The 144,179-nt window shown below is 37.1% G+C and overlaps 7 protein-coding genes across 9 annotated transcripts in view; 1 reads left to right on the forward strand and 6 right to left on the reverse strand.

Moving 5' to 3' along the window:
* Window positions 1–28,465: 28,465 nt before the first annotated feature.
* Window positions 28,466–47,955, reverse strand: LOC124393969 (docking protein 3). The gene is made up of 5 exons (XM_046862056.1): window positions 47,628–47,955; window positions 44,950–45,240; window positions 44,719–44,809; window positions 32,199–32,371; window positions 28,466–32,111 (listed from the first exon to the last, which is right to left on the reverse strand). The coding sequence occupies exons 1-5, from the start codon at window positions 47,688–47,690 to the stop codon at window positions 31,149–31,151; spliced, it is 1,581 nt and encodes a 526-aa protein (XP_046718012.1). The 5' UTR covers window positions 47,691–47,955; the 3' UTR covers window positions 28,466–31,148.
* Window positions 47,956–56,860: 8,905 nt separating this feature from the next.
* Window positions 56,861–93,171, forward strand: xpo7 (exportin 7). Its single transcript, XM_046861435.1, has 28 exons — window positions 56,861–56,978; window positions 66,655–66,801; window positions 68,109–68,202; window positions 69,043–69,209; window positions 69,337–69,402; window positions 71,253–71,357; window positions 73,237–73,402; window positions 74,488–74,561; window positions 75,822–75,941; window positions 77,122–77,268; window positions 78,917–79,089; window positions 80,194–80,384; window positions 80,495–80,600; window positions 80,723–80,858; window positions 81,628–81,701; window positions 81,815–81,895; window positions 83,676–83,739; window positions 83,868–83,976; window positions 84,082–84,188; window positions 84,571–84,659; window positions 85,051–85,158; window positions 85,269–85,351; window positions 86,146–86,360; window positions 86,476–86,614; window positions 87,560–87,720; window positions 88,518–88,616; window positions 89,448–89,575; window positions 91,114–93,171. Exons 1-28 carry the CDS (start codon window positions 56,961–56,963, stop codon window positions 91,205–91,207), a joined length of 3,261 nt encoding a protein of 1,086 aa, XP_046717391.1. The 5' UTR covers window positions 56,861–56,960; the 3' UTR covers window positions 91,208–93,171.
* A 1,300-nt stretch (window positions 93,172–94,471) lies between these two features.
* Window positions 94,472–110,104, reverse strand: LOC124393092 (mucin-22-like). The gene is made up of 14 exons (XM_046860429.1): window positions 106,149–110,104; window positions 104,321–104,430; window positions 103,683–103,747; window positions 102,588–102,724; window positions 102,213–102,398; window positions 101,667–101,870; window positions 101,357–101,497; window positions 99,468–99,646; window positions 99,206–99,376; window positions 97,704–99,059; window positions 97,541–97,582; window positions 97,381–97,440; window positions 97,235–97,298; window positions 94,472–95,141 (listed from the first exon to the last, which is right to left on the reverse strand). Exons 1-14 carry the CDS (start codon window positions 110,068–110,070, stop codon window positions 95,074–95,076), a joined length of 6,705 nt encoding a protein of 2,234 aa, XP_046716385.1. The 5' UTR covers window positions 110,071–110,104; the 3' UTR covers window positions 94,472–95,073.
* Window positions 110,105–124,631: 14,527 nt separating this feature from the next.
* LOC124393063 (adhesion G protein-coupled receptor F5-like) lies at window positions 124,632–131,984 on the reverse strand. Its single transcript, XM_046860378.1, has 13 exons — window positions 131,235–131,984; window positions 130,901–131,010; window positions 130,640–130,704; window positions 129,490–129,626; window positions 129,094–129,279; window positions 128,124–128,327; window positions 127,757–127,921; window positions 127,420–127,598; window positions 127,160–127,330; window positions 125,679–127,034; window positions 125,515–125,556; window positions 125,094–125,153; window positions 124,632–124,992 (listed from the first exon to the last, which is right to left on the reverse strand). Exons 1-13 carry the CDS (start codon window positions 131,704–131,706, stop codon window positions 124,936–124,938), a joined length of 3,204 nt encoding a protein of 1,067 aa, XP_046716334.1. The 5' UTR covers window positions 131,707–131,984; the 3' UTR covers window positions 124,632–124,935.
* On the reverse strand, window positions 131,984–141,220 carry LOC124393064. 3 transcript variants are annotated; one of them, XM_046860381.1, is made up of 18 exons: window positions 141,077–141,220; window positions 140,891–140,923; window positions 140,643–140,777; window positions 140,340–140,513; window positions 136,744–136,776; window positions 136,483–136,617; window positions 136,093–136,266; window positions 135,906–135,938; window positions 135,665–135,799; window positions 135,362–135,535; window positions 135,177–135,209; window positions 134,916–135,050; window positions 134,533–134,706; window positions 134,344–134,376; window positions 134,082–134,216; window positions 133,832–134,005; window positions 133,648–133,680; window positions 131,984–132,405 (listed from the first exon to the last, which is right to left on the reverse strand). In XM_046860381.1, the coding sequence occupies exons 1-18, from the start codon at window positions 141,081–141,083 to the stop codon at window positions 132,002–132,004; spliced, it is 2,154 nt and encodes a 717-aa protein (XP_046716337.1). In that variant the 5' UTR covers window positions 141,084–141,220; the 3' UTR covers window positions 131,984–132,001. The 3 variants fall into 3 exon arrangements, with proteins under 3 accessions (XP_046716337.1, XP_046716335.1, XP_046716336.1); XM_046860379.1 differs by having other exon boundaries at window positions 131,984–132,450; XM_046860380.1 differs by lacking the exon at window positions 134,344–134,376 and having other exon boundaries at window positions 131,984–132,450.
* Window positions 141,221–142,914: 1,694 nt separating this feature from the next.
* Window positions 142,915–144,013, reverse strand: LOC124393065 (adhesion G protein-coupled receptor F5-like). Its single transcript, XM_046860382.1, has 4 exons — window positions 143,759–144,013; window positions 143,372–143,545; window positions 143,182–143,214; window positions 142,915–143,074 (listed from the first exon to the last, which is right to left on the reverse strand). The coding sequence occupies exons 1-4, from the start codon at window positions 143,922–143,924 to the stop codon at window positions 142,932–142,934; spliced, it is 516 nt and encodes a 171-aa protein (XP_046716338.1). The 5' UTR covers window positions 143,925–144,013; the 3' UTR covers window positions 142,915–142,931.
* LOC124393517 overlaps window positions 143,991–144,179 on the reverse strand; it is a 10,492-nt gene continuing 10,303 nt past the window's right edge. The window contains exon 16 of the mRNA XM_046861411.1: window positions 143,991–144,052. Coding sequence (XP_046717367.1) covers window positions 143,991–144,052 — 62 coding nt within the window. The remainder of the gene's footprint in view (window positions 144,053–144,179) is intronic.

A 144,179-nucleotide genomic window follows, 5' to 3' on the forward strand; every position in this document is an offset into this window, starting at 1 on the left:
ATTGGATATAAACTCGTTGACAGACATTCAGAGAAAAACGATATGAAATGAAAAGAATAGACCATTGGGAATAATTTTATATATATTCATGGACAAAAATATATATTAAAACATAAGTAAGAAAAGAAAGGAATTATTCTATTTTTGTCTATACTGAAGGCACAATTTAATATATCAATGACGCTCAATATAGTCTATGGTTTTATGCTTATTGTGTTTTATTTTAAGTTTTTCGCATGACCAAGCAGTTATCTATTTAATCACATTAATCAGGTTGCTGTATAAAAATCACTACCTCTTGTACACTTAAATATAGTGTGGTCAATTATCCAAGATTTTCACCAACCCGGAAAGAGTTGTTTATATTTGGAAACCACTCCTAGATCCTGAGGAGTGCACAGTGGGGACTCAGGAGGAGTTTCTAGCTTCAGACAACCCGGCTAGAAAGTGAAGACACTAGAGCGAGCCTACTTCAACTTCACACAAACACACATTTTTACATTCAAAATCATTGAAATGTATTGCAGTACATTGTCTAAAGTTTCTGTAAATAGATACTTGTTTAATACCCTGATTCTCAAACACTGTTGACTTGTTCCACCATTTCCCAGGGTACAAGGAAGACACGCTTCCACATGCTTCTTTGTTTTGGCACCTAGGTGGTGGAATAAACTTCCACTTGATGTCAGATCAACAAATGCCAGGCTCACATTGTTCTATTTTTATAGTCCTTTGCTATTGTCGCTTGTCAGACTGATCCTCATGTCACACTGTCGGATCTCAGTTGTCATAATGTCAAACTGTACAACAGTAAAACATGATCCAGACAAGAAAAAGACTCAGAATCATCAATCTGTGACACATTTAGACTCACATTCTATATTGCTAATTTTAGCTAGCATCAAACAAAACCAATCTGTAGCGGTAACTTCGTTCATGCCACGCCTTATAATAAAAATGTCAGACAATCACTTCTTTTCTCTTCATAACTCAATAAGTTTCTCTTCTTTCTGTACTGTCCATCTGACTTGTTTCAGAATTTTCCATGAGGTGGTTCGTGCTAATTGTGTCATCGGGTTCGGTGCTTCGATTGGTCCTTGGTTTGATATTTGTCGCAGGAGAAGTTACACTGCAGGTAAGAGTCTGAAATATTCCAGAATTCTGGAGAAAAAAATTGATCGAAATGGCTATTCATCTGCTGTTGGTAAGCAAACCAGCTAACAAACACTACAGATTTTAGCTGAAGATTATAGGAATATTTAAAAATGTTTTCACTTCTAATAGAGTTTTAGAAGGCTGCTATTCCTAGTCTGCGTCCCATTGACAAGCACTTTGTTAGTCTCTCTGGAAAAGGGTGTCTCTTAAATGTTGTAATTGTAAATGTTAAAAACCATTCAATTATGGTGCGTATACAAATGGAATACAACAAATGTTGGTGTACCTGTTCATTGTTGCAGCAATGAAATCCCAAGTTGGGATGCTTTCTAATGTTTTCTAATATGGCATAATGAACTCAGGTTGGTTTACTGACCGATCCTGAGTGTAATCAAAGTTTGTTTGCCAAGAAGTTTTGGAAGTAATGATATTTTTCTTTGGATAAACAAGTGTGCTAGAAAAATAGCCTTATTAGCTAAAACAATGGAAAAGTCTTTAGGTATCCTTATTACCAAATTCCTAGCCACAAATGATTTTCATTTCATTCACAGATGAATTCAGAACTAAACTAGAAATATTATCCTTTCCTTATATTCACTTTATAAGTGATGTGGTTGTGACTAAAGTAGACAACATTCTAGAATTTTCCTACAAATAACTAATTATACATTAATCTGGTATTGCAGTGTTTTATGACATTTAATGTCATTATCCTATAAAATGGCAAGTTCTCAAAAGTCATATTGTGTCAGACGGTGATTATAGCGTGAATTTATTATCCTGACACCCAGTGTTGCTGTAATCCAGTTGGTTTATTCATGTGGGAATGTGAGGAGAGCTATTCAGCACACTGTTAATTCAATTCCCCTCAGCTGAAGTCGACGCAGCATCATTATGCGGCTTGGCTATAAATTATCCGAAATTATTCCAAAACGCTCAGCGTGAATGACATCATCCTCCGGCGTGCCCCGCTTAATTCAGTGGGTAGTGTGCAGGCCATGATTACGAGTAAATAATTTCTGTCAGCAGCCGAAAATTGGAAAATAACAAGCATAGCACGTTGGGTTTTGGGTGATAGATGTGCAGGATGAATAGCTTGTGAAAAGAATGAAGTCTGGCGAGGAATAACGAGACTGAGTCTCAAGAGGGCATGTCCTTGAATCATTGTTTTTTTGTGTTGGTTTTGTCTTGATTTTTTTTTTTTTTTTACTGCACGATTTTCAATTCAATCTAAAATTACAGTGCTGTTTTGACTTGTTGCCGGTTGTTGGCTGAGTGTTGATGTTATCAGGATGTGACTTACTATAACTTCTCCGGAATAAGGCAGGGATAATCATTTTGGGGACAGCAGCAGTGTTTGATTTTCAGTTTCTAGATGCCACTTAAATTTTTTTTTTGTGTGGTCTCTGTTCCTTACCTTCAGAAGGCATCACCTCTGCACTATAAGTTGCTATGATGAAGGTGTTGCCTTTATGTCAGTTATTGAGGCAGAATCATTCTTCTCCCAGTTTCATGGAAGGAGAAAGGGTCTCCATTTCTATCAGGCTTGGGGAAGAAATGTTCTGAAACTTGGTTCTGTGCTATTAATTGCTCTGAAGGAGGTGTGGCCTATGTTCTTGTTGTTAAGGTGTAATCATTGTGCTGTGAGTCTCAGGGAAGAAGACGTGGCTTCATTCATTCCTTTAAAGGATATGTTCCATTTTCTGCCATCGGGGTCTTTCATAGTCAGGTTTTGCAAATAGTGTTTGGGAAGATAGCATGACCACTGTGCTGTCAATCAAAGTGATGGAGGAGTGGCCTGAGTTCCTAAGAAGGATATGTGGTCTCTGTGCCTTGTTTCAAGGGAGGAGGCATGACCACTTTGTTATTAAATTCTTTAACAAAAGTGTGGACTCTGAAGAAGGTGTGGTCTGTGTCCTATTAAAAGGTCTGGCCGCTGTGCTATAAGTTACTATGCCAAGGGTGTTGCCTGTGTTCTGTCAAGTCCTATAAAAAGTTGTGGCCTCTGTGCTATAAGTTACTATTAAAAAGTTTGGCCCGTGTTCTATCAGTTCCTATAAAAAGGTATGACATATATTTAATCATGTCTTAGAAAAAAGGGTGGCCTCTGCTGAATCAAAAAACAATAATAAACTGTATTATTTTATGTTTTGTCAGTTGTAATGAATATTTTATATGTCAGATGATTGATTACTTTTCATGCCAAGTATTTCCTTTGATTCTTAAATGATCTGAAAGCTGAATTTATATGTGAACTGAAAATGTGAACAGAAAAAAGTTATTTTTGATGCCTCAGTGTGCTTCACTTATATGAAACACTCCAGCCTTCTTGCTTGAAGGTTGAATAAATTGCTCATTTACAATATTAAGAAGTTTCTTATCTTTCTCTTTCTGTAACTCACAGGGGATCCAAATCTAGCCAGGGGGGCTTCAGAGCCTCTGTAGGAGTTTCTGAAAGAGCTTGTCTGTGTTTGCAGCAATGAATTATCATTTCTGATTTCCTGCCTCAGTAATCAGTGCCACAATGGTAATGTGATTAGAATTATAAGTGCAGATGCACACCAGCCGAGGCTTCAAAAGGCAGTGTGGCGAACCTCGCTGCTCCGAGACGCGGGGGAGTTTTACCCCTGAGGCTCTTTAGGACTCGAGGAAACCCGCTGGTTTGAGACCTACCTTATGACAATTGACACTTGCCTCTTCTCACCATTAATATGGATCAACCCCGGAATAAAAGGAATAAAATATTCCATTTTAGGGTCACTCAGGTGCCCATGAGTCAGTTTAAAAAAGACCCCGACCGTTCCTTTAATAGGTCTGGAGGTTGAGGTCGGCCATCTGGTGCTCTCCTCGCTGCATATCTAACTCTGGAAAGCTGGCAGTGAGCGAGAGTGAATCAATAAACCCTTCCCATACGACCTCATTACTTTTCAGTGCGTTGTAACTCAAGGCGATAACCCAATGAAAGTTTAAACAGCTTTACGAGACAGATGCCGTCGAATCACAGCACAAACCCGGCGTTCACCTTTTTTTGGAGGATAAACATTTGGAAAGATAGAAAGAAGGATAGTGGAAGAGAGCATAGGAAGTATCGAGGCCACTAGAGATGTGCACTCAACTCCGTGCTGAGCAGCGAAGCATGGCCCCGAGCAATGGTTTTGATTTCCACTCTCTCATCATAAGGAAATGATGTGAGGGCTGGAGAAAAGACACGCAGAGAGGTGAAAAGAGAGGGGGTTTGAGGCAAAAAAAAAAGCTGAGTGGAGTCTAATTGACTCATTTTCTATTCCAAGAATGAAACCTTTCTGCACCCATTTCCAACACAACACTGAGAACATGACCCTTTCCCCTCCTTGTGAGGTCTGCAGGCAAAAAAAAGTCATTTGATATGATTGGCCGATTTTTTTTCTAGGACCAGTGTTTATGGACATTATTGTTACCCAGATGCTTTATTGAATCATCAAAAATCAACCAAGAAGCATTTTACTGTGTAGAGTTTATATTTTCAAGTTTTTTTTGAACAGAAAAAAAGCAGTAAGCAATATCTGACTAAAATAAAATTCCACATGACTTTGCAAGACTATCCCCGAACCTGTCATTCCCAGTTAAAGATGTGTGAACCTTGAAACTGTCGATCCCACTAAAGGGACTGTGGCCTATTGATTGCTGTGAAGGAGGTGAGGCATTTGAAGATATTAGTCCCACTGAAGAACCTTATCGGTAGAATCTCACTGAAGAACCTGTGGCCTTTGAACGTGTTACTCCCACTGAAGGATATGAGGCCTATGACCCTGTTACTCCCACTGAAGGAGGTGTGGTCTCTAAACCTGTTACTCCCACTGAAGGAGGTGTGGCCTCTGAACCTTAAAACCCCACAGAATGAGATGTGGTCACTGAACATATCACTACCACAGAAGCTGTGGCCTTGGGACCTGTTGGTCCCACAGAAGGAGGTGTGTGTGTGGTGTGTGTGTGTGGGTGTGTAGTCTTTCTTTCATAAATGTCGTTTTCCATGTGACCATGCCTAAATTAACAGCGTAAAAAGGTTTCAAATAAAACACAGCCATATTTAAAGCAGTCAGTTTTGTAATACATCGGAATGTTGATCACATCTCAAGTTGTGTATCACGTCACCTTGAGAGCTCACGTACACCTCCATCTGGCACACCAACTGCTGCGGAATGACACTGATCAACTCATCTTAAGTCTGTCTGCCACAACTCCACTTTAATAACACCAAGTCTTTAAATGATATGGACCAGAACTTGCAGTCTGTCAAACTTCACAAAATTTCATAAATTAAAAAGAAGTGCAGTCATGTGATATTCCAAATACTGTGAAACCATAAATATGTCTGCCTACATTCGATACAATACACCAGCCTTTACCATAATGAGTAACTTCACCTGAAATTATGCAATTTGCTCTATATAATGGATGTAAAACAGTTATTTTGATAAGTTTAGCACTCAGGACACCAGTAAAATGTTCTTTGAACATTAATTGCATCTTTATCTTTATAGAAGATAAATAAAGATCCAATTTCAATGCACCCTGTTGTTCTCACGAGTTTCCAACGACATGTTAGCAAACATACATTTGTATGGTTTTAGTATTTGAGTTTTGACTGACATTTCAGCGGCATAATATGCATTAGCTAACCCATTAAAACAAAATATTAGCCTAGCACATTAGCTAAGCTAAACTTGCAAGCGAGTTCTATGGCTCCTCAAATTTTTTGAGCAATTTTTCCAAAGCAGTAGAGCTTTCATTTGTTCCTTTTGCGACACATCACAATGCTTACTTGTGAAGTTTTATACAAAATGTTTTTCACAAGTTATTAGCACACAATTGTATAGAATGTCTTTGTATGGCTTCCTCTGGGTACTTTGGTTTCTTTCCCTAGTCCAAAGTCATATGTTATAGGTTGATTTTTGTTTAAAGATTCGTTCATTTTTAACGAGTAATGTGACTCACAAGAACGAGTAGTCTCAAAGAGTGATTTGTTCATTTTTTGTTGGACGCGAATGAGCAAAGCATCGCAAAATCTCCATAGTTTATGTAGAGGAAGCAGAATTGAGTAGTTTACCTCTTGACTCTTCTAGTCCGAGTCATTCATTCTTTTATCACGTGACTCCCATAGATGCTGTGCAGTGCATTATACAGAAAACAGAAGTGAGTTGTTCATCTTATAAGTCCTCTGGTCTAAATCATTTATCCTTTTATTACGTGACTTCCATATACACTATGAAGGTTAGTAAAGGATTGAAGGAACAAAATGAACTAAATGACTCAAAAATGAGTCATTCAATGACTAAATGACTCATTCATTTTGATGATAGATATTCAAAGAACAAGCTCCTAGAACAATCCGATCTTCTTGTCACTAATTAAGATTTCCAAATTGTCCGCAATGTGTGGAAAGTTGTGTGTAATATGGGAGCACCCAGTCCACATTGTCCTGTACCCAAACCTCCTCGGATACACTACAGACCCCCCTTGACCATGTGTAGGACAAGCAAGAGAGAGAATGTATGAAATTAGAAGACCCAAACTTGTCCAGCATGTCCCTGTACACCAAGCGAGGTCTATAAAGTACTGGTTAACCATCTTTGCAATGGACGAATACAAAGTCCTGATCTTAAACTGATGAAATGAACTGGAAAATATCTAGCCGAAAGCCTTTCTAAAAAAGTAGCGCTTATTAGATCAGCTAAAATAGACTAAATCAGGAATACGATGTTCATTAAGCACTGATATTTAGACATCCATAAGCTTTTGACTATATTTTGTACCTTGTATATTTTGTCAGTGCACACTGTTTCCTGGGCAAACTGACCTCAAGGCAATGGAAGCCATGGCAAATAGTGTTAAATGGAGCAGTTCACACAGCCTGTTGATTAAGTCTATGGGCCATTTGTACATATTTGAGTAGGCATACCACACACTGCAGCTTGCTGTGTCCACACAATGTGTTCATAGCGTGCACAAAATTACCCTTCAATCTGAAATGAGCTTGCAATGTATCACACAAACTGCGCTTGTGACCGTTGATTAAATGCTCTCTGCGTGAAGCCGAAATTGCATTTAAACTGCTGGATGCACGAGCTTTCCAAAAAGTTCAGGACTAAAGAGAAAATGAAAATGTCTCTTTATTAAATGAGGACAGGATAAGTAAACTGTGTAGAGAGCATTCATATGGTTGTTACGCTGTTTGATGACTAAGCAGTTTTAATGAAAAAAACGTGCGGCTTTGTGCAGAAAAATCTTCAAAATGGTTTACAAATGGAAAATCAGAAAAGTCATCCATGGCCATTAGTCAGGGTGGGACAATATATGGGCAATTTTTGGCCAAGATGCTTTTTTATTGCCTAGCAGTCAATCACAATTGAACTAGCCATTTATGTGGCCTTACAGTATCCAGAAGAGGGCAGATAGCTTACGAGTTTTCACGTCATTTATTTTTAAGTGCAGATCATGGGGTTAAATGTCATTATTACCTGAGTTTTGTCTGTAGGCTGCCTTGAACTGTGACACACTATTTGGTTGGTTTGTGTAGGTGAAAACACAACAGTTGTAGATTGTCGCTCAAAGCGATACTATCTTGAGTTGGCTCATGAAGTGAACTCAATTGCTGTGTTAATTTTTCTGCTGATCCATTGTAGAGCTGCTAAACTCAACCGTGAGCTGCCAGATGACAGAGAGGGAGATTTGGGGAAGAGGTAGCTCAGTGGCCCTGTGTTACTGTTTAAAAGGTTTCAAGCCCTGGTATCACCAAGCTGCCACTCTTTGGGCCCTTGAGAAAGGCCCTTAACCCTCAGTGCTCTAGGGGTGCTGTAACATGGCTGACCCTGCACTCTGATCCCAGCTTCCTTACAACAATGGGATGCAAAGAAAGAATTTTAACTGTACTGTAATGCACATGTGACAAGTATAAAGCAGCTCATTATAATAGAATGTATTATGATGTAAGTTTGGGTCTGGTGAACGAAAATGGACACCCTCAGGTGATTCTTTTCCCAGGTGATTTCTGTACATACTTGTATCTTATTTGTCTACTGTATATTTATTTATTTTTTGTCTAATTATTTATGATTTACTTGTCTATTATTTCTGACTAATGAATACAGGTATATTATGGATGTCCTTTTAGCTTTACACATGCTTCAGCCCAGATTTATTATTCAGTTTGTGCCGTGAAAAATATAAAACAAACCGCATTTGCGAATGACCCAAACGTAGGAATTTGAGTCTCGATTCAGAAACTGGATTGACAGGTGTGAAAGCACCTCGAGGTTACATCCACACTAATCCGGATACATTTAAAAATATTTTTTTTCTTTACACCCACACTGAGCCAGTACCGGAAAACAGAGCTTTCGGAAAAAGATCTTCCAAGTGAATAGATTTTAAAACACTGTTGCTGTTCTTGTTTCTGTTGTAGAGTGAACTGAAAAAAATTTGATAATCGAAAACAATTTTTAGTCATGCAGCCCAGTCATGTGACCCATTCAACTCAAAGTAATCAAGATGGTAAATGAGTAACTGCAGTTGTCAGTCAGCAGTTCTGCAGATTAATGTCACTTTGTACAACCTTAAGATTAAACACATTGAAAGGGTCAGAAAGTAAATAAGGCTTTTTATTTTATGATTTTTTTACATGCACAGTTCAGGGAAGTGACTGTTTCAGTGAGACAAGCAATTTTTGAAAAAGGTTTCCAAATGATCTTTGTCTAAACTGTTCCCATTTCACATGAATGTAAAAATGCATTTTCGGGTGCACTGAAGGCATTACCATTTGATGTTTAAATTCTGTACATATATATATATATATATATATATATATATATATATATATATATATATATATATATATATATATATATATACACACACAATGTATGAATCAATTGAGAACCTGTCACAGACTGTATCATTGGGTGATTCACCAAGTAACAGGAAGAAAAAAGTTGTCAATAGTGTTTGTTGTATTGATTTTTATTCTACTGATTTAATTTCAATGCTTTTATATGTGCTCTTAACCATGAATTTTAGTGCTAATTACATTTAAATGTGATAGGTCTATTCATTATCTAGACCTGCAGCTTAGACAGCAACTACAGCTACAATTAATAGGTTATTGCGTTTATAACAACCAACCATTGACAATGTCTCTTTCCCACTCTCTCTTTCTCTTTCTCTTTCTCTCTCTCTCTCTCTCTCTCTCTCTCTCTCTCTCTCTCTCTCTCTCTCTCTCTATATACATACACCAATATACATTTACTTATTAGCTAACTGAAAGAAAATCCCCTCATTAGCCTCATAATGGCAACAAAGTGCTCCCTTTGTCCTGCAATGAAACATGAAGTGAGCATTGCTCCCCCTGAAGCCCCGTTTGATTTACTTCTGCATGCTACACGGCTCGGGTTAATTTTCCTGAAATATCTCTCGACAAGCTCGTTCCGCTTAAACGCCCGGCTTATCGCGTTTTACGGCCGACGTCCCCCCTCACATGTAGGTCGTTTATTATATATTTTTTAATGGTATGAGTGTCCGCTTTGTCATTGCTGAGTGTGTTTTAAGGTCTCAGAATAGCTCTTACTGTATTACCACCTCTGTTTGTAGTCGAGGCAAGTCAAGGCCACATGGAACAAGTGATAGGTAGAATATCAGGGATGGGGCAAGAGGTTATTTTTAAAGGTTTATTTAACAGTATCATACACTCAATGAGGCAAACAGGTTGCCAAGTAGATCATGTCAAAGGGGCAAGAGAGCAAAACAATGTCCGGTTTTGTACATTAAGATTTCGACCGGAATCTTAGTACTATGAGTGGAGGTCACATATCCCCTGATAAGTTATTTTTTTCATTAAACTAAGGTTTGAAATGTCTGTGACCTCTAATAAGGCAGGTAGAGGATTAAATTTAACTTGTGTATCATTGACACATAGGACAGCTTTTCTTATAATTCCTTTCGTTCAGACAGAATTGTGACTCACTAGATATTCCTGTAACTGCCCGAGAGCACAATCAGTGATCGATGAAGCCATCAGCAGCTATTTTACAGGCTTTTTTATACTGCTCACACACAGCATTGTAGAAACAGCATCTGTACACTCACTTACATGGATCAATTGAGAACCCAGCTGTCACAGTGTGTATGGTGGGGTCATTGGTGTATTTATCACCAAGTAAAAAAAAAAACACTGTGTTCAATAGTATTTGGTTTTGTATTGATTTTTTTTTCTATTGATTTCATGTTAATGCTTATATATATATATATATATATATATATATATATATATATATATATATATATATATATATATATATGAAACTATATGACTATGAAAATTGTAGATTCACACTGAAAGCATAAAAACTATGAATTAACACATGTGGAATTATATATGGAATTATATACATAACAAAAAAGTGTGAAACAACTGAAATATGTCATATTGTAGGTTCTTCAAAGTAGCCACCTTTTGCTTTGATTACTGCTTTGCACACTCTTGGCATTCTCTTGATGAGCTTCAAGAGGTAGTCACCTGAAATGGTCTTCCAACAGTCTTGAAGGAGTTCCCCAAGAGATGCTTGGCACTTGTTGGCCCTTTTGCCTTCACTCTGCGGTCCAGCTCACCCCTAAACCATCTCGACTGGGTTCAGGTCCGGTGACTGTGGAGGCCAGGTCATCTGGCGCAGCACCCCATCACTCTCCTTCTTGGTCAAATAGCCCTTGATGCCTTCAGTGTGACTCTACAATTTTCATAGTCATGAAAATAAAGAAAACTCTTTGAATGAGAAGGTGTGTCCAAACTTTTGGTCTGTACTGTATATATATATATATATATATATATATATATATATATATAATATAATTACACTCATTTTATTGCATTTACAGCAACAAACCATTCACACTGGTTCTTATAGCAGATGTTCTAATATATAATATTAAGCAATATTTTAAAATGGTTGTTATTTAAAAGAGAAAAATATTCAAAATGAGACATGTAGCTACGCATTTCTGTCTTATCAATAACTAAGAGACACAAGACATGAGGCTGCTGAGGGATCTTAGTAATGTGAGTGATAACAGAATGTAACTTGTCTTGTTTTCTTGATTCATCTCTTTTAATCACCTTAATAAACCAGCTGTTTTCAATGGCACTTTTGCTACAGTACATTCGACTAAATGCTCAGACTCTGACTATGAAAAAACTCACAGTGAACTCACAGAACTGTCAAACCAGAAATGTCTCTTCAACCCTAACTTTAGCATCTGAATGCAATGCAATTCAATTCAATTTTATTTATCTGTCACTATAGTATGTTGTATAGGATTTTATTATATTTATGATATTTTTTTAGATATTTGATTACATTTGTTGAGCAAGTCAGAGGAGACAGTGGTGAAAAAAAACTGCCTGAGACAACATGGAGAAGAAGCTGAGAGAAATCGACCCCAAGGGAACCTAATCTCAACTGGGTGACATTGTCTAGTGCCTTTTTATATTTCCACTATATAATCGTGTACTATAAGGAGAAAAGGTTTAATTCATCAATACAAAATCTAAGGTATCAAATGTCCACTCACAGAGTGCAAAACTGGTCATAGGAATTGTAGTTATCTTCATAGTGACTAAGTGCTACCATCCTGAGTAAGCTAGTTTATCTTTATGCTGTCCATGTGGGGCCATCTTTACTAGGAAATGATTTCCAAATGAGGAGAACTTCAAAGAGAAATAGAAGGTATGACATCCAGTCAGGTCAACCAACTCACTTGTCCTCCGAGACATGCGAAGACAGCCGACCACATCGTCCTGTTACTGCTGCTAATGCATATCATGCTCGAAGGACAGAGCTATCCGCCCACTTTCACATTCATGAGCTCATAGACACTTGTTATTGTGATGGATAGTGGGAGAGAGAATGCAACCCACCCTTCCTTCACTGCATGCATGGCCAGTTTTGCCCTTTTGAACTCCTGGTTATGAATGGCTTTGGCATTGCTACGATTCAAAGTCAGCATGACCAGATGATAAGACAAATGCTGTTGTTACATTTGGGAGAATTAAATACATCAATAATGATGCTAACTGGTTGTCTGGTTAGATTGAATGTAGCATCTGTCTGATGTTGCAGCATCCAAAGATGTCTTATACAATTATGTGTCACCAACTTTATTTTAACATTTCCAGAAATGACTGAAAAATTCAGGTTTCCCAATACATTGGTTCATAAAGTGTAGATAAGTAAATCATTAAACTGTGATTGTAGTTGGTCAGGACTGCTTTAAATATATTGAACTTTGAAATCCTGTGTTTTTTTTAAAAGCTGAGACACTTCGGAATCGATACCTATCTGGAAAAATAATTCATCTGTACCAGGCTGGAGCAGTAAAGCGGCTGTGTGAAGGAAGATTATTGCACCTGAATGTTAATTTGTTTGCTTTAATAAGACACACAGTCAAGCAGCATTATCTAAATTACAATAATAATAAGCAGCCGTATATCTGTTTGATTTACTTTGTCATGAAAAATCATGGCGCATTGCCATTCGCTCCTCGTGTGTTTCAATGATGGATGATGATTTTTTTTTTAAGCTTGTTGAACTGCTTCTTTTGTGGAAAGTTAGTGCAAAGCAAACAAACTTTCAGATACACACTCCGGTATATAACACACTCAGTATATAAAAAGATTAACTAGAAGCAATCATATGTTAAGTAAGTAAAACACTTAGTGGTGGGCTGTTACAGGTGAATAATCAGTGACAGGGTTGTGTTACATTCCACAAAGCACACAGTAGTGCTTTGGATGCAAAGAGCAAAGGCAAACCCCAGGCTTTTATTAATACTTGTTTGAATACGTTGTTTCTATAGCAACAACCAAACTGCTGACATAAAGCCGTTTAAGTTTAGAAGAGAAAGGCTTTTTTTCTTTTTATAATGCACTGTACAACCGATGTCATGATGATAGCTTAATGTACTGTGAGAATGTTCATAAGAAGTTGTGTGAAGTTTTTGTCATGGGAAAGTTTTAATGGCGGGGAACTTTGCAATTTGACGTGTGTTAGTGACCTGACAAGTCGCAATTTTTTTTGTCTTATCAAATTGAAGTAAAAAGTGAGAGAGAGAAAAAAGAGTGTACAAGAACAAAACGGCTGAAAAAAACCAAACAATTTTTGGACCCCTGACTTTTCCAGCTACATGTGGTTTTTCCCAAAATGTTACCACAAAATTAGAGGCAAACAATTGTATAGGATCGTTGGATACTGTAGCATAACATTTTCCCTCGAGCTAGGAGACCAAACCTGTTCCAGCATGATAATGCCCCTGTACACAAAGCCAACACCTATTGGGGAATGTGAATGCTGACTGCACCCCAGACCCCCTCACCTTCATCAGTACCTGACTTTACTAACACCCTTGTGGCTGAATGAATCTCCACAAATCTCCACAAGAACATTTCAAATTCTAGTAGAACATCTTACTAGAAGAGTGAAGATTATTATAACAGCAAAAATGGGGACTGTTAATGGAATGGTATGTTTAAAGACAAGCACCAACCTATCTTGTGGTCAGGTGTCCCCAAGTGTAACTACATTAATTTGGAACTACCTAATAATTTTTATCAAATAAATAAAAAAACATCCAATTTGTTAATTTTATGCTTTAGTGCTTTAATGTCAATTCTACTTTAAAAATAAAGTTAAACCTGTGTACATTTATATAATTATATATGGTCAAAGGAAAATTGTCGACTGTTTAAATATATAGAATATATATAAATAGATATAGATTTATAAATTGAAAAACATATTTGTGGCTCTCTAAAATCATAAAAGACTAGGTGTTTCCAACGTTTTGCCCCAAAGACTTTCTACTGGAGGAAAAGTACTGTACAGCATAATTTGTTTTCCAGAAACAATTTCCCATTTAAACAATTAACCTGCTGTGAGAAAACGAATCAACATTATGTGACCTATCAGTACATATATATATGAATATATTCATATATATATGAACCATGAACCAGGGCCATGCACTGTCAAATCTCGGATGAGAACCTCCTGCCCTTTGGAAAACTGAAGATCGGTGTTGGATGGGTCTTCCAGCATGTCACTGGCCAAAAACATATGGCCAGGGCAACAATTTGATGGCCTTGTAGCCCATTCCAGCCTGTGCAGGTCTACAATCTTGTCCCTGAAATCCTTTTCGCACAAGTCCAGCTCTTTGGTCTTGTCCATGGTGTTGAATATAAGATGTTAATTCTGTGACCGGTGTCTTTTATACACATAATTAGTTGATATTAGGAGAGCTTTCCTAAAGGGACAGGATTAATTTGGGTCTGCGGGAGTCAGAATTCTTGCTGTTTGGTAGGGGATAAAATACTTATTTCATTCGATCAAATACAAATTAATTTATATTTAATTTAAATTGTTAATATATTAAATATTTTTTCTCTCCTTCTGTTAAAAATAAACCTACCATAAAATTCCAGACTGTTCATTTCTTTGTAAGGGGTAAATTTACAAAATCAGCAGGGACTCAAATAATTATCCCCCCCACAATAACTATTAAAATAATAGCTATTATTATAATTTTCTTTTTACTTTTATGGACTTTGGTAAACTATTTCCAACAGAGTCTCTCCAATAATATCTTCATCACCAGTCCCTTTCTAGAGATGCAGCCATGATCTTTCCTCCTCAGCTGAAGAGTGTTTCTGCTTTTCTTGGCTGCCCCGTAAAAAAGTCTCTTGACCTGGTCACCGAATTATTTTAATCCACCAGCTCACTGTTCCATATAATTTATATTTATGATCCAGTCCCACACTCAGAAAACGATGGGTTTTGCTTTTGATTTTGCTTTTGCTTTGTGTGTCATCTCAGAGAGCTTTTCCTCACCACTGTCTCCTCTTTCTTGTTCATTAGGGATCCAGAAGTGTCACAAGAATCAAATTGAATTGAAATGTAAAGGAAAATGAAAAAGCCAGTGTGTTCATACTTTCTCTCCCTCCTGCTTATTTGATATTCTAATATAATCAAGGTTCACAGCTTAAGTGCAGCACCAATTTGTAGCTCTGATTAAAATGAAATTTCGACGTCTAGCTGCTCACGGGTCGTACTGGATACGAAGACCGAATGGCGGTGATGATTTCATTTATCACCGACTGGGACGAGCGCTACCACGTCTCTGTTCTTCGGATGGAGAAATGCCGTATGTAGTAGCTTAATGAAGATGTTAGATGTGTGTTTTATGCGTTTGTCATTTGTCATCACACATGCTTTGTTAATCCGTAATTGGGAAGCGCGCAAGTGTCACTTAAGATTTAAATCTGAGGATGTTTTGCATCGAGAGAGCGCCAATGAAGATGGAGCACTGATGAGATGAGATGGTAACGCATCGTAAATTAATATCGTAATGTTGATTTGGAAATGACTGAGCGTTTTCGGTTACAAATGTGTCACAAATTTCACTGGTTCATGATGGAGCCGGTCCATGGTAGTCCACTTGGGCCAAACTTGCTTGGTACCCCGGTTCCAGGTACATTTCTATGCTGTAAACAGGACCTCAAGCCCCAGAACAAGGAAATTGTGTGTTTAGCAGTCAGGAATAATACTCAAATGCATGGTACTTCTCTATCATGAGGAATAGCTGTCAGTGTTAAGTAGAAATATAAAGGAATATAAAGAAATATTATATATAAAACTGAATTTTGGATTAGGGCAAGCAAAAAAAAAAAAAAAAACATATCTATACAAAGCAGCAAATGTATTTAAATGTTTATCTATTTATTTATTTATAAAATAAAAAAAATTTATACACCATATTATTATATATTTTACATAAAATCAATAAGTATCTCCAGGGTCAGTGCACAGTAACATTTCTTAACATGACAAGTTTCATTTTTGTTTGTTTTTCAGAAGAGGTGAGGAAATCTTTGCAGCTGCTGTAGTATAATTAATAGCAGGAATTATCTAGTTTCCCGAGTTAAGACATTCCACAACTAAATGTAATTATAAAAACGCTAAAAAGTTTGTGGACACCTCACCATAAAATTTGTATGTATTTTTTTAAATATCCCATTCCACCTTTCCTCCCAATCGGCTCTTCTAATAGCCTCAACTCTTCTGGGAAGATGTTTCACTAGATTGTTTAGTGTGCTTGCGGAGATTTGTGGAGATTCATTCAGCCACAAGGGTGTTAGTAAAGTCAGGTACAGATGTAGTTGAGGTGAGGAGGACTGGGGTGCAGTCAGTGTTCACATTCCTCTTAAAGCTTTTCAATGGGGTTTGAGCTCTCTAGCAGACCAGTCAAGATGTTTCACTCCTAACCATGAAGCTGTCTTTGTGCACAGGGGGTTTGTCATACTGGAACTAGTTTGGGTTTCCTAGTTCAAATGAGGGGAAAAATAATTAAGATGCATTGAAAGACATCCGATAAAATTGTTTGCCTCCAACTTGGTGGTAACAGTTTTGGAGAAGAATTACATATGGCTGGAAAAGTCAGGTATCCCAATACTTTAATCGGTATAGCGTATACTATATTAACATTAAAACTCGAATCTATTGATATACTGCCTATTTATATTAAAGTACAGAAATGATAAATGGTAATAAAACATCCTGTAGCCATTGTGGAATTTCATATGTCCTATAATTGTCGTGTTTTCTTTATTATCATTCTAAAACTGTAGGAAAAGAAAAACACTGTTTATAGTGGTTCCCCATTCCGGAACTTCAAGCTGCGTCGAAACCCTTTGGGGCATTCCCAAAGTGTTTTGACGCAGGGTCTCGTTCCATCTGGGAACTAGGGTTACATACTTAATCTAGAGATGAACACTGCTGTCTCACAGGTCCGGGATATTCTCTCTGTATCTTTGTAGGCTTCTTCTGGGTTCTCAGGTTTCCTCCTACCTCCTGAAAAACATGCCTGTAGGTACACAGGATAAGTATGACCATCTTGTGTGTGTGTGTGCATGAGTGTGTATGAGTGTGCATGAGTGTGGTACCCATCCAGGGTGTATTCCTGCCTCTTCGGATCCACTGTGGTGTACTGGAGATGAACGAGTAACTAATAATGTGGTGGGAATGATCATAAAAACTAAACTACTTTTAATGTTTAAATGCACCAGAGACAGAAGCCTGGGGGGGTCCGAGGCTAGATCTTAAGCAATCAACTTGTAATATTTAGAGAATTTTTTTATATATTTATCTTTACTTTAGCTTAGTGAAGAAATGGGGCATCCAAAGCTAAAACATGCTTTGGGCAACCGTTCGTGTGTGTGTGTGTGTGTGTGTGTGTGTGTGTGTATGTGTATGTGTGTGTGTGTGTGTGTGTGTCTGTGTGTGTGTGTGTGCGTGTGTGTGCATGCAACTATAAATAGCAAAACGGTAGAACAAGCTAGAAAGTTTGGTGTCTTGTTAAAGACCGAACAAAAATACTTGTTCTGTATCTGCTGTGTTTTTCATTACATGATGTTTCCTCCTTATACAAAAAAACAACATCAACCACAGTAAATAAAATTTCATGTTGTTAAAAAAAAACCACTCTCAGTATTGTTCCACTTTTTCGAATTGCCAGGGTTAATTCTGTCCCGTTTTTTGTGCGTTTACAGGAAGGTGCGCTCTTCCGTTTATCTTTCACTTTCACACCTCTGCATAAATTTCACACCTCAATTTATAAACCAATTCTGAGAAAATTGAAGTCACGCTTAGACCGACACTGGAGCGGTGAGCATTGCTGGAATATTTGCATACACACCTTCATTTTAATTAACGGCCGCTGGGTGATATAACATGAACAATCCTCTTTTAGTGCAGAGCTATCAGACGAATGCACTTGTTTAACATCGGAATCGAGGAAGGGAAGAAAACGGATACCTGGCTGAACAATGATACAGCATTTACGTCGAATCAGATTCTTTTTTTTACTATTCCAGTCACGTGATTTATTTACTCCCTACATATTTTTTTTTTTTTAGTTCATTGGTTGCATTTGATATGACCCTTTTATGCGGATGTTTTGAAATTTGTGCAGACGTTATGGCAGGATTATGTCAAGTGACTACACTTAACACCATCCACTGCACCATGCCTTTGTGTTAGTACCCGATTCACATTAACAGCTAACCGGATCCAGTGTTTAAGTTTCATTGTTCACCGTACCCTCTGTCTTTTGTTTGCTGTCGTCCGTGTTGATTATCCATTCACGTTGCTCACGGTCATGTAAATGTATAATTTGCTCATTGGACTATTTAACTTTGATACATTTCTTGAGAGTCATTCGAGAGGTTAGACTTGTGCTTATCTTAGGCGTCTGTGCTGATGGATGTTGATCTGGCAAATGCATAAATGTAAATGCAGGGGAATGAAATGATTCGGGCTCTTCTTAGAATAGAATCGACCAACGCAAATAAGATACAGACGGTCCCCGAGTTACGATGGTCCGACATGTGATTGTTCGATCTCACGATGACGAGGGCAGTACGAAAGAATTGTACAATTATTTAAAATTTCAAGCAACAAGCAGCAGCGTACGATGTAGGATACGCCGGATGCACAGCTAGGATGAGCGAATCTCTCGCCCTGTCAGATGCCCCGCCCTCACTCGCGGTCGACCGAGTAAAGGCTCAGTGTGTATTTTTTTCTGCTTTAAACAGCAATTTTTGTGATTAAAACTTAAAAAAAAAAATTCGAATCACTCTGATCATGTCACTACGTGCATCATGTTTTACAGATTACGTTTTTGTGGTTTTTTTACACAGCTTTGCCATCTCAACGTACATTTTCCTTTGCTAATATGCTAACTCTTAAACAAACATGTTTTCTCATTAAAACAAATCTGTTAGCAAATACACTTGAATCTTTCTAAGATACATAGTCGCCTTTATGCATCATATTTAACAAATTATGTGCGTATGATGTGCGTATGGCATTTATTTGGCAAATATGCCAAATCGTTGCACAAACACACAAGCAGAACACATGATGACTGTATATGAAAGTTATTTACATTTAAAGGTTTGATTTCATATGTTCTTCGATATATATATATTTCTTTTTTTCGTGATCGTCGTATCTCCGGAAATTCGTAAGTCGATATGTCGTACGTCGGAGTCTGACTGTTTTTGTATTTGGCAAAATATATGTTACATATATAAAAATATTTTGAAATATATTTGCCATATATGTACAAGTATTTAACATGTTTCTATATCTGTGAAATCCAAACATGAACATGTATGCAATATATGTACTATGCTTATACAGAAATCCCCTGTTTATTGCGGTGGTTACATTAAAAAACCTTGATAAACAAAAGCCACCCCAAAAATGCTATTTTTTATCGTTTAGGTTATAAATCATTCTCCCACACACTTTAAACACACACAGAAAACATTTGCAAGAATACAGTAATGATATTTTTATTAATAAATTTCATTATTTCAACATAAAACTCCATTAGCTCCACATTAGTTTTTTGGTCTATCGTGCTATCGGTGAGAGACCGGGAAAATCAGCCAAACAAATTAGTTACCTGGCAAATGCAATTCCGAAACAAACCGGAAGGGGGCCCAGACTCGAACCGCGGTAAAGCGGGGGATTACTGTATTACTATATATATCAAATTTCCGTATTTGATGGGGTGTTTAAAAAGCACATATGAATCTTATGGTAAAGTGTCAACAAACTGTTGTCATTATAATGTTGTTTACCTCATATTTGTATCTGAATTGTATCTGTTTAGAACAGTATGTAGAAGAAGGCAATGTTTTTATATATTGTATAGCAGTTGGTAAGGGTTTTTTTGTTGTCATTTGTTTAAACTCATATAAATCATGCTGCTGGAGACCTGCCAGGAAGCGAACTGCCGTTGTCCAGATTTGGAAGGACACTGAACTGAACAATCACCTGAGTGGAGCAAATTGTTTTCTTTTTTTTTCATCCATAGTAGGTAGACATCAAATTCATACCCAATAACTAACGAATGACATCCAAAAACAACAAACAAACCACAACATTTCAGAGTAAAGCAGGATCACATGGCTGGCAGGAAGAGCAAGAGGTCAAGGTCTGGTGCAACACCGAACCAACGAAGGCCAACGAAAGGATTAGGGTCTTGAGATAGTGTCAGTTTTAAATATCCTTCAAATATAGATAGCATTTTTTTATGAAGGAGTTTTAAGCTTTAAAGCTTTAAATCTTGTTTATTCAGTGTTTCAAACTCTCGGTCTTTGCTGAGAAGGGAAATAGGGAATGGAGAGCATATGGCTGGATTAGGAGAGGTCAGCCATCTTCTTCCTCAGCCAAGTGAGCTGGAAATGGAGGGCGTGATGACTAATCCTGTTTTGGCTTCATGCATTTTGGCCTCCTATTGGAGATAATAATGGGACAGTACTTCTGTGCTGAATTTTGAATCAAAATATAAGAATATATACACCTCTTTATTTGCAAAGTTATTTATTTACATAGTTATGTTTTGCTAATCCTGAAAATCATAAAAATGGATTTACACTCTATGGTCAAAAGCATTGACTTTTCCAGCCATATGTGGTTCTTCCCCAAACTGTTACCACAATTTCGGAGGCATACACTTGTATAGAATGTCTTTGGATGTGATAGCCTTTGTAGTGCAAAAAAAAAAAAAAAAAAAAAAAAAAACAGACAAAGGATTAAATAAAACCAGATGTTCTTTTCCTGTTCTGTCTCCAGGAAGATGCAGCTCTACCTCTGCCATGTAAATTTACATTTGCGGCATTTGGCAGAGGCCCTTATCCTGAGCAACTTACAACTGAGCAGGTGAGGGTTTTAGGGCTTTTGCTCAAGGGCCCAGCAGTGGCAGCTTGGTGGTGGTGGGATTTGAACCTGTGACCTTCCGATCCAAAGTCCAATGCCTTAACCACTGAGCTCCCACCTCCACCTGGAAAGCTGCATTCTATGTGGCTCTCAGAACACGCTTCGGTCTCCGTAGTGTTGTGCTACGTCATATTCGTGTAGCAGAAGTGGTGCTTGAGAAACAGTTCACAGGAGGAAGAAGAAATCAATCTACAAATATTGGTCACAAAATATTGGTCACTTTCTAAATGATAAAATAAAGCACATCTGCTAATAATCATATTGAAATAAATCGTTTTTTTTCTGTGTAAATATGTTAAAGACGACGCATCGCGATACAAATGGCAACATTTAAAATCCACAGCACATATTTAACTTCTCTGCCGATGCACCGTGGCAAATCGGTGAAACTTTTCATCACTCACATCTCCTATTCAATCAAAATTTTACATCCTATTCACTCATATGCGGTAAACTTTGTGCCAACTGTTTGGGGAAAGAACTACATAGTATATGGCTAAAAAAAAAAAAAGGCGTCCCATTAGTTTTGTCCATATAGTGTATGCAAACAAAGGAGAAGAGATATAGGCAGATGTCAGTTCTGCTTGAATATATCAAAATGATAATGTCATCCTTATAATGTCATTTAAAAAAAGAAGAAAAAAAAAACAGTTACAATGAAAGAAAAGCAAAAAAACTGACTAAAGTGTAAGGGAAAGAGAGACTGGGCAAGAGAGTTGTTTGTGTGTGTGTGTGTGTGTGTGTGTGTGTGTGTGTGTGTGTGTGTGTGTGTGTGTGTAAGAGAGAGCTCATTAAAGCTCTCTTAGGATCTGGTAGCGATGAAAGCCTTTGTGTTCAGTCATAGGAGAAGCCGCTGCAGATTACATCTGTTAATTAGGGTCTCTCTCTCTCTCTCTCTCTCTCTCTCTCTCTCTCTCTCTCTCTCTCTCTCTCTCACACACACATAGCCCCCCCACTCACACACACACACTTACTAAGACACACGCAAGTAGCAAGATATGGAGAAAAGCGTGGAAGGCAAGCCTAAGATTAAACGGAGAGTGAAAAGGGTCAGACGTGTGTGTTTGCCAGCTTTGAAGGTCATGCACACCAAGCCACACAGGAGCACGGACAGCTGCACAATGCGAAGCGACTTAAACACACACTCTAACCTTTCTAGCCGTTTTAAAATATGCCAGTTTATCTAGATTGTTTGACTTTTCAGAGCATTTTGTTAGGAACACCAAAGCAATACTGGCCTCCATTCGCTCTGAATACAGCATCCATTGTTTGTGCTATGGATTCCACAAGATGGGTTCCTCACCCTTTTGGAGAAGGTAGTCCATGTTTAGACAATGCATTTTTTCCTGCTAGGAATCTGCAGTCCAATAAGTGTTATACTGAACTCAGATCTGGCCACCAGCAAAGCCATTGAAGAACCTTGAACTCATTGGGATGTCATTGACTTTTGCTTTGTAATGTTCAGAGGTGTAAAGAGTTCCTGAAAATCATTCTTGAGTAAAAGTATAGGCAAAAGTGCAAAAGTGAGTAAAAGTTTTAAAGTATCTGATTAAAACACTACTTGAGTATTTGACTCTTTGTGAATGTTGCACTCAAAGATGCACTAGTCCAAGACACGTTAGTAAAAAAAAACTAAATACAGTTGCATTGTGAGATTTTATTTCCTAAAATCCTAAAATCAGCCTATTCAATACACTAGAATGAAAAGCACTCTTAAAAAGAAATCTTTAATTAACAACTGAAATGACATCATGAGCTTTTAGCTTTCAATAAATTTAGCATTTAGCATTCAGTGGACAACTAAAATAAAAAGTAAATCATTTTGACTTTGAGTTGACTTTGATTTGATGCACCTCTCAGTCTCAGAAAAGCCAATATTTTCATTCAACTTTTACAAAATCCAGTGGAGTAATAAGTCCATCTATTGAATCATGATGTAGTTGAGTAGAGAGTAAAAGTCGCTTGTATATGTATGATGTATATGTCAAGTCAAGTCAAGTCAAGTCAAGTTTATTTGTATAGCGCTTTTCACAACAGACATTGTCTCAAAGCAGCTTTACACAAATCAACAGTGATGGTGAATGGTGTGAATTTGTCCCTGATGAGCAGCCATGGCGACTGTGGCAAGGAAAAACTCCCTTAGATGTTATGAGAAGAAACCTTGAGAGGAACCAGACTCAAAAGGGGAACCCATCCTCATCTGGGTGACATCAAGAGTTTGATCATAAATCTTTCAACAAAGTATATGTATAATAGTTGCTTGTATTTGTATGAAACATATGATTGAAACTGGAAAGTAGTCGAAACAATTACTTAAGCACAGTATTGAAGTACATTTAGTGAAATACTTTACACCACTGCAGAGACACAATATACATGTGTCATAGATTCTCCCACTCTGTGACTCCTGATACAAAAAACATTATCATTTTTGTTTGTTTTTCACTGATTCATGCCTAAAGTGACAGTTAAACATATTTTGAAAAGTGTGTGTCTGTTAACATGGTAAGTGGAGGGATTTTGTAGGTATTTTGATAGCCTCCATTGTCAGAACTTGCAACCCCTTAGAGGTAAAGCTGTTCTTTTATGTTTTACACTGGAAGGACTTTAGGAATTTGTGCTTATGGGTTTCTCAGGAAACACATTATTTATTAGCTAAAAGCAAAGTAGTATCATGAGCAAATGTGTTTTAATTGAGATGGTAGCTCAGTGGTTATGTTTTTGGACTCTGGATTTGGGGGTGACAAGTTCACATTAACCAAGCTGCCACTGCTGGGCCCTTGAGCAAGGCCCTTAACCCTCAACTGCTCAGTTGTCACTCTGGTTCTTTAAATGCAATGAGTTTTAAGAGCCACATCACTTCACTTCTGTTGTTCTTTACAAATCTATATACTCCTGTTGCACGGTGATACTTGCTAAATTAAATTTCAACAATGTTTTAATTCCAAATCTTGACATGGCTAAAAGTTGACATCCTCAGCATTTCATTTCCATTATCTCGTCTCATACCTGTCTTCAGGAGATTTGTCAAATGTAAGAAGCAGAATTTGGCCAGTTTGTGCCGCAATATTAAACAGACCTTGAAACTTTCAGCACTAAACACTGACATGCAACAAGTGGCTCCTGCCTCTTTGAAGGTCAAACAAAAGCAATTAACATCTCGAATATTTCTCACCAAGCAGCAAGAGCGAAAGGCATAATCGAAGAGACGGAGGCTCAAATAACTGAACTGAACGAGCAGGTACAAGAGGACGACCAGACGACCCCGAACACTCAACGGATGGAGATGGAGATAGAGGTGGAGCAGAGGAACCAAAAAAAACTGCTGATAAAGATCACCAAGCTCCAAGATCCCCTATAGGGTGTAAGAGCTGGATGAGGGAACATGATGAATCTAAAAGCCAGGAAGATAAATGTCAGCGCTTTAGAGGCATAGTTACAGAAGGCATGGTTACAGAGCCTGATGAGGCAGAAAGAGAGACGGATGGCAGGAGGAATGAAAAGATGCCGAGATGGAGAAAATCAGAGAATCGGTTATGAATGCAGAAGAGGAGTGCTGGTTATGCTTTTTTTTGTTTCGGGCCTGGCTTTTCTATATTTTCTAAGTATGAAATGATGAATTAAAAAAGAAAAAGAAAATGAATGCAAATAAACATCTGGAAATATTCAGTTCAGTTGGACAAAAAAAGTTCACTTATGGAGTGGGTGGAAAAAATGGAAATCATTATTTATTGTATTTTGATTGTATGTTGTATTTCTGTTTTGTTTTTTTTTTTTTTTTTTATAATTATTTCCTTAAAGAAAAAGCTTTTAGTTAAAAGGAATAAGTGATCCTTGCTTTCAGGGTTAATAACAGCATTGCTATACATTCAAATGCTGAATATCAAACAGCGAAATGCTAACAAAATTCAAATATTACAATATCACTCAAATCCACAAACTGCTTAATGCAGGAAAATGATTTGTGGATATACAGATGCAGAACTGTCTGAATAATTTTGGATTAAAAAAAATAATAATAAACTATAAATCTCAATGTGGTCAAGACTAAAATGATTGCAACTGCAACCTACTACCTGACACACAATTACGATTAGGAAATATTGTAACTATTACCACATCTATAATAGTAAAATCTATTTATCAACAATTATAATGTATGATTAGTAAAGAACAGTGTTACAATTTTGGTCAATTCACTTTCAGGATTAAGGAGGATCTAAGTTATATACTCCTTGTTTCATACAGCAGCTATAACCAATCCCTCACCATTCTTTCTTTTTTTTTTTTATATTCTTTTTTTACAGATAATCAAGCATATCCATTGATCACAATGTGTTTTAAAGTGAAATCACACACAAAAAAACACTTACTGAGAAACCTGGAAACAGGGGTTCCGCTTAAATGAAGATTTTCCTGTGGTGGAAAACCTACTTACTGTTACAGATCTTATATTACATACAGTGTGCACAACACAAGTCACAACAGTCATGTTTAAATAGATGAATAAATATTATATACATATAATTAGATCATTGTAAATTGTAATTGTAAGGTGATGCCCAAATGTTATACATAAATATTATGTGACTTCCTGGAATTGCTGTTCAAATGGTGTTAAAATTTTTTTAGATTTGTGGGGTTTTTTTGGTGCAAGAAATTTCAAAAGCACAGTGATCAGTAAAGTTATAACATAACAACTGGTTTTTGGTCACGTCAACCATTCTGCCATTTAACACACGACCAGAGGGCGCCCTGTTACCATATTTAGATCCTGGCTTCTACCTCCATTATTGTCATTTAGTTGTATTGTGAGTGACTTGCTTTTATAGTATGGTTTGGTTTCCCAGTCTTCACCTAGACATGTTTTGTCTTGTCTTGTTTTGTATCCTCTTGGCATTGTTTCTCTTGTCTTGTCTTGTTTTTTCTTGTCTTTTCTTGTTGTGTCTTTTGTTTTATTTTGTTCTGTCTTGTCTTGTTTTGTCTTCTTGTTTTCCCCTTGTTGTCTATTGTCTTGTCTTGTTGTGTCTTGTCTTGTCTTCTTGTTTTCCCTTGTTGTCTATCATCTTGTCTTGTTGTGTCTTGTCTTGTTGTGTCTTTTGTTTTCTTTTGTTGTGTCTTGGCTTGTTTTGTCTTCTTGTTTTCCCTTGTTGTCTATCATCTTGTCTTGTTGTGTCTTGTCTTGTTTTGTCTTCTTGTTTTCCCTTGTTGTCTATCTTCTTGTTTTGTTGTGTCTTGTCTTGTTTTGTCTTCTTGTTTTCCCTTGTTGTCTATCTTCTTGTTTTGTTGTGTCTTGTCTTGTTTTGTCTTCTTTTTTCCCTTGTTGTCTATCATCTTGTCTTGTTGTCTTGTCTTGTTTTGTCTTCTTGTTTTCCTTGTTGTCTATTGTCTTGTCTTGTTGTGTCTTGTCTTGTTTTGTCTTGTCTTGTTTGTCTTCTTGTTTTCTTGTTGTCTATCATCTTGTCTTGTTGTCTTGTCTTGTTTTGTTTTCTTGTTTTCCTTGTTGTCTATCGTCTTGTCTTGTTGTCTTGTCTTGTTTTGTTTTCTTGTTTTCCTTGTTGTCTATCATCTTGTCTTGTTGTGTCTTGTCTTCTTTTGTCTTCTTGTTTTCCCTTGTTGTCTATCGTCTTCTCTTGTTGTGTCATATCTTGTTTTGTCTTCTTGTTTTCTCTTGTTGTCTATCGTCTTGTTTTGTTCTGTCTTGTCTTGTTTTGTCTTCTTGATTTCCTTGTTGTCTATCGTCTTGTCTTGTTGTGTCTTGTCTTGTTTTGTCTTATTGTTTTCCCTTGTTGTCTATCGTCTTGTTTTGTTCTGTCTTGTCTTGTTTTGTCTTCTTGATTTCCTTGTTGTCTATCGTCTTGTCTTGTTGTGTCTTGGCTTGTTTTGTCTTCTTGTTTTCCTTGTTGTCTGTCGTCTTGTCTTGTTGTGTCTTGTCTTGTTGTGTCTTTTGTTTTCTTTGTTGTGTCTTGCTTGTTTTGTCTTTTGTTTTCCTTGTTGTCTATTGTCGTCTTGTGTCTTGTCTTGTTTTGTCTTCTTGTTTTCCCTTGTTGTCTATCGTCTTGTCTTGTTGTGTCTTGTCTTGTTTTGTCTTCTTGTTTTCCCTTGTTGTCTATCATCTTGTCTTGTTGTGTCTTGTCTTGTTTTGTCTTCTTGTTTTCCCTTGTTGTCTATCATCTTGTCTTGTTGTGTCTTGTCTTGTTTTGTCTTCTTGTTTTCCCTTGTTGTCTATCATCTTGTCTTGTTGTCTTGTCTTGTTTTGTCTTCTTGTTTTCCCTTGTTGTCTATCGACTTGTCTTGTTGTCTTGTCTTGTTTTGTCTTCTTGTTTTCCTTGTTGTCTATCGTCTTGTCTTGTCTTGTCTTGTTTTGTCTTCTTGTTTTCCTTGTTGTCTATCGTCTTGTCTTGTTGTCTTGTCTTGTTTTGTCTTCTTGTTTTCCTTGTTGTCTATCATCTTGTCTTGTTGTGTCTTGTCTTCTTTTGTCTTCTTGTTTTCCCTTGTTGTCTATCGTCTTGTCTTGTTGTGTCATATCTTGTTTTGTCTTCTTGTTTTCTCTTGTTGTCTATCGTCTTGTTTTGTTCTGTCTTGTCTTGTTTTGTCTTCTTGATTTCCTTGTTGTCTATCGTCTTGTCTTGTTGTGTCTTGTCTTGTTTTGTCTTATTGTTTTCCTTGTTGTCTATCGTCTTGTTTTGTTCTGTCTTGTCTTGTTTTGTCTTCTTGATTTCCTTGTTGTCTATCGTCTTGTCTTGTTGTGTCTTGTCTTGTTTTGTCTTCTTGTTTTCCCTTGTTGTCTGTCGTCTTGTCTTGTTGTGTCTTGTCTTGTTGTGTCTTTTGTTTTCTTTTGTTGTGTCTTGCTTGTTTTGTCTTTTTGTTTTCCTTGTTGTCTATCTTGTCTTGTTGTGTCTTGTCTTGTTTTGTCTTCTTGTTTTCCCTTGTTGTCTATCATCTTGTCTTGTTGTCTTGTCTTGTTTTGTCTTCTTGTTTACCTTGTTGTCTATCATCTTGTATTGTTGTGTCTTGTCTTGTTTTGTCTTCTTGTTTTCCTTGTTGTCTATCATCTTGTCTTGTTGTCTTGTCTTGTTTTGTCTTCTTGTTTTCCCTTGTTGTCTATCGACTTGTCTTGTTGTGTCTTGTCTTGTTTTGTCTTCTTGTTTTCCCTTGTTGTCTATCGTCTTGTCTTGTCTTGTCTTGTTGTCTTGGGTTTTTTTGTCTTCTTGTTTTCCTTGTTGTCTATCGTCTTCTCTTGTTGTGTCTTGTCTTGTTTTGTCTTCTTGTTTTCCTTGTTGTCTATCATCTTGTCTTGTTCTGTCTTGTCTTGTTTTGTCTTCTTGATTTCCTTGTTGTCTATCGTCTTGTCTTGTTGTGTCTTGTCTTGTTTTGTCTTCTTGTTTTCACCTTGTTGTCTATCATCTTGTCTTGTTGTGTCTTGTCTTGTTTTGTTTTCTTGTTTTCCCTTGTTGTCTATCGTCTTGTCTTGTCTTGTTGTTTCTTGTCTTGTCTTCTGTTTTCTCTTGTTATTTTTTGTCTTGTCTTCCCTTGCTGTGTCTTTTCTTGACTTGGTCTCCGTTTGTCTTGATCATCGTTGTTTTGTCCTGGTTTTACTTTGCTTTCCTTTTCCTTTGTCTTGTCTTTTTTTTCCGTCATGTTCTTTTGTATAATTTTCTCACTTTTTTTGTTGCTTTCCTTGTCTTTCATTTGTTTGCTAGTATCTAGTATGTTAGATTTGTTGCATATACTTTTCTTTTCGGTGCAGTTTTTATTACAACGCTTTTTTTAATACATGAACTTGACCTACATTTAGAAGTCAACTTGCCATCAGAAGCAAAAACAGAACTAACAGTGATGAAGGCAAAATGCCCATTAGGAAGGTCCTTTAATGAAATATGTTAGAGTGATGTTTACCAGGGGGCGTCTTCTTTACAAAGCCCCCAGTGGAGGATTCAAGGACAACACCAACATTCCTCTACCATTTAGATTGCTCACTGATAAAGAGCTAGAGCAAAATAACACAGCATTCCCTGTCTCCAGTTTTTTGCAGGTGCAAAAGTCCTGGTACCTTCAGCTTATTTACCATTCTAGGCCATGGATAGATGTCACAGTATATGCTAGAGGAGTTTTAAGTGAGTATCATCCCAATAAGAGAACTTCAGTTATTCTGGGTCATGGGCCAATTTTGAAACTAGCAAGAGGAAAAGCTCAGATTTACTCAAGTGTATGACGGCGACTTGACTAATTTTACTTGCGATACATATGCTGGTATTGTACATCACATTTCACAGTTAATATTTGAACTGAAAATGCTTTAATCTCACTTCTCATTTCCCAAAAGCATTTCAATATTCAAATCAGTCACTGGACCAGTCCAGTATAAATATATACCTGCTGTTTTTTTATTTACAGCATATTTACTTACTGTCTTTATACTATGACTTTTCTTGATTATATCTTGCACAATTCATTGAATAAAACATGCTAGGTGTTACCATTAAAGCTATTAAGGTTTTAAGCTTTTAATGTACCCTAGCTAATATACTGACATAAGAACTTCAACCATGTCTCCAACAGTATTTCTGTTATATAGTCACGTTATACATACACAAGTAACCAAATCATAGCTTTTATATACTTTTATTGCTATAGGAAAGTGGCATTTATGAGCGATTTGCAAAAATAACAGCCACTTTGCGTGGTCTGTGTCTCTGCTGAATCGTGTCTAATGCATCATTCTGTGGCAATTTAGCTCCTAAATGTACCATTCAGTATTCAGAATTGCTTCAGAACGTGTGGCTTTGTGATGCATCAGGAGAGAGATAGTGCCCTCTAAAGGCTGAATGACAAAGTGCAAAAAATATTTGAAAAAACAAAAACCAAAAATGAATTCGATCATTTGAAAGTAGCAATTAGCCTGGTATATATATACAAGCTGTGTTTGAATGATGTTGAAGTCCAAATTTGACATTTATGTCTGTAACTGAACAACTTATATAAGAAGAACAGGAGATGTTTGCAGACTGCCTCATACCCACAGTTAACATGGCGGTGGAAGCTTAATGGTTTGAAGTTGTTTTGGAGAAGGGAAGGTTGGAAGGTTGCTACCATTCTATACTTTAACGCCATGCAATTCCGTCTGGACTGCGGCTCATCGGAACCCACTTCACCAACCAAGACGATGAGCCAGGACAATCAAGCTCTGTAAGTGTCATTTAGAAAGCAAACAGTGGCCTGGAGTTTAATCTATTATGGAATAGCCTGCCCAGTCACCGCACCAAAATCCCATTGAACTGCTCTGGGATGAACTGAATCACAAGGTCAGAAAAATATCTCCAATTAGTTAAGAAGACCTTTGGCAAGTTTACAGGAGGCAAGGTAAAGTATTTTAACTAAATGTTTGGAGAAACTAACTGTCCGGATGCTGAGACTGTGCAAAGCTGTTATTTATGCTTTGCAATCAAAATAAAAAAATGTCTGTACATTTAAATATCTTTTAGGTCAAAGTATCTTTATACCGTTATATTACCTAGTTATCTAGTTATATACCTTGTTGCATAGAAACAAAATGATCATACATGTTTCTCTCAAAAACCATATAAGACGAGGGGTTCATGCACCTTGGAGCCCATCATTAGGGCTTGCAATACGATTATCAAAACTGTAACTGGTGCTCAGGGTTATAGAGTCAAACATTAGTCCCCTATTGCCAAATTGTTCATGGACCAGATGATTATCAGATCTCATCATTAATCCCTCCATTGACACTTCAGCCTATACCTATATATATCATCATAGGCCTGAAGATGATCATCAGGACTCTGGAATCCATTTAAAAAAAAAATCAAGAATCAATCACTTGGATCAATAGTCAAATCAAACTCAAAAGTGGATCACTAGTGCTCTGAGACCATTACTGGACCATTGCTCTGATGGTAATCACCATGGCTTCAGAGATGTTAATGGCCTCATGAAGGCTACTCAGAACTCTGATGGTTGAATCGAAAATCAGGCCACTTTAATGACCTGTTGATGTCTTCAGTGCAAGTTCAGTGGATCTCATGCTACAGGTTTTTTTTGTTTTTTTATAATTTATCTGTATACTTGATGTGCATAAAAATGGATAGAAATTTTATAATAAAATTAAGACCTTTTGGGTAAATTGTCATAGGTAGAAAATCCTTCAGCTTGTGAGTCTTCAAGATGTGTATCAGATGCACAAGTTGAGTAAAAATACTCTTGATTGTCCACAGGTTGCTCAAAGCCTTCATCATCAATACCATCATGATAATAGTTTGGTACTTGTGAGTACATGCTTTCAGCTCCACAGAAATTAGGAGCAGGATAGAAGCCTAATCGCTCCATAGCCATGTCCAGCTGCTCTTCGTCCTCAATGATGCAGGCTGTATCTTTAGAAAGCATATAGTCTGTGTTGAAACTTACAGCTAGAGAATCTTCGAGGTCCGAGCAGACAGGTGGAGGAGGTTCGTAGAAATTCATGCAATCTATGTGGTCATCGGTCTCATTCGTGTTCCTATAATCATCATCATAAATTTTCACTTCTGAGTAAACGTCTTCAGCTTCGTCCTTGTATTTAATACGGATGCCTAATTGCTCAAGGGTCATCAAATCTTCTTCTTCTTCCTTTTCTTCTAGACCTGCAGAAATGTCCTCAGAACAGTCGACAAAGTCAGGAAGTGGGCCAAGTGGTAGGTTTTTGTAATCATTGGTGCTCTTCGATTGTGCTTTCGGTTTAACCCTGGCATATACAGGATCTTGCACTTCATTTGTTAGAGGAGGAGTACTGTTGGCATTTTTCATTTTATCATCTTTGCTGGAATAGTCGCTCATGTAGATGGCGCTCATCGAGAAGCTTGTGGTCAGTTTTTTCTTCGGATGCTTCACCTGAGCCGGAGGTGTTTGGGATTGCTGGGAGTCCTTGGTAACCTGTTGCTCTTTCGACCTTATCCCAGATCCTTCAACCTTTGGAAGTCTTTTGAGAGCTTCACTGACGATTGAGAAGACTTTATCGCTATGGCACGTAGCAAATTCAAAGTAGCCTTCGCCAGACTCGCACCTGCGACCTGCTTCAAAGTTGAAAGCCAGCTAAAAAACAGAGGTAAAAGTATTCGTCAGTTAAATATTTCCAACTTCTTTGTAAATTAAAAGCAAGAAAAAACATCCAAACGTTACCATGTCTTGGCCAAATTTCCTGACAAAACGATACGGCCACGTGAGGAGAACCTGCTTCGTTTTTGAGTCCTTTAGCAGTAACAAGTCCTGTTGCGGTGTGAGAAAGTACTCTCCGTACAAATTACACCGTAACGCTGCTTCTGTAGCCACAGCAATCACCAGGAAATCCCGCACTACCCAAAATAAAGACAACAGAAGTTGAAAAATTACTTTTTTCATTACAGATGCACTGATTTAAATATATTAATAATGATAGCTAACAACACATTGCTACTGGTTGTAAGTGGAGCAGATTAGCTCCACTTACAACCAGTAGCTCCGTGGTGGGTCTCATCAGCAAGAACGTTGAGTCAGCATACAGAGAGGAGGTGCAATGGTTAACAGCCTGGTGTGGAGCCAACAACAAACGAAAGAGATGGATGTTGACTTCAGGAGAGCACAGAGCAACCATTCTCCACTGATCATCGATGGACTCTCTTGTTCGTCAAGAGCACCAAATTCCTTGGTGTTCATCTGGCGGATAACCCCACCTGGTCACTCAACACCAGCTCCATCACCAAGATAGATCACCAAGCCCAGCAGCGTCTCTACTTCCTGACCACGTTCTACAGAAGGACCATTGAGAGTATCTTGAGCAGTTGCATCACTGCCTGGTTTTGGAACTGCACCGTCTCGGATCGCAAGGCCCTACAGAGGATAGTGAGGACAGCTGAAAAGCATCCACAAAGCCAACAGCATTGTGGACGACCCCACACACCCCTCACACACACTCTTCACCCTCCTGCCATCATAGAAGAGGTTCCGAAGCATTCGGGCCGTCACATCCAGATTGTTTAACAGTTTCTTCCCTCAAGCCATCAGGCTTCTCAACACAGAACTGAACTTAACACACACACACACAACTGTGTGACTGATCTGTACAACCCAGACTCAACACACACTTGTACTCACTTCACACATCCATGTCTTCAGTACCACATGTATCATAATACATCACTTCATTACCATAAACTGTTTACATGCCGTTTTTGCACATCTTTTCTGGACTGCTGCTATTTGCTCTTTTGCACGACATTTTGTTTACATTTTTCGTTACTGTTCACTTTACGTCTCTTACACACCACAGTGTGCAATATACAACAGGTTTACTGGCGGTATACTGGTTGGTTTACTGTTTTGGTTTATTGGCTGGTTTACTGTTTTGTGTATTTGTCTTACACTGTCTTGTGTTGTCTTTGCACTGTTTGCACCAGGTTGCACACATGCACTTTATGTGGCGAGGACACTTACTAGTCCTTAGTCCTGTGTTTTCTGTTTTGTGTAAGTGTTGTTTAATGTAGCATCAGGGTTCTGGAGGAACGTTGTTTCATTTCACTGTGTACTGCGTCAGCTATATATGGTTAAAATGACAATAAAAGCTTCTTGACTCTTTTATTATCTAGCTAATAAAATAGATCTCGGTGAAGGTAGAGTTGGATGGGAATAGAGTGGGGGGAAAAACGCCCTTTGATGGTAATATAAAGCAACCTTTAGAGGAACCAGACTCAAAAGGGGAACATATCATCATCTGGGTGACACCAAAAATGTGATTATAAATCATTAAAACATAAACACCAGAGATGGAGAAATATCATGAGCAACGGAGTGTGTGATTAGGAGTTATGTCTTTTTTACTGTCCTATACAGTCAGTTGGAGTTGTAAAACCAGGAGCTTCTGACAACTCATAAAATTAACTCAACATCTGAGATCATTATAGATTCAACATCAACTACTTAATTTCAGAGTCTTTAAATGTCCAATGATGGAAAAACAGCATATGGTTGTTTATCCTCAAAGTTCATAAATCTTCATGAAGTGGGATCCAACTGGAGCTGGTACATCTCTAGATGGCTCTGGATCCTCACGGCATCAGTGTATCCTCAGCACCACCAAACTGTCAATGCTGGGCACTTAAACAAGGTCCTTTAACCTCAAGTGCTCAGTTGGGAAGGGGGTAGCTTAATGGTTAAGGCATTCGACATTTGGGTCAAAGTGTCTTTCCTTTCCTTTCCTTTCCTTTCCTTTCCTTTCCTTTCCTTTCCTTTCCTTTCCTAATCTCATGTTTACTTTTCCTTTCCTTTCCTTTCCTTTCCTTTCCTTTCCTTTCCTTTCCTTTCCTTTCCTCATCTTTCCTTTTCTTTTCTTCTCTTTTCTTTCCTTTATTTTCCTTTCCTTTCCTTTCCTTTCCTTTCCTTTCCTTTCCTTTCCTCGTGTTTCCTTTTCTTTTCTTTCCTTTTTCCTTTCATTTTCTTCTCTTTTCTTTCCTTTCCATTCCTTTCCTCATGTTTTCTTTTCTTTCCTTTTCTTTTCTTTTACATTCTTTCTTTTTCCTTCATTTTCTTCTCTTTTCTTTCCTTTTCTTTCCTAATCTCATGTTTACTTTTCCTTTCCTTTTCTTTCCTTTCCTCAAGTTTACTTTTCCTTTCCTTTTCTTTCCTCTCCTCATGTTTCCTTTTCTTTCCTTTTTTTTCTATATCTTTTCTTTTTTCTTTTTCATTCATGTTCCTATTAATGTTTTATTTATTTATTTTCTTCTTTCCCAAGTGTTTATTTTTTTTCAGTGCTGTTGTTCCTGTGGACAGCAGATCCAGACACACTGTTATACACAGCACTTCTGCAAAACACTGCTGAAAAGATAATCGGGTTAAGGCAGAGTCTGCACCTGTCTTTCTTTCTTTTTTTTTTGCCCACAATCCTTTGCTCCCACAGAGTGAAAGAGAATGTGAAAGAGAGAGAGAGAGAGAGAGAGAGAGAGAGAGAGAGAGAGAGAGAGAGAGAGAGAGAAAGACCAGATTACTCTGCAAAAGATTTCACTTCAATCAGGTGCTCTCTCTTTCAGAGGAAGCATTTTTCTCTTCTTTTTCACGGCTCTTTAATTTCATCCTCGGGTGCTCAGCAACAGGGTTTTTTTTCCCCTCTGTCCATTTTTTAAGACAGCTTCATGCTGAGGCAGGACCTGTCGCCGAAGCACACTTTAAACACACGTGCCATGTGTACGCATTGTGCTTTCCACATTGTGCAGCTGTCAACATTTAGAACATTTATTTCCACTGATATCAAGTATAGCGGCGAGTCCAGAAGTGTGAACACAATCCTGAAGGACATTTTCTTTTATCTTTTCTTTAAAACATTACAATTTTGTTCTATAATTTTTTGCCATCATCCAGAAGACTTCTTATTTTGAAGAAATGTACAGGCATTTCTTTAGAAGCAGTAGTTTGTCCAAAAACCACACAGGAAGAGGAAGTTTGACTGTCTCAGATTAGATGTGTAGTATGACCCCAATTACAAATGTAAATAAAAAAGAGTGCAATGATGTACAAATCTCACAATCATATCCATATTTAATTAACAGTATGTATCAGATACAATATATATCTGGTACAGGATTCTAGCTTCTCAACAGTTATGGGTGTCCTTTGTTGTGTTTTTCATTTCATGCCTCAAATGTTTTCAAATGGTAAAAGGTCTAGACAGCAGGCAGGTCAGTTCAGTACCCGAACTCTTCTACTACAAAGTCACGCAGTTGTAATCGATGCAGTATGCAGTTAGTGTTGTCCTGCTCAAATATGCAAGGCCTTAACTAAAAACGACGGATTCTGGTTGGAAGCATTTGTTGCTCTAAAACATTCACCAAATAATGTGTACCACCAAATAAAATGTACCACCAAACCATCAGACATTTGTCTTTTTGAACTGAGTTTCTGTACCTGTTTTATTGTTATAATACTTACTTTTTGAGACATGTTGCAGCCATCAAATTCAAAATGACTTTTTTCCCCTTAAGATTTCCTCAGTTTATTTGATCTGAACATTTGATCTGTTTTCTAAGTTCTATTGTGAATAAAATATGGGTTTTTGAGATTTGCAAATCATTGCATTCTGTTTATATTTACATTTTACACATTGTCCCAACTTTTTGGGATTGATGTTGTAGATATATTTAAAGTAATATTCAATCTGGTCATTTTGCTTTTACTCCAAAAATGACATTGTATCATATGTGGCTGTGCAGTTAAGTGAAAAATTTCACTTCAATGTATAGAGAATCGATATTAAAGCTCCTAATCTATAAATCTATTGAACTGGCAGACCCTAACATGTTCAGAGCTCATCCCTATTAAACACCTTTGGGATTAATACTCTGCCTGCACCTCAGGCCTCCTCACCTCACCTACACCAGTGCATAATTGACTAATACCCTTGTGGATGAATGAGCACAAATCTACACAACTACACTACAAAATCCAGTGGAACATCTTCCCAGAAAAGTGGAGGTTATTATAACAGCAAATGAATGGAGACTAAATGTGGAATAGGATGTTCAGAAAGCACCTACCAATCTTATGGTCAGGTGTTCACAAAATGTTGCCCATATAATGTATATATGAAAGGTTTGGCCAGACCATTATACCAGTAAAAGGTTCACACAATTGTATAGAATCTCTTTGTATTCTATACTATTATACTATTATACTATTATACTAAATTTCCCTTCACTAGAACTACACCTGTTCCAGTAGCAGGACCTGTACAGAGTCCTGCCCTCAACCCATCTGAACACTTTTGGGATGAACTGGAACATCGACTGCACCCAAGAAGGGAAGGGAAGGGAAGGGAAGGGAAGGGAAGTAAAAGGTAAGGAAAGGAAAGGAAAGGAAAGGAAAGGAAAGGAAAGGAAAGGAAAGGAAAGGAAAGGAAAGGAAAGGAAAGGAGAGGAAAGGAAAGGAAAGGAACCTGCAGTGCTGCTTTGTCTGATGTATCATGAAAAATGCAGTGTTCTAAAATCACAATATCTCTTCATTGATGTTCAAGTTAGAAGGTGGGCTAAAACTTATACAAACATAGCACTGTGCAAAAGGTTTTAATCAGGTGTGAAAATGCGGTAAAGTGAGAACGCATTCAAAAATAAAAGTGTTAGTTTCTTTTGATCACAAAATGACAAGTAAAAGAACTAGTAACTGAAAAAGAGAAATCCAAATCAAATCCATACTTGGTCTGACCACCCTTGCAGAACATTTTAACCACTGATCTACCCCTAGTATGTGAAGTAATCATGCATTATACAAAAATAGGCTTAGTTTCCTTTGTAGCAATGATATAAATATATAATGTGTTACAAATACAGCGTATACTTCATTACATTAACAGCATTTGGTAGACCTCTTATCCAGAGCAACTTATAATTATTTTAATCAAACAGTTGAGGGTTACGAAGTCCACTCTAGTGTCCAGCTGTGGCAGCGGGATTTGAACTTATGCCCTTCCAATCAGAAATCCAACAAAAAAAATAAAAAATGTCTAAAAGGGAAATCCTGAACTACCACAACCCCCAATTCATAATGTTTAATCTCATGTATCCCTTTTAAGGAATGTATTATACTATGATATACTTGGTTAAAGAAATGTTTACTAATATATTCTAAAAGTATATATGGATAAAGTTTTGCATTATTTTTATAATACGGACTGAAATGAGGTACCAGATTGTGAGTTGTCTGGGTATAATTCAGATGTTGTGTATGTGTACCATCTTAATTTTTGTGAGAGAGTGCAATTATGAGAAACAGGGAAGCGTTAATCAGCGCCAATTGTCAAATCAATGATTAAGAAGGCTCTCGATGACCTGAGGTCATCAAGGGTACAATACAAAAACAGTGTTGCTATGAGACGGGGACGAGCAAAACCGGAGGTCCGTTTATGCCTGAAGATTGGGCACAACAGAGCGGTAGTAATTGACTCGAGTCATGTTGCACATTAAGCACAGCAGTGTGAAGTGTGGTGTGGGCTTTAATTGGATTTTTGTCAACGAAGTTTCAGCTTCGGCCAAAGCGGGTGTCTGATACAAAAGCCCTCTCCTGTTCACGATATCTGGTTTTGGCAGAGCGATTGAACTGACTCTAAATAAAGTCTGCTCTGTGGTTGTGTGAGCTATTTTCTGCTTGGGTAGCATACGCTCTCAAACCGACGAGGAAGGAAGTGGCACTTATGTGTGTCTTTTGTTTCAAATGTCTCGACACAATTCAGTACTATTAGGCGAATTTGCACTATAGAGCAGACAGTTTGCGCTCAACTGCTCCAAATGAATGCGTGGGTACAGACCTGGTGGTGCCTTTTTTTTTCTTCAAAATTTTGAGAATGAACACAATGAGATGCTACAAATCACCAGATGGTGATGTAAAGAGCAATTTGCATATTTATGTAGAAAAGTAATATTATATGCATTTGCACTATCTTCTCTGAAGTGTTCATTAAATATACACAATGGTATTAGTTACAGGTGGACAGAAATCATTCAAATCACTTTGAAAAGCTGTAAAAAATATTACATGGCTAAAAGTATGTGAACACAGACCGTCACATCCATATATGGTAATGTGTTACTATACTATACATGTACTACTACTGTAGTATTACAGTTTCCATTCACTAGAACTTAAAAGCTTAAACATGTTCTGCATGACAATAACCCTGTTCAAAAACCAGCTCTATAAAGATATCATTTCCTGAAATTCATGAAGGTAAAATTACTCAAGTGTTCTACTCTAAGCCCTGATCTCAACCACATTGAACACTTTTGGGATGAATTGGAACTGCACCCCAGACCTCCTCACACATATCATCCGTGCCTGATCTCCCAAATGCTCTTTGAGCTGAATGATCCTCAATTCAACCAGGCAGCTTTTTAGAAATCCTCCGGTGTGTTGAAACCCCAGGATTGTAATCAGACAAACTAAATGCTGGATATGTTATAAACATTTGCACACCTTATGCTGTTTTTGACAGGCATCCTTCCTCTGTGAGGAACTTAAGGATGGTACTCAAAGGCGTGAAATGAATTTGTGTGGAAAAAAAAGAATAAAAAGAGCCACCAACTATCAAGTCCAATAAACACATCGTAGTGCGGTGCTGAACAGCAGGAAAGCACATCCCTTAACAAGTTTCACTGCACAGAAATACTATCCATGTTGCAAAAGTACATGTTTTACATTGAGCCTTGATCCCATTCCATCATGTTTCGAATACTCGACTTTCCAGTGCAGGTGTCATCAATCTTGTCTGCAAAGGGTTTGTCGTGACTGCAGCTTTTTATTCCAACCAAGCAGGAACACCTGATAATCGATCGAGGGAAAAAGACCTAAACAGCTTGAAGCAGCTGGAATCAGGTGTGGCTCCTGACTGCATGGAATGAAAACCTGGTGATGATTGAGTGCCTCTGATCCAGATAGACTACAAATTAGATGGATTTGGAAGATCACAACAAGGTCCATCACAGGTTACAACTGGGGATGTGCATCTCTATAACTGAGGCCGATGTGATCCGCATCCCGATGCATATCCAACAATGCAATACATTCGAGATCCATATGAAGCGGCTACCAATGCGATGCGATTCGATTCACCCTGTTCCGATTTCCATTTGATTCACCGAAATTCGTGCAATGGGAAAAATATGATGCTTTTATCTCTTTGGTTTAGACAGATAGAAAATCATACATTTACTTAAGCGCCATCTGACTTCTAACTCATGGCCCCTCTTACAAACAGGAAAAGCAAAGAAATAAAAAGGACAAAGATGAAATAAAACCAGATGATCTTTTCTTGTTCTTGTTTCTGTCTCCGGGAAGATGCAGCTCTACCTCTGCCATGTTAATCTGTATTTTATGTGACTCTCATGACACGTCATATTCACTCGAGCTCGAGAAACAGTTCAGCGAGGCCAACTTGTATCTGATACACACTATTTTAAATCATTGCAACTTTTATGCTGATGCACTGATGCGAATTGGTGAATCTTACCATGTTCTTACCCCAGTTAGGTCTTTTGCTATATAGGGATTCCGTGTTTTATGAAAATCATAATTCATTAAACTTTATTCTGATCAGACTAATGCAAATCCTTTTCAAACAACACTGGATGTGTAGGAATACACCCTGGCCACTAAGTGCACAAACATTTTTCTAACAAGAAAATTTCACCTATCCAGTTCCCAGGAGGAAACCAGACAACCTAAATCAAACCTTCACATGTGAGAACATGTGAAACACCGTGTAGCCTATTACCCACAATCAAGGTCAAACCCTAGAGCTGTAAGGCTGCAATGCCACCCGCGGTGCCACCATGACACCGTTTACGGTCTATTACCTGGGAATAGTGCTGTGTAGTCTTCAAGTTTCCCATTTTCTTTTTTTTCTTTCTTCCTCTTTCCTGTGGTGCACCAATCTTCCTTTTCTCGCCGTTTCCCTATCTTGTATCTGCCTCAACCGCAAATTGCCTTCACTTCCTCTGCAAAAGTTTTCTCACCCTCTGCACATAGAGAGCTGGCAAAATAAAACCTGATAAAGATTTGAATTTACTCATCATTCGTGAGTCTCAGAGCATCCACGGTTCTCATTCCATATAGGTTGAAGATACTCAAACACAGATGAGAACAGGGAAAACACACCAACCAGGATTACAGTTTTTCAGCTGCTTTCGAGAATTTCTCGAATCATCCTTAATATTTGCAAAGCAGTAAGTGCATTCTCAAACGATTTGTACGAACAGCACAACACATTGGATTTCTTGCAAAAGCCTGTACTTTTCTTAAAATCCTCCGTTCATCTCCCAAAAATAGAATTGTCAAAATGTCAAGTTTATTTTTATTTAATGTTATAATACTGTTCAGCTCTTTTCTATTTATAAGCAGTGAACCACATGTGATGGACTGTACACAGGTATACTGTAAACACACATTCACACACACTTGCATACACACACTTAAATTAAACTGTTTGCTGGAAATAAATGAGTCACAATGAAACACACTGTCAGGGATCCACCAGCCATACCTTCACTCCAAGCAGCTCTCCTACGTACTAATCATCTACACCTGGAGCTCATCAGCCTCCAGGCTATATAACCTCTGTTCCCCACCAAGCCCTTTGTTCGTTCTACTGTTTAGGCTGACGAACATTGCTGGACTACCCAAGCTTCTTACACTACGTGTTTGAGCTGGTTTTCATAGTTACGAGACTTTGCTTAGTTCTCCGAACTTTGTCTGTTCATTGCATTCACCAGGTTTTACTAAACCTGGAGCTTAGCTCTGGTTTGCCGTTTTCTGCTTTTGCCCTGTGTTTCTTCATTAAACATAATTTACTGCACTTCGGTTTTCGGCACGTTCTTCCACCTGACACACACACAGAGTGAAACAACAATGCATTAGTGTAAAGTGTCTACAAGCAAGAGGGTTAAATGTGTATGCACATTTAAGAGGGTTAAATGACAGTGTACAGTTTCAGTATTTCTTATTTTACTATGGTTTGGATTACAATGATTGATAGTTGAATTTCTTCTGTGTGGCATCTATGAATTTCAACAGCACACGTATTTATTTGATTGCATATTTGATTCATATTGATTACAAAAGACCAGACAGGATCCACACTTTTACTGTACTGGAATAGTGTCCTGGTTGTTCTTCCTTTTTAAGAAATTGTAGCTCTGTGTTTTGCTCTGTCACCAATTGAAGGTTCACAAGATTAAGCTTTGAGCTATTTTAGGAAAACTAGTTGATTATTGGTTGATCTGATGCCATTCACTCATTAGTCAAATTATGACAAAGACAATTGTACACAATCAATGAAATGAAAGTACAAAAGAATTCACAATTCGGAACATCGATGCGATGAGAAATGCTTTCATGATGTGCACAAGTGGCGAAATGAAGTGGAAGTTGAGCGAGCAGTTTTGAGAATGTTTCATTTCTGATCCGAGAAAAACTCCAAAGCAGCTGAGAAAAATTTTAATGGAACAGAGCTCGGACACCTGTGGCCTGACGTCTCAGGCCTGGGGATCTGGCATACACAAAAACAACTTCGCTAATCTTGGCCTCTGCAATCTATCAGAGAGAATTTTCAGTTCACTAATAAAAGTGCTGTTGACCACAGCTTTTAACCAATAAATTCTCTAATCTAATTGGCCCAAAGGAAGGTGTGGATTAACTGTCTCTAAAAATAGCTCTGACAGTAGTTATACAGTAGACAGTAGTACCAAAATGAATTGGTTACACTTTACAATAAAGGTACACAAATAAGCATGTACTTATATGTAAACTAAATTTTACTTTATTATGAACTTATGCTGAGTTGAGCCTTGCTCTTGCCAACAGTGGCATCTTGGTGTTGCTCGGATTTACATTTAGGCATTTTGCAGACGCCCTTATCCAATCATACAACTGAGCATATGAGGGTTAATGTCCTCAACTGCCTCATGTTCCATAGACTTATTTATTCCAGGTGTTTATACACCGACCAGGCATAACTTTATTCATGCTCCCAACATGCATCAGTGAGCCTCCACCCACAACCCAGTTGGTGGTTCACCACTGTTCCTTTCTCGGACCACTTTTGATAGATACCTGCCACTGCAGACCGGGAACAGCCCACAAGAGCTGCAGTTTTGGAGATGCCCTGACCCAGTCGTCTATCCATCAAAGTTTTGCTCTTGTCAAACTCATTCAAATCTTTACGCTTACCCATTTTTCCTGCTTCTGACACGTCAACTTTGAGGGCAAAATTGTCACTTGCTGCCTAATATAGCCCACCCACTAACAGGTGCCACAATGAAGAGAGAATCTGTGTTATTCACTTCACCAGTCAAATTGTCATGTCAGTTTGGTGTATATCCATCTCATGTTTTCTTTTTTCAAGATCTTTGTTTCAGTGTCTTAGTGGTGGTGGGATTTGAACTACAACCTTCTGAGCAGAAGTCTAACATCTTAACCACTGATCTACCCCTTTCCCCATTTAAAATACAGAATCTTCCATTCAGAAGTCAAAGACCTTGATAAACCACTACTTCTGTTTTTCCTCACAAAGAGCATTGTGTCAGCCTTTGCTAAAAGTCAATACAAAAGTGTAAAGATTTGCCGTTGTCATATCTCAGACAGTGGGGAACTCATTTACATTTATGACATTCAGCAGATGCCTTTATCCAGAACGACTAACATTTATTGCATCCATACAACTGCACAGCTATGAGGTTAAGGGCTTACTCAGGGGCCCCTACACAGCAATACAGCGCTCCTGGCATACCTGCCACTTCTACAATGTGTCCTGGAAGTTATTTTTTTGAAGCGTGTCAGGCATCTTTTGCAATTTGAGCTAGCTCTCCAAAATGGTGTCAAAATATTGACCTTTGAGCCAGATCTTCATCTTAAGGAAGAGGGCGAAGTCCACAGGAGCCAAATCTAATGAGTAGGGTGGGTGTGGATGTGAGATCATGTTGTTTCCGGTGAGAAAATAGCACATGGTCAGAATGGTACAGTTGCATAGCACACATAGTACACAGAATGATGTCTTTTGTCACACTGAGTTAAAAAGGTCGGTGCTCCCTGTGACTGTACATGCAGCCTTGTACTAGTTGACACATTTAATCAACACCTTATTTAAAGAACATTTTTAAGCACAGTCTAAAGACTTGCTTTGATGGTGTGTCTGGTGTATGTTGAAGTGGTAACTTAGTGGTAAAGGCTCTGATTGGAAGGTTGGCGGTTCAAACCCTAGTATCGCCAAGCTGCAATTTTGGGCCTTTGAGCATGGCCTCTGTGCTCATGGCTGACCCTTTGCTCTGACCCCAGCTTCCTATCAACGCTGGGATATTCACTGTGCTGTAAGGTACATGTATTAAAAAGCCCCTTTGTCTTTATACCACTTTGAACCAGAGAAAACAATGAGAAGCATCATGAAGCCATTTTGTTCCTGTTAAAAAGAGGATTTGATCAAAATTAAATATCCAAATGACGCACATCTTACACCAGTTTTGCAAGTAAAGGTGTTCTGCTTTTTTTTCACCATTATGAACAGATTAATGTTGACCATAGACAATTAGCAGCTGTCTAACAGGTATATTGTATGTTAGGTTTTTTCATTATTTTTATATCCTGGTTATGTCTGTTATAGTCATGGCTAATCATTTTTTTTTTATTGCCTTAATGCATCATTGTTGGTCATAAATTTAGAGCTTTGTACAAAACTGAGGTGGTCAAAAAATACCAAAAAGACACATTTTATCACATCATCTAGTTGTCTCAACCGCTTTCACACAAAGAGATAGCGGTTTACTGCTGTGCTGATGTGTTGTGCCTGATTCTTTTCTGTTCTTAGGAGCAAATTCAATTTCTTTTGCAATAAACAATAGGTCACATTTAATTAAAAAAAGTGACACTTAAGTACTTGCGTGCTGGTTTTAAAGATTTAGCAAATACTAAGCTTGAAACGAAGCTTTGTTTTGACCTTAAGCATTTAAAAAAAATCTGTCTGTCTGTCTGTCTGTCTGTCTGTCTGTCTGTCTGTCTGTCTGTCTGTCTAATATTTTCATTGTTAATTAGCTGCAAAAAAAAATAGCCCAGTAGCAGATCCTCACATGCACAAAAAAGAGTGTGTGTATGTGTGTGTGTGTGTGTGTGTGTGTGTGTGTGTGTGTGTGTTTTTCCCTACCACTCTCAGTAGTGCCATACAGCATGTTCTCCTGCATCTCTACAGCTGAAAGATGTTCTGCCTTCTGTGATCTACCCTCTGCTTGATTCAGCTGCAAAAGCCAATAATCACAACAGAACATATACATATACTGTATATTCACGTGTAACATGAGGATGAGTATTGTAGATAAAAACGGTTTTATCGCATCATTGTGTGTTTATATAAGAGAGGGTGAGCAAGTGTACGTACAGGGAATGCAAGCCTGCACAACTCTGTGATCCAGCTGTGCAGCTCTGGCGTGGGAGACGCGAACATGTGTGTCTTGTCTGCGGTTTCGAGAAGGAAGGTGCTGCATTCCTTCGGACATCCTTCTGCTTCTTTTTCTTTTATCTTGACACAATCTCTCATCACGATCACTTTCTTACTGTCGGCTCGTTTTTTACCCTCCTTCATCGAGGACTTGCTGTATTCAAACAGCTCCAGACAGGAGAGGCTGTGCATGCTGTCGGCCACAGCTTCGGCCCAGACCTTCTTCCATTTCTAATACGCATACACACACACACACACAAACACACACACACACATGGATTTGTCTTACAATACTTAAAACCCCACACAGTCAGCTCTCAAAAAGATTCTTGTCCTTCTGGAACTCATTCTCGCTCACTATATACACAAAATGGAAAAAAGTATTGGGACACCTGATTTTTCCAGCCAGATGTGGTTTTCCTCAAACTGTTACCACAAAGTTAGAGGCACACAATTGTATAACATGAACTAAGAAACCCAAACACGTTTCAGCATGACAATACCCCTGTGCACAAAAGCCAGCCCTGTGATTATATGGTTTACATGGTATAAAGCAGAAGATAATGAGTGACCTGAAGTAGAGTGCTGACCTCAACTGATATACAACATCTGATGTGTTACTGCTTAGCAATATTTCATTCTACTGGTTAAGAGCGTCTCTTCAAAATATCTCTTCAGATTAAGAAACCGTGTCAAGCTGAATACTCACACATGTCTCTAACACTGTACATCTCCTCAGACTGTTTACACACAGCGACAGACACTTATGAGTCATGTTTTCCACGACTTCTTCCTCTTTTTTATATTTAGCAAAGAAAAACAACGAAAGAAGAAGACATTCTTCTCACAAAATAAAAGAATCATATTTTAGAATCAACCAATCAGAATGAGAATAATGATAGAAATGATGGAATACTGAATCAGTGAGAGATTTGAAAGATCAAAATGGAAGGAAAAACTTATAATCAGATTAGAGCACAGATACGACACTGATCCTGCTGAAATGTGGAAAGACATTAAAATATGATTGATTAATTCAAAACAATCATTCAAATGTGTTGAGATCGGAAATGATTTTGGAAGTTGTGTTTTTTTTTATAGTAGAGATTCATTCTTTCCCCAAGTTACTCTATTACTTGATTTTTTATTCTCATAGCATCGCACCAAAACTGTTTCTTTCCCTATTATACATCAGCAACCTGCCAGTGATTACAATTTTTGTATTAATATGATAAAGTCAAAGATTAATAAATTCATCCACTAGATCAGAAGTTTCCAGCCACCAGGTCGTAATCCAGTACACAGCTGGAAGAGTCGCCACGGGTCGTATATACAGTAGATGGTCAAAAGTATTGGGACAATGGATTTTCCCAGCCATATGTGGTTCTTCTCCAAACTGTTACCACAGAGTTGGAGGCACACAATCGTCTATGATGTCTTTGGATGCAGTGCTGTAACTTCATTGAAAATGGGTGCAGCACGTTTTAGAGCTCTGACCTCAACCCTACTAAACACTTTTGTCACAAATGTCCACAAGCGCGATGCTTAAAAAGCACATACCAACTTATGACCAGGTGTCCCCTAACTTTTGGCAATATAGTTTGTGTGTTTGTGTGTGTGTGTGTGTGTGTGTGTGTGTGTGTGTGTGTGTGTGTGTGTGTGTGTGTGTGTGGGTGTGTGGGTGTGTGTATATTTGACCAAAAAGTCACTCTTCCACAGCTCGGTACTGGGACACGACCAGATGGTTGGGGACTTCTGACTTAGTAGATGACTCTTATGATAATATCTAATATATATAAAAATAGAAAAACTTATTTGATTTAATCAATTTCTCCTTAAAATAGTATATACTGAACATAGGCAGTTTCACAACTGTTTGTTTTGTCCTGCTGTTGTTATGGCTGCATGCACACACGTAGACGCATCATTAATTTCAAACTGAATCTTCAAAAGCATTTAGTTTAGAATGTGTGTGTGTCACAGGAAGCAAGTATAATCAGGTTTAACAATAATAATAGAAGAAATAGGTAGAAACTGAAATGGATTCCAAAATAAGTGCATGCTAATGAATAATGTCTGATCTTTATTGATTCCTATCTTTCTCAAGTGTAGTGAACTCATCTTGACACTCATCAAAAACACTCATTACACAGGAAATTAACATCCGCATGTCACATATCAGTGCAAAATCTTTTTCTTTAACGACTTACATTAGTCTGATTCAAACAACTGACCGCCTATGGGGCTAGGGGTCTTGCTCAGGGGGCCTAAAAGGTGGCAAAATGGTGTGAGTGGGATTTAAACTCATGACCCTTCAGATGCCAAGTTCAATGCCTTATCCACTAAGCTACAACCTCCCACTTTTACTGTTACTTTTAAGGATTCCTAAGTACATTCGTTCTTTTTTGCACTTTTACACATGTACAACTGTAAAACAAGAATTTTAAGCAGACACTTAGTACTTTGACTCTGAAATACTTCATCATGATGTACTTTGTCCACCACAGTCTCCACACACACACACACACACACACACACACACACAGACAGACACACAAACTCTATACTAAAATAGCTTTTATTCTATTGTTAGCCTGATTAGCAGATTAAAGTCTCACCTTCCCGAAGCGCTGCTGCTGTTGATAGAGCATCCCTTTCTTTCTGACCTCTCCCTCCATCATTCACCAACTCTGTGTTTTCCTGTTGCCTTCTATCTCCTGTTCTTTGATTTTACAGTATATCACGTATCTCCTTTTCTGCGTATGCTTTCCTCCCTTTCACTTTGTCTGTCTTTCTTTGTGCTCTCTTTTTGTCTTAAGCCGCCTCTGGGTATTCATTCCTCTTGTTTTGTTCCTCTTTTCTTTTCTGATGCACTGGGTTGCAGAAGTTTGTGGCTATAATGTGCATGAGTGTGTGTGTATGTGTCTGTGTCTGTGTGTGTGTGTGTGTGTGTGGTTAAATACATATAGTACTTTGTGTGTGCATTCCCCTTGTTAAACTCACTTCCTGTGAGTTGAGGCTCTAAAATAAGTGTGTGTGTGGCAACACACATAATGTGAACAGTTGCTCTTATTGCTTGCGAAACAGTAAAACACTTGTTTGGTGTGCAAATGCCTCGTGCAAAGTCTTTTTTTTTTTCCGATTTATCGTAACGATCATTATGATAGTGCTGCTACAAGAGGCTATAAAAGTCCTAACAGCTAAACTCATTTGCTGAATGATTCCATCACTACATTGTGATAATGCTATGTATTGAGTGTTAAACCGATTTCATGCAGTGTATGCTCATTCTGTTTAAAAGCAAAATCGTATGGACGTGTATTTTAAAATGCATATGCACTTTTTAAATTACATACCAGAATAACACTAAAGCTCAGACATCCACCGTGTATCAGAAAGCAGATCCGAGCTTCATCTTTTGTTTCTTATTGTGTCACTGGTGGTTTTTTAAACACTAAAAACTTGGTGTTGAACTCGCTGAGGATCTTTATGTGCAGGTGTCTGTGCAGATGTCCTGTGGCCTATTTTGCAGTCTTATCATGTTTAGATCTTTTTGCTGCCTGTAAGATGAATCATGGTAATGAATAGAAAAAAACATTGCCAAACAGTTTTCCTACCACCACAGTCATCCCAGCTGTGTATGATCTGTTTTTTTGTGAATGGACGTAAGTGGCTCTTGGAGCTACGAAGCGGAAATATATGGACAAAAGTGTGTGGACAGCCAACCATAAGATTGGGATGTGCATTATAGTCCCTATTTGCTCTTATAATTATCTTCTCTCTTCTGGGAAGATGTTTCAATAGATTTTGGATGGAGTGTGCTTGTGGAGATTTGTGTAAGATCCATTCAGGCATAAGGGTGTTAGTAAAGGTAAAGGGTTCCAAATCAACCCAATGTCACTGCAATGTCATGCAGTGTCATGTAAAGAGATGTTTGGGTCTCTTAGTTCATGTGAAGGGACAATTCAATTCTGCTAGATCCAAAGACGTCTTGTACATTTGTGTGCCTTCATCTTTGTGTTAATAATTTGAGAAAGGAACCCATATGGCTGGAACAATTAGCTCAATGCTTTTGTCAGCCATAGCAAAAACTACTGACAGGCATTCTTGTTTTTTAATATAAGGGATGTGGATTTTGGCAAGTGAACCATGAAGTTCTCAAAGTCCATGTGTTGAATGCACTCCCATTTCCTGTTTTAATAACTTCAGGGAAAATGTTTCACCAGATGTTGGAGAGTTCTTGTGGAGATTTGTACTCATTCAACTAAAAGGGCATCAGGTACTGATGTAGGTGCAATGAGGAGACCTGGGGTGCAGTCAGTGTTTTAATTCATCCCAAAGTTGTTAGGTCGAAGTCAGAGCTCTATAGCAAGCGCCACTAAAGATCTTCCACTCTAACCAATGTAAAGCATTGTGGATGCTGTTAAAATGTTGGAACATGTTTGGGTCTTCATGCTTAAGTGAAGGGACAATTTAATGCTACCGCATCCATAGACATCTTGTACAATTTCGTATCTCGAACTTTGTGGTAACAGTTTGGTGAAGAACCACATCTGACTGGAAAAATCAGGTGTTTCAATACATTTACATTTACATTTACATTTGTGGCATTTAGCAGACGCCCTTATCCAGAGCGACGTACAAAAGTGCTTTGAGTCTCTAGTAATGAATAAATCTACACTGGTACGCAAAATTACAAACTTAATATAAATATAACTCGAATTCTACAAACTTGGAAAGTGCTAATTTAGGTATTTCAGGAAGAGGTAGGTTTTCAGTCGTCGTTTGAAGATAGTCAGGGACTCTGCTGTACGGACATCTAGGGGAAGTTCATTCCACCACCTCGGTGCCAGAACAGAGAAGAGCCTCAGGGCTCAATACTTTTGTCCTTATAGTGTATGTGTCATTTGGTCATTTGTAAGTTATTTTGATTAATTGTTAGAGTTATTGATTTGAAATGGAGACTATATTGATGTGGAAGTGGAAGCCAGACAGACAAAATAACTAAAGAGCTGTTGCATCATCCTCTTAAGTATAAATAACCTCCTTTAGGTTCAACTATCAGAAAATTGTCAAAAGTCATTGTGAGTTATAGAATAGAACAGCCAGTGCATTGAAATTGAACATGGTGAATACTAAATCATTAAAGTGAGTCAAATCAGAAGTTTAGAAAAGCCAGGTTTGGAAAGTCTGATCAAATGGTTCAACGCATTTATGGGGAAGCTCACATGTGATTAAAAGTCTGAGACTAAAAAAGGCATGTGAAACCTCTTGAGATGGCAGAAGCTGTAAAGGACTCCTCACTGAAATGAGAATTGTTGTCTCATTAACCCATAAGGTTAAATTCTCAGGATTTTTACATGATTTTGTTGGAAACTCTACATTTCTATGAAGGTAATTTGGAAACTACAAAATAAATTCCTTTAATACAATCATATACATGTTATTTTGTCAAATTTAAATAGATCTTAGAGTGTTCTTGATCTTCTCAAGAATTATAAAGATGGATTTAGACTGTGCCTAATATCAGCAGACTGCTACTATGGCTCAGGGCTGCAGTTTGCATGAACAGTTCTGCATTCAAGCAGCCATCACTTAACAGCAAAACTCAACAATGATGGAAGTCTAATAAATGGATATTTGGTGGCCCACAGATGAGAATGGGTTTTCCTTTTGAGTCTGGTTCTTGGATGCCTTCTTCCCTTCACCTTTCAGAATAAATTAAAAGCACTTGAAACAACAATAAATTCTAACCTTTTTATTGATATAAAACCCATTATCAGTACATTTATAGATTTACTTAAATGTGCAATAATAATTCAAATTTACAAAATTAAAAATGAAAGGTCATCTGGACCAGCTCTTCTTCTTATTCCATGGCCATAGCCACCTAGCTGTGATTGCTGTTTTTTTTCCAAACTCTCACTTTACAGTATCAACTCGGATTTAAAGCGTCATACATAAATTAATTTAAAGTCTTAACGTGTCTGAGCGCTCGCGTCGAATATGAACTCAGAATAAATGCAAATAATGATTCATCTACAAATGTCTCTGGCTTGAATCGGCACAAGGCCCTGTTTCTATAAATTATACATTATAATCAAAAATCCATGCTAAAATCCAGCGCACATAGCTACATCAAGAGGATTCACGTTGCTGTTTAGCTTTTCGTTTAGCAGTACACAGTGATGCATTCGTTTCTGCGCCACCAGGCCAGTATGTAGTTGGAGTTGGATTTTGTTCATCACTGCACACAGTCTCTTCATGCATGCAGAGGGTGGGGACCACATTTTAATGATGATATTTACTGGTTCCACTTCCGTGAGTGAAAGCAATTTTATATCCAATGGACAAAGAGCTCAGTTTTATGCTGCCCGGCTTGATTGGTGATCTTGTATATAGGTTTGTTATGGTGTTGAAGGTCCCCATCCAAGCATGAGGTCCTAGGCAATTGCCTGCTCTATCTATAGCTAGTGCCGGCCCTGGCATCAGACAACAAGCAACAAGTATTCCATAAACTCTTTATCTCTGTAAAGCTGCTTTGAGACAATGTCCGTTGTTAAACGCGCTATAAAAACTAGGCTGAATTGAATTGAACTGAATTATCTTTCGTACTTCAAGAGAGCAGGAAGAAACTGGCACAATACCAAATTCAGAAGGGGAAACAAACCACTTTAAAAAACTAATTAGCTTTCAAAACTGTAAACATTTGCCGAACCAAATCGCTTTAAAATGCAATACGTATGAATACGTGTTAAATGAAACAGTAGGTTTGCAATAATGAATTAGAAATTGTATTTAAAGTGTACAGTCTGGATTAATGACCGTATGCACTATAACTGATGGCCTTACAGCAAAGAACTCTTGCAGGGTCCTGGGCTGGGGTTTTATTTATTAGAAACCTGCTTTATTTATTCAAAATCTAATGTCATCCATCAAACCCAGTTTTTGACAATATTGCAATATTTATTATTTATGGCTGTTATTTATCACTTTGGAAATTTGAGCCTGGACACATGTGCACTATATCTTTAGCAGGTCCATGCTGTTAATACCTCTTTACCACCATTCCCATCCCTCTACTTGTATATTTAAACTTCACCTTTAAACCTGGAATTTTGTTATATAGTTTATATTATACATAGTTTAGTATATATATTATAGTTTTGAGAAGCAGCTGTGAAATAGCTAAAGTGTCTGTGTTTAATGTGATCTGATGATTGTTTGTCCAAAAGCCGATCTGTGGTTTACACGAGCTGCAGCTAATTTACTTGTTATAATAGAGCCTATCTTTAGTGCACTGCTTCCTTCACTATGGTTTATAGACAGAAATAAAACCACAGCCTTGTGCATTTTCAGAGAATCTTCTGCTTTTTTTTTTTTTTTAAAGTAAAAGAGTCAGACCTGTAGCATGTTTAAAGGAACTGAACTGAAATGAATACACAATTTCCAAATGCAGTAACCCAAGCAAGACAGGTTTAAATTTAACATAAAAAAGGAAGTAGTTAGCCTCCAGTTTAGCACTGAGCACAGTGCATGCCTTAAATTAGCTCTAGAGTTTTTTACAGTTGGTTTTTGAAGGAAATAGGAAGGAAGGAAGGAAGGAAGGAAGGAAGGAGGGAGATTAAGAGTAAAGAAATACATTAAACTAAGAAAGGAATGAATGAAGAAAGTATCAGACAGATGAGAGAAAGGAAAAAGGTAGAACCAAAGAAAAGAAAGGAGCTATGTATTTGGTATTATGTATGAAAACCTGGTCAAGTGTTTGCAATAAAAGCACCAGAAAAGTTTCTTTAAAATGACGGTTTAAAAAAAAATATTTGATCGATGGATCATTAACTTTTAATCACCGTGGGTTCAAAATATTGCAATAAAACAATATTGTCATGTCGATGCCCTTTACAGGTAAGAGTGAACATTCTGTTTATTGAGGCAACAAGAAATAAAAATGGTTTAAGAAAAAGAAATTGTACATTTCCTTTCATTTAGTTTAATCACAAAAAAACACAGAGGTTAGGTTTTCATTATAGATATTTTAAGGGAAAAGTCACCAATAAATGGTAAAAGGTTATTGAAATGTATGCGAGAGAATCACAGGGGAAAAAAAAAAAATATATATATATATATATATATATATATATATATATATATATATATATATATTTATATTTATATTTATATTTATTTATATATATATATATATATATATATATATATATATATATATATATATATATATATATATATATAAAACACAACTAAATAAAACAGTTTGGAGACTCTAACTGGAAACAGTGCTGTTACATTGCTGATGCTTAAGGGAACTGGCTCGGTGAAAATTGCATGCAAATTGGTGCAAGAGCTCTGAGGATTAATCTCGGAGGAAACAGAGCTATGTGAGGGTGATTAAATAAATCATACACCTTGGAAGTCATCGTCCAGCTGTGGAGAAACACTGCTCTCCCGTGTCTGATGGAGGCATTACAGAGCTGTGAAAGAAATCTGGTGTATAAACTGTAATGCTTCAACTGAATTAATAATGTCTAGGGAAAGGAAGGAATGAGATGAAAGAAGGAAGTAGAGGAAGGAAGTATAGGAAGGAAATATAGGAAGGAAGAAAGGAAGGAAAATTAGGACTGAAATATAGAAATTTAGGAAGGAAGGAAGGAAGAAAGAAAACTATTATTTAATTATTATATTTAGCTCTAATAAGACCTAATTATTATGGTGGAAACTAGAATTCACATATATATTAGAGTTTATAGTGAACACCAGGTGTGTAGGGAGAGAAATAAAAAAGTAGACATGCACCCTTACTAATTAATTATTGCACACAACATTTTTCCTCAAACAGATGGTTCAATTTGCATACGTTTTGGTCAGAGAGAACACTCAATTAATATAAACGTCCCAAACCATTAAACTTCAAATTTCACCAGGATTTGTTGGATAACACCATCACCACCAGGTGCTGAAGCAGTTAGTATGTCTATTCTTTTCCGATCCAGCCTCCATCTCTTTATTTCCTCTCAGTGAGTGGCTCCTTCTGGATTCTCTGGATTCTCTGGTTTCTCCCAAAGCTAAACATGACAGCAGGTGATTTGATAGCTCTAAAATACCCCTAGGGATGGTTGTATGTGGGAAAGTGAAATAGGTGCTCTGATCTGTTGTCCCATTCAAAGTGTCTTCTGGCCTCAGACCAGAACCATTACTGTATGGAGAGATTCTTATATTGCATATTCTTTTACAAATAATATCTATAAAAAGTTGTGTATTCACATTTTATGTATGTATGTATGTATGTATGTATGTATGTATGTATGTATTTATGTATGAATGTATTTATGTACGTATGACTGACCTGGTGCTCTGACCCTAACAGAACTCATATGTATATGTATGTATGTATGTATTTATGTATGTATGTATGTATGTATGTATGTGTGTATGGCTAACCCTGTGCTCTGACCACTGAATGCTGATGCAAGTAGTGTTATTTATCAGATTTACAAGATTTTCCTTGAAACAGAAAATCAGGGCTGGCTATACCGAGTGACTCCTCCACCTTCACAACTTCACACCTTCAGATTCCACCTCAAAAAACTCACTGTTCCCATTCCAACCACACAAACAATTGCAAGTCTAGATTAGACAACTGTGATACTTTATTGTCAAGATGTTTTTGTAAGTGCATAAACAAGCTTCAGTTCGTCCAGAATGCAGCAAGAAAAGTCCTTACCAGAACCAGAAAATACGACCACATCACCCGTGTCTTGTTATGTCTACACTCACTCTAAATTAAATCTCGCATTGATTAGAAAATGCTTACATATAAAGCATTGAATGGTCTCATGCAACACTAACTGTGCAAACCTTTTTTCCATTATGACCCCAATGCCTACTTCGATCAAAAGGTGCAGGCTATTTGTTGGTACCTTGAATAATAAAGACTACAGAATGGGGTAGAGCCCCACAGTTTAGTGTTCAAGTCTAGGCTGAAACACATTTGTTTAGTCAAGCCGTCAGAAGGGTTTCTTAGGTAAAGGAGAGAGTTCTGGAAGGATCATGAATATAGAGTGTTTTGGTGAACTGGGATGTTTGGATGATGCCATAGCTAGTCTTGCTGGAGTCCCTACTTACACCCTCATCACACTAAATAGTGCCCTTAAACATTTATGAAACAAACCTTATTTCTCTCTCCCTATCACGCCTTTATTCTCTGTCTCTCTTTCCCACACTGTCAAGTTAAACATGCTCCTGAGGTAGCAGCGACCAGTGTTACTGTCTCTTTCTTCTCTTTGGATCTGCTCAATTCATCCCGGCACCCTACCTGTGGATGGAGTTCTCTTTCATTTAAGTCAACTCTGTACAGCTAAGGATGGTTCCACATCAATATCCTAAAGATCAATGAAGTTACTGAGCAATTCTGATACTGAGCATGGATTTGGACTGTAATTAATATCAACAGACTATTATAATGGCTCAGGACCGCAGTTCACATGAACAGTTCTGCATTTACGCACTTATCACAGATAAGTACACCTCTACAATGATGAAACAGTAATGAATAAATTGAACTGAATTGAATTTTTTTAATTATTCCCAGTGGTGGACAGTAATAAAGTAAATGTATTTGATTACTGTACTTGAGTAGCTTTTTCGTGTATTTTACTGAGTATTACTTATATTTCACTACATTTTAACGTCAGTTATCATACTTTCCACTCAAATGCATTTTGCTAAATCAGTCGTTGCTTTTTATTCATGAGTGGATTTATTTCACATATGGAGGGTGAAAAACCATTTTACTAAGGCAAACTCCAAACCTCTACACTACAACCACAACTGTGCACCTACATCATATGGAGCAGGTCAGAATCAATGTTTGTCTAATAACATGACAAAAACATGAAAAATGTAATAAAATACAACCTACACACCAGAGATGCATACTATTAATTTGCACCGCTTCTCAGAGGCTGTAATGGCCGACCTCCTCGTAATGTCTAGCTTTTCTTAAAAATAGTATGTCCGAGACCAAATCAATTTCTCTTTCTCCGTAAGCGTAAAAAAGTCTAACAGATGTATTAATGTGTGCAGAGCTACACAGGTGTTTTGCCAGTCGCACTTGGCTGTAACAGTTTTCCTCCGACCAACCAATCAGAGGACGGAAAAATGCTGACGCCATTCTGGGCTAGCTAGCTAACCCTGTGAGGAGAATATGAAATCTGATTGGTTAAAGAAACAGACCCATTGCTAATAGAGACTAGGGTAAAAGAGCCAGCAGTACAGACTTTGAAGGCCCTGGCCAGATTAGATTGACATGGCAACACATAGAGGCTGAAATCTGATTGGACAAAAAAATCTAACATCCACATACACGTACTGGAAGCAGTCCAGCCAAGAGACACACTACATAACAAAGAGAATAGACTATTGGGAATAAATTAATACGATTTAATGAAACAAATATTATATTTTATGTTGTAAATGTAGGTAAGTGCTTCTGATAGTGTTTAAGCCAGGAGAGACAGCTTTGCTAGCAAGGCCACCCGCCACTAATAGCCATAATAAACCATAGTATGTTGGATACATCAGAAGATTTGAAGGCAAATACTTTTACTCAAGTGAAAGTTTATAGGGCCACTTTTACTGGAGTGTTTTACAGAGTATCTCTACTTTAATTCGAGTCCATGGTTTGTGTACTTCATCCACCACCGATGATTCCCCACGACCCTGGGCAGTTTTAAAGCCCTTATTGCCCTTTCCAAGATGGCGACGCGTGTGACGGATCGGACCGGATCTCATGGGTTTGGGCTTAATGACGCACTACGCTAGGTCCCGGCCTCCGGATTCTCCATACTCCATACGCCGGTAGCGTACGCGGCGCGTCGTGTTGTTACGTAGCCATATGCACGCAGGGGGAGTGAGAGGAGCATGAATGGAGCAAAATGGCGGATCATGTGCAGGTAAGCCGAGCTTTAATATGTTGTTATTGTGATCGCGTGGATTTGGGAGTTTCGCTTGGAGTGACCAGGGGGAAAGAGCGGAGGGCGGGTTTCCTCTGCGGCTTTTTTTGTTTCTCCCGACCGCGTCGGATTTGTTTGTAAATGCGCGATGTAGGGGAAGGGTACGCGGAGCGACGGCGGGGCGGACACGGCGGCGTGCTTTATATTGGATGCGCTGAGCGGTGTGTTGTTGACTTGTGGCCTGTCATGGTGACACGTCCTGGACGCTCAGAAAACGCCATGCGTCCTTTATTTACTTATGATTATTTATTTATTTATTTTTCGCAATAGACGTGCAATAACGAGTCTTGAGAGCGTGTATCCTGCATGCAATCAAAAGCACATCAAGTTTCATCCAAATACTTCAGATGCAGCACAATTATTCGCCCCCTTTCTGCACTCGTGGAATTAAAGCTTTTGCATGTATGGGGTGGTATCATTTTTGTTTTTTTATTTAATTTCTCTTATTTATTTTACGACATAAAATGCACTTCTTGGCTTGGAACGAATGTGTTGATTGCAATGGGACCAGTGCTATGTGACACACTGTAAACACGGCCATATGCAATACAGTGCAATAGTGCAATGTTCTAAACATGGGGCATATTGCATAGATTATCCCAGATTAACATTTTAAAATCAATAAAATATATATTTAATAGTACATTATCTCAAGTGCATGTCTTTTTAATGACACTAGTAGCGTTGGTATTTAGTATAATGGATTTAAGGAAACGCCCTGCATTTGCATTAAAGTCTAATTATTATTTTTTTGTGGAAAAAAATCAAATAATAAATATTGTTAAATTATATATATTTAAGCCGTTAATATCAGCTGCTCTGGTGTGTGTGTGTGTGTGTGTGTGTGTGTGTGTGTGTGTGTGTGTACACATCTTCCATGCACTGCTAGTGTATTGCTAGCAAGGTTCACCTTAATGCTATGCTAGCCGTATGGTTAGCATCGAGCTATTTGCCTCCCTTGCTGGTTTACTTAGCATTAGCCGTGTAGCTCAAATTCTCCCGCGCGACCCTATAACACACATTTTAATGCCGCGAATTAATAAAAGTAGAAATAATTCTGTTGTTCTAACGCACCAAATTATACAATTTGCATTTATATTCGTTTTTGGCTATTTGTGAATTTCCATGAAACAATATTCAGTTGAAAACTAAACCGAAACCGGCTAGCTAGCTTGCTAGCTTTTTAAACGCTTAGCCACTAGCTAATCTGGATTTATTTATATTGTACACACAGTGATATTATTATAATCACCATTTAACTAAAAAAACGTGCATGGTCAATTGTGCATCTTTAATTTTTGTGATATTTCTATTTACAATCTGTTTGTTTCTTAGCTGACTTGGCTAGCTGCCATGGAGTGTATTGTTAAAAGTATATTAGCATGATTAGCATTACTTCAGCCAGTATTAACAAGTGGGTGATTAAGAGACTGCTCCAAATTATTATTTTATTTTTGATTATTACACATAATTTATTGTGTTATAACACATTTATGTAAATCCTTTGCCAAACCCGTGCTGCAATATTATTTTTTTTATAATATTTAATAGTTCAGCTCTTCTCCTCCTGTTCCTCAGTGCTGTTCAGTTTCTCCGTATTTATTTAAATGAATAAAATGATTAGCTGATATTAGTTAAAATGTTGTGATTATGGCCCCCAAAAACACTAACAAGAATTATAATGGGGAAAAATTTGTCAATGAAGCTAAACACTTTTAACAGTGACCATTGTCTCAAAGCAGCTTCACAAAATGAAATAAATCATGAATAAACATTATAAATGTCTGTTATTTCCCTATATTTATAAGTCTATCCCTGACTGTGGCAAGGAAAGCTTGCTGAGATGATATGTGGAGGAAACATTGAGAGGAACTGGACTTGGAGAACCTCTGTTCATCTGGGTGACATTGAATGTCCATTGATTTTAGTTTTACTATTGTTGAGGGTGGGTTCTCTTCTCAGTGTAGATCCACTCAGGTCTTCTTTCTTACACTATCTGTGAAGAGAACTCATCCTGATCTGGGTAACATCAAATGTCCATTTATTCTAGTTCCATCAGTGTTGAGGGGGTTTTCCCTTCCGAGTCTGGATCCTCTCAAGGTTTCCTCTTTATACTATCTCGGAGGAGAACTCATCCTCATCTGCATGACACCGAATGTCCATTACTGTTTTAGCATTGTTGAGGTTGTCTGTTCACTGATGGACACTTCAGTGCAGCGCTATTCACGGCAATTGCTGTTTTAAAGCATTTTTTTTATACTGTTTGTATGAATTACAGTCCAAATCCATCCTCTTGGTCCTTAAGTGTAACCTTCAGTGTAATCTTTAGATTGTTCATGAGGAACCATCCTTAGCTGCAGCGAGTACTCCATCCAGAGGTAGGGCATCAGGGTGAAACATGCAGGTCGGGAAAAAAGAAACAGAGCAATGACTGGTACCTCAGGAGCATGTTTGACTTCACAAAGAAAGAGAGCTTGCTTTGCACTTGGCGCTGACTATACAGATGAACTTTGACCTGTGAATTCTTGAGCCTCAGTGTCATGAGACGATAGAAGGCATTATATTATAACTGACCAATGGTCACCTGGGACTTTTGTATTTCATTAGTGTAGTTTGGTTGTTTGCTGAAAGCATCACACACGTTCAATAGAAGCTGCTTTAATTCATTTGCACATGATACCTTGATAAGACGACTGTATTAAGGTTTTTAGACACCTGACCATAAGATTTGTGTGGTAAAAGTTTCAAGATTTTTCACTTAAACACGTTGCTTTAGTGTAGTGTAGCGTGTTACATCACATCCATGTGATGCAGCAGGAGGAGCAGTTTGAAAGCCACGGGGTTGTGAGGGAATTAATTTGTTCAGGCATAGGTGGTTGCTTTATCAGAGCAAAATTGATTACTTGATTTGCTGATTGACGTCTGACAAACGGGTGAATTGCCATTGGGTCGTTTTTTTCTCATTTACACATCTGGCAACCGTTCATAAAACTCTGACTAAAAATGTATAGACGATCTGATGGTGATTGAGATGTGATTCCCTCAAAAGATTGATGCCACCGTATCTTCTAAGAGGCAGAATAATTAGTCATGTTATGCCCAGTAAACTAATGCTACACCTGTGTTTTCTGTTACGTCGTATGTGTGTGAGAGAGAGAGACTCGTGTTGTAATCCTTGCTACACACTCATTTATGTCCACTACACACACCTGAGCATCTCAACACCACATACTTCTTCATGTCCAGGTCGGATGGATCTATTACACCTTTCAACGTTTCCGTACTCGGACAACAATCATGTAATGCAACAGATTTATTGCCAGTCGCATTTGATGCCTTTTTTTAATTTTTGTATAGTTTACAGTATGATGTATAAAGTGTAGATTTTGTGAAAGAAGTTATTGCGAGGAAGTCGTCTTTTTTTTTTTATTTAATTCAACCTTAAATGTGCTCTGTCTTCTGTGTTGGTTCTTTTTTCTTTGGTGTTGTAATTGAGTTTCAGATCATTGACCCACACAAAGGTAGAAGCATCTACTGTCTGATTGTACTGTTTTTGACCCTTGACGAAAACTTCCAGCACAAAGGACATCAGAAGTGTGAGGCGTCCGTTTAACAACTTCATTCCAATCCCTTTAGCTTTGTTCAGACTGTCTAACTTTGACCTGTGAATTCTTGAGCTTTAGTGTCATGAAACAATAAAAGGCAACATGGCCCTGTGTGGAAAATGTTTCTCAGTTTCTACAGTAGAATTTTGAGTTTTAAAAATTTATGATTATTTGTATTGTATTTTTTATTTTATTTTTCATTTAAAATTATTATGTATAAAATGATTTGTATTATTAGCTGTAGATTATGTGAATGGCCATTTGAACAAGCATTTGGTCCAGGAACTGTAATGTGTTCGAAAGAGTGCATTAATGTAAACCTGTGATTCAGAGTTGCTGTTCTAGACAAGGAGCCAATCAGATTAAAGAATTCAAGAGTGCTGTCAAATTTGTAGACTTTATTCTCGCTTTTCAGCCCGCACCCTTTTTTTTTTTTACTACACGCTGCACTTTTTGCGGTCTAGAAGCACGACCGCCATGACTGCCCACAGCGCAAACGCAGTAGTTTCGAATCCAAACGCAGGTGCAGCATGGCTTTGACACATTTTTACTGAATGCATTAAAGTCTTTACTTTTTTTGTCGATTTTGTTTAGGCAGGACTGAAAGTGTGCGAACTTCACGCACGCGTCTCTTATCTGGTACATGCAGCTGTGTGCGCCTCTTTTATCTTTTTCTTTACACATCTCATCTATATTCTCCTCCTTAAATTTTGAGCTCACACCCTTGCATCAGACTCATGCTATATGAAGTTATGGGGTTGTCCAAAAGTGTGAAAGTTCCCAGAAAGGGGCTGCATGAAGCGGATCGGGGAAAAAAAAAAAAAAGCTACAGCTATTTTAGTGAATGGACTATTAATGTAAGCGAGTGTGAAAGGGGGTTTAACGAGTCACTACCCAGTTTAAAAATGTCACAGAGTATTGAAGCAGCAATCAGCATTTTTACCCTCCTTGTTAATTACTTGTACAAGTAACTCGGGAAAATATGCAGAACTTGACTTAAAATGAATGGGTAACAAACAACATATTTAATGTTGTTTGGTGCTTCTTTATCAGAACAGTCAGTCATCACATCATCCCCATATGTTTCACACACTTACTGCTGTTCTAAAGTAACCTCTTAGGCACAATACTGTTATTTCCACTACCATGCACTCTCACAGTTTATGTACATTACTGATCTGTCATACACTCCGTATATTGTGTCCTATTTAATACTCGTTTTTCTATACAGTGGTCCCCCGGAATCCACAGGGTTACGTTCTAAGACCTCCACGAGTTCTGAAAATCTTGGACGTACCCCCGCAGCCCCTATGGGACCTCAGTGAATTCATCTAGACATTGTCACATTATAATCGTAATAGTGTACAGTATTTAACCAAATACTTCGTTTAAAATGTTATTCCTAACGTTCCTGAACATTCGGGCCCGCTGTGGAGCTCCGTGAGTTTTTTACGATAATCCGCAACCTGCCCTTAGGTTCCAAATGAGAACCCAGGATTGCTGGGCTATTTAATGGCTTAGAAACTGACACTATATGGACAAAAGTATGCGGAGACCCGAGCATGGGATTAGTGTGCTTTTAGAACATCCCATTCCACATTTAGTTCCTATTTGCTATTGGAACCATTTACGGTTTTTGGAAGATGTTCCACTGAATTTTGCAGTGCGCTTGTGGAGATTTGTGCTCATTCAGCCATAATGGTGTTAGTAAAGTCAGATACTGATGCTGAGTTGAGAAGCCCTGGGGTGCAGTCAGGGTTCACATTCACCTCAAAGGTGTATAATAGGTTTGAGGTCAGAGATCTTCACTCCAACTCATGTAAAGCATATCTCCATAGAGATGGCCTTGCCATGCTGGAACAGGTTTGGGTCTCCTTGTTGAAGTGAGGGGAGATTTTCATACTACAGGGTCCAAAGACATTGTATACAATTGTGTGTCTGACTTTTGTTGTAACAGTTTGTGAAAACCCCAGCTGCCTGGAAAAGTCAGGTGTCCCAATACTTTTTGTCCATATAGTTTGTTTGAAAAGCAGTTTTTTACTCCAGAATGCTATTCAGTTTTTGGATGTTCGTGTCTTGGGTTGGTTTATAGACAGACATTCTATTGTTGATCCTGAGGGCGGAGCTTTGCGGTCATGGGTGCGAACGAGACGAGGAGGAGAAGAAAGAAGCATCGTTCAAACCGAGAATGGCGTCTGCTTGACCATTAATCTTTCCCGATCCACGATTAAACTGCTAAAGAAAACGGCTACGTTGCACATTCCTGTATGCACGAGTGTATAATGGAAGAAAGGAAACAAGCGCTGAGGTTACTGCCGAATCATCCAATCAAATAATCCGTTAGTATATTAACAGCTGATGAATCAATTAAACAACAATTAATCCAACTGACCTTAAATATTTTTCTCTGCTTCGTATCTTTAAGTGCTGCTTTATCAGAACAGTCAGTCATCACATTATCCCCATATGTTTCACACACTCTTACGCACAATACTGTTATTTCCACTACCATGCGCTCTCACAGTTTATGTACATTACTGATCTGTCATACACTTTGTATATTGTGTCCTATTTAATACTCGTTTTTCTATACAGTGATCCCCCGAAATCCACAGGGTTACGTTCTAAGACCTCCGCGAGTTCTGAAAATCCGGGACGTACCCCCGCAGCCCCTATGGTACCTCAGTGAATTCATCTAGATGTTATTTCACTTTATAAGCGTAATAGTGTACAGTATTTAACCAAATCCATCGTTTAAAATGTTATTCCTATTGTTCCTGAACATTCGGTCCCGCTGTGGAGCTCTGTGAATTTTTTACGATAATCCGCAACTTGCCCTTAGGTTCCAAATAAGAACCCGGGAATTTTCCGAACCGCGAATTATCAGGGGTTTAACTGTATTGTCTGTTCTGTTTTGTTTAGTTTAAGCTAAATCTATAGTGTTATTTATGTCTGTACTTTTGAGAGTCACCAACAGCTGGATTTTCCTTGTGTGTGTCAACATACTTAAACCTGATTCTTATTTCAGAAGTTTAGAGGTTATTAAAGAAGCATTTTTGAGTATTAAAGAGCATGACGTTGACAAAATATAATTCAGTAGTATAGTACAGAATATTTCTTTATTTTCGATCCTGAAACCAGAGAGGAGAAAACTTTCTAAAAGCATGACCTGTTCAGTATTTAGATTTGTGCTTGGTGAGCGTGTTTTTATTTATTTATTTCTCGCACCAGTTTGATTGAATCAATTGATTCCAACCACAAACTTGTTCAAAGAAATGCCCAGTAGGCTTATTGCAACTTAAAAATGCAGAGTCATCTTTTACAATGTCCAGAGAGGCAGAATTCAATCAAATTAAAATGTTAGTGTTTTTACAGTCAAATACCAGCGCAGATGAAGAGGAACGGGTTCTACTGGGTCGAGATGAACCAAAGTGAAGATTTTGGCCTTTTAGCACATCGTTCACCTTTTTTAAACTGTTTCATTTTTCATATTTTTTTTAGCCAGTGACAGACAACATTTATTGGTCATTTTAATTGACATTTTTTGATTAGTTCTAATATTTGCACTAGTAATTTTGACCTTTTTATAAAAAAAAAAGATTTGGATTTAATTTTATTTTAGATTCTGGTAAACATTAATAAATGATGACATGATTTTTTGACTTCGGCAGTGTTCATGCTTGTGCTTATACAAACATTACAGTAGCCGAATCCTGCATAAATGCACCAATAAACCTTCATCATTTGTTTTCTTGGAAATCGTTGACCTTTGACGGACTACATTGCTGGTTGAACATAAAGTACGTTCACATATTACAGCAACTGGTAGCGGCAAAGTATTGGTTTTCACAAAAGTCAGCAGTTTTTGGAGACAGTGTGTGTAGGTAGCTAAATGTGGAGTCCAGCAACGTGACTAGGATGAGAAAATTTCACCAAAAATGTAGACTCTGTTGGAGTGAATATGGTAGTGCACACACCATCCTTCTCCTGATTTATTGTAAAAAGGGAATACCACTTGCACCACCCACTGAAAATGTTACCAGTATTAGGACCTCCTGCTGGTACGACCACTCGCAAGGGTAAAATTGTGTGAACACAGTATAAGAAAGGTCTTACACATGATAAAACTTTGGCTTTGTGCAGCTTTATCACAGTCCGATGTGGGTTTTCGAATCGGGCTGCTGTTAGCGATTATTCTTTAGCGTTTTATGTCCAGCTTCAAGATTTTCTCTTAAAAGAAGAAAATTCTGAAAATTCCGCATATCGAGGCAGTGAATGAATGAAGGAATGAAGACATTTGTTAAAGTATGCTGAAATAAGTAGAACATTTAAGGAAATCCTATCTTTAGTACATTTAAATGTTAAAAACACAAACTTATATACACAGCTGTATTACCCAAATTGGGTCTAAAAAATTTAAACTATTTAATACAAATTTTCCATTTATTGGATTTAAATTAATCAGTTTAATTGGTTACTCAATTTAATCAATATAATCGAAAATGTATTGCATTAATTCAATTTATTTTATTTTATATATTATTTAACCAAGTAGGTATTCTATTTACGACTTTACGACCACAATCGCTAGCCGCAGCATACGTTATTTTTTTACCAGCTTCCGGCATAATTTCACAGTACTGTACATATAGCCTACTCTACTTATGACCAAATCATGTTACCAGTGTCGTACGCCACGGCTAGTGCGTACCAGCTTCCGGCATCATTTTACAGTACTCTACATATAACCTACTCTACTTACGACCAAATCATGTTACGACCAATTTAACGGTCCAATTGTGGTCGTAAGTCGACGACTACCTGTATATATAAAATATTTGGGTCACCTGATTTTTGCTGCTGTATGTGGGTTTTTCCAAACTGTTTCACAAATCTGGAGGCACTCAATTGTACCTGACGTCTTTAGATGCGCTGTAATAAAAGTTTGCATTCACTTGAACTTGTAAACCCAAACCTGTGCACAAAGTGAGATCTGGTTTACATGCTTTGGAGAGAAAGATCTTAAGTGGTCTGCTATAGAGCTCTGATCTCATCCCTACTGAACACCTTTGGGATTAATGTGAACGCTGACTGCACCCCAGGTCTCCTCACCTACATCAGTACCTGCCTTTCATAACACCCTCGTGGGTGATGAACACAAATATTGATAAGCAAACTCCAAAATCTAGTGAAACATCTTCCCAGAAGAGTGGAGGGAATTAGAAGAGCAAATTGGGACTAAATGTGGAATGTAATGCTCAAAAATCACATACCGTACTTATGTCCAGGTGACCCAATACTTTTGGCAATGTAGTGTTTATAAATAAAAGACGAGAAGGGGGAATTGGCAACACAGACAGGGCTGGAAACCTGCGTACGCCACTTTCCACTTGAGACCCCAGAGCGGGTGGTGCATCAGTAATAATGGTCCGTGGGGAAACGCAGTGCTCAGAGTGTAGACAAAGTGATTAAACGAAGCATCGAGGCAAATCATTTGTATTCGAGTTACTTGAGTTACTCGAGGAATAGTTTCAGCCATAGTTTGGATTCTAAAGTGTGTTTCCTAGTTTTGTCTTTGTGCTTGGAGGCTAACGCAAGTCCATAGACGGTGTTTGGAACAATATCAAGTGCAGATGTGGGCAACACACACACACACACACACACGTTTACTGCTTGTCTGTTCATTTTGACTGCACTGTGTATCGACTGTTATACTGAGACTCCTTCCATATGAATTCAATAAATTAAACAGATCTTCATAATCAACACGTTCGTCCTCGTCACGTCTGTGGACGAGCGGTTGCTACGGTAACGCTAACGTATCACAGTGAGTGCTCCATCACTACAAATCAGCGTTACGGTTTCAGTTGAAACTCTTCTGACCAATTAGATTCTAGACTTCCAGGCGTAGTTTCCCGACGCCGATCGAGCGCGCGCTTTTTAAGTGTGTATGACGTGATGATTTTGAATAGCGTGTTTCTTAGGAGGCTTACGGTTTGTGTGTGTTTCAGAGCCTAGCCCAGCTAGAGATCCTGTGTAAGCAGCTGTACGAGACGACGGACACGAGCACGCGACTGCAGGCCGAGAAAGCGCTCGTCGAGTTCACCAACAGTCCCGAGTGTCTGAGTAAATGCCAGCTGCTGCTGGAGAGGGGCAGCGTGAGTGTTTACCATCTCTTTCTCTCTCTCTCTCACACACACACACACACACACACACACTCCTGTCTGATTTACCAATTACAGGATATTTATTAACGAGGACCTCATTCATCTCTCGCTACGCACGCCTCGGATCGGCTCCGTCTCAAACGAGAAATGCGTTCTTGAGCCCAGTGATCGTGGCAAATCTCCACTTTGCTTTTACTATGTTTGTTTCTGTTTTTGTTTGGATCTGTTACTTCTGCTCGTTTAAGAGTTGAAGTTGTTGTCGCGATGAGAGCTGGATCTCTATCTTTTGCTAGGGGTGTGTGTGTGTGTGTGTGTGTGTGTGTGTGTGTGTGTGTGTGTGTGTGTGTGTGTGTGTGTGTTGGGGGGGCGCAGAAGAAAACTTCGCACGGGTGCGATTGTGTTATTTTCCTCACCCACTCCGATCTATTTTTAGATTAAAACGTGAGTAAAATATGAACACTGTCAATGAGTCATTGATTCTGTTTTGTGGAGCAATAAAATGAAAAGGTATTTATATACACACGCTATACAGGCAAAAGTATCGGGACACCCGACTTTTCCAGCCGTATGCGGTTCTTCGCCAAAGTGGGAAGCAGTAGCTCAACAGTTAAGGCTCTGGGTTGCTGATCAGAAGATCAGGGTCCAAGTTGCCACTTTCGGGCCCTTGAGCAAGGCCCCTAAACCCTGTCTGCTCCAGGAGCGGTGTATCATTGCCAACCTTGCACTTCCTAACGAGCTGGAATTTCACCGTGCTGTAATGTACATGTGATGAATATTTACTTGACTGCTACCACAAACCTGGAGGCAACAATTGTATTGGATAATCTAGAAGAAACAGAAGACCCAAATCCTCCTCCAGCATGACACTGCTCTTGTGTATGAAGATGTATATGGAGTGGAAGATCTCGAGCGGCCTGCTATAGAGTTCCCGTCCTATTGAACACCTTTGGGATGAATTTTTTACACTGACTGCACCTCAGGCCGCCACATCAGAACCTGACTTGCGTTGTGGCTGAACGAATCTTCACAAACCTCCACAAGCACACTGAAATCTAGTGGAACATCTTCCCAGAAGAGTCAAGGCTATTATAACAGCAAATCAGGACCGAATGTGGAATAGGATGTTTATAAAAGTGTCCTAAGTTTTTGTCCATGTAGTGTGTGTCTTTTCCTTTATAGTTACATGTTATTATAATAGTGTGAGAGGTTTTGCTTTTGATCTGTGGTGTCGGTTCCTCTGATGCTGTTTGCTTAACAGTCCTCTTTATGTCTGTCTGTGTGTGTTTGGTCGTCTGTAGTCGTCTTACTCTCAGCTGCTCGCAGCCACGTGCCTCTCCAAGCTGGTGTCCCGCACAAGCAACCCTCTGCCACTGGAACAGCGCATCGACATCCGTAAGACAGATCACACACACACACACACATACACACACACACACACATTCAACAGCATCTCTTTCATTGCCTCTCTCCCTCCTCTTTGTCTCTGTCTGTCTCTGACCTGACAGTGCTTTATCTGTCTCTTTGTCTCTGACTCTGTTTCACTCTCTCTATCTTTGTGTCTCGCCTGTATTTATTCTCTCCATCTCTCATGTTCTCTCACGCTCTCTCTCTTTCATTTCTGTCTGTCTGCATTTCGAAGTCTCTCTGTCCATGTCCTCGATTGTCTTGATATTTCCTTTCATTCTCTCTCTCGATCCCTTGATCTCATTCTCAGAACATGCAGATTGAAACTAAACCTATATATTAGTTACTCACTCAAAGATACAATAGATTCTTCTCCTCATTTTTTTGGCTTCTTCCATTAGGGGGCGCCACAGCAGATCATCCGTCTCCATACCCCCCTGTCCTCTATATATTTTACCCCCAACTACCTGCATGTCTTCCCTCACCACATCAATAAACCTTCTCCTTGACCTTCCTCTTTTCCTTCTTCCTGATGGCTCCATTCTCAGCATTCTCCTACTGATATACCCCATGTCCCCCCTCTGCACATGTCCAACCCATCTCAACCTGAGGGAACGACACTGTGAAACGGTTTAGCGAGGAGAAATCGATCTACATATAAAATATTGGTCGTAAATTTTTTTATCGCTTTCTAAATAATACAAGTATACCGCACCAACTAATAATTATATATAAATTTTTTTTATTTTTTTTTACTGATGCAAATATGTTCAAACGTTCGCAATACAAATCTGTATCTGAACGAGGTTCCTTGTGCTTTCTCGTCAGGTAATTACGTGCTGAACTACCTGGCGACGCGGCCGAAGCTCGCCGCGTTCGTCACTCAGGCTCTGATTCAGCTCTACGCCCGGATCACTAAACTCGGCTGGTTCGACTGTCAGAAGGAGGATTACGTCTTCAGGAATGTCATCGTTGACGTCACGAGATTCCTGCAGGTATAAAGAAACAAAGTAGCGATCAGAACATCCAGTGTATGATTTCTGTCCCGAATGGGGACACTGATGTTTTCATGAACACACAGGTTTTGTGTATATAATAAATGTTTTTGCCTTGCGGTCGTAGGACAGCGTTGAGCACTGCATTATCGGAGTCACGATTCTTTCCCAGTTAACCAATGAGATTAACCAAGTAAGTTCCTCCGCCGTCTTCCACGACGTAAGTGTTTCATTTCAATCTGTTATTTATTTTTATTTTTTGCCTGAGCGCCTCCATAATCGCTTCGCTTTGCTGCCAAGAGTCACATTCCTTTTCTGATGATTATGAAGAAATAAAGGCCGTAATGATGCACACCTCGCATTTACATACAATAAACAGTGACAGTGCAGCCCTGAACAGTTCAGTAAATGTGTATCAGTGCCACAGATTCTCCATATAATAAAAACAGTAATCCCTCGCTTTTCCGCGGTTTGAATCTGGCAACCCCAGATTTTATCTTGGAATTGCGTTTGCCACGTTACTAATTAGTTCAGCTGATTTATTTTAGGGTATAGGGAATGTTTGATGTTGAAATACTAAAATGTATTAATAAAAATATAATTATTGATTATAAAATAAAGTAAAATTAATACAGTACAGAAAGTAAAGTATGCAGTGAGGTGTCTCTTTAACTCCGCCTCTTTCTTTTACATCATAGTACACTTCAACCAATAAACAAGCAGAGAAACTACGCATAGGCTACTACAGAACCGTATACTGTACAGTACATGTACTCACTATAAATGTGATTCTGTATTTTTAAAAAATTAAACACACACTTGCAAGAATATAGCGAATTTTGTATAAAGTGTGCGGGAAGATGATTTAAGGCTTAATTAATAAAAAAATAAAAAGCTTTCATGACTCGAAACGTTCAGCTGAAGTACTTTGCCATGCCTCTTGTAAAACGTCTTCACTAGTCTTTCTGACCTTGTGATCCAGTTCATCCCAGTGCAGATCATCACTAGTTCATCCCAGTGCAGATCAATAGGATTTAGGTGCAGTAACTGGGCAGGCCATTCCATGATAGGATATCACTCCAGCAGACTTTTTGCTCTCTAAATAGCACTTACAGAGCTCAGACGTACATTTCGGCTCATCGTCTTATTGTACGGCGAAGTCGGTTCCAACGAGCCGCAGTCCAGATGGAATTTCATGGTGGTGAAAGATGGAACGGTGGCCATGTTGGTTCAGTTTTCCTTTAACCTGGAATAAGGCTCCAACCTTCCCTGCTCCAAAACAACTCCAAACAATTGAGCTTCCACCTCCATGTTTGACTGTGGGGGTGAAGCAGTCTGCTAACATCTTGTTCTTCACTGCATGTGTGTGCAAACATTAAGAAAACCAGTGTGACACAATAACGAGGTGTAAAATGAACAGGAAGTGATTGGTTAACCAGACTATATTAAATAATGCTGTATGTTTACTTCCATAGAAATGAGCTTTGCCTTTAATATAGCAGCTTTGCAAACTTACAACCTCAGCTGTGCTCCTGGATTAAAAAAAATATTGTGAAATAAATTCTATATACACCTATATGGGCAAACGTTTGTGGACACCTTCCGTAAGAATGGTGTGCTTTTTGAACATCCCATTTCCCTATTTGCTGTTATAATAAGCTCCACTCTTGGATGTTCCACTAGATTTTTGGAGATTTGTAAAGATTCATTCAGTGATAAGCGTGTAAGTAAAATCAGGTGCTAATGGAGGTGAGGTGAGGTGAAAGGAGGTCAAAGCACTGTAGCAGGTCACTCAAGAGCTTCCACTCCAACTCACGTATCTTCATGGAGCTGGGTTTGTGCACAGGGGCATTTCAGCAGGTTCAAAGGGAAAATTTCATGCATCCAGAGACATTGTAGAAAATAGTTTACCTCCAAGTTTGTGGTGACAATTTGGGAAAGAATCACATCTGGCTGGGAAAATCAGGTGTCCAAATACTTTGTCCATATATTGTACGTGTCAAATGCTGCTGTTCTCACCGTTTGTCTTTTCCTTCCGTTCAGGCCGATACGACGCATCCACTTACGAAACACAGGAAGATCGCGTCCTCGTTCAGAGATTCTTCCTTGTTTGACATCTTCACACTTTCCTGTAATCTCCTCAAACAGGTAAAGATCTATGATCTTAGAAATCTCGATTCGCAATGATCCAAATCACGCACTTCTGTCGGCTGAATGGGACAAGAGGCTACTGAAAGGATGGTAAAATTTAGGGTGTGTTGGGAATCATGAGTTATCTAGTTCATCTAAAAACATGCCAAAGAATGTAATGATGTATAATGAAATTCGCTAGTCAGGCGAGTTAATACAGATTGAGAGGGTGTATTTACGATGATTATTTTCGACGTAGCATGTCTCGCTGTGTTTTTTCGAATGCGGACAATAATTTTGGGATTTGCAGATTCTAGTTATCGAAGCCCGATGATTTGAAAGTTTTCAGATAAATGGCACGAATACACATTAATTTACATTTAAGAGAATTTGACAGACACCCCCTATCCAGACCGACTTATAATTAACTTAGAAATCTTTTATACGACTGAACAGTTGAGGGTTAAGGGCCTTTGGGTTGGGGCCCAGCATTGGTTTACTTGGTGTTGCTGGGATTTGCACTCATGATGTTCCGAACATGCATTAGTCCCTGTAAGTTTATTCCTGATGAGCGAGCCAGTGGCGACATTGCCAAGGAAAACCTCCCTAGGATGGTATGAGGAAGAAACCTTGATAGAATCCAGATTTAGAAGGGAATCCATCCTCATTTGGGTTACACCGAATGTCTATTCATTATAGTTTCATCATTGTTAAGGTTCTTACCTGTTCACTGAGGGACACTTAAATGCAAAGCCGGCTAATTGTAGCCCAAAGCCATTGTATCAAACTGTTTATATTAAATTACAGTATACATACATCTTCATGTCAGTTTCCTTTAAACTTGTTTTGTATCCAGATATAACCTGCTGTTTCACTTTAGAGAAGTCTTTCCCCAGTGTCTTTTCTCCTATACCCAACTGTCTTTCCCCAGTGTCTTTTCTCCAATACCCAACTGTCTTTCCCCAGTGTCTTTTCTCCTATACCCAACTGTCTTTCCCCAGTGTCTTTTATCCTATACCCAACTGTCTTTTCCCAGTGTCTTTCCCCTGTACCCAACTGTCTTTTCCCAGTGTCTTTCCCCTGTACCCAACTGTCTTTTCCCAGTGTCTTTTCTCCTATACCCAACTGTCTTTCCCCAGTGTCTTTTATCCTATACCCAACTGTCTTTCCCCAGTGTCTTTCCCCTGTACCCAACTGTCTTTCCCCTGTACCCAACTGTCTTTCCCCTGTACCCAACTGTCTTTCCCCAGTGTCTTTCCCCTGTACCCAACTGTCTTTTCCCAGTGTCTTTCCCCTGTACCCAACTGTCTTTCCCCAGTGTCTTTTATCCTATACCCAACTGTCTTTTCCCAGTGTCTTTCCCCTGTACCCAACTGTCTTTTCCCAGTGTCTTTCCCCTGTACCCAACTGTCTTTTCCCAGTGTCTTTCCCCTGTACCCAACTGTCTTTTCCCAGTGTCTTTCCCTGTACCCAACTGTCTTTTCCCAGTGTCTTTCCCCTGTACCCAACTGTCTTTCCCAAGTGTCTTTTCCCAGTACCCAACTATCCTGTCTTACCCAAGTGTCTTTCCCAGTACCCTGGTGTCCTTCCCAACTGTCTTTCCCCCAGTGTCTTTCCTCAGTACCCAAGCGTCTTCCCCTGGTGTCTTTCCTGTGTACCCTAGTGTCGTTCCCTGGGGTTTTTCCCCAGTACCCTGTCTAGAGTGTGTCCTTATAGTCCGTCTCTAGATGAACAGATAAGTGTAAATGTCTTTGCAAGCAAAATGAAGATCCATTGAGCAAAAATGAAGAAAAAAAATTTGTAGTTCTGCTAAATTTTTATAGTGAGGTTGCTGCTTTTTTTTTTTTCTTTCTTTTTTTCATTATGAGCTTATTATTGACCGTTTCGTGATTTGCAGGCGTCGGGAAAAAACCTGAACCTGAACGATGAAGGTCAGCACGGTTTGCTCATGCAGCTCCTGAAACTCGCTCACAACTGCCTCAACTTCGATTTCATTGGCACGTCCACAGACGAGTCCTCAGACGACCTGTGCACCGTCCAGATCCCCACCAGCTGGAGATCAGGTGACTTTCGCACCTCTATCTTTACACGGAGACATAAACCAACTAAAGCAAACAAAAATGTTTTTTGAATTATTTTTTTATTTTTTTTGTAAAGTGATGTTTATTTTGTGGGGTTTTTTTTAGCGTATAGTTTTAGTCAGGAAAAACATGACTAACACAACAAAATGCTTCTCTTATTACCTTAAGGATAAAAACAAAGAAAAAAAAGATTTATTTACACCTATGACATGAATAATAACGATAATGTTATTAACTCTAAATGGATAATAAACATTGCACCATCCTTTAATATATACAAATATTCCACCGTTTTGTTCTGACTTCTGTCGTTTTTTTACTTTCATTTAAAATTTTTTGATAATTAAAATGAAAAATAAAATTCAACTAATGTCAGTTTGCGAAGATTTACGCTGGTCATCAAAGAAAAAAACTCCTAAATATGGAAAAAAAAAGTCACAAAAACCATAACAAACTGCAAAATCTCTTGTTAAAATATTTAAGGTAATGTATAAAATAATTTAAAAGCCTCTAAATGTAAAAAATATCTTCGTATCTGCGTGTCGTTCGGTTCCCATAGTTTCAGCGTCAACAAAAAAACAACACAGTGGATTCACGTTTATTATTATATTTAGAAAATACCAGTTTCTATGCCGCTCGTATCATTTTATTTTGTTGTATTTATCCACCACACCTTAAAGGCCGGTCCGTGAAAATATTGTCTGACATTAAACCGGTCCGCGGCGCAAAAAAGGTTAGGGACCGCTGAGTTACACCACTGTTTTATGGGGTGAGTTTTTTTTGTTTGTTTGTTTGTTTGAAGGATGATTCTTTAATTGCTGTAATACAATAGTATGTGTTGTGAGATGACTAAAATGTGCTGTTGTATGAAAACCCACGTCACAGAGTAGAGTTTAATATGCTACTTCATACTTCATACTGCATATGATAATGCATTAATAAAGCGCTTTTTCGGGGTCTGGGGTTCTGATTCAAAGTGCCAATGCCAGTTGCGCAGTCATATTGTGTATGCGAACAAAAAGAAATTGTGTATATATAAAAAAAGTTTTGTGTTTCTTTTCCTGCAGCCTTTCTGGACTCGTCGACACTGCAGCTGTTTTTCGATCTGTACCATTCCATCCCTCCATCCCTTTCTCCCCTGGTAAGTGCAAGACAGAACACACAGCAACCCGTTTCAGCTCTCGCATCTATTATTGATCAGGTTACAGACGTACCTCTATGCTGCAGTTACTGACTAAAGCTCGTCTGTTGCTATGCAGAGTTTCTCACATTTTTCCCTTTTTATCAGGGAGAATAAAAAACAGTTCTACCGCTGATTCGATATCGTTTGGGTGGTGGAGCGTTCTCAGTACGCTTCACCATATGGGGCTGATATGGGGCTATTGGTGCAGCTAAGTTTTTAACATATGTGTTGGCCTTTGCTAGTGTACCTAACTCATACCTGGCAGTAGGGGGCACTGGTTTCGTGTTGATTTGTTGATCTGTGGCGTCTGCTTTTGTTGCATTCCTTTGCATTCATGCTTTGCAATATTAGAGTAACATATAATTTATCCTACTTTATTTAAAAACAATTAAAAAGCTACGGAATCATGAACATGTGCTTAATTAAATAAATTTGAATGTATTCATTAAATTAATAAATATAGAGATAAATAAAAGACATGCATTAAAACCGAAACAAAAAGTAACACTCCAAATAAATAAGAACAGTTACAGCCAAAATGACACATCAAAAAAACAGCACGTGGTGTCAGCGATTTGCCTTTAGAGGCCGCTCTCTTACTGTAACGCAACCTGGAAAAACTATCTGTATGGATATTTTTTTATTATAGTTCCAGCAATTAAGTATCGGTGCTGCTTAATCGGCAAAAAAATTTAAATCGGTTGACATCTAGTCCTAATGGTCTCTACTGGTCTTCACTATACATGTGGTCTACAAGTCAGCCAAAGTTGTTCTGTTGGCCCTAAATAGTATCCACTGAACATGCCACCAATAGAAGGCAACAAATTATGGGGAACCATTAGAGTTTCCATGAACACCATACAATTCCCAGTAAAACCAGTAAACCCATTGCAACCGATTTCTGTTTCTGACTAATAGAATTCGTAGATATAGTCAAGTTTGGCGTGGTGTTGACTTTTCTGCGCACCACATTTGTAAAGAATGATTGTTTTTAGTTGTGTAGGTTTCTGGTCTGCTTAAACCAGTCCTGCCTCAGACTTATTTTACAAAAAAGCTCTCCTGCCTGCAGAACTGCTGAATGTTTTTGGTTTTCCTCACCATTCTGCGTCAAATTAAACAATGCGTTGTCTTTATTACAAAACGACTTCTCGACACCAAACCCGGCACAGTCGATAACATGAACCCCACTGTCCTGAACAAACTCTCTTTGTCTTTCAGGTTTTATCATGTTTAGTCCAGATCGCATCGGTGCGGCGTTCGCTGTTCAACAACGCTGAGCGAGCAAAGTTCCTCTCCCATCTTGTTGATGGCGTTAAGAGAATATTGGAGAACCCACAGGTGTGTAAGAGTGTGTGTGTGTGTGTGTGTGTGTGTGTGTGTGTGTGCGCATTTTCCAGTGATTATTACTATGACTGTAATATTGGAGTGTTGCATAATGCCATGCCCTTTTTTCAGAATATAGCTGTATCTTCTTCTTCTTCTTTCGGCTTCTCCCATTAGGGGTCGCCACAGCGGATCATCCGTCTCCATACCCCCCTGTACTCTACATCTGCCTCTTTCAAACCAACTACCTGCATGTCTTCTCTCACCACATCCATAAACCTCCTCCTTGGCCTTCCTCTTTTCCTCCTTCCTGGTACCTCCATCCTCAGGATTCTCCTCCCAAAATATACCCCATGTCCCTCCTCTGCACATGTCCAAACCATCTCAATTGGGCCTTCGTCACCTTGTCTCCAAAAGTCCTACATGCGCTGTCCCTCTGTTTCTAATCCTGTCCATCGTCGTCACTTCCAATGAAAACCTCAACATCTGATCCGCATACTAGATTTCTCAATTATTTTTTTATCACACCTACACTGTACGGCTAAACTTTGTGGCTATAAGATTCTTGTGTGGTTTTTGAACATCCTGTTCATTTACTCCCTATTTGCTGTTATATTAAGCTCCACTCTTCTGGTAAGATGTATAGATTTTGGAGTGTGCTTGTGGAGATTCATTTAGCCACAAGGGTGTTTAGTCAAGTCAGGTACTGGTGTGTAGGTGAGGTGAGGAGGAGGCCCTGGATGCAGTCAACATGAAAAGTTCATCCCAAAGTTGTTCGATAGGGTTGAGGTCAATGCTCTATAGCAGGAGATCTTCCACTCCCTCCTATGTAAAGCATATCTTCATGAAGCCAACTTTGTGCACACGAGCAGTGTCATGCTGGAACAGGTTTGGGAAAAACTTGAGTGGCACTGAACCCAAAGACATCCTATACAATTATGGGCCTCCAGGTTTGTGGGAACAGTTCGGGGAAGAACCACATCTAGCTGGAAATGTCATGTCCCAATACTTTTGATTATATTGTGTGTATATTGTTTATAATTAGTGGTAAATTACAGATAAGTCATTATAATGTTTAAGAAACACTTTTTTTTTATTCATTATACATTTCACGTGTGTGTGTGTGTGTGTGTGTGTGTGTGTGTGTGTGTGTGTGTGTGTGTGTGTGTGTGTGTGTGTGTGTGTGTGGTGGTAGAGTTTATCGGACCCAAATAATTACCACGAGTTTTGCCGATTGCTGGCACGACTGAAGAGCAACTATCAGCTGGGTGAGTTGGTGAAAGTGGAGAATTATCCAGAGGTTATAAGGCTCATCGCCAACTTCACCGTCACCAGCCTACAGGTGAGAAACACACACGCACACACGCACGCACGCACGCACACACCGAGGCTGTCTAAAACCACACATACAATATGTCGAGTCAAAAATGGGTGGATGGTGATTGTTCCAGTTTTTTTATTAAAATTAAATTTTTTATTTATTTATTTATTTTTTTTAAAAAACACTTGTGTAAATTTTTTAATGTAAAACTATAACCAGCATTACTTCAATGGGGTTTTATATTTGAACTTTATTAGCCATCGGTGGTAACAAACTCACCAACACTACTCCGTTCTAGTACATTTTTCAAAATGAACAAAATAGGTAATAAATCAAATGTGCAAATCCTGTTAGAACTTTAAAAATGTTTTCAGGGTTTTTGTTAATGGTTAAAAACAAATTGTAAAAATCCTTTTATTTTTCAAATCATTATTTTTAATGCAGCAGTAACGGCATTTTTTTTAGACGCCCCTATCCAGAGCGGTTTACAATGATCTCAATCATAAAACTGAGCAGCTGAGGGTTAAGGGCCTTGCTCAAAGGGAGCAGTGGCAGCTTGCTAATGTTGGGATTTGAACTTAAAACCTTCCAGACAGAAGTCCAATGTCTTAACTACTGAGCTAATACATCCCTCATTGGCAGTTATTGTTACCTGAATATTGCTTTTCCGAACTTGTGTTGTAGTAATGTCTTCAGATTTGTGCTGTTCTGTTTCTCAGAATTATTGTACAGACCCTCCTTACGTTACGAACATTTACTTTACGAACTTTCGTGGATATGAACAAACCTGTCCTCAAAGTAAAATTTCTTCGGAGGCGAAAAATTCTAAACGGAGGAGAGCCAGCGCGAGCGACTAGTCATGCTGGACTCGGGCCAATGAATAGATTTTTTTGTTAATTTTTTTTATATATATATATATATATATATATATATATATATATATATATATATATATATATATATATAAAACTTAATACAAAATAATGTATACAATATTTTGATTTTGATTGTTTATTTGATAGTATTTAAAGCTCTTACATCATTAGGAGATATGCGTAGTCAATAACGAACACGGTAACAACTTACGAACAAATTCATTGTACAAACGGTTCGTAAGGTGGGGAGAGTCTCTATAGTTATGATCAAAGGTATTTATTTTTTACTCATTCATGATCTAAACTTTCAGCAAGAAAACGATCTGGAAAAACATTTGAAGGCTGAATTTCATATCTAGAAAAAGAAATGGTTTAAAAAATTTATTTGAAACTGATATATTTACACATATATCTATAATAGGGAAAATAATTATACCTTTTTGCAGGTTTAATTAATAAACTTACAATTAATTCAGCTGTTTTGAAGGAAATTTTTTTTCAAAACAAATGTTTTTAATTTATTTCATTTGATTAATTTTTTACAAGATTGAAATCATCCTATTACCCTGAATATCATTATCATATTACATAAATCTTTTTATTGATATTCCTAGAATTGGGCACCCATCCTGATACGATCGTTCTGAAATTACAAGTTCAAATATGGAAGTTTAGATATGTTTCTCTCTCATCGTGGTATCATCAATGCCCTATGTTCGAGAATGTACTGGTTCATTTATTTATTTGTTTGTTTTTATTTATTACTATGTTTTTCTGTGCGTTTCCATGTGTAGCACTGGGAGTTTGCACCCAACAGCGTTCACTACCTGTTGAGTCTGTGGCAGCGTTTAGCCGCGTCCGTGCCCTACGTTAAAGCCACAGAGCCTCACATGCTGGAGACTTTCACACCCGAAGTGACCAAAGCTTACATTACGTCTCGTCTGGAGTCTGTGCACATCATCCTGAGGTAAAAACACGCTAAAAATTTGTTTTTATTTTGAAGGTGAGATATTATAAAGAAATCACAGGAAATCTCAATAAACATTACACAGTAAAGTAAATTTCACAACAGTGTTTGTACAATCCCTTACACAAGCCAAACCCAGCTACACCCATCGGGCACATTACATTATCCCAGAAATATGCAAAAATAAATTAGGCTGCTGAATGATTTGGAATTTAGGACATCGTCTACCTACCAGGCTGCAGTGGCAGTACAGACACTAAAAAGTAGGGCTGAAACGATTCCTCGAGTAATTCAAAAATGCAACAAAAAATTAATTGCTGTTTCCCCACGGACCATTATTATTGACACACCACCCGCTAAACTCTGGATTGCTCTGTACAGGTAATCACTATCTATGGAAACCTGTTTCCCCCAACATAAAAATAGGTTACTTTATTCCTTGCAATTCCAACTTTATTTTTCTCAATTCCGACTTTTTTTATTTATTTTTATTTATTTATTTTTTTTGCCAATCGGGCTGTCACACCCTCTGTTTGCCAGAAAGTTTTACACTTTTAAAATGAAATGAGCTACAATCAATAGCTCTGGACAAGACAGGTGAAGCAGAGGAGCCTTAATACACCAACAGCTTCAAACTTCATGCTGACAACATGGTTACCGATGGATGCACCAAAAATGTTGGCTGTTTACGAGAAAGGAAGTCTGAATTACGAGAAATAAAGTCGGGATTGCTAGAAATAAAGACGGAATAACATTTACGCCATTTAGGCGACGCTCTTATCCAGTGCGACCTTTATCTCATTCTTGCGACTAAACAGCTATGGACTTAAGGGCCTTGCTCAGGGGCCCCAGAAGTGGTAGCTTGGTGTGACTGGGTTTTGAAATTATGACCTTCAGATTCAAGGTGGAGGTCAATAGTTGTGAAGATATCTAAAGAAATGCTTCTATGGAAGATGAAACTTTCTACACAATTGATCACAATTGATGTATCCGCACTGAATAAATGGTTATGTGTACATTGTAAAAGGATTGGAATGTTGGGGTTCATGTTCATATGGTCCCTTTTTTGCGTAGTTAAGTATTTGTGTGTTTGTGTGTGTTGAGGGATGGGATGGAGGACCCTCTAGACGACACCGGGTTAGTGCAGCAGCAGCTGGACCAGCTCTCCACCATCGGCCGCTGCGAGTACGAGAAAACGTGCGCCTTGCTCGTCCAGCTGTTTGACCAATCGGCTCAATCCTACCAAGAGCTGCTCCAATCAAACTCCAGCACTATGGACGCTGCCGTGCAGGAGGGTGAGACCTGATTACGCCCCTCGTACACCTTCATACACCTCCTGACTCGGACGGGAATCTTATTATATTAGTAGTAGTAGTCTGGAAGAAAGCTGTTGTTGTGTTTGTAGGGCGTTTGACGTGGTTGGTGTACATCATCGGGGCCGTTATCGGGGGCAGGGTTTCCTTCGCCAGTACAGACGAGCAGGACGCCATGGACGGAGAGCTTGTGTGCCGGTGAGCTTTGTTTTTTTGTTTGTTTTTATTGCTACGTTATACATGTTCAGTGGCTGTGATTGGTTAAAAGAATAGGTAATGTTCGAATTACCTGCTCCCTCTGATTTTGTGTTTTATTGTAGAGTTTTGCAGTTGATGAACCTGACAGATTCACGGTTGGCACAGGCCGGGAACGAGAAACTGGAGCTTGCCATGCTCAGCTTTTTTGAACAATTCCGGAAAATCTACATTGGAGACCAGGTGCAAAAATCCTCGAAGGTGATTACAACTAAGCCCAATAGTATTTATACGACATGCCTTTACCCAGTTCATATCAGTCTCAGTCTGGGGCCTCGGTCTGGGGCCTCGGTCTGGGGCCTCGGTCTGGGGCCTCGGTCTGGGGCCTCGGTCTGACTCTCGTTTTTCTGTTTACAGGAACAGTTAAAGAAGTCTTTAGTTTCAGTGTTTTGCAGCTGTTCTGCCAAATTGAACATTTTTATAGATCATGTCATGCGCTTTAATAAATATAAACATTTACATTACAGTGATCACATTCATACATCTGAGCAGTTGATGGTTATGGGCTCTTCTCAAGGGCCCCAAGTGGCAACTTGGTGTTGCTGGGATTCGAGCTCACAATCTTCTGTTTAGAAATACATCATCTTCCCATGTGTAACTGTTGCTAACATAGCAAAATGCATTTTTATAGAAGGAGTACAACAATTCCCAATGTGCTGCTATTAGGGTTGTAAGGGAAACCCTGCTGACATTTACATCTCACAGTAGTGATGTTTAATTGCGATAGAAATTAACGGGGTTCCACCACATTAAATATATTTTCCCCTCTCCTAGTGGTTCATTAACTCCAATAAATATGGAAATAAGGCAAGGGACACTAATTAATTTCATTGTTTAGTGTTGTTTTGAAAATCCATCCAGATCTTAAAGAATAAATATTTGTTTAAATCATTTGCTAGAGTGATAGTAGCTAAAGGAAGCATTCAGTTTCATGAACTAACGCTCGCTCGTCTGTGTGTGGTTTTCTTAGCTGTACCGGCGGCTTTCAGAGGTGCTGGGACTCAACGATGAGACGATGGTGCTCAGTGTGTTCATCGGCAAAATGTAAGATGCACAACGATCACGTGACTGTTATTACTGAATAACTGGCAAACCTCATGACACACACTGCTACTAGCATAAAGTTACATTTCTACTTCAATGTGTTTGTGTTTTAGAATCACTAATCTGAAGTACTGGGGACAGTGCGAACCAATCACATCCAAAACACTTCAGCTTCTCAACGATCTCTCCATCGGATATCCTTCCTGTGCACACTTCCTCGTTCAGTTATTTTACTACATTCGCATTTTTTTTTTTTTTTTTGTACCACAACAAATTTGCCATTTATTATAATTGTTTATTGATTACAATATTAGACGGCTCATATTTGATTACATTTTCTTTGCATTTAATGTTGTGGAATGCCTGAGAAATTAAAATGCAATAGCACTAATGGTTACAGCTGCTATGACAGTAGTTCTCTCAGGAAAAGTAAATTTATGTCTCTCTTTGTGTCAAACACTTCAAAGCATTTATACTGGAGACCAAAGAAAATCTTTTAGTTCCCATTTGCTGTTATTGTAACCTCCATTCTTCTAGGAATTTTGAGGAGATTTGTTGGTATTGAAGTGTTCGTAAGGTCTCGGGTACTGATGTAAAGAACGCGAGGAGGCCTCTGGCTGACTGCACCAGCGTTCCAATTCATCCCAAATGTGTTCAGTAGGGTTTTAGGGCTGTAGCTAACAGATTTTAATACTCGAGTATTCGGATAAGAATCGGATCTTATTAAAGAGCAATACTAAAATATACAAGAGAAAATAAGACGTGTCTCTTAAAACGAACAAGTAAATTGTTTCCTTTTTAGAAAGATTTACATTTGTATTGCTGAAATTGCATACAAGAATATCTGTGAAAACTAAACCCATATAGTGCATTTAATTGCCATTTTACATCAAAATGCAAATATATAAATTAAAAAATCCTAGATACAAATACATTTTAGATTACCCTTAAAAAAAAAATGACCTGAATCCTATGGAAGTCCATTTCCGCAACATAAAAAAAGTTCAAATTAATTTCAACCTTTTTTTCCTCTCTCACAATTCCCAGTTTATTTCTTGTAATTCCAACATCTTTTCTCGCAATTTCAACTTTCTCGTAAACGTCCTACGTTTCTGGTGCATCCAACAGTGACCATGTTGTCAGGTTGAAGTTTGAAGCTGTTTGCGTATGAAGGAGGCTTCTCTGCCTCATCTGTCTTCATCTACTTAGACTAAGTTTGACACCATAGGATTCTATTAATTGTAACCAATCAAATTTTCAATGCGTAAAGCTTTCCGGCGCTACAGAGTGGGTGACGTTGCCCGATTGCGAGAAATGAAGTCGGAATTGCAAAAATTTGGCAAATTTTCTTTTATGTGACTGAAATGGGCTTCCATATGAATCTTCTTCTGGCCTTTCGCTGTTTTGTCTCCGTCCTTCCATTTCTTTTTTCTGCAGCATTTTCTGTATTTACCTGAACAAAGTGCTCCAGAGTTCAGTGGGTGGTGTGTCCGTAATAATGGTCTGTGTGGAAACACAGTGGTCCGTGTTCAGTTAAAAGCAAATTATTTGCCTCGACGAATTTTTTTGTATCCGAATTACTTGAGTTACTTAAGGAATCGTTTCTGATCTAGTAGAGTTCGAGCTCTTTAGCAGGCCGCTCAAGATCTTCTGCTCCAACCCATGAAAACCGTCATGCTGGAACAGATTTGGGTTCTCTTGTTCAATGGAGGAAATATTCAAATTCAACCGCATCTATAGACATTCTATACAATTACGTCCCTCTAAGTTTGTGGTAGCAGTTTGGGGAAGAACCACATTTAGCTGAAAGTCATGTGTCAGGATAAAACATTTGTCGTTAAAGTGCATGCTGAGCGTCCACCCTACAAGTCCTTGTGAATCAGGCTGAACTGGAGTGCGTATCCGTTTGCCTGCATCTAAATAAAATGTCGCAGTCTTCTTGCATTAAGAGTTTCTTTAACCTCTGGAGTGCACATACAGCAGTGTGAGAAAACTGGTGAAGCTCAGCGCCGTCCAGTTCATGCTCAACAACCACACAGTACGTCCTCCTCTTCCACGCACACTTTTAAACTGTACACAGGAAAGCAAGTGTTCTGTAGTAAGCAGTATGTGTGTTTGATATGTATTTGAAGGAGAGATTCTCGTGTGTGTTTCTTTTTTGGACAGAGTGAACACTTCTCCTTCCTGGGTGTGAACAATCAGTCCAATCTGAGCGATATGAGATGCAGGACCACGTTTTACACCGCGTTAGGACGTCTGCTCATGGTCGACCTGGGTATGTTTGTCCATGTATCAGTTGTGTGTTTAAAAAAAAAAAAGTCAACTAATACTAAATACATATTGACTTATGTATCTCTGTTTGGTGTGCATGTATGCATAGGTGAGGATGAGGACCAGTTCGAGCAGTTTATGCTTCCTCTGACTGGTGCGTTTGAAACCGTCGCTCAGATGTTCAGCACGAACACCTTCAACGAGCAGGAAGCCAAGGTGAGCTGGAGTCATGCACACACACCAGTATTACAGGGAAACCTCCAAAGAGGGATTTTTCCTTTCTTTAATTCTGTATACCGTGGCTTTAAATTAAGTGGAATTGTTTTACCAATGGCTTTCCACCTTGCCCTTCATTTCTAATGAAAATTTCAACTGAGAAAATTTCAACACGCACACACATGATCCTAGTTGACGATAGGCAATGGACACCAGTACACTAACTTTTAAACATTACACATATCCACTTTATGTTTGCATTAAAGCCTTGGTACCAATAAATTAAAGCATTAAACACGGTGGACTTTTACCCATTAATGATTATAGTGAATGTTATAAAATCTATAAAAAGGTTTGTAAAATCTTGTTTTTACTCTTCCAGAGGACGTTGGTGGGTTTGGTGAGGGATCTGAGGGGTATCGCCTTTGCCTTTAATGCCAAAACCAGCTTTATGATGCTCTTTGACTGGATGTATCTTTTTGGGCTGAATCTTTTACCCCTGGGTTTTTTTTTTTTTTTTTGGCACCGTAATTAAAAGAATTCCAAAAACAGCAAAACAGCTTTAGCGGTTTGAATCTGGCGCCCCCGGTTTATCGCAGAATTGCATTTGCCTCGTAACTAATTTGTTTGGCTGATTTTTATTTATTTATTTTTTCCCGGTCTTTTCGCGGATAGCACGATAGAGCAGAAAACTTATTAATAAAAAGATATTTATTAATTCGAAAATTAAGTGAAATGTTAATACAGTACTGTATACATAACATTTTTGGGGTGGCGTCCGTTTATCGTGTTTTTTTTATTCATTATAAACGGGGGATTTCTGTACTGTGCTGTTTTTGTGTCCTTAACTGACCTGGACCAGCTACCCCTCGTACATCCCGATCCTCCAGCGAGCTATAGAGCTGTGGTACCACGTTCCAGCCTGCACAACACCTGTTCTCAAACTCATGGCTGAGCTCGTACACAACAGGTAACGCCGTGTCTCAGAGTGACGTCTGCCTCTCGTATTCCTCTTTTCTGACCTGCGTGTATATGATGTGCTTTTTGTATAAGCAATAATTCCTCGTTTTTTTTTCCCAGGTCTCAGAGGTTACAGTTTGACGTGTCCTCGCCCAACGGAATTCTGCTGTTCAGAGAAACGAGCAAGATGATCACGACGTACGGTGAGTTTGGATGAGCGGAGCATTTGGAGAGCGCTGATAGAAAAACGGATGAAAAAGGATAAACAGATGATACTCATCTGTGGGTGGGATGGGAACTGTGACGAATTAATTCTACAAAGATGAAATCATTGGTAGCTGCTTGAATTGATACGATAATGGATGGCTGGATGGATGGATAGAGAGACGGGGAGATAGGGAGATGAGTAGATGGATGGATAGTTGGATGGACAGGTGAGAGTGATGGATGGGTAAATAAAGTGAATTAGACGGATGGATGGGGATCAAATGAGATGGGATGGAAAGATCTATGCTTAGATGAGTGGGATGGCGGGGAAACACGAGAGAGCAATAGTTTGAATGTTGATGGGGGATATTTGGTTTAGGACATGACTGATGGATGAATGGATCTCCTAGATGTGTGGAATAAATGGATTGAGAGGTGATTGGATAATTTGGAAGTGAGATGGATAGATGGATGGATTTGAGGATGATCGAGTACGGTGAGTTTGGATGAGCGGGGAATGTTGAGAGGAATGGACGGAAGAATTAACAGATGATATTCAAATGAATTTGTAGCTGTGTGAATGGATAAGATGGATGGATGGATAGATTGATTAAATGATGTGGAGTGAAATGGAATGGATAGTTGATAGGTGGAGGTCAGGGGAATGGGAATGGTTTAGGAAAAGATAGATGGATGGATAAATATAAATAAAATGATTCAATAATATTCACGGAATAAAAATGTAGCAAATAATGAAACCTAAACGGTTCTTCTCTTTCCTCGTGTGTAGGGAACCGCATCCTGACGCTGGGTGAAGTGCCGAAGGAACAGGTGTACGCTCTGAAGCTGAAGGGAATTTCCATCTGTTTCTCCATGCTGAAAGCCGTGCTCAGCGGAAACTACGTCAACTTCGGGGTCTTCCGTCTGTACGGCGACGATGCACTCGACAACGCACTCCAAACCTTCATTAAACTGCTGCTCTCCATCCCACACAGCGACCTTCTGGTGAGAACCACCAATGCCATGCCTGGCAAATTAACTATTATAATGAACTTATTATAGCTTTTATACGGTAAAGAGTAAATTATATATTTTCTTATTTATTTGTATTTTTTTGCAGGACTATCCAAAGCTCAGTCAGTCCTATTACTCTCTTCTGGAGGTGCTGACGCAAGATCATATGAACTTTATCGCCAGCCTCGAACCTCACGTTGTCCTGTACATTCTGTCATCCATTTCAGAAGGACTTACAGCTCTTGGTGAGACGAACAACATTCTGCACCTTTGTTTAGTTTTTTTTCTTCAGTTGTATGTACATGCATTGTAAACTAATTAACATTTCCAAGTTTTGTGTGTGTGTGTGTGTGTGTGTGTTGATTTTCAATGTCAGCTTTTCAATTTATCAGTGGAAAGCATATCATGATAGTTTTGTGGGATGTCTGTGAGATGTTGTCTCTGTTCTTTAGGCCTCTCCTCACCAGCTTCTGTATTTTTTTTACCTCAAAATTCTGCAGGTTCTGTTACAGAAGTGCTGACATCAGAGACTAGATGTCGAGCGATTGATCCGATCGCTGTCGTTTTTTTAATTAATCGGCATCAGACGTCCGCGCTGCAAATTCATTAGGCGGTACGGTTAGTGCGCCTGCGTATGAGAACGTAGCTCTCCCATACCAGCAGGTGGCAGTAGTCTGTATTCAGCATCCGAAACGAGGAATCCGGAAGAGCCAGAACTCTGAATATACCAAGCAAGCGGAGTTTACACCCGTCACAATCACTGCTAATGGATACGTGTAGCTTTTTTCAATCACGTCTGCCAAGTTGCAAAGACAAGTAGCAAGAATATAGAGATTTCATTGGTTAAATATAATGCCACATTTGGAGAGAGAATGAGAATAACATTTCTCATAACAAACTCGCTAACAAGATTGGAAAAGGCTTGTGTTCAATAAATGTTTAAGCAATTTTCTGTATCACTTCTTTTTAATTAACTGGTAGATTTATTGAGATAAAGGGGGGGAAAAAGAAAAGCGGGCAAAAAAACTGCATCATATGTCGGCCATCGGCTGCACTGATTTCTAAATATTGTCATCAGCCAGAGATAAAACCCAAATCAGTCGACCGCTGATCTGGATCAATCATCTCCGCATCATTTAAACTTCATAACTTCATCATACTTTAAACCTTTTCTTTCTTTTACTCTGCAGATACGATGGTGTGCACAGGCTGCTGTTCGAGCCTCGATCACATAGTGACGTATTTGTTCAAGCAGCTGTCGCGCAGCACCAAAAAGAGAGCAGCTCCGATGGCTCAGGAGAGCGACCGCTTCTTCCACATCATGCAGCAGCACCCAGAGATGATCCAACAGGTCTGTGCGCTGCAGGTTCTCCTGCTTATTAAAATGAACGGCTCCTTTTATTATTTCTTGACTCAGTTGCTCGACCCACTCAATAGTCCTAGACATGGGACAGTGGTCGTTGGGACAGTGGTCGTTAATGCAGCGTAGTGTAATCATCATCGCACAGGGATATTTCAGGAACATTCCCCATGTGTTTCACTAAGGTGAAGGTATGGCTGGCTGAGCAGCAGCTGTTACATCTCTGTGGAGTCGGGAGTGAGGGGTTTTCCAGAAACAATAGTCGATTTGAATCATTTTCTTCAAAAAAATAAAAGAATTTCAGGGTCACAGCAAGGTTAAATATCTCATCGTTTTTTCTTTCATAACTTTTCATCAGGATCTCAAGGTCTATTTTGAAATCATTCCCTGTAATATTTTTTTTTTTTTTTGCCATTGGACCATCAGTCTGTTTATTCTTGATATGTAAAGTGCCGATGATTGAATGTAGGATTTAACTGGAATATTTTGATAAGTAGATTTGGGTTTTGAATTTGATCCACTCATGATCAAAGCAAGTTCAAACATCTAAAATAGCTGTTTTTTATTTTAAATATATTATTAGGGGATTCCTGGCATAAAAATGACTAACTAGAACGATTAGATTTGGTTGTGTGTGTATATATGTATATATATATATATATATATATATATATATATATAATGTGTGTGTGTGTGTGTGTATATATATATGTATATGTGAACAAACTTAAGCAGTTTGCCTGAAATGCCTCTTTTTGAATATTTCTTTCTCTCGCTGCCCTCTGTAGATGCTCTCCACTGTACTGAATATCATCATATTTGAAGACTGCAGGAATCAGTGGTCCATGTCTCGGCCTCTACTCGGCCTCATCTTACTGAACGAGAAGGTGAGAACAACCTGATTTATTAATGGTTTTTTTTTTTTTTTTTTTGCATTTACAAGCAATTTTACAAGTGTGTATATATCAGTCTATTCAACATATAGACCCTGTTAATATGTAAACTTTCAACTTACAGGGTTAAATAAAAACCGTGCATTTTATTAATATGGTGGCAAACTTTTGGGTTCAACTGTAATCAAGAAAGAACAGGTTTCTTATTGACTCTCTCGTTCTGGTGCTATTATTTGTATGTACGCTGTATAGCACCGTATGAGTGACTGGTATAACGGTTTCAGATTTCATCTTATAATCTATTAATGTGTTAACACTTTTTACCCAATAACAGAACCCTCACACTGAACGGGCAGCAGGGTTTCAGAATTGAAAACTAGCATTAAAAAAAAATTTTTGTTAACTAAAAAAAAGTTGTATTTTATATATATATTTTTTATACAAATCTAACCTGCAGCTATAATGTCCACTTACAATAAGAACAAGATCTACTTAACATTTTGCAGAATTAATCTTCCTTTTTTGCTGTTCAAACGTTTCGTGATCCGAGTTCAAATCGAGTGGATCGATTTATTGCAGCATTTTTCTTATTTTCAAACCTTTTTTTTCCACTGAATGTCTCTTATTTATTTATTTATTTTATAATTGTGAGCTGTAATAAATTTGATTTTAGGTCAGTATTATTTTTTTAAACTGTAATTTTATTAAACTGCAGTGCTTTTGACATAACAGATTTTTTTCATATCTCCTTGGAGAAATAATGCCATAATAAAACATGATGATGCATTCTATTCTAAGTGTGTGTGTGTGTGTGTGTGTGTGCAGTATTTTGCAGATTTAAGAAACAGCATTGTAAACAGTCAGCCGCCGGAGAAACAGCAGGCCATGCACTTATGCTTCGAAAATCTAATGGAGGGAATCGAACGCAACTTACTTACTAAAAACCGTGACAGGTGAGACTTACAGTACTTACATAGATATATACACTATTTCCAAAAGTATTGGGACACCTGATCTTTCCTGCTGTATGTGGTTCTTTTCCAAACTGTTCCACAAATCTGGAGGCACTCAATTGTACAGGACGTCTTTAGATGCACTGTAATAAAAGTTTGCGTTCACTTGAACTTGGAAACCCAAAACCTGCTCCAGCATGGCGATGCCCCTGTGCACTAAGTGAGCTCCTTGAAGATCTGGTTTACATGCTTTTTGGAGGAAGATCTTGAGTCTGCTATAGAGCTCTGATCTCATCCCTACTGAACACCTTTGGGATGAATGTGAACGCTGACTGCACCCCAGGTCTCCTCACCTACATCAGTACCTGCCTTTCATAACACCCTTGTGCCTGATGAACACACACATCCATAACACACTCAAAAATCTAGTGGAACATATTCCCAGAAGAGTGGAGGTAATTATGACCTGGTGATCCAATACTTTTGGCAGTGTAGTGTAGAAACATAAACTGCCTGTAAACATTTGAAAAGTCTTTTATAGTTTTTGAGACAGTGGTCGATGTTCCTTTTGTTTATATGCTACAACCTATGGTAATGTAATGGCATAAATATTTACTTTGACCAAACAAGTATATAAATGGACAGATGTTCTATTTTATGTTCAGTGAAAAATCCCTTAGCTTTACACACACTCAGCATCTGGACAGTTCATCTCTCCAAACATTCAGGTGAAATACGTTGCCCGGTCTCTTGGAAAAAAAACATTCCAACGGTCTTCTTCACTAGTTGGAGATTTCAGTTCATCGCAGAGCAGTGCAATAGGATTTAGGTGCAGTGACTGCGCAGGGCGTTTTTCATGATGGATAGCATGGATAACGCTTACAGAACTTGGACGTACGTTTCGGCTCATTGTCTGAAGTCGTTTCCAATGGAACTGCGTAGTGGTGAAGTATGGAATGGTGGAGGTTCCAAAACAACTCCAAATCATTAAGCTTCCACCTCCATGTTTGACTGTGGGGGTGAGGCAGTCTGCTAACATCTTCTCGCCTGTTCTCCGTCGTAGAGAAGTTCATCTGTTTGAGAGACAAAATGTCCAATTTGGACTCATCTGTCCACAAAACCTTCTTCTGTCCAATTCTTGTGTTTTTTGACCAGTGCTGTATAAGTTAGTTTGAATGGTATATGATGGTATGGATGTTAATATTAGTACTATACTATTAGTGATCATTGCAGCGATAGGTTTTTTTTTTTTGTTAAAAAATTAAATATTTGTTAAAAGAGGGAGCTGGTAGCTTAGTGGTTAAGGTATTAGACTTTGGATCTGAAGGTCATGAGTTGAATTCCAGCCACACCAAGCTGCCACTCCTGGGGCCCCTGAGAAAGGCCCTTAACCCCGTAGCTCCTGAATTGTATGAATAAGATTAATGTGGATGAGGGCGTCTGCTGAATGTTATATATCTGATAAATTTTTTGCAACAGTAATAATTTTGCCACAATTTTGACTTTCTTTTTTTTTGCGTTCTCGCTCTGTGCCGCAGGTTCACGCAGAATCTTTCAGTATTTAGGAGAGAAGTGAACGACTCCATGAAGAATTCCACGTACGGTGTCAACAGCAACGACATGATGAGCTGACATTCCACTCGGCTGCAGGCCCTGCCCACTCGACTAGACCTCGTCTCTGGAGCCCACAGCCCCCCCAACCCCCCCCAAAAAACTCCACTCTTTCTTCCTCCCTTTTTATATATACACATATAAATATATACATATTTTAAAGCCAGTTTCCAGAACCCATGAGTGAGGAACGGTGTGTATTGGGGGTGTGGAGCGTGCGTGAGTGCATGCGTGCGTGCGTGGGGATCGGAACAGGGTTTGTGTGTGTGTGTGTGTGTGTGTGTGTGTGTGTGTGTGTGTGTGTGTGTGTGTCAGAGGAAGTAGTGTATTAAATGCTATGATATGGAGTTGTAGATTGGCATCAGCTCATGTGTTTAGAGTGTGTGGTGAGTTTTTTTCAGCTCTGTGGGGTGATAAGGAAGGTGGGAAATGTGTGAGACTGAGACACTGTGTGTGTGTGTGTGTGTGTGTGTGTGTGTGTGTGTGTGTGTGTGTGTGTGTGTGTGTGAGTGAGAGGGGAAGGAAGGGCGAGCTGCTCTGTTTCTGCCTGCCTTGTATAGAAACACGCAAGAGGAGAAAAAGTGTAAATTTTTTTGTCATAACGATTTTTGATGATGTTTATAATGCTTACAAAAATGACAAAAAACAAACAAACAAAAAAACCGCGTGATTGGGTAAAAACCGGATCTTTTTACAGTGTAGTTAGAGCAGCTGTGCTGAAAGTGTGGCTTGTCTGTGTGTCGAGACGAAGTGACTGAAAGATTTGCTGTGTTCGTCTTGAGAATTGCGAAATTAAAGGTTTTATGGATGTACATTTTCCTCAAAACGAGCCTGAAAAAGGGCCAAAATCAAAACAAAGCGCCAGAAACTGTTAACGCATTTTGTTTGACGTGCAGCAATGCCTCTTCATGGCCACAAGGGGGCACTGGCGTGGCAAATCAGTTTGTTCATTTAGAGTCTGCTTTCAAAGTTCGGGCCCGAAAGCTTTTTCTTTGCTGATATTTGACCTCAATCCCACCGGCATCAGCGTCCTCATCAGGTAGCAGGGTTGAAGATCACGTCCGAGGAACAAATTAATTCGAGCATGGACAATCAAATGTTGGCATTCTTTTGGAAATATTTATTGCTCCTGTTGAAGATTTCATCACTCGGAAAAAAGGGAAGCTGTAATATTGAAATTCCATCTGAGCTCTCCCGTTCATCCAGAGCTGAAGCAGGAAATCCACCAATGGGAGGTCGAGACGGGAGAATTTGGCCAACCAACTCTTTGTCTAGATTTTTTGAAGACTGGAAAAATGCAAAATGACGATTGTGGAGGGACAAAATCATTCTACACTTCATATCTCACTAATGTTTTGGTTTGTTGTTTTTTTCTTAATTTTTTTTTTTTTTTTTTTATGATTATTTTATTAACCACAGTCTGGTGCCCCCTTACAGGTTGCCACTGCGTACCTTAAAACACAAAACCTTGGTACTAAACATCGTTAAAGCAGGAGCTGATCTCACACTTTGCCAGTTTGTCTCTAGCTTGCCCCTCACCCCCTAACTCTTCTTTTTTTTTTTTTTTTTTCTTTCCCTGAAGAATTACAATTTTTTTAAACCACAAAAAGGTGCATCAAAAATATGGTAGATTTCCAAAAAAACCTGAACCCGAATGGAATATTTTAGCGACTTGTGCTATTTCTCAACATGCCGCTGCTAACTGTTTGTGAAGAACTAGCTCATCTCTTTAACCATGTTCAACACTCATACAATTACTTCTTTTTCCCTTTTTTTTTAAATTTTTTTGGTTCCCTGGTTTGAATGTGTCTGACGTGTGTGTGTGTGTGTGTGTGTGTGTGTGTGTGTGTGTGTGTGTGTGTGTGTGTGTGTGTGTGTGTGTGTGTGGAGTCTTTCTGAGTGATAAGGTAGCTGGTTGAATTGTTTGGATGTCTGCTACATATAGTGTAAGCATTGTGACTGCAAATAAACGTCATTGGTTTGTACTTGCGTGCAGTTTTTATTTTTTCTGTGTGCGATTGTGTGCATTTGAACAGTCTGGTTCAAAATGGCACCAATTGGTTTGACCAGATTACATACACTGTGGTGAAAATAGTGTTTGTGGAAACCTGATCATCACACCAATGTGCTTGATGAACATCCTTCCACCATTTTCCTGTTATGATCATCGTAGTTATGAACGTTATTATTTTTGTGGCTCGTTCACCGGAAAAACAAAGTGCGATTGTTGAAAACCTGCAGGTATTTTGACCAATCATGACCAAAAACTAGTGTATTTTTGTTAAATGACACATTTTGTTGACACACATTTATTCCTGTCTCCATTCAGGAAGCATAAGACAGATATAAAATATTTTCAATGATCAGTTCCTCCATGTTGGTGTGTTACACAAGTGGGTACAATGTGTGTAACCTGTTGCTTAAATATACCAACACATTCATCATCTCATATTAAACCTTTAGGATCAGTGCAGAGTTGCTGTGTGTTGGGTCTCAAAGCTCAAACATGCCAGTCATTGTGTTTCAACTTCATTTATTCATCCAGCTGGTTTCCTGGATCTCAATAACACGTGTAAAATGTAAGGAATGCACAAAGACGGGTAAAAAAAAAAAAACCCTGCAAAAAGACAGTGACGATCTGATGCTCAAATGTCTGTCTGATACGCGTGTAAAAGGTGGATTGAATATGCGGAGGAGGTGTGTGTGGGTGGGTGAGTAGGTTTGGGGTTGAAGGAAACAATTTTAGACCCAATAGTGTCTGAAATCTAATCCGAAAAACAAGAGGATGCAACAATGTGAAGTAGGTCAAAGTAGGTCATGTGATCAGCAAAACCACATGCCTGATAATGTTAACGGTAAGTCAGGAGATGTCTGAGTTTCTGTTATGTATTATTATAGTGTCTTGTAACAGGAAATGGTTGGGTGTAAAAGAGAACAGTATTTTGTGTAACTTTTTTGTTGGGTTTGATTTTTATTATATGTATTCCTTAATGGATTTCATTTTGGGGTGGAATGTATTTTAACCTTTATTATCAAAATAATATTTTGATATTAGATATTAGAAAAAGAATCTTTGGTGAACAATAGCATCTAATACAGGATATTTTAGTATCAGTGTCAGTATTGGAAAAGAAAATCTGGTCCATCTGTCATTCACATTAAGTTGTGTAGGAGACTCTTAAAACAATATATACCAAGGGAGCTGGTGAATATTAAAGAATTCATCATTTGAAAAAAATAAAAGACATATTAGGAAAAGATTTATTGTAAATTACAATGTTTTGTTGTACAATACAACAAAAAAACTTCTTAACAGTATAGTCTTGAGCTGGGGAGCCTTTTTCCTTTGAAAGGCCAAACGAGATTGAGGGCCGGAAGTAAATGTTGGGTTATACCAACGATTATATTAAATTGAGTTAAGTTGCCATGCTTCCCCTCGCTTAAAAATAAATAAATAATTAGAAAAAATGAATCTGTAATCTGCTTAACTAATGCAGTTTTAGGTCTAAGTTCTAGTTGTCAAGTCATCAAAACTTACAGAGCAATAAGAAATAATTGTAAAAAAAAAAAATCTTAATTTTATTTGTTTTATTTTCTCAATTATTTAATTTTTTTTAAATCTCTTCTCATGTGACATGGTGGGTCGAATCAAACGTTACTACAAGCCAACTTTGGCCCCCAGGCCCTAGTTTGAGCATCTCTGGTCTTGGGCAATTGACTCAAATGATATCTAGTTAAATAAATGGAATTAGCTAAAGAAATTGCATTAGCACTGATGTCACTAACAAAACCAATGATACAGCTACATTTAATTAATTGTATAAATACTGTTAATGTTGAAACCATATAATTACTCTTCGTGGATAAAACATGTTAACTTGACTACACTAAATGACTCTGTAGGAGTTGCTTGAGGACGAAGGCAAACTTCCACCTTCAGATACGTGGTACACATCTGCAAAAGACCAGAATGTTAATGACGATGCAAAACTGGAATTGTTTCATTTAAGTGACTAAAACGAAACATAACTTTTCATCCGTTTAGAAGAAATGCATAAGTAAATACACAGCGTACAATAGTAATGTCTGATGCATCAAGAATTCATGTGAATGTGGGCAGGAAGAACATTAGATCTATTATCAATTACTTTTACTATATGAACTATTTCTCATTCGACTGTGTCGACACTAGGTAGTGTTGAAAAGGTTTCTGCAACGGCATAGTTAATCGGTGTATGTGTGGGTGACAGTTCCAGCGTTTGTCATCACTATATTTGGTTATAGTTGACTGTCGCTGGAACAGATGTGAGTTTATCATTTTAATAAATCCATAAATCTGTTATTTGGGAATGATTTCAACGTGTTCAACTTTCCTAGACCTCTTGTATTTTCAGGTTATTGTGCTGACCCGTTTGTTTCTATGGAGCTGGATGATCAACATAGATTTATTTTTAACCTGAGTTTTTAAACACCTGGATCCCCTTAACTTCGTCCTGATGCTGACAGCCAATGGAATATCATTTGGATATTACATTCTTTTGAAGCTGTGGCAACACAGCAAGGAGTGAAGCGAGGAACAGGTATGGCTGAAAAACAGATAAGCTCCTGTACTGTGCTGCAGCTGACCATCTAATCCATCTAGGTGCTATGTTCATCCAAGTTCCAGGGTTCTCTCTCATTGCATCTACTGCATCAAAGAGCCCTTATGCAACTGGACTTTTTGAGACGGCTTTACACACCCGTGTCTACCATCACTAAAGTTGAACTTCTTGTCCAACCCTGTTATTTGTAGTTAAATGCTTCTTACAGTTGCCCAAATGTCTAACCTGATTGTGCAGCCCAACATTTATAAATGTGAAAATCTCCAGTTCAGGCTTAATTGCAACCACATCTCTGAAAAATACATATCTACATTTTCATTACTAAATTATAGAGACAATTTCTCCATTAGTAGAGTGACTTTCTTTTCCCTTTGTGTTAGTGTGTAAAAAATGAAAAACCATGCAACAGCAGGTGGTTAACTAGACATTTCTTATCTCATATGAACAAAAGTCTGCATCTAATTTAAATTACTTATCTATTAGAAAAAATACACTGAGAAAATGTATTTATTTTTCAGTAGTACAGTTTTTCTCAGTTGCTTTGAAGTGTTTCTCAGATCAGAATCGACAATTTTTGTCAAAAACTATTTTTTCAACCCCCAAGCATTTCTCGTTGCTTTGAACAAATTGTGAATGCTTCGGTACCTTTTGTTTAATTAATGTAATTTATCAATTAAAAAACGATCAATTGTTTATATCGTTTTTAAACTTACATTTCTATCAAACTGTTTTTTGTTTGTTTTTGTAAATGTGTCTTGAATTGATCAATTGTGCAGATGAATCTTGATTGTCACTGATGAAGAATTGTTGAACAGCCTCAGATCAACCAATGATCAACTGGTTCTCTAAAACAGGTCAAAGGTGATCTTGTGACCCTTCAATTGGCGACAGACACATAAAGCAAAACACATCATTACAATTTCTAAAAATGGATGATCAACCGGAAGTGAATGAACACTAGAACAGTACAGTAAAAATGTGAATCCTGTCTGGTCTCTTGCAATCAACATCTCACATACATTTGTGTAAATTTGTGCTGTTGAAATTCATAGATGCCATACAGCAGAAATTCAGCCTTGTGCATCTTTAATTATTGTAATCCAAAACGTAGTTTACATCAGAACCCACAAACTCTGTGCTTTTATTCTGACAACATGACTAAACATTTTATGAACAATGACAAAAGACTTGTTATTCTGATGGCACTGAGATGTTCATTGACACAAATATTAACTTTTGAGAGATGAACTACAGATGTTGAGGCTTCAGCAAGAAATCCAATGTCTGCTGCTGTTAATATTGAGATATACTCCAAAGCAACTGAGAAAAACTGTAACTATGTTACTTGGACAAAGGTTAAAAAAACCTGACAATGCAATCAGAATATAATGTGATAATTTCATAAAAAGCAATGCACTAAAACAGTGCATAATAATAATCAACTTACCTCTTCTCCAAAACCTCGGAATGAAAGTAAATCTACTTGAGAAGGATGGTTCAGTGCTTGTGCTCTATAGATTAAAAACTCCATATTAAAAGTCTGATTTTCATCCAAGTAAAATGACTTGTAGCAGGAATTGATTGTGTATTTACCCTGCTCTGATTAGAGTTTACGTTCCTCAGACTCAACCTTCTTGCTAGCGCCTTTTGAACCTGCATCCACAAAAGTCGAAGTAAAGTTTTAGATCTTGATCCTCAAACATCCTAAAACAAATCCTAAAAAAGAAGTTAATCTTAAAATAACAGCACATACCTTACTATCCAGTAATGTTCCAAACAGCAAAATAAAGAAACCCTATGAAAAGCAAATAAGACAGTTTTCTGCATTAATTTTGTCAGATAAATTATGTTAGTATAAGATTATGTATAAGATTTTTTAGCATATATCATGATTACAAAGGTAATAACATTAATACCTGCAGTGAATTAAGGAATGAGAACACTATCTGAATCCTATGATCAGGAGACACCATGGTCCCAATGCCAAATCCCCACGTTAGACCAAAGAGAGGAGTTAAAATCGCCACACATCTAACAATAACCATGAGAGGATGCTTCTCATCTGGATGTGTGGAAGAATGAACTCTTCTCCTCAACATCCTACACAGAACCACAACAAGCACCAGGAGGTTTATAGCAACAATAGTCAGAGCAGGAATCACAAATGCCAGGAGGGCCTTCGTTTCATTCCAGTTCAGCCAGCAGTTGTAATCTTTTTGAATGTATCCATGGCCCCCAGCTGTAGATGCCACAGTAACAACAGCTATGATTAATGGGGCTCCATAGCCAACAGTAAAGGCTATAGCCATCATTGATCCTCTGCTCATTCTGGAAAAGACCATGGTGGTGCGGTAGAGGAGCAAGAGTGCTGAGACAAACATCCAGAAGAAAAGGGCGAGATAAAAGAAGTGCATGAAAAATGTTGCTGTGTTGCAGGGACCCTCCGGCGTTTTCTCCCCTTCTGTTATTACTGCCGATCCAATGATGAAGCATATGTTCGCGATCAGAAGGGAGAGAGCGATGTTGACTATGGAGACATGACGCATGTGGGACGTGTCATTCCTCGTCACTGATTTCCAAATGATGAGTTCGACAATGAGGCACAAAACCAAGCTGCCCATCGAAATGCCAACACCAATGTAAGTTATGTAGTCTAGGATGATAGTTAGTTCTTTATCCTGGGCAAACGGTGACATCAGAATTGAAAAAGAAGTCGTGTGATTGCATTCACATGTGAATCTTTCCATTCCATTCTCTGGTTTTAGTTGGCATCCAGTCGAGTCCCATCCCCCAGTGCCATTCACAAGATCGAAGTTCCAAAAGACACACTGAGGGCTACCAAGTGTCTTATTTTTGATGGCAAACGAAAGAGAGATGTTCTTAATTGTTGACACTGGTTCAATCATAGCTACATCTCCATTGATGGTGTTAGCTGGACTGTCTTTGTTTGCAGTACGATTAGGTAAGACATTGTCAAGTGAAGAAAAAACTATGACTGTTATAAAAGGTCTGTCACTAAGCATTGGAATATTGATTTGGGTCGTTAAATTGATACCAAACACTTCAGAAAATGGGAAGGTGTTATTAGTTTTTTTGAGATGAGTCGAGTTAGTTGTTATCTCAATGATATCATTTGGGAGTCTGCGTCCGATGCTTTCGATAGATTGCAGAATTTCAGAACTGGCATTGCTGGTAGTAGTATTCTGGTTTAGATCCGCCCATGTCCCCCGTGCTGCAGCGGACCCGATGACGTCTAGTGTTTTTAGAAAACCCTTAGAATGAAGAGCACATTTTATCAAATAATATGCATCACAAAATAGAAAAGTGTTGATTTGCGTTCTTAATGAGAAAAAAGAGGAGTGATTTAAAATGTAATTTAAAGACTCCAAAAAGATTTAAAAAACATGATTATACTTACAGTCATAATGGGTTCACTGACTAAAATTGTTTGGGAGATACTGGCAACAGTTTTCAGTATTGCCATGATTGTTAATATAGTTGATGGAGATGAAGTAATATTTAGAGCATTTGTTTCAGTAACAGTGCTGAGGTTAGCCACAAATTGGGGGAGTTCAATCGGCATTAAAACCTATGGAGAAAAAAAACAAGCAAAAATGCAAAATGCTAATATATCTTTTTATCCTTGTTGGAAATAAAGTTCAAAATCAAATCTGAATTACCGAAGCTCTATCTTTTAGATTTTGAATGACTCGCAGAGCACAGTTGGTAGCTCTAATTTGCCACTGTCCCGTTGAATTACACTTAGCTTCTTGATTGCCGACCATGTCTCCATCACAGTCACCCAAATGTATATCATTCACATTTCCAGGACCAAATACAGCATCGAAGCAGGTAAACACTAAAGGAAGTATATTACACATTAGAATGTTTTAGACAATTATTATAGACAGAAACCTTTGAGTACAAGGAGTAAAACTACCCTCGTTTGTTTCTTATTGCCATTAAGATTAAATTTGACCGTATCGTTAAACAAAAACTAAACTGCTACTTTATAAAGAACATGTGAATTATGGCACTATGGAACTTAGTATCAATTTTTTAATCAGTTTTCAATCGTCACTCATTTCCTAATGAACAGATGGCTTTAGTGATGCAGACATATTCTATGATTATACCGCCACTCAAAGCGAATCATATGCCAAACTGTAATACCTGAGTATCCCATTCTGTGTACAACTTGAGTGCATAGATTGGTAACAGTGATCGTGGTCATTTTAATGGTGTTTAAGCTAAAACTTGAGGGTTTCGACTGGACTGGAGTCTCAATCAAGTTTGTAAAATAAAATAAATAAATAAATAAACAGCATTCAATGACATTCATATTCATATGGGTCCAATGCTCAATAAAGCCAACTAGTCTAAGGACAGGATTAGAAGGTTTTCAGTCTCAATTTCTTTTGGACTTGATCTTGGCCTTGACCTACTTAAGACTTAAGAACTCACCTAGTCCTAGTCTTGTACATGACAATGGTATTCTTGACTACAGCCATAGTTGCTGTAAAGTGTAAATGCATAAATGTATTTGCGAGCATGGAATAGTAAACCAAGCTTGCAGAACAACTGTTGAATGTAAGCACTTCAATAAAGCAAACAATGAGTATCTTCCACTACCCAATTTAAAATAACTATAGTATATGCTGTACAAAATAAATAAAAGAAGATACACTCGCAAATGTATTGAGACACATGGCTATTCCAGCCATATGTAGTTCTTATCTATCAGGTTCTTCCCTTAACAAAAATTTGGAGACATAGAAATGTATAGAATGAAAGTCTCATATCTGTTCCAGCATGATAATGCCCTTGTGCAAAAAGCCAGTTCCATGAAGATATGCTTTACATTTTGCTATAGAGCTCTGACCCTCAACCCTACTGAACACCTTTGGGATGAATGTGAAGTACTCCAGACCTCTTCACCTCACCTTATATTAATACCGGACTTTACCATGTTAAGATTCTCTATCTAATATTTCCTCTTATGTGATTATTATTTTCAAATAATATTAGCACATTTAGATTGTATTAGCTGCATTCTTAGCATTGTTAAAATTAAATAGTTCACTAATCAGAGTTGATATAAGTAAATAAATCAATCAAATGAAAGTCCAGGAATAATAATCATTTCGTATTTCTTATTGTAATTCCTAAATAGGAAATACTCGATTCATTTGTCTATATCTGTGATATTATTTTACAGTGTAGCTAATACACATTAAAAATCAATTTGCTAGATTAATAAAAATGTGCATGTGAATGTCAGTATCTAAATGTATATACATTAGGTAAATAAGGTGTCATGTCACTTGTTGATTGTGTAATACTATGTAAGTTACTTATTTTTATATTAGTTATATATATGTAAATAAGCAACTCAGTAAATCACTAACCAACAACACATACAAATGTAAATGGTGTACAATTTATTTATTCATTTGCGTTTACGATAGTCACGCAAGCTAATAATCATGCACAAAAACGTAAAAGAATGTAATGTAAATGTAATTAATGTAATGTAATGTAAAAAGAATAAACGTGACCCAGTACTCACCTTCGTTGACTGCATTTATTGTGACGCTCTGTGCATTGTAATCGCTTTTAGTCAGCTGGCACGTGACCGTAATCTTCTCATTTTTCCGGCAATCCTGCGTGTTTATTTTATAGCCACATATTATACAGCCTTTTGGTGGAACTTTGGTGGAAAAAAGTAAAAACACAAGAAACATATTTAGATAAATTATCTATGCTATACATTTGGTTGTTTATTTATTTTCAGAATTATTATGATTGATCTGTTCTTTATGACCTCCTAAAAAATTTCCAATTTTATAGAAATATTGCAGAAAATGTTCATATCTGACCTGTTGAAGTTTGGCTGCAAGCTGCCTGGTCAACATTCCACTTCACTTCATAGCTCTCATAAACACAACACTGCAGCACAACTGTTGAATTCTCACATTTTACAAATTTGTCATTGCTCACTTGGATATTGGGTTCTGGAATCAAAATCCTTTGCCAGATAACAAAGGGTATTGAGTTTTCTGTTGTGCTGCATTCATACTGCCCTGGCACGATGCAAAAAGATAAGCAATCATTTAACAATAAAAAATGCACTTTTAATCAAATGATTTTTTTATTATTATTTGTATTTATAGAACAAAAGTTCCATCCTGAAATAAATTCAGTGTATAAGCTAACAAGAAGCTTTAATCCATGTCCATTTTATTAAGACAAAATAAAATTTGGAAGTAAAATTTGGATCCAGAAATGTTGATGACTCAAATAATTATTTCATAATATAAAGTGTATACATTATTATAATAGCAACAATTCATTCCCAATAATTTTTTGAACACAGTACATTTAATGTGAGGTTGCATACTACACAGAAGGCATTTCTAACTTACCACTATCTTCCGGAGTGACATTTTTCACAGTGAGAACAGTCTGATCAATAATAAATCTATCAGACGCTTTTAGTTCAATTCCATTCCTCGTCCATTTAATGGTGTTATTTGCTGTTGTGTTACAGGTCAGTATCAGATTTTGCCCAGGGTAGATTTGATCTTTGCTTGTATAAAGGCCATCTGGCACTAAAACACAGAACCGTGTACAAGTGTCAGGTCACATTGCTTCTTTCATTTTTATCACCAAATAGATGATAAATGAAACAGCTGAAAAAATTCTATTACCACTTCTACTCATAAAAATAATACTGATAATAATAGTAAAAACGGAGAAAAAGACGAAGCTAAGCAATAATAAGCTAATAATGTCCCTACCACTATGACTGAATGCATCATCGCTTATATTGAATCCCTGTGTTCGGAGATTGCTGGCAAGTTGCTGGTTTGCTGACAGCAAATTGAGGTCGCTGTTAGTTGTTTTAATGCTAAAGTCTGTAATTAAACTGCCAGGCCTGTGAACACACAGAACATCATTTAGAACATTTAGAAAGAACTCTATTCATTTCAATACAATTTTATTTGTATAGCATTTTTAACAGTTGGCAGAAATAAATACATTTTGACTACAAATGTTGGTGTCATAAATTAGTCCCTTTAAGTCCATAAGTGTATCCTTAATGAGCAAGCAAGTGGTAACAGTGAAAGGGAAAAACCTCATGAGATTAATTGAGGAAGAAACCTTAAGAGGAACCAGACTTAAAAGGGAAATCATCCTGATCTGGGTGAAAGAACTATTGATAAAATTCTACAACAAATACTACAAAATATTACATGATGCACGTTCAGTTTCTTTAGATTTCATGGAAGTTTGCGAAAGTTATTGCATTCATTAGATCATCAAGATCAGAGATGTCCAATCTTGTGGAGGTTTTCATTCCAACCAAACAAGGGCCACACCTAAAAGTCCATTGAAAATGAAGATCTATGAATCTTGGAATCTAGTGTGGCTTGGTTGGAATAAAAACCTGCACCCACACTGACCCTTTGTGGAAAAGATTATATTAAATCTGTAGTTAATGTCAACAGTCTCCTACACTGACTCAGGAATACAGTTCGCTTCTGATCATCATCACTGTACCCCGCAACATTGTATATCTGCTACAAATGGACATTCGGTGCAACCCAGATGAGGACGGGTTCCCTCTTGAGTCTGGTTCCTCTCAAGGTTTCTTCCTTATGCCATCTCAGGGAGTTTTTCCTCGCCACAGTCGCCACCGGCTCACTCATCAGGGACACTTATAAAGAACATATTCACTTTTAATCACCACATTATCTGTATAAAGCTGCTTTGAGACAATGTTCATTGTTAAAAGCGCTATACAAATAAAAATGAATTCAATTGAAATTATAATTAAGATGAACACAATCTTAAATAAACTGGATGTGTTTTAATGCAATAAATAACATCACCTAAAATAATTCACGTTTGCAGATTTAGCTTGGTAGGCAGGCAAGCTTCTATAACTTAGATCAATCTGAAAAAAAAGACACATTTTACATCACAGTGCTCATCAATTTGTTTATGAAAAAATAAAACAGCAGCTCTGCCTGTAGGGATGTCTTTAAAAAGTTTATATTCATGTGCAAATTCTTATGAATTGTTCCAGCACATTCACAAAGACTTGTTTGGTTCCACATAATCTAAGACTGATAATAAACAGGCTAAAAATGTGCGGTATATAAGAAATTGATATTATTATTAAATATTATGAAAGTCTAACTGACTTTCATAAATGTACAGTTTCCACCATGAGAAAGTCTTCATGATGGAAAAAGGCTGGTGAGAAAATGACAATTTATGGTATAATATTCATTCAGTGATAAAATAATAGGGTGTCAATTGTGAATTACTAAATTATAAAAAAAATTGCAATGCTATTACAGGGATTACAGCTATTACAGCACACCCCATGTTCTTGTCCCCATGTTTTACAGTTCAAAAAGAAAGCGAAATAATTTATTTCTTCACTTTATTATTGCTCTTTCTAAAGCTGCTACTTCTGCTATTAAAACAGCCGATCCTTTATAATCGTATCATATTAACTTACTAATTCCTCGATTTTTGCTTTAAGTTCTTTGAAGGCTGCACTTGTTTTATCGGCCAATGCCATGTCAAATTCTCTGTTTATTTTCATGGAGAGACCAATGACACTGGTGTCTGTGGGTGAAAAATAATTAAAAAGAGTTAAAGATTTAAAGATGATGTGTACATTTAAACAAGTAAAACACAACATGATTAGATCATTAGGAAAAACTACGTACAAGCACAGAAAGAAGAAAAGGGAAGTGGGGACAAAGCTGGGACTGTAGCTGAAGTTCTTGTTAGAATTTGGTACACATTTTTCCAGTGTACCTGAGAGAGATTTATGTGGTTTCTTATCAGTAGTTTTTAGAATTATATAAGATTAAAACATATTTATGACATAAAAGCTTTTGTACACTTCCATAATTGCTTTCAAATATATTTCACGAATAAAATCAATCAAATCAAACATCTAAATGTGAAAAATAATAATTTTATAATTGACTTTAACCCTGGCATGGTTGTTGGCACCAAATTGGGCTGGTTTGAGAAACTGCTGAGCTGCTTGTATTTAACGATATATAAAACAGAAGCTATCACGTACTAGCACGAAACTGGTCCTGAAGCCCGGAAAAAAGATGGTCTTCTGTTCTTGTAGCAATGCAGGTGTTTCCTAAATAAATCCCACTGAAATGTTTTTCTGTTTATCATAGGTTGTAAAGATTGATTATTTAATTTACTATATCCTTTTTGCCATCTTAAACCAATCCAGACATTTTCCTCTGACATCTCTTATTGTCATTTTCCTATTGCTAAGAGATGAATTGTCATTTTCTAAAAATGGTTGTGTATGAAAATCCCAGGAGATCAGCAGTTTCTGAAATGCTCAAATTAGCCCATGCATAAAATCACAGATATCATTTTTCTTAATTGTGATGATTTATGTGAATATCAACTGAATCTCTTCACCTGTATCTGCATTTACAAATTTAGATTAGGTAAAGAAACATAGAGGTGTTCCTATTAAAGTGGTTAGGTTAATGTTGCACAAGGATAAAAGTCCACAAAAAATGGAATGTGTTGTTGAATTTCTAATCATATATCAGGCTTTTCAGAATTGTTCTGGAACTTTACTTCAAGTTTTACAACTTTTGGATATTTGAAAAGGTTCCATGTTCTACTTTCAATTTCTTAGATGAAAAAAATCTGATCAAAATTTTAATTCTGTAAAATTCTTTGCTAAATTTGCTTTGTTTTGGGTAGTGATAGCTTGAGGTTTAGATGTTGGAAGAGAATGAGAACTTCTGAAGAGAATGCTAAGTTAAACTCACAGCAGAGTTAAAATCCCAGCAGCACCAAATTACCATTGAATAAAGCAAAACATAAATAAGATAAATGTGAGGAGAAGGGGGTCTGCCAAATACCATAAATGTAAGTGGATAAAAAGATATTTGGAATGTTTTTTTTTATTCAAATATGTATTTAAATTTAAATGTATATGTAATTGTATATGTGTGTATTTAATTTTTGAATCACATTCATAGCCGGATGTTACTGCTTTAAAAATACAGCATTAAAGCTTTATCATGTAACATATATTTTTATTTTCAATGGATTATTTATTACAAATTCAAAGCAACGTGTTATTGCTAATCTCTGCTCTATTTGCAGTAGTGAAATATTATATATGCTATTTTTAAAGAAATTCGGCAGCCCATAATCAAAGTGTACAACAGTTGTAAATATAATAATTACTCATCAAAATGATTTTTTTCATTATATGGGTGAAGATCACATAGATTTACAAAAAAATGTTAAAACGCTTCATTTTTATAACTTAAGAAAACACTTACCTTGGGTTGCAGTTGCTGTGGTTACTGCTGGAGTGTTTTTTATGCCTTTGGTGGTTGCATGTTGGATTGTGGCAAATGTTCTGTTTGTGGTGATATTTGCTGTTATGGCAACAGTCATATTAGGGGTTGCAGAGGCTGTGGTTGCAATCATGGTGGTTCGAAGGCTTGTGCTTTTGGTGTCTTTGGTTGTTGTCGCTGCAGTAGGAGTAGTTATGAATGTGGTTGGGTTTGCAGTGGTTGTGCTTGCAGTGGTTGTAGTTATGACTGGGATGGTTGTGGTTTCAATAACTGGAGTTGTAGAATCTGTGACTGTGGGAATTGTGGTTAGAAAAGCTGTGTGTATGGTAGCTGTGTTAGTAGCAGTTGTAATTGTGGTAATATTGCTTGTCTTGACTATGGTTGCAGTTGTGGTGTCTGTAGTTGTAGAGGTGGTGGTAGTGGTTTCTGTGGTGTTTGTGGTGGTGGTGGTGGCTGGGCTTGTTATCTTTGTGCTTAGGAAAGCTGTGTTTGTATCAAGTGTAGTTGTTGTGGCTGTAGTTGGGACAAGTGCAGTTAAAGTGTCTGACGTTGTAGCAGCTGGGATTGTGGAACCTGAGGCTATGGCTTCTATGGTAGCACTGGTTGTAGTTGTGGTGTGGTCTGCTGTGGTTCCTGTGGCTGGGGTTGTGGCATTTGTGATTGTAGAAACTGTTGAAAAAGTTGTGTGTGTGGCATCTGTGGTTGTAGTGGTTGTGGTTCCAGTGGCTTTGCTTGTATTGTCTGTGGTTGCAGTGGTTGGTATCATGATAGTAGTAGCAGGGTCTGTGGTAGTGACTAGAATTGTGTTGTTTGTGGTTCCGTGAGCTGTAGTTATGACCTCTGTGTTTGTATCAATTGTTGTGGTTGTAGTTGGGGCACCTGTTTGTAATGAGTTTGTACCTGTGGTGTCTGCAGTTGTTGAAGCTGTGGTTGCAATAGTTGTAGTTTGAAGACTTGTGTTAGTGGGTGATGCACCTATAGTTGTATTTGGGGCAGCTGTGGGTATTGTGTTTGTAGCTGTGGTGCCAGTGGTTGCAGAAGCTGTGGTTGCAATCTCTGTACTTGGTTGATCTGTGGTTGTAACACCTACAATTAGGTCAGCTGTAGTTGGGGCAGCTGTCTGGATAGTGTCTGTGGTTATAGCAGTTAAGGTTATAGCATCCATGAAAGGTGTCTTGGTGTGTTCAGTGGTGTCTGTGGGTGTAGTACTTATGATTATAGCAGCTGTAAGTGGGGTTGTTGTGAGTGTGGTTATGTTTGCAGCAGATGTGTGCACAGTCATTGTGGTTGTAGTTATTGGTGTTGTGTTTGGGGTAGCTATAGATCTGATCACTAGGGTTGTGGCATCTGTGCTTGTGACAGATGTTATTGTAGAAATGGTTGGAAAAGCTGTTTCTGTGGTGTTTGCAGCTGCAGCGGTTGTGATTGTAGTGGCTTTGTTTGTTCTGGTTATGGTTCCAGAAGTGGACTCTATAGTTGTAGCGGCAATGGTTGTAGTTGTGGTGTTGGGGACTGGGATGGGGATGATTGTGGTTTGGAGACCTGTGGTTGTGATATTTGTTGCTGTATTAGTTGTGCTTGTTATAGTTAGCGTAGCAGTGGGTATAGTATTTGAAGCTGTGGCGTCTGTAGTTTCAGAGTCTGTGGTTGCAATCACTGTAGTTTGAGGGCTTGTTTTTGTAGTGTCTGTGATTGGGGCAGCAGTAAATGTGGCTGTGTTTGCAGTAGATGTGCCAGTAATTGTGGTTGTAGTCAAGACTTGTGTGGTTCTGATGGCTGGGGTTGTGGCATTTTTAATTGAAATGGTTGTGTCTGTGGGAACTGGGGATGGAAATGCTGTCCTTGTGGTATCTGTAATTATAAAGGCTTTGTTTGTTTCAGCTGTAGTTGCAAAAGTGGTCTCTAAAGTTGTGGCAGAGATATCTGGTATGGTCTTAGCAGTTGTGGTGTCTGTGGTTTTGGTTACTGGGATTGTGATGGTTGTGATTTGAAAATCTGGGATTGTAACATCTGCAGTTTTATCAGTTGTGATTGTTTCTGTGGATGTGGCAGTTATGGTTGCATTTGTGTTTGTTGCAGCTGTTGAAACTGGTGAAAAAGCTGTTTGCGTAGCATCTATTTTTGAAGCATTTGTTGTATTGTTTGTGATTGCAGTAGTTGTATTTGCAATTGTTTGTGTGATGTCTGTGGTGTTGGTCCCTTGGATTGCGATAGCTGAGGGTTGTAGAGATGTTGTTGTGATACCTGTGGTTATGCCAGTTGTGATTGTTGTATCCCCAGATATATTGTCTGTGGATGTAGCAGTTATGATTGTGGTGTCTGTGGTTGTGGCATCTGTGTTTGTATCAAGTGTAGTTGTTGTGGCTGTAGTTGGTAGAAGTGTAGTTAAAGTGTTTGACGTTGTAGCATCTGGGATTGTGGAACCTGAGGCTGTGGCTTCTATGGTAGCACTGGTTGTAATTGTGGTGTGGTCTGCTGTGGTTCCTATGGCTGGGGTTGTGGGATCTGTCACTGTACCAGCTATGATTGTAGAAACTGTTGGAAAAGTTGTGTGTGTGGCATCTGTGGTTGTAGTGGTTGTGATTCCAGTGGCTTTGCTTGTATTTTCTGTGGTTGCAGTGGTTGGTATCATGATAGTAGTAGCAGTGGTTGCAGAAGCTGTGGTTGCAATCTCTGTACTTGGTTGATCTGCGTCTATGGTATTTGTGGTTGTAACACCTACGATTATGTCAGCTGTAGTTGGGGCAGCTGTCTGGATAGTGTCTGTGGTCGTAGCAGTTAAGGTTATAGCATCTGTGAAAGGCGTCTTGGTGTGTTTAGTGGTGTCTGTGTGTGTAGTACTTATGATTATAGCAGCTGTAAGTGGGGTTGTTGTGAGTGTGGTTATGTTTGCAGCAGATGTGTGCACAGTCATTGTGGTTGTAGTTATTGGTGTTGTGTTTGGGGTAGCTATTGATCTGATCGCTGGGGTTGTGGCATCTGTGCTTGTGACAGATGTTATTGTAGAAACGGTTGGAAAAGCTGTTTCTGTGATGTCTGCAGCTTCAGCGGTTGTGATTGTAGTGGCTTTGTTTGTTCTGGCTATGGTTCTAGAAGTGGACTCTATAGTTGTTGTGTTACCTGTGGTTATGCCAGTTGTGATTGTTATATCCCCAGATATATTGTCTGTGGATGTAGCAGTTATGATTGTGGTGTCTGTGGTTGTGGCATCTTTGATTGTAGAAAGTGTGTTTGTGGCATCTGGAGTTATGTTGTTTGTGATTGTTGGGGCTTTGCTTGTTTTGGCTGCCATTTCATTAGTGCTTTGTATAATTGCAGTGTCAGTGGCTGATGTAGTGTCTGCCATTGTGGTGTCTGTGATGTTTGTTAGGGGGATTCCAATGGTTGTGATTTGAAAATCTGTGATTGTGACATCTGTGGTTTTGGCTGTGATTCCATTAATGGTGGTTAGTGTGCTGTTTATATTTGCAGTGTTTGTGGTGTTGGCTATGGGTATTGTGATGGTTATATTTTTAACATCTGTGGTTGAATAAGTTGTAATTGTTGTGGTGGTATTTGGTGCAGTGGTTGGTATAATGTCAGTGGATGTATAAGTTATGATTGTGGTGTTTTTGGGTGTAGCATCTGGGCTTCTATCACTTTGGGCTGTGGTTACAGTATTGCTATCTATAGTTGGCATTGTAATGGTTTGTGTGGAGTCTGTAGTTGCAGTGGCTGTGATTGTCGTTTGGGGAGCTGTTGCTATGACATCTGTAATTGCATCAGTTATGACTGTTGAGGGTATAGATGGCATAGTTGAGGATGTAAAGTCTGTAGTTGTAGCAGTCATCATTGTGATGTCTGTGGTTGTGGGTGCTGTGATTGCAGTAGTTGCAATGTGATCAACTGTAATGTCTGTGGCCATACCAGCAGCAGTTATGGTTGCAAACAGTGTGGTTTGAAGACTATTTGTAGTGTCTGGGGATGCAGCTGTTGTTGTCAATGGGTCGTTAATTGCACTGTATATGGTTAAATCAGATTTGTCTGTGTATGAGGGTGCAGTTTGTGTGAAAACTGGACTTAAAATGGAAGATGTAATTTTGTTGTAAGTTTGAATGGCTGTGTTTGTAACATCTGTGACTGTATCGGTTGGTGTAGTGGCTTTGGTATCTGTGTTAGAAGTAGCTGATATTGTGCTTGTTGTAGATTGAATAGCTGTAGTTGCTAGGCTTGCGGTGATTGTTGTTTGGCTAAGGATGGATTCAAGGTCTAATATTGTTGCAGGAGTGATTGTCACAATTGTGCTTACTGTCATGTTTTCACTTGTGGTGTCTGTGCTTGGGGAAGTTATATTCAGGGTTGGTGTATAAGTGTTGGTTGTTAAAGATGGACATGCAGAGATATCTACAAGGTAAAATATGCAAAACATAATATTAAATGGGGACAATTTTTACCTAGTCATATATAGTTATTTCTATTGCTATTTATTAACAGAGTCACCACTGTTTTTGTAATAAATGGGACAACTTATTTGATGGGTAACTTCACTTTCTCTGATAAATTAAATAAATTCAATAAATACACCACATCCAATTAAAATACTGACAGCATAATCTAATATTTTATGGAACACATTAAATATACCCTTTTGAAAATCATGAAATAAATTTGTTTGTTTTATTTTTGTGATACATACCTGTTGGCTCATTGATTAGTTGGCAGAACTGTCCATCATTTGGAAAAGCATTGATGCAACCACACCAGCTATTGGTGACATTATCACAAGACCCATATACTGTGCATTTTTCACATGGCCAGAAATACTGGTCCTCACACCTACATTGATATTCCGAACCATTCAAACTACACACTGTTTAAAAAAAAAAAAAAAACAGCAGAAATGTTTTTATTAGAGCCTACTTTGGCTTCATTTTACATCTATTTTGAGATATTTACAAAGATAACTTTTTGTGTATGTGTCTACATCTATCTATCTATCTATCTATCTATCTATCTATCTATCTATCTATCTATCTATCTATCTATCTATCTATCTATCTATCTATCATCTATCTATCTATCTATCTATCTATCTATCTATCTATCTATCTATCTATCTAGCTAGCTAGCTAGCTAGCTAGCTAGCTATCTATATACATTCACATTTTCGCTATTCACATTTTCGAGTTCACTTTAAACTTATCAAAAGATCAATTATTTACAGTCTAATTCTTACCAGTTGTAATGTTCACACTTGTAACTTCTATTGTGTTATCCAATGAAATTGGGAAACTGAATCGTTCTAGAAGATCCTTCACGTCACCTATCATTGCTGTGCTTGTGACATTAATTTCAATTTCAATGATAAACTCAAAAAATTGCAGCTCTACGAAAAATAAATGAGTTAGGTTAACACAAGAAAAAAACATCTTATAACAATCTTATACATACTGTATATTCATGTACTTTAAAACATTTCTCCTACCACTTTTTGGCACACACATCTGTCCATCATTGGAAAAGTTACTGATGAAGGTACAGTTGCATGTTCCTTCATTTGTGTTACAGTCAGTATATATGCAGTTATCGTATGGCCAAACATACTGATCTTCACACATGCAGTGATATACATTTTCAGCTGCTGTACACACTATGGTAGATAAAAAAAAATTGTATTAAATGGATAAGGACTAAATATCAAAATGTGGCATAATCTGTGACACAAAATATAATAGTCATAGTTAAAAAGATACATTTCACAAATTCAATTATAACATTTTTAATTAAAAATACACATTTGATTATAAAAGGAATTAATTGAAGTCTAGTATATTGACATTATATGGCTGCATAATTCATATTATTAAAAAATTTCACAACAATAAGATGAAAAAACAATCTGCAAATATGATTAAATATATGAATATATCATATATTCCATATTCATTATTTGTACGTTTATAAAATAGCACTTGATTCAGCACATCACAATTTGCATTATTTATATCTCTCTGTTTTAGACATACCTCGCAACATCTGAATATTAATATGCACCCTTTTTATATTAAATCTTGGCACGTGTGTAATTTATCTCTGAACATGTGATTAAACTAAGTTAATGCGTATAGGCAATAAATCTTTCTGAGTATTGTCCACAATCCACAGTGAAACATCTTACATTTATAGAATCTGAGTAAGACAGAGTCTGAGAGTAGTGAACAAACACTTTCCCAGTGGGATTGCCAGCACTGTGAAAGTTAAAGGAAGCACAGCCAGTTATGCTATTTTTCTACTGGCCACAAATGGCTATGGCATGTTTGGGAATCAAACTCAAAATTTTCTGACAACACAGCAAATATATGTGTTGCACCAATTTGGAAGGGATACATTTTTGTTGGTGAACAGTTTGAAAAGACCAGGCTCTGGCACCAGTGGTTAACGAAGCGTGGTGGTGCTACTGATTAGTTTTTTCTAGCTATTAGCAAATGATGCAAATGCAGTTATTATTAACATGATCAAATACCATAAAAGCATAGCCTTAATGTATAAAAAATGTAGTTTACCTGTTGTAAAGCTGAAACCCACGATTTCTGTGCTGTTGTCAAGTTGTAATGGAAAACTGATGGACTTCAATGATGCCTTGATTTGTTCAACCAAAATCAATTGTGAGACATTCACCTCAACCACTATGATGTATTCTACGATATCTGTGCTGGCTGGAAATAAGAATTATATATATATATATATATATATATATATATATATATATATATATATATATATATATATATATATACACACACACACACACACACACACACACATATATATATAGTATACAGGATAGATAGATAGATAGATAGATAGATAGATAGATAGATAGATAGATAGATAGATAGATAGATAGATAGATAGATAGATAGATAGATAGATAGATAGATAGATAGATAGATAGATAAATGTTCCATAGTGTTGTTATATGTTATATCCAAATAATATTTTAATTGTATTAGTATTAGTATTTGCTCATTAAATGCATATAAATAATAATTTTCAAGGTCATTATATTTATTCAAATTTCTAAACATGCTCCTAAAATTCTTATTTACCATCATGATGCACTCTCAAGTGATTCAGTTGTTCATCTGTAGAACTAAGCTGAAAAAATTGAGGAAAGTATGTTTTCTAATACATTTGAATTTATTCACTATTTTTATTTTTTGCTGTTACTACAAAAGTTAAATTCAAGTTTACCTTTAGAGTCATTTCTGAAATTTCAGGAGGTCCCTGGGAGGTTACCACACTCATAATACTGAGGAAAATGGCTGCAAACCTTGTTAAGTGTTTTGCTGCTTTCACTGTACAAAAGAGGTAAAACAGGACAAAATGAAATTCATGTCAATTTAATCATTAAATAGATTTCTTGTCAAAGTAATATAATAATACTCTGTTTATTCCATGAAAAGTGCATAAACTCACATGGTACTATTTTGACAATACTGCAATAATGCATACATTTAATGTAGCATGAGTGTCATATTTTTTTTCTTTCTTTTAATATGAGAATTATAAACATAAACATTTAAGTTTAACATGTCATACAACATTTGTTATATTCTAGTTTAAATGCATCAAATAACTTTATACCCAAGCTTTAGGCACAAGGTAGTACAGTTACATTGTACCAACCAAGAGCGAACCAGGAGCAAGAAAATAAAAGACTGCAAATAATAGGGTTGTAAGAGAGTCTAAAATAAAATAATGGACCAAAGCGAAACTAAAGGTGAGCTTCAGAATTGGGATCCCATGGGACCCAACAAAACATGTTGTGAATGTGGGTAGTTAGATATGAAGCATGCAGTACAAAGAAAGTATTTTTTAAAGTAAGGGCATAATAAATGTGGAGGATTGGAGGTTTCTAGGTCACTAGGTCTAAATAAGTTGACTAGGTTAGATTTGAGAAAATAAAACCAAGTGATCTATTAGAAGAAAATGCCTCTAAAATCATGGGCTATTTGTCGAGAACGTCTGCAAGAAAAGCATTGGTGAGAATAATAGATTTGTGATTTGTTCTAATTGAAAAACACCTGATTTCCTTTAGTCCTGTTTAGAAAATAGCTCGAACATTTACACAGTTTTTATTCTGCTGGGAAGTAAATAATTCTCAGAAAGCTTATCTTTATGGAATCATTAACCAAAACTAGTAGCTAATGTAATATAGTGCATTACCTCATTACATTATAGTAGTTTAAAGTTTAGCATGTGGATATTAAGTCACATTTGGAATCTTGGATATAATTGCATAGAGATTTAAATCAAATGTAAAAGCTCCATCCAAGCTGTTATAATGATACCAGGCTATGGTTTAGTAGTATTTAGTAGTGTTTGATTGCCAGCAGCATATTTGTTTTGGAAATATAAAACAATAAGATATTTGTTTGAATTAAGATTCCTAAGTGTCGAGAAAGGACTGATATAGGGGATGCTTTTTTTTAAATGCTAAACCTACCACAATGAAACCACAACATTCTATATGAAGTATCTATGAATACAAGTCCCTGTGTAAGTTGTTACTAAGAAAATGTAAACATATTAGTAATAGTGCTTTAATATAAACATGTGCAACTGTCATAGAAGATTTCATAGAATTTAGTCAATAATTCAACCTCATAATACTAATGTCAGGTTTAAAAAGTCTTACCTGTATTGGCCATAATGTTCACAGCTTTTTAACTGCAGATGGTCACATGGATATTTGACGACATCCTATCAGAGTTTTAAAAGTGAAACAGTCAGTAAACTGAGTTTCTTTTTCTTTACAGCTTCAGTACTTGATCCTTTATCTTAGATACAGAGTGTTGTGGGTTTAATTTACATTAATTGCAAACTGACATCCAAGTTGTCAGTAGTGACTCTGCCTTAACAACAGTTACAATGGCTGCTAGGCATACATTTATTTATTTATTTTTTTATGTCCTTAGATTTATTCAAACATAAACATATATCAAATATTATTATAATTATTTTTATTTTAGTTTTACATTATATATAATGTAAATGTATACATGTAATATATACATGTGTGTGTGTGTGTGTGTGTATATATATATATACACACGCACACACACTATAAAGCCTTTACATTATTACATTATAACATTATGACCAGTGAGTGGGATATATTGATATATTGGACAGCAAGTGAACATTTTGTCTTCATGTTTGACGTGTTTGAAGCAGAAAAAAATGGGCAGGCATTAGCAAGTTTAACAAGGGCCACATTGTGATGGCTAGACGACTGAGTCAGAGCATCTTCAAAACTGCAGATTATGTAGGGTGTTCCCTGTCTGCAAATATATATACACTTTTTTTCATTAATTTTTTGAAACTAAAAATACAAATATTTTATTAACAATAAAAAATTTTGTCTCCTTTTTTTTTTTTAATCAAAAATGCTTTTAATTGTTTACTTTATATATATATATATATATATATAAAGTAAACATTGAAGAAATATATAATTATTATTATTTTTTTTGTTATTTAAAACATTAGGAAATATAAATAACCATACAAATAAATAAAAAAAATCAACATTGTTGTTATTTATAGCATCTGTTTTTAAATTCCCCAAATGTACACACCTTTATTAATTGCATGTTTATCTTTGTGTGTGTTCTTTACATGGAAAACATGCTTAACATATTTAGACTAGAAAACCCTTTCATTTAAAATAACAATAATACATAATCAACATTTTCTGTAAATTCACTGGAAGCAAGTGTTAATAATGAACTGCAAGAGTCCAAAATAAAATTAGGCAAAAATACTGAAAATAAAAAGGCTATTACATACAGCTCGCTTTTTTGTTCTAGTAATTAAAAAGTCTTACCTTCAAGAATCTGGCATGCAACAGGTATGTATGTGTCTTTAACAGGGTTGTGGAAAGACTGTTAGCTTTTTTTGTCGTCCTGGCAGCTGACTCACAGTCAAGTATAATAATCAGTGAGTAATGACTGTTACACTGTTACAGTCCTGCAGAACCAGTTCGGTTTTCTTTTTTTTGTTTTTTGTTTCCTTGTTCTATTGTGTGAGGCGTTAAATAGTGGTTCTCACACACACCCACTCAAAATTCCAATAGAAAAAACAATTCTGGTTGTCTTGAACTGTGATGTCATAAAATAATTATAATTAAGCACAAACATTAAGAACACACACATATACGTATTTTTTGCTTTGGTTCGGAAATCAGTGACAAGTTATTTACTTACGATTTATAATGTGTTATACAATGCATATTTATTTCCATTTTCACTAAATAAAAATTAGGATTAGAAAATAAATTTCTAGATGATCTTTCAAAAGAAAAAAAAAACAGTTAACATGTTTTAGGTTCATCCTGCATGTATCTTAACCTGTTCTTTTGTTGCTGCATCTAATAGGCAGAGAAAGGACAATTACTTCAAGCTTTAAAAAGAGGCTGAATTGAATGCGGATCTTTGTTGCATAACACTTACTCAGATTACTTAGCTTAACTATTGAATTCCAGTCTGCTTTTACTGCATTTCATAGCAATACATAAATAAATCAGCCCATAGTGTAACAAACATCAAAAAGGGATTTCCTTATTTTTGCTTAAATAGAATGAAAAGAGGACAGAACTAAACTAAACTGCGTCCAGTTACAAATTTTATAGGATGGATTGGGATGAAAGATTGTGATTGTGGCCTGCTATAAAGCTTTGACTGTAAACCTTGAGTCCAAGAGTTCAAGATCTGGGTGTCTGGAAGATCAATACAGGAATGTTGCTTATGTCAATACATTTTCTAGATAACATTCATTTTCATACTTGAACCCTAGATTTTTTGGGTTTAATACAAAAATGTAAAATGTATGCATTCTTAATTGCACAACTCATTTCTATATATTAATTGGCACTCGTACCGTTAAAAAACCCGAAGTGCTACTCTAAGTGTGATATCGCCCTCTTGTGGGCATGAGAGGAATGACAGTAATAGAGTACAAGCTTGGTAGAGAATGCTCAAAAATAAATTGTGAGAAGTGTGTATAAAAAAGGTATGTTTGGAGAAATAAAAAGGTTTTCTGCCAGGACACTGAAAAACTGTTGCCCATGGTTTACTATGTGGATAAGAACAAACCTAAGATTATGCACTGGTGTGTTTTAGAAGCTCAGTCAAATATGAGATGGGGACAGTTTAGTTCTATATCAGACTGTACATCGAGTCGATTATTTTTCACCAAATGTTAAGACTAACACAGCAATGCTCTTTGTTTTGTCCCATCACACACACATATTGTATAAGTATTAAATATTTTTTTGTAAAAAAAATTATACTTAGTAAAATCTACTAGTCTACTTGTGATTATCAGTACAAATATAATAAATGATGTTGGAAAGTGTATAGAAATATACATGTTTGGTATATTGTTAAGTGTGGGGACAATAACAGAAGCATTATGAATTATGAATATGGTTACTACATTAATCACACCCTTTTTTCCTTCATCCCACATAAAAAAATGGCCATCAAGACCTACACACACTCTGACTTGAACAATATATATATATATAAAGGCATTAGCTACATTGGGGGAAATAATTATTTGAACCCCTGCTAATTAAGAAATAAACAGTCTAGATTCTTATGGTTTATTCTAACAGAGAGCGACAGAATATAAACAAAGCCCATTTCAGCCATGTGCAGGTCTACAATCTTGTCCCTGACATCCTTTGATGGCTCTTTGGTCTTGTCCATTGTGGTGGAGAGGTTTATATAGAAGAGGTTGATTCTGTGTTAGGTGTCTTTTATACACATAATGAGTTGATATTAGGAGTAATTTTCCTAAAGGGACAGGATTCATTTGTGTCTGTGGAAGTTAGACTGTTCATTCATTTGTAAGGGGGTAAATTTACAAAATCAGCAGGGGATCAAATAACAATTTCCCCCAATGTATACGAATCAATATGCAATAATTCAACGGAACGAATTGTTTAAAAAGATTTTTGAAGATCATATTAAGATGAGTTTTGAAGTAAAACACATTGAAGGTGGTGATAAACCAGGACATTTTGAGAATAACATTATCCCAAAATAGAACAGAAATAGGAATTATACAAAGATGCTGTTTGTGGACTACAGTTCAGCGTTTAACACCATAATTCCATCCACGCTAACCTCTAATTTGGAGGACCTGGGACTCAGCCTGCTGCTGTGTCAATGGATCTCTAACTTCCTGACAGACAGACCACAAGCCGTACAGGTGGGAAAACACACCTCATCCACCCTCACCCTCAGCACTGGAGCTCCCCAGGGTTGTGTTCTGAGCCCCCTGCTGTACTCTCTGTAAACATATGAGTGTGTAGCCACTTCCAACTCCACCACCATCATCAAGTTTGCTGACGACACTGTTGTGGTGGGCCTGATCTCCAACAACGACGAGACGGCCTACCTACAGGAGGTTAAAAGCCTTGAGAGATGGTGCCAGGAGAACAACCTTCTCTTGAACATCAGCAAGACTAAGGAGTTGATAGTGGACGAAGCAGGAGCAGTCATACCAACTGCTAAATATCAACGGGACCCCAGTGGACAGTTTCCGGTACTTAGGTTTTCACATCACACAGGACCTGTCTTGGTCCTGTCACACCAACACCCTGGTGAAGAAGGCCCGGCAGCGTCTGTACCATTTGAGACGCTTAAGAGACTTTAAACTTCCCTCTCATGTGCAAAAGACTTTTTACACTTGCACCGTTGAGAGCGTTCTGCGGCTAGCATCACTTCCTGGTTCGGGAACAGCACCATGCAGGACAGACGAGCCCTACAGAGGGTGGTGCGTTCAAGCGGAACATACCATCCACACCGAGCTTCCTAACCTGCAGGACATCTACAGCACGTGGTGCCGGACCAGGGCCAGAAAAATTGTGAAGGCCTCAGCCATCCCAAGAATGGACTCTTTTCTTTGTTACGTTCAGGGAAACGCTTCTGCTCCCTGAAAGCAAACAGAGAGAGAATGAGGAGGAGCTTTTTCCTGAAGGCTATTTAGCGTTTGAACCAGGAAACACCCAGGATCTAGAACTGGTCCACTTTCTCTCCATCGTCACACTTTCTCTGCACATTTTTTTTCTTTTCGTACTACCACACTTTAATTACTTTAATCTCTGGACTGTCACTTTAACTCTGGACTTGCACAGTGAACTTTATACCACACCATACCACACACGGTCACTTTAAGGACAATCACATCAACCACCTTAAATTTTTACCGTTTTACTGTTTTAAATATTTTATATTTTATATAGTTTAGACTCTTTATTTATCTGCCCTCTTTTTTCTTCGTGTATCTTTTTCTCTACCCTATTCCCTCATGCCGGACCGTCATAAAAAGCATTTCACTGCATGTCGTTCTCTGTATGTATGTGTATGTGACAAATAAAATTTGATTTGATTTAAAATAGAGATAATGAAACCATAGCTCTAATATAATTTAAGATAAGATAAGATAAGATAAACCTTTATTCGTCCCACAGTGGGGAAATTTCTATGTTACAGCAGCAAGACAAAGAAATAAAGATAGATGCAAATATATATAAAAAAAAGAAGAATATACAAAAAAATAAAAAACAGAAATAAAAATAAATAATAATAACAATAATAATAATAATAATAACAAAGAAATAAAAATAAATGCAAATATCTAAAAATAATATACATATACTACAATACCAGTATATATACAGTACAATGTAATAATACAAATAGGAATTTACATGTCTTGTATATGAAATCCAAATAATTCCAGTTTCTAACTGGATGTATGGTCTCAACTCTGGTTAAACATATTTACTGGCTATTAGAATGTAGAGAGATGATAAATATAAATATTTATAAAGGTACAGTACTTGAATGTTTTGCGTCAGCGTCACAACAGCCCCATAAAGTGCCCCTCACAGCCACCAGAGGTCACTATTACCACTATTTTAGTTCATTTGCTCATATCCTGTTCAGTTCTTGCTCCTGAATCCTTAAACTGCATGATTTGCTATTTCTGTTAGTTAGTCAATGCACAAGGCAGCACACTATTTAATAACGATATAAGTCAAATTCAAAATATAGAAACATTTTTATTAAACATGTCCGACGCACAAACATACTTGCATTCAATAGTCTGGGAATTTCTGACCTAATTAAATACTTTGCAAATTAAAAAACAATGTTTCAGAAGCACACTTTTCCTTGCAGAATTTGAGTTATTCTTGCATGCACAATATGCTTGCAAGATAACCTGAAGTAGTTCATGGTTGACTTTCTGCCTTGTTTTTTTGATTGAGTGTAACATTTGCTACAATAATCTATTCTTCCGTTTATTCATGCAACACTTCCTGTGCCAGTGAGTGCAAACAAATATTAATAGCTCCGCACCCATGTTTGACAAGGTTTTTGTCAACATACCGTTGATGGTTGTGAATAATGAGTTTTGTTCCACACTACTTCTTTCCAAAATACCACTGGCTGTTCTAGATGTTGCTTTGCATATCTGCCTATGTGATGATGCTGTTGTAAGATTTCCTTCTAATGACTCTTTCTTTCAGATTATACAATCAGTACAATCTTTGTGTCATCTAAATCCTCCTCTAGGTCTTTTGCTGTATTATGGGCATTTTGCTTTGCCTTTCTGTCTTGCATATGAACAGTTTTATTATGAGAACATCAAGCCTTTCCAGATGTTGATTTCTACAGTTTCCCTTAACGCTTATTTCTATTTGCAGGTAAAACTTGCAAACTGGAAGCGCGTCTAATTTTTCAACTTCCGTTTAACCTTGATCCTCAGTCAGTTGCATAGAGGAGTGTTAAAACAATTGGGCTGAAGTGAGAAAATGTAATAACACCTGTACTATAAATTCAAATGTTACACAATATTGGTAATAAAATGCATTAAGATTTTCACAGTCAGAAATGTATCTATTATAGTTACAGTATAAAATAATAATGGTATCTCTTTTTAAGCTTTTACTTTTGTTCATACTTCTTATATCAGTTATTAGTTAAAACCTTTTACATTTTTTTTATTTGTTTATGCCAAGCATCTAGTTTTATAGACATAATAATGTACAAGAATCAGCTGCATTAAAAGGATTTCAAAGATCTGAAATTGATATTAATACATAGTTTCACACACAAACCAAAGGATGCTTCAGCTTGTAATTTATTAAATGTTACACAGTGATATTATGTGATATGACATTTTTCATAATTATGTATACTTTCATATGTCCATACACGTGTAACTGTGTTTAATTTAATAATATTGATAACGTTAAAGAAAAAATATTGATAGAGTTGGAAAAAATATATATATTATAGGATACAAGTGTAATTAATCCCTGACCAAATATTGTTGATTTATTATTACAATTTTCTAAGGCATGAATATAATATTAACTATAACATGAGAATTTAGTTTTAGGTCTTACCTTGGCTCCAACCATCACTTATCTTACTATACATGAGCAAGTTTGAGAGAGCACTCTGAGCCTTCGAGATGATTAGCGCTGAATGTTCACCATACAGATGTCTTATCTATAAAGAGTTATGTTTCACTTGCTAGACCAGTTTAAATATTAATCTTTGTTTTTATCTTGTTTCCTGATTCCAAGTTATTGGTCTAGTCAAATCAAGCCAACCTTCAATTATAAAAAAAACCAGAATCTGACCCAATCTGCTTTACACATCAGTTAAAACAAATACGCAGTAGCAAAACTATGTTTGAATATGGAGCCACAATAAAAAATAATTTTATTGATAGTAAAATACCTTTGAATATTTTTAAATATGGCAAATAACTCATCCAGGTTAATGGGTCAACCTATAAATATATAGACACCTGACTTCCACATCCACATGTGCTTTTTTTTAACTGTTACAATAAAATTAGAGCACCCAATTGTCTACCATGGTGTAGCATAAAGAATCTCTTTTACTGGCACAAACATGATGACGTTTTACCAGTGGCGATGCCATGCTGAAGCATCCTGAGGTTGCGCCAGCTTCAGTTGTGTTCCACCTCATGAGGATTTTGGTCCTTCAAAAGATAGATGCTGAACGTGCAAACATCCTGAACCATCTAGAAATGTATGAGTGCCCTTTGGATCCCACTCAGTTTTGACATCAGACTTTTTTGAACATTTAAATGCTCTGGCATGGAGTTGTTGGTATTGGATCTATGACGATCTCAGATATTGAGTTATGAGTTTATGAATTGCTCAGTAGCTCCTGGTTCCAAAACGTCAATTGACTGTAGAAGACTGTAGAAAGGACATTACTCCTAATCACACTCTTCGGTGCTCATGTTAGTTCTCACTCTCCGGTGTTTTCTATTGTTTTGAGATTTATAATCACACTCTTGATATCACTGAAATGAGGATGGTTCACCTTTTGAGTCTGGTTCCTCTGAAGATTTCTTTCTCATAACATCTTAGGGAGTTTTTCCTCCTCACAGTCGCCCCAGGCTTCATCATCAGGGATAAACACGTATCATTCACAAATAATTTTTGTTCTACAATTCTAACGATCTGTAAAGCTGCTTTGAGACAATGTTCATTGTAAAAAGTGATATAGAGAAAAACTTGAACATAAAGTGGAAGAATTGAATTGGTCTGCACAGAGTCCCAGGTTTTCATTGCACACATTTGGAATGAACTAGTGTCAGAGTGCCAGATCTTCTTAACTGATATCAGTGCTCAACCTCATTGATGCTCTTGGGGTTGAATTTCTACAAACATGCTCGAAAATCCAATGGAAAGCTTTCCCAAAAGAGTGGTGGTTTATGATAATGGGGCCAAAACAATAGTGGGGCCAACAATAATGCACATGAATTAATAATGTCTCCTCCCAAAACCACATACAGAAACAGTCATATTGTTGGTTGATTTTGTTGTTGGTTTTCACAGACATACTTAAAATATCTTAGTTTCTTGATTTTTCCACTATTATTGCAAATTATTGGTTAAATGCAGTTCTGTAAATTGTAAAATCTTTTTCTGTGGATATTAAAGGTCTTTATAGGGTTATTTTCACGTTGTGCAGCCTTTTAGTGTTACAGTAAATACATTTGGAAATGGTTAAAAATATAAAAAATAAAATTTCTGCTTATTGATCTTATTTTGTTTTTTTTTTTCGTTTATGGTCCTGTATTATCTAGTTCGTGTATATTGTTATATTGTATTATCTAGTTCGTGTTTGCTGATCACCTGACCTCTGCCAGTTTAATGTTTATATTTCTCTCTCATGATTTGGATTTATTTGCATTAACTATTAAAAAAAACTTTCTACCCTTATTTGCATTCAATTGTCCTTGCATTTAATGGCAACTTAAATAAAGGTAACAAAATAAAACTGACATAAATAATGTTTAAATGCTTCTGAACAGATTGATTGTAAGCTTGGCCAGTTGGCTGATACCAAAAAAAGTTTATCAGCCCACCTATTCAGAGAGGATCTTGCTCATCTCTCTTGTAATTTAGAGGACTTGTTTACTGTCCAGGCCGGAGAATCATGACCCTCTTTTCCCACCCTGGAGAAATTTTTAATTGTATTAAAAATAGATTGAACTTGATTAAGTAATTATATATGCCATATATATATATATATATATATATATATATATATATATATATATATATATATATATATATATATATATATACTGTACATGTCTCGTTTTAGGGTAGAATAAAAGGGAGACACCTGCTGGCAGAGACAAGATTTTTGGCCTTGATGAATCTTTTTAAGTCCTTGCTGTCTCCATGTCTCCATGACTCCTTTTTATACTCATTAGATTTGATTGTTTTGCTATTTCAGGCTTTTTTGCATTATGCTTTATGGCTATTCTTATGATAAAGCTTTAGGCTAAAAGTTTTTTAAAACCAGATGAGCTTTCTCACAAGAGAAATAAACTTCTTTTGGTTTAATATTCATGATAGAATTTGGGTATGTTGCCAAATTATTATTTACCTAATGATATACACCAAACATGAACGGACAGACTAGAAGACAATTGAAATATCAGTGGTACATCACCAGCTTGTAAAATAGCAGGTTATTTGTCATGCATTGGAACACTGAGTGTGCACTAAACCATACAGTATGACTGGATATTAATAGTGGCCTGACATTGTATTGAATGCTGTTGTTCAAAAGTGGTGAACATAGTACACAAACTATGCTCTAGAGTAAAAGTAGAGATACGCTTATTATAATATTTTTCCAATAGGAGTAAAAGTGCTCCCTTCAAACCTTTGAGTTAAAGTAAGAAAAGAAGACAGGGTTTAAAAATGTATTAACCAAAAACATACAGCAACTGTTCTTTTTTTTCCTTTTTTCTGTTACAAATAATTAACTTTGTAAAAAGAATACATAAAAATTAAATAAAGTGTAGTAAATATAATGAAAGAGAATATTGATAATATTGATAGGGGTAGGAAAATAGTATAAAACAGAAAATAGTAGACAATGCAAAGGTAAAAATGTAACAGAGACCAAAATATAAATGTATTCATAGTGTTCAAATTACATTTTAAATATACAGTATATGCACAATATCAGAAGAACACAACTTGAATAGGATTTAGAGCAGAGAACATTAAACAATCAGAGAAATATGGTGTGCGTAGAAATGATATCAAGAAAATCATATATAATTACCCTTATTGATTAAAGCTGTTGAAATTATTTGTAAATTGATCAAATCTTCATTTACAGTACATATGTCTCTATTATACCCTCTGAATAAAAGGCTGTCCACTTGCAGGTGCTGGTCCTGCACTCAATCTCTGTAATGTAGACACAGCAGTTTTATTGTCCAAGTATAAGTGAAATGAATGTAATGCTACAAAAAAAGTAGCATATACAGCATTAGATCAATTCTATTTACCCCGGTAAGGTTAGAGCTGAGGTTCTTCACTCCCAGCTTTGCTGCCACGGCTTGTCTGACCTGCATCCACAATATCAGTCATATAAGAGCAAATATCTCTGAATCCTTATAATAGACATTTTTAGAAATTCTGAAGTAGAAGAGTGCTGTCATTAATGTAACGACACAATAACATTTTCCTCTAAATGCACTTAATCCTTTCTAGTAAATATATGTGTAAATCAAAAGTACTGTTCTCCTCAGTATCCATAAAAACATCACAGGAGATATTTTTTCCTTTCGATTTTCTTAGTAAAAAAGGTTTAATTTAAATCTGCTCTGTACATTTACAGTACGCGGACAAAAGTAATGGAACTCCTGACTTCTCTAGGTCTTTCCTAATATTTAGAATAGTATTATTAAAAAAGAGTTATACACATACCTTATTATCCAGCAAAATTCCAAACAATAAAATAAAAAAGCCCTTTGAAGAAATAAAATTTTCTTAGCATCATCATAAGAATTACACACAATGAACAATTATTTAGTGCTTTATCAATTTATGTATGTGTAATTCAAATAATTTGACTGATATATCTTTTGTACCTGCAGTGAATTAAGGAAGGCAAACACTATGTGAATCCCAAAGTTCGATGACACCATGGTCCCGATGCCGAATCCCCACGTTAGACCGAAGACCGGCGTTAAAATCGCCACACATCTAGCAATAACCATGACAGTATGTTTCTCATCTGGCTGATTGGAAGCATTAGCTCCTCTCCTCAACATCTTGCATAGAACCACAATAAGCACTAGGAGGTTTATAGCAGAAATACACAGTGCAGGAATCACAAATGCCAGGAGGGCCTTCGTTTCCTGCCAGTTCAGCCAGCAACTATTTTCTTTTTGAATGTATCCATGGTTCTCAGCTGTAGATGCCACGGTAATAACAGCTATGATTAATGGGGCCCCATAGCCAACAGTGAAGGCTATAGCCATCATGGTTCTTCTGGTCATTCTTGAAAAGACCATGGTGGTGCGGTAGAGGAGCAAGAGTGCTGAGAGCAACATCCAGAAGAAAAGGGCGAGATAAAAGAAGTGCATGAAGAATGTTGCTGTACTGCAGGGATCTTCTGCTTGGTTAACAACCGATGCTCCAATGATGAAGCATATGTTTGCAATCAGAAGTGAGAGAGCAATGTTGACTATGGAGACATGGCGCATGCAGGATGTGTCATTTCTTGTTACTGATTTCCATATAATGAATTCAATGATGAGGCACAAAACCAAGCTGGACACTGAAATGCCAACACCAATGTAAGTTATATAATCAAGGGCAGAGGCCAAGGCTTTGTCTGGGGAAAATGGAGACATAAGTATTGAAAAAGAAGTCGTGTGATTGCACTCGCACGTGAATCCTTCCGTTTGGTTACGTAACGTCTTTAACTGACATCCAGTCGAGTCCCATCCCCCAGTACCATTTAGAAGACTGAAGTTCCAAAAGACACACTGAGGGTATTCCATTGTCTTGTTTTTGACAATGAAAGAAAGGGAAATGTTGTTAATTGCTGCCTTTGTCTTAATCAGAACTACATCTCCATTAATACTGGTGCCAGTTTGACTGCTGTTGTAGTGGGTCCGATTTCGAACAGGTAAGGCATTGTTAAGGGCAGAAGAAATGATTACTGTGATGAAGGTCGATTCCCTAACCGTAGGCAAATTTATTTGGGTAGTTAAATTCATGCCAAATGTTTCAGAAAAGGAGCCGGAAATGTTAGTTTTAACACAAGATGTGTAATTTGTTGTTATGTTGAAGTTTTCATCCCCAAGTCTGTAGGCAATACTCTCGATAGATTTCAGAAGCTCAGAACTAGCATTCATAGTTGTACTGTTTTTGTTTAAATGCACCCATGTGTCTCTTGCACCTGCTGATCCAATTACATCAGTTGTTTTTAGGAAATCCTTTAACAGACAAGTAAAATATTCACTATAAATACAGGATATCTGAGCTATCTAGTTTATTAATACAAATATTTCATTTTATTGTATAAAACAAGTGCAAACCTTTTTTAAGCTAATTTACTTACCATCATAATGGGTTGACTGATTAAAATTGTTTGCGATAGATTGGAAATGATTGTCAGTATTTCTACAATTGTTAATATTGTAGCTGGAGATTCAATTATTGTTTGAGTCTTTTCTGTAGTATTACTGATCACATTGCCCATAAATTCCTGGATGCCTGTTACCTGTAAATTCTATATAAAATCACAAATTGTTATTCAAAGTATTTGAGATAAATGACATAACTAATCACATTATTTTACATAGAAGTAAGAATAATTGCCTTAGCTTCGTCTTTTAAATTTTGAATGATGCGCAAGACGCAGTTGTTTTCTATTGGGTCCCAGAGGCCTGAGGAATTACACTTAGCCTTTTGAAAGCCAACCATGTTTTCATTACAGTCACCAATGTGTTCCTCCCCTAGATTTCCAGCACCAAATATGCTATCCATGCAGGTAAATGCTTGAAAGAAGAAGCATGAGTTATTTATTTGACTTTTATTCATGTTGCTGTAATATGTGAATTTTCTTCTGGGGTGAATAATATAATAATAATAATAATAATAATAATAATAATAATAATAATAATAATAATAATAATAATAATATATGTGAACTTACCTCTTTTTATTACATCTATTTTGATGCTTTTTGAATTGTAACTGTGAGTTGTACTTCCACTGAGAGGTGTTGTGAGTTGGCATGTGACATGTATTACTTGGTCAGAAGCCTGGCAGACCTGCTGGTTAATTTTGTATTCACACACTGTGCAGCCTTTCAGTGAAACTGTGTAGTACAAGAAAAAGGTATAACGTATTACAAATATGACAATTGCTGTTTTTTAATGCTTAATTTGGTTAATTTAGGTTAAGTTTTTTTTTATAATAATGTCTGACATATTCATTTATTTTCAGAAGACAGTACATAATCAGATGGACTGGTATTCCTAATTATGCATATTAAATTATTAGAAAATAATATGTATGACCTGGTGAAGTAGAGTTGCAAGCTGTAGGGTCAGTCCATTTCACTTCATAACTCCCATGAACACAACACTGCAGTGGAATTATCGAATCCTCGCATTTTACAACTTTGTCACTGCTCACTTGGATATTGGGATAAGGCTGAATTGTAATGGTCTGCCAGATAACATAGGGTGTTGATTTTTTTGTTGTTGTGCATGCATATAAGCCTGAGAAGTCAGACAAATGATAAGAGAAAAAAGAATTAATAATATAAGGAATAATAATGAAGTTTATGTGCAATGTGTTTAAAACATTCTGATTTAAAAACATTATTATTATAAGTTTAAGTGTCCAGGATTTACTCATAAAAAGAAACAAAAGTGGCAAATACACAATTGTTAATGAAATCAAGAAACAGAAGCAAAGACTGAAATTCGGACGTTAATATGAATTACCAAATACAACTATAACAGGATTCAGTTTGAACTAACTTGGGAGTAATTCAGCAAAAAAAAAAAAAAAAAAAATCATTAACAATCAGTATAAGCATTGGTTTGTGTCATTGGTGGTTTAGAGTGTTTGTGTTGCAAAAGCCTTTAGAGAATTTTAACCAAACTGTGCATTTAAGTTTAAAATATATTTTGTCCAATTATAAAGCTTGTATGTGTAATTTTGTGATTTAAAGCATGATCTATTTAATGGGAAATGTTTTATTTGAAACGTGTACTTGTAGGATCTTTTGTTCAAGACATTACTGCTTTGATATGTTCTCTAAAGCAGGAAGGTCCATGCATTTGTAAGTGTTGATTAAGGGTCCGAATACATTTTAGGGGCCTTGTACTGTACAGCATATAATGAAATGGAAGAATATGCTTTTACAACCACAAGCTGGATGGGTATTTAAAACCTTCACACGAATTTTTATATGATTATATTTTCCAGTTTATCAGGTGACCAATATAAGATGATGATTCAACAGTCTTTCAGACTTACCACTGTCACCGGGAGTGGCATTATTCACTGTGAGTCCAACTGCATTCATTACATATTTATCTGATGACTGTAATTTATTCCCATTCATAGTCCATTGTATGCTATTATTCACTGGAGGATTGCAGGTCAGTATGATATTTGTCCCAGGATATATATTGCCACTGCTCTCATAAAGTCCGTCTTTCACTGAAATAAACAGCCATATACATCGATAAAGTCTTTTTTGCAGTTCTAATTCATACATGTACAGCACTAACACTGTAAAACCTACATTGCCTATATCGTATTGCTAACAAAAATAAATGTGAAGAATGATACGTTAATAAACAGAGAACAAGCTTTCAGAAGAAAAGCAAATAAATAATAATAATACTACAAATAATAATTTGTCCCTACCACTTTGACTGAATGCCGTTTCGCTCACATTAAATCCCTCTGAACGGAGATTGTTAGCAAGCTTTCGATTTGCTGATACCAAATTAAGGTTATCACTTGTTGTTTTAATTGTAAAGTCTGCCATCACACTGCCAGGCCTATAAAAATACAGCACTATGATCATTACACAACTTTTGTAAAGCTTTTATAACGTTTTCAAGCCCCTACGTAAACATTTTTTTATTAAACTTACATTAAACTCATACATACTTCCTGTCAAATGTTTGAAAACACAGACTGTTTTTAAGAGACACATGTTCTTTTTTTTGTGCAAAACAAACCAGTTAAAAGGCAAAAACCGTCAAAAATGTGACAGTAAATGACTGAAAGAAAGTTCTGTGGACAAATTAGTTTAAATGGGACATTTCTGTCTTTAACAGAAGAACTTCTATAAGTTGGAGAACAGGAGTGAACATGTTACCAGATTGTCTCACACCCTCAGACAAACATGGAGGTTTGGGGTTGTTTTGGAGCAGGGAAGTTTGGAGACTTATTCCAGGTGAAATGAAAACTGACCTAACATGGCTACCATTTTATACTTCAACACTATGCAATTCAGTCCAGACTACTGCTAATTGAAAATTACTTCACCATACAACAAGACAATGAGCCAAAGTGTATGTCTGAGCTCTGTTTTATTTTATCTCATTTGGAGAGCAAACAGTTGGCTGCAGTGTTATCTATCATGCAATGGTCTGCCCAGTCACCACACCACAATTCTATTGCACTGCTGGGATTAACTGAACTGAAGGGTCAAAAAGAAATCTCCAACTAATGAAGAACACCTATGGCAAGTTTTACAAGAGGTATGGTATGGCTAAATGTTTGGAAACACAAGCTATCTCCAGATGCCGAGAGTGTTTAAAGCTGTTATTCACACTAAGGGAGAATATTTCAACGTAAATAAAGTCTGTAAATTTATATATTAGTTTGGTCAAGTTGTTGCATATAAGCAAAATGAATATGTATGGGTCTTAGTGTTTTAAAAGTGTTTTAAAAGTTTTGACAGGCTCTGCGTATACATATCTGCATACATACATACATTCATACAAACATACATACATGAATTCATACAAAACAATGAAAAAATGTAATAAATAATAATAAAAACCGGAATCCAGTCACTGATGCAGACTTGGCCTGGTAGGTAGGTACATTTCGGTAACTATCATCAATCTGAGAACAAGCAATGGCCATCATATCATATTACATTTTCAATAAATGTAGGTATGCTACAATAATACTAGTAATACTACTATTAATAATTATAATAAAAAAAGGAATAAATAATAATAATATAATAATAATAATAAGTAATAATGATAATAATAATAATATAATTATAAAGCTTGTTCTAATGTGTAACACTTACAGAATTTTCAATTCTTGTTTTATAAGCTTGGTATTTTGCACTATGTTGATCAGCGAGTGCAAAGTCGAATTCTTCATTTATAGCCAGTGAGAAGTTGAATGCATGGCTGTCTTTTGAACAACAATGATCAAAAACAAAAATAATCACAAATTACAATGATCGTAGTTGGTCATGTATACAAAGGTATCGGATGGCTGAGTTGTAATATAAATGCAACAAATATACTGTATTTACATAGAGGCATAGACTGCGAGTACAATTATTTAAATTATTTAAAATACCTAAATTACTTTGGGTTTCACAAAGGGGAAAAAAAGAAGGATTACAATCATACCTTTGGATGTAGCAGATGTGATGGATGTGGATGTGCCAGGTGTATTCATACCGGTTGAGACGGCAGCATTTGTAGAGTTGGCTGTGGTTGTGGTGTGTGTATTTTTGTTGGTTGTTGTTTTCACAGGAATTGTCATATTGTCTATGGATGTGTTGGTTGTTATTGTGGTGGGTGTCATGGCAGTACTTGTTATGTAAGTGGTGAATGTGGTAGTTGTAGTAAAGTATGGAGTAGAGTTTGTTATGGCAGCAGTGGTTATATAGGCTGGGGATGTGTTGGGTGAAGTTGTGGAGTTTGTCATGGCAGCAGTGGTTATGTAGGCTGGGGAAGTGGTGGGTGAAGTTGTGGAGTTTGTCATGGAAGCAGTGGTTATGTAGGCTGGGGAAGTGGTGGGTGTAGTTGTGGAGTTTGTTATGGCAGCAGTGGTTATATAGGCTGGGGAAGTGGTGGGTGTGGTTGTGGAGTTTGTCATGGCAGCAGTGGTTATGTAGGCCGGGACGTGGTGGGTGTGGTTGTGGAGTTTGTCATGGCAGCAGTGGTTATGTAGGCTGGGGAAGTGGTGGGTGTGGTTGTGGAGTTTGTCATGGCAGCAGTGGTTATGTAGGCTGGGGACGTGGTGGGTGTGGTTGTGGAGTTTGTTATGGCAGCAGTGGTTATGTAGTCTGGGGAAGTGGTGGGTGTGGTTGTGGAGTTTGTCATGGCAGCAGTGGTTATGTAGGCTGGGGAAGTGGTGGGTGTAGTTGTGGAGTTTGTCATGGCAGCAGTGGTTATGTAGCCTGGGAAGTGGTGGGTGTAGTTGTGGAGTTTGTCATGGCAGCAGTGGTTATGTAGTCTGGGGACGTGGTGGGTGTGGTTGTGGAGTTTGTCATGGCAGCAGTGGTTATGTAGTCTGGGGACGTGGTGGGTGTGGTTGTGGAGTTTGTCATGGCAGCAGTGGTTATGTAGGCTGGGGAAGTGGTGGGTGTAGTTGTGGAGTTTGTCATGGCAGCAGTGTCAATATAGGCTGGGGATGTGTTGGAAGTAGTTGTGGAGTTTGTCACGGCAGCAGTGGTTATGTGGGCTGGGGAAGTGTTGGGTGTAGTTGTGTAGTTTGTCATGTTAGAAGTTGTTATGTAAGCTGGGGATGTGCTGAGGGTAATTGTGTTGGATGTTGTTGCAGCAGTTGCATTAGCTGTAATTTCAGCAGATTGTGTCAGTGGAGTGAGTATGGTTGGTACTAAAGTAGTAGAAAAAACAAATATATATGAAAAATAAAATAAAAAAATAAAATACATGTTAAGATTATGTCAAATTCGAACTGACACAAAAAAATTTATCCCAGGCAAGCTCCTAAAAGTAATTCTACAAAGTTTGCTGTATGATTGTGTTTGAAGGGCTGCCTGTTATTGTCTACAATAGTGGATTATATTTAATAAAACCTCTACATAAACCATCATGTCTGGATTATTAAATCTTTTACATTTTTGAATACTATATTTATAAAAAAATAAGTATACACTTCAATGAAAGTTAGAGCTAGTACAAGTCATTATACTGTAAATGCAGGTGTGTAATTCTTGGATAAAGGCATCCAGCCAATACATGTCCAATGCATCTAGTTGTATACACTTCACACAATTTCTGTGAAGAAATAAAACTAAATATACAATGAAAAAATCTCCAGAAGGCTTAAGAGTAAATGTATGACAGATACAGTATATCAGGCATTTCTATCTCTATATCAAAACATGCATATTCAAACAAGGGATATGGAAAACAGGTGTGTTTCTACCTTCTACAAAGATGAATTTGTTGTTTTTTGTTAATTAATGCTATGTGCCTTTTTTATGTGGAAGCTTTCTGTTTAAGTTGCTAAAGTTAAACAACTCTAAGTACCAGGCATTTGGCAGATGAAAATTATTATTACATGCAAATGATGCACATGCTTAATTTTCATGTCAGATAGAATACATTCTTGTCAGCTGATGGAAAGTTTGGCTGTCATTTGGAATGGCAATAATGCAGGAACTTGAAGCATTAGTAACATCATCACAAGACCCATATACTGAACATGAGCACAACATTAGCTTTTTGATCTAAAGATTGCAAAATAACTTTTTTGAGAAAGGTTCAAACAATCTCAAAAATGCACTAGGACAGTGAGATTCAGCTGGCAGAGAAAAGTGAAGTACCAGTAGTAATGTTCATTTCAGTGATACTAATGCAACTATTTTTTATGAAAAGCTGTTAAAAGGTTTCTCAGAGGATTCAGGATTGTTATATCTGCTGCATCTATCTCAATTTCAATTAAACATTTAGCTGAGGAAATTAGTAAAACAATGTTCTGCATTAAAGTCTACATTAATGTGGTAAAAAATACACATTTTCACATTTTGAATTTTTTCTGATGTGAACTGGAAAATGTTAGATTTACCAGTAGGTGTAACAGCTGGACAGGTGGAGTTATCTGAAAGTTAAAACAATAGCAAGATTGTAAACTTTTAATAAATAAATGAATACTAAACCAATTGTAGTTTACTGAACAAAATTTTAATGATAAAGTATTTAACAAGCTTTCATCAAACTTGCTAATGGTTTATGTAATACGTCATACATACTGGGCAGTTTACTGATTGGTTGGCAGAAGTTTCCAGTATTTGGAAGAGCATTGATGCAGCCACATAAGGCATTAGTGACATCATCACAAGACTCATATACTGTACACTTTTCCCATGGCCAGAAATATTGATCCTCACACCGGCACTGATACTCAATATCGATCAAACTGCACACTGTGGTAAGAAAAATTATCAAAAATGTTTACCTAACTAAGCTTAAAAATCCTAGATGTAGTTAGACTCTACCTACCTGTAGTGATGTTAATTTCAGTGATATTGATGTTACTGTTCATTGAAAATAAGCTAAGGGTCATTAAAATGTTCCTCATAGGATTCAGGATTGTCATATCTAGTGCATCAACCTCCATTTCAATCAGGAATTCAGCTGAAAGAAAAGGTGAAAAAACGTTCCCCATCAAATCTTCGTTATTGTGGTTGAATTGGCAAAATTATCAAAATTAACTTGGGAAATTGGACATAATCTGATAGGTAGTGAAGGATGTGAGATTTACCTCTGGTTGTTGGAGCTGAACAGGAAGACTTATCTTAAAGTTACAACAATAGCAACATTAGAAAGTTTTAATAAATATTTGAAAAAAAAAAACAAATGGAGTTTACAGAAAATAATTTACTGATAAAGTATGAAACAAGCATTCATCAAACTTGCTAATATTTTAAATATTGTAATACATCATACATACTGGTCATCTCAGTGAGCGGTTGGCACAAGTGTCCATTATTTGGAAGAACGTTGATGCAGCCACATGAGATATTAGAGACGTCATCACAGGATCCATATACTGTACACTTTTCACATGGCCAGAAATACTGATCCTCACACCTGCACTGATATACAGTACCATTCATACTGCACACTGTGCAAGAGAAAAAAATGACAATATTGTTTTCTTTACTAAATATTTGAACATCCTCCCAATGTATATGATAAGTTCAAACTAATAAAAGATTTTCTGTTACTGAATTGACTGTACATTAGACCCACATAATAATCTATAAAAGCACGGGTCTAAAACAATACCAGACTGAGACTGTGAGATTTAGCTGGCTGAGAAAAGTCAGTTACCTGTAGTGATGTTCATTTTAGTGATTGTGATGTAACTATTTTTGACAGTTAAGTCGGAGGTTACTGAAAGGATTCCTACAGGGTTCAGGATTGTTATGTCTACTGCACCAAGCTCCACCTCAAACAAATATTCAGCTGAGGGAAAAAGTGAAACAATGTTCTCCATTACCTTCTACATGACTGTGGTCAAAACTGCCAAATAGTGAAAACCTTGGAGAACTGGCAAAGGGTCTGATGTGTACTGACAAATTGAAATTTTACCTGTAGGTGTAACAGCTGGACAGGTGGCGTTATCTGAAAGTTAAAACAATAACAATAATAGAAACTTTAAATAAATGAATGAATACTAAAACAATTGTAGTTTAATTATCAAATTTTTTAATGATAACGTATTTAACAAGCATTCATCAAACTTGCTAATAGTTTATGTAATACGTCATACATACTGGCCAGCTCACTGATTGGTTGGCAGAAGTTTCCAGTATTTGGAAGAGCATTGATGCAGCCACATAAGGCATTAGTGACATCATCACAAGCCTCATATACTGTACACTTTTCACATGGCCAGAAATATTGATCCTCACACCTGCACTGATACTCAATATCGATCAAACTGCACACTGTGGAAAGGAAAATTAAGAAAAATGTTTGCTTTTTTGTATTTTTTTGTGTGAATTATTTCTTTCCATATTCGTTAGAACAAGTTTGAATAAGATCAAAAATCCTAGATGTAGCTCGACTCTACCTACCTGTAGTGATGTTCATTTCAGTGATATTGATGTTTCTCTTCATTGAAAGTAAGCTAAGGATCATTAAAACGTTCCTCATAGGATTCAGGATTGTTATATCTAGTGCATCAACCTCCATTTCAATCAGGAATTCAGCTGAAAGAAAAAAGGTGAAAAAAAACATTCCCCATCATATCAAAATTATCAAAGTACTTGAAAAATTGGATATAATCTGATAGGTAGTAAAGGATGTGAGATTTACCTCTGGTTGCTGGATCTGAACAGGAAGACTTATCTTAAAGTTACAACAATAGCAACATTAGAAAGTTTTAATAAATAATTGAAAGAAAAAAAAATGGAGTTTACAGAACAGAATTCACTGATAAAGTATAAAAGAAACATTCATCAAACTTGCTAATATTTTAAATATTGTAATACATCATACATACTGGTCATCTCAGTGAGCGGTTGGCACAAGTGTCCATCATTTGGAAGAACGCTGATGCAGCCACATGAGATATTAGAGACGTCATCACAGGATCCATATACTGTACACTTTTCACATGGCCAGAAATACTGATCCTCACACCTACACTGATGTACAGTACCATTCATACTGCACACTGTGCAAGAGAAAAAAAAATGACAATATTGTTTTTATTTCTAAATATCAGAACATCCTCCCAGGATATCTGATTAAATAGGTTTAAACTAATTAAATATTCTCTGTCACTGAATTGACTGTACATTAGACTCACATGATAAACTATTAAAGCACGGGTCTAAAACAATGCCAGACTGAGACTGTGAGATTTAGCTGGCTGAGAAAAGTCAGTTACCTGTAGTGATGTTCATTTTAGTGATTGTGATGTTACTTTTTTTGACAGTTAAGTCGGAGGTTGCTGAAAGGATTCCTACAGGATTCAGGATTGTTATGTCTACTGCACCAAGCTCCACCTCAAACAAATATTCAGCTGAGGAAAAAAGTGAAACAATGTTCTCCATTACCTTCTACATTACTGTGGTCAAAACTGCCAAATAGTGAAAACCTTGGAGAACTGGCAAAGGGTCTGATGTGTACTGACAAATTGAAATTTTACCTGTAGGTGTAACAGCTGGACAGGTGGAGTTATCTGAAAGTAAAACAATAGCAAGAATAAAAGATTTTCTGTTACTGAATTGACTGTACATTAGACTCACATGATAAACTATTAAAGCACGGGTCTAAAACAATACCAGACTGAGACTGTGAGATTTAGCTGGCTGAGAAAAGTCAGTTACCTGTAGTGATGTTCATTTCAGTAATATTGATGTTTCTGTTCATTGAAAGTAAGCTAAGGATCATTAAAACGTTCCTCATAGGATTCAGGATTGTTATGTCTACTGCACCAAGCTCCACCTCAAACAAATATTCAGCTGAGGAAAAAGTGAAACAATGTTCTCCATTACCTTCTACATGACTGTGGTCAAAACTGCCAAATAGTGAAAACAGGTGAGAATTGGCAAAGGGTCTGATGTGTACTGGAAAATGTTAGATTTACCAGTCGGTGTAACAGCTGAACATGGAGAGTAACCTGAAAGTTACATCAATAGCTTCATTAGAATTTTCTGAAATATAAATGACCACTAAGGCAGATATAAATTACTGAACAAAATTTTAATGATAAATTATTTAACAAGCGTTCATCAAACTTGCTAATAGTTTATGTATTACGTCATACATACTGGCCAGTTCACTGATTAGTTGACAGAAGTGTCCATCATTTGGAAGAGCATTGATGCAGCCACATGAGGCATTGGTGACATCATCACAAGATTCAAATACTGTACACTTTTCACATAGCAAGAAATACTGATCCTCACACCTGCACTGATATTCAATACCATTCAAACTGCAAACTGTGGAAAAGAAAAATACAAGATTTTTGGTGTAGTTAAGATTTAACTAGTAAATAACCCAATTTTGTTTTCTTTGCTAAATATTGCGACAATTAACAGGTGTATCTGTTTCAACATGTTTAGAATATTTCAAAATTATATAATATAAATTACATTTATATTAGGCTCATTTAATGAATTGTTTTAAAAAAGGTCAGAAACAATAGACACTAACTATGAGATGGAGCAAACAAAGAAATCACAGTTACCAGTAGTGATGTTCATTTCAGTGATACTGATGTTACTATTTTTTATAGTAAAGCTGTTGCTTGGCAAAAGGTTCCTCAGAGGATTCAGGATTGTTATATCTTCTGCATCTAACTTAATCTCAATTACATATTCAGCTGAGGGAATAAGTAAAACAATTTTCTGCATTAAATTCTACATTATTGTGGTAAATAATTCAAAATAATGAAAACAGGTGAGAATTGGCAAAGGGTCTGATGTGTACTGGAAAAGGTTAGATTTACCAGTAGGTGTAACAGCTGGACAGGTGGAGTTATCTGAAAGTTAAAACAATAGCAAGATTGGAAACTTTTAATAAAAGAATGAATACTAAAACAATTGTAGTTTACTGAACAAAATTTTAATGATAATGTATTTAACAAGTGTTCATCAAACTTGCTAATGGTTTATGTAATACGTCATACATACTGGCCAGCTCACTGATTGGTTGGCAGAAGTTTCCATCATTTGGAAGAGCATTAAAGCAGCCACATAAGACATTAGTGACATCATCACAAGACCAATATACTGTACACTTTTCACATGGCCAGAAATATTGATCCTCACACCTGCACTGATATTTAATATCGATCAAGCGGCACACTGTGGAAAGGAAAATTAAGAAAATGTTTGCTTTTTTGTATTTTTTTGTGTGAATTATTTCTTTCCATATTCGTTAGAACAAGTTTGAATTAGATCAAAAATCCTAGATGTAGCTCGACTCTACCCACCTGTAGTGATGTTCATTTCAGTGATATTAATGTTTCTGTTCATTGAAAGTAAGCTAAGGATCATTAAAACGTTCCTCATAGGATTCAGGATTGTTATATCTAGTGCATCAACCTCCATTTCAATCAGGAATTCAGCTGAAAGAAAAAAGGTGAAAAAAAAACATTCCCCATCAAATCAAAATTAATCAAAATTAAATACTTGAGAAATTGGATATAATCTGATAGGTAGTGAAGGATGTGAGATTTACCTCTGGTTGCTGGAGCTGAACAGGAAGACTTATCTTAAAGTTACAACAATAGCAACATTAGAAAGTTTTAATAAATAATTGAAAGAAAAAAATGACAATATTGTTTTATTTCTAAATATCAGAACATCCTCCCAATGTATATGATAAAATAGGTTCAAACTAATAAAACATTTTTTGTCACTGAATTGACTGTACATTAGACTCACATGATAAACTATTAAAGCACGGGTCTAAAACAATGCCAGACTGAGACTTTGAGATTCAGCTGGCTGAGAAAAGTCAGTTACCTGTAGTGATGTTCATTTCAGTGATACTGATGTTACTATTTTTATAGTAAAGCTGTTGCTTGGCAAAAGGTTCCTCATAGGATTCAGGATTGTTATGTCTACTGCACCAAGCTCCACCTCAAACAAATATTCAGCTGAGGATAAAAGTGAAACAATGTTCTCCATTACCTTCTACATTACTGTGGTCAAAACTGCCAAATAGTGAAAACAGGTGAGAATTGGCAAATGGTCTGATGTGAACTGCAAAGGTTAGATTTACCAGTAGGTGTAACAGCTGGACAGGTGGAGTTATCTGAAAGTTAAAACAATAGCAAGAATAAAAAGATTTTATCTTTTTATAAATAATTGAAAAAAAAAATGGAGTTTACAGAAAATAATTAACTGATAAAGTATAAAAGAAGCATTCATCAAACTTGCTAATATTTTAAATATTGTAATACATCATACATACTGGCCAGTTCACTGATTAGTTGACAGAAGTGTCCATCATTTGGAAGAACGCTGATGCAGCCACATGAGATATTAGAGACGTCATCACAGGATCCATATACTGTACACTTTTCACATGGCCAGAAATACTGATCCTCACACCTACACTGATATACAGTACCATTCATACTGCACACTGTGCAAGAGAAAAAAATTACAATATTGTTTTCTTTACTAAATATTTGAACATCCTCCCAATGTATATGATAAAATAGGTTCAAACTAATAAAACATTTTTTGTCACTGAATTGACTGTACATTAGACTCACATGATAAACTATTAAAGCACGGGTCTAAAACAATGCCAGACTGAGACTGTGAGATTTAGCTGGCTGAGAAAAGTCAGTTACCTGTAGTGATGTTCATTTCAGTAATATTGATGTTTCTGTTCATTGAAAATAAGCTAAGGATCATTAAAAGGTTCCTCAGAGGATTCAGGATTGTTATATCTAGTGCATCAACCTCCATTTCAATCAGGAATTCAGCTGAAAGAAAAAGGTGAAAAAACATTCCCCATCAAATCAAAATTAATCAAAATTAAATACTTGAGAAATTGGATATAATCTGATAGGTAGTGAAGGATGTGAGATTTACCTCTGGTTGCTGGAGCTGAACAGGAAGACTTATCTTAAAGTTACAACAATAGCAAGATTGGAAACTTTTAATAAAAAAATTAATACTAAAACAATTGTAGTTTACTGATCAAAATTTTAATGATAAATTATTTAACAAGCGTTCATCAAACTTGCTAATAGTTTATGTAATACGTCATACATACTGGCCAGCTCACTGATTGGTTGGCAGAAGTTTCCAGTATTTGGAAGAGCATTGATGCAGCCACATAAGGCATTAGTGACGTCATCACAAGACTCATATACTGTACACTTTTCACATGGCATAAAATATTGATCCTCACACCGACACTGATATTTAATATCGATCAAGCGGCACACTGTGGAAAGGAAAATTAAGAAAAATGTTTGCTTTATTGTATTTTTTTGTGTGAATTATTTCTTTCCATATTCGTTAAAACAAGTCTGATTTAGATCAAAAATCCTAGATGTAGCTCGACTCTACATACCTGTAGTGATGTTCATTTCAGTAATATTGATGTTTCTGTTCATTGAAAGTAAGCTAAGGATCATTAAAACGTTCCTCATAGGATTCAGGATTGTTATATCTAGTGCATCAACCTCCATTTCAATCAGGAATTCAGCTGAAAGAAAAAAGGTGAAAAAAAAACATTCCCCATCAAATCAAAATTAATCCAAATTAAATACTTGAGAAATTGGATATAATCTGATAGGTAGTGAAGGATGTGAGATTTACCTCTGGTTGCTGGAGCTGAACAGGAAGACTTATCTTAAAGTTACAACAATAGCAACATTAGAAAGTTTTAATAAATAATTGGAAAAAAAAAAATGGAGTTTACAGAAAATAATTAACTGATAAAGTATAAAAGAAGCATTCATCAAACTTGCTAATATTTTAAATATTGTAATACATCATACATACTGGTCATCTCAGTGAGCGGTTGGCACAAGTGTCCATCATTTGGAAGAACGCTGATGCAGCCACATGAGATATTAGAGACGTCATCACAGGATCCATATACTGTACACTTTTCACATGGCCAGAAATACTGATCCTCACACCTACACTGATATTCACTATTAATCAAACTGCACACTGTGGAAGAAAAAAAAAAAAAAGTTTGCTTTTTGTATTTTTGTGTGAATTATTTCTTTCCATATTCGTTAGAACAAGTTTGAATTAGATCAAAAATCCTAGATGTAGCTCGACTCTACCCACCTGTAGTGATGTTCATTTCAGTGATATTAATGTTTCTGTTCATTGAAAGTAAGCTAAGGATCATTAAAACGTTCCTCATAGGATTCAGGATTGTTATATCTAGTGCATCAACCTCCATTTCAATCAGGAATTCAGCTGAAAGAAAAAAGGTGAAAAAAAAAACGTTCCCTATCAAATCAAAATTATCAAAGTACTTCAGAAATTGGATATAATCTGATAGGTAGTGAAGGATGTGAGATTTACCTCTGGTTGTTGGAGCTGAACAGGAAGACTTATCTTAAAGTTACAACAATAGCAACATTAGAAAGTTTAAATAAATAATTGAAAAAAACAAAACAAATGGAGTTTACAGAAAATAATTTACTGATAAAGTATGAAACAAGCATTCATCAAACTTGCTAATATTTTAAATACTGTAATACATCATACATACTGGTCATCTCAGTGAGCGGTTGGCACAAGTGTCCATTATTTGGAAGAATGCTGATGCAGCCACATGAGATATTAGAGACGTCATCACAGGATCCATATACTGTACACTTTTCACATGGCCAGAAATACTGATCCTCACACCTACACTGATGTACAGTACCATTCATACTGCACACTGTGCAAGAGAAAAAAAATGACAATATTGTTTTCTTTACTAAATATTTGAACATCCTCCCAATTTATCTGATAAAATAGGTTCAAACTAATTACAAATTCTCTGTAACTGAATTGACTGTACATTAAACTCACATGATAAACTATTAAAGCACGGGTCTAAAACAATTCCAGACTGAGACTTTGAGATTCAGCTGGCTGAGAAAAGTCAGTTACCTGTAGTGATGTTCATTTTAGTGATTTTGATGTTACTATTTTTGACAGTTAAGTCAGAGGTTACTGAAAGCATTTCTACAGGGTTCAGGATTGTTATGTCTACTGCACCAAGCTCCACCTCAAACAAATATTCAGCTGAGGGAAAAAGGTGAAACAATGTTCTAAATTAAATTCTACATTGTTGTCGTCAAAACTGCCAAATAATGAAAACAGGTAAGAACTGGCAAAGGGTCTGATGTGTACTGGAAAAGTTAAATTTTACCAGTAGTTGTAGCAGCTGGACTGGTGGAGTTATCTGAAAGTTAAAACAATAACAATAATAGAAACTTTTAATAAATAAATGAATACTAAAACAATTGTAGTTTACTGAACAAAATTTAATGATAAAGTATTAAAATAGCATTCATCAAACTTGCTAATAGTTTATGTAATACATCATACATACTGGCCAGCTCACTGATTGGTTGGCAGAAGTTTCCATCATTTGGAAGAGCATTGATGCAGCCACATGAGGCATTAGTGACATCATCACAAGACTCATATAATGTACACTTTTCACATGGCCAGAAATATTGATCCTCACACCTACACTGATATTCACTATTAATCAAACTGCACACTGTGGAAGAAAAAAAAAAAAAAAAGTTTGCTTTTTGTATTTTTTCGTGAATTATGTCCCTCCATATTCGTTAGAACAAGTTCAAATAAGATCAAAAATCCTAGATGTAGCTCGACTCTACCCACCTGTAGTGATGTTCATTTCAGTGATATTAATGTTTCTGTTCATTGAAAGTAAGCTAAGGATCATTAAAACATTCCTCATAGGATTCAGGATTGTCATATCTAATGCATCAACCTCCATTTCAATCTGGAATTCAGCTGAAAGAAAAAAGGTGGAAAAAAAACATTCCCCATCAAATAAAAATTATCAAAGTACTTGAGAAATTGGATATAATCTGATAGGTAGTGAAGGATGTGAGATTTACCTCTGGTTGTTGGAGCTGAACAGGAAGACTTATCTTAAAGTTACAACAATAGAAGCATTAAATAGTTTTAATAAAAAAATGAATAAAAAACAAATGGAGTTTACAGAACAGAATTTACTGATGAATTAAAAAAAAACAAGTATTAATCAAACTTGCTAATATTTTAAATACTGTAATACATCATACATACTGGTCATCTCAGTGAGCGGTTGGCACAAGTGTCCATCATTTGGAAGATTGTTGATGCACCCACATAAGATATTAGAGACGTCATCACAGGATCCATATACTGTACACTTTTCACATGGCCAGAAATACTGATCCTCACACCTACACTGATATACAGTACTATTCATACTGCACACTGTGCAAGAGAAAAAAATTACAATATTTTTTCATTTCTATATATCAGAACATCCTCCCAAAAAATCTGTTTAAATAGGTTCAAACTAATTAAAGATTCTCTGTCACTGAATTGACTGTACATTAGACTCACATAATAATCTATAAAAGCACGGGTCTAAAACAATACCAGACTGAGACTGTGAGATTCAGCTGGCTGAGAAAAGTCAGTTACCTGTAGTGATGTTCATTTTAGTGATTGTGATGTTACTTTTTTTGACAGTTAAGTTGGAGGTTGCTGAAAGGATTCCTACAGGATTCAGGATTGTTATGTCTACTGCACCAAGCTCCACCTCAAACAAATATTCAGCTGAGGGAAAAAGTGAAACAATGTTCTCCATTACCTTCTACATTACTGTGGTCAAAACTGTCAAATAATGAAAACAGGTGAGAATTTGCACACAGTGTCAGAGGTACTGGAGGATGTTAGTTTTACCTGTAGGTCTAACAGCTGAACATGGAGAGTAACCTGAAAGTTACATCAATAGCTTCATTAGAATTTTCTGAAATATAAATGACGACTAAGGCAGATATAAATTACTGAACAAAATTTACTGATCAAGGATTCAACAAGCAATCAAAAAACGTTTCTTCTT

This window comes from Silurus meridionalis, chromosome 11 (assembly GCF_014805685.1).
Source record: "Silurus meridionalis isolate SWU-2019-XX chromosome 11, ASM1480568v1, whole genome shotgun sequence".
Classification (NCBI taxonomy): Eukaryota; Metazoa; Chordata; class Actinopteri; order Siluriformes; family Siluridae; genus Silurus; species Silurus meridionalis.

Bases quoted from the DNA above. Each gene is read 5' to 3' on its own strand.
- LOC124393065 (XM_046860382.1), bottom strand. From the start codon at position 143,924: ATGGAGAACATTGTTTCACTTTTTCCCTCAGCTGAATATTTGTTTGAG. The intron at 143,546-143,758 runs GTAACTGACTTT...TCTCTTGCACAG, and splicing joins TAAAATGAACATCACTACAG to TGTGCAGTATGAATAGTACT. The intron at 143,075-143,181 runs GTAAATCTCACA...TTTTTCTTTCAG, and splicing joins TTCAGCTCCAACAACCAGAG to CTGAATTCCAGATTGAAATG.
- LOC124393064 (XM_046860379.1), bottom strand. The intron at 140,514-140,642 runs GTATGTAGAGTC...TCCTTTCCACAG, and splicing joins TGAAATGAACATCACTACAG to TGTGCCGCTTGATCGATATT. The intron at 135,210-135,361 runs GTATGTATGACG...TTTAACTTTCAG, and splicing joins ACCAATCAGTGAGCTGGCCA to ATAACGCCACCTGTCCAGCT.
- LOC124393969 (XM_046862056.1), bottom strand. From the start codon at position 47,690: ATGATGGAGGGAGAGGTCAGAAAGAAAGGGATGCTCTATCAACAGCAG. The intron at 44,810-44,949 runs GTACGTACACTT...TGGCTTTTGCAG, and splicing joins TGTGCAGGCTTGCATTCCCT to CTGAATCAAGCAGAGGGTAG. The intron at 32,372-44,718 runs GTAGGGAAAAAC...TATTTTGGGTAG, and splicing joins GTATGGCACTACTGAGAGTG to TGCGGGATTTCCTGGTGATT.
- LOC124393092 (XM_046860429.1), bottom strand. From the start codon at position 110,070: ATGGCCACAGACATTACAGTTGATCACATTGCAACTACTGCAATCACA. The intron at 101,498-101,666 runs GTCAGATATGAA...TTTCCACCAAAG, and splicing joins TTGCAGCCAAACTTCAACAG to TTCCACCAAAAGGCTGTATA. The intron at 99,647-101,356 runs GTGAGTACTGGG...TACTTCCTTTAG, and splicing joins AATAAATGCAGTCAACGAAG to TGTTTACCTGCTTCGATGCT.
- xpo7 (XM_046861435.1), top strand. The intron at 71,358-73,236 runs GTAAAGATCTAT...CGTGATTTGCAG, and splicing joins CCTGTAATCTCCTCAAACAG to GCGTCGGGAAAAAACCTGAA. The intron at 86,615-87,559 runs GTGAGACGAACA...TTTACTCTGCAG, and splicing joins AGAAGGACTTACAGCTCTTG to ATACGATGGTGTGCACAGGC.
- LOC124393063 (XM_046860378.1), bottom strand. From the start codon at position 131,706: ATGACAAACTCCACAACCACACCCACCACTTCCCCAGCCTATATAACC. The intron at 129,627-130,639 runs GTTTTTATTATT...GTATTTTTATAG, and splicing joins GCATCAGTGACTGGATTCCG to GCCTGGCAGTGTGATGGCAG. The intron at 127,599-127,756 runs GTAAGTTCACAT...TCTTCTTTCAAG, and splicing joins AATAGATGTAATAAAAAGAG to CATTTACCTGCATGGATAGC.